At 34.3% G+C, this 119635-nt stretch overlaps 6 protein-coding genes and 1 long non-coding RNA gene across 11 annotated transcripts; 6 read left to right on the top strand and 1 right to left on the bottom strand.

The window, feature by feature from the left end:
• Positions 1-9835: 9835 nt before the first annotated feature.
• LOC117338220 (vacuolar protein sorting-associated protein 4B-like) lies at positions 9836-25045 on the bottom strand. 5 transcript variants are annotated; one of them, XM_033899478.1, is made up of 12 exons: positions 24879-25045; positions 22629-22740; positions 21100-21241; positions 20768-20856; positions 20300-20419; positions 19952-19989; positions 19360-19478; positions 18638-18868; positions 16184-16315; positions 15801-15888; positions 13881-14021; positions 9836-13302 (listed from the first exon to the last, which is right to left on the bottom strand). In XM_033899478.1, exons 1-12 carry the CDS (start codon positions 24891-24893, stop codon positions 13201-13203), a joined length of 1329 nt encoding a protein of 442 aa, XP_033755369.1. In that variant the 5' UTR covers positions 24894-25045; the 3' UTR covers positions 9836-13200. The 5 variants fall into 5 exon arrangements, with proteins under 5 accessions (XP_033755369.1, XP_033755371.1, XP_033755370.1 ...); XM_033899480.1 differs by lacking the exon at positions 24879-25045 and adding an exon at positions 24462-24566; XM_033899479.1 differs by lacking the exon at positions 24879-25045 and adding an exon at positions 23096-23470.
• A 32577-nt stretch (positions 25046-57622) lies between these two features.
• LOC117338530 (beta-hexosaminidase subunit alpha-like) lies at positions 57623-61482 on the top strand. The gene is made up of 7 exons (XM_033899887.1): positions 57623-57770; positions 58359-58835; positions 59115-59224; positions 59738-59790; positions 60241-60388; positions 61024-61129; positions 61271-61482. Exons 1-7 carry the CDS (start codon positions 57623-57625, stop codon positions 61480-61482), a joined length of 1254 nt encoding a protein of 417 aa, XP_033755778.1.
• Positions 61483-63101: 1619 nt separating this feature from the next.
• On the top strand, positions 63102-66792 carry LOC117338531 (beta-hexosaminidase subunit alpha-like). Its single transcript, XM_033899888.1, has 6 exons — positions 63102-63134; positions 64029-64188; positions 64520-64613; positions 65045-65149; positions 65446-65641; positions 66600-66792. The coding sequence occupies exons 1-6, from the start codon at positions 63102-63104 to the stop codon at positions 66684-66686; spliced, it is 675 nt and encodes a 224-aa protein (XP_033755779.1). The 3' UTR covers positions 66687-66792.
• Positions 66793-84130: 17338 nt separating this feature from the next.
• On the top strand, positions 84131-85968 carry LOC117337195 (beta-hexosaminidase subunit alpha-like). The gene is made up of 4 exons (XM_033898045.1): positions 84131-84306; positions 84811-84918; positions 85191-85368; positions 85802-85968. The coding sequence occupies exons 1-4, from the start codon at positions 84185-84187 to the stop codon at positions 85895-85897; spliced, it is 504 nt and encodes a 167-aa protein (XP_033753936.1). The 5' UTR covers positions 84131-84184; the 3' UTR covers positions 85898-85968.
• Positions 85969-90797: 4829 nt separating this feature from the next.
• LOC117338532 (pathogenesis-related protein 1C-like) lies at positions 90798-92566 on the top strand. Its single transcript, XM_033899890.1, has 3 exons — positions 90798-91205; positions 92009-92141; positions 92436-92566. The coding sequence occupies exons 1-3, from the start codon at positions 91086-91088 to the stop codon at positions 92564-92566; spliced, it is 384 nt and encodes a 127-aa protein (XP_033755781.1). The 5' UTR covers positions 90798-91085.
• A 377-nt stretch (positions 92567-92943) lies between these two features.
• On the top strand, positions 92944-94412 carry LOC117337689. Its single transcript, XR_004534899.1, has 3 exons — positions 92944-93065; positions 93306-93546; positions 94283-94412. It is a non-coding gene; the product is annotated as an uncharacterized LOC117337689 (long non-coding RNA).
• Positions 94413-105077: 10665 nt separating this feature from the next.
• Positions 105078-119376, top strand: LOC117338367 (kynurenine formamidase-like). Its single transcript, XM_033899696.1, has 12 exons — positions 105078-105185; positions 106373-106419; positions 108755-108848; positions 109068-109172; positions 109493-109541; positions 110370-110455; positions 111081-111159; positions 111848-111951; positions 112687-112765; positions 113095-113230; positions 116136-116228; positions 119034-119376. Exons 2-12 carry the CDS (start codon positions 106375-106377, stop codon positions 119058-119060), a joined length of 897 nt encoding a protein of 298 aa, XP_033755587.1. The 5' UTR covers positions 105078-105185; positions 106373-106374; the 3' UTR covers positions 119061-119376.
• The last annotated feature ends 259 nt before the right edge of the window (positions 119377-119635 follow it).

Consider the following 119635-nt stretch of genomic DNA (forward strand, 5'->3'; position numbering starts at 1 on the left):
TCATAACTGTCTAATACTTACAGCCTACTTCATAACTGTCTAATGCTTGCAGCCTACTTCATAACTGTCTAATGCTTACAGCCTACTTCATAACTGTCTAATGCTTACAGCATACTTCATAACTGTCTAATGCTTACAGCCTACTTCATAACTGTCTAATGCTTGCAGCCTACTTCATAACTGTCTAATACTTACAGCCTACTTCATAACTGTCTAATACTTACAGCCTACTTCATAACTGTCTAATACTTACAGCCTACTTCATAACTGTCTAATGCTTACAGCCTACTTCATAACTGTCTAATACTTACAGCCTACTTCATAACTGTCTAATACTTACAGCCTACTTCATAACTGTCTAATGCTTACTGTGTATTGTGTACTGTCTATATACTTACTACTGCATATATACTGCCTCGAACCACACACCTCGAATCTTCACCTGAGTTACGTGGTCAGCGCTCTAACCGACTGAGCTATTGCGGCCCCTTACATGGAAGTCATAGGGCCCACGATATTGGTGTGAAAAGTATATGTCCAGTTTTCAGGGAAACGACCAGCAAGTTGATTAAATGAATTAAGAATTACCTTACATTGGGTTTTTTTCAGTCATAATCGTAATAAAGTGAAATTGAGGATACATGTACATGTATTGTCTCATTCATTTTACATATAATGACATATTTTCAACACAAAAAAGTAAAAGGTTGGTGTATTTTGTCATTATACATTATATAGTTATATGAATTCAAAAGGACAATGTTTCTGTGAGGAAATATCATAGATCCTGTTCTTTTTGATAAAGCGGCATTCATTTTCACAACGAAAAAAAAAAGGTTTTCGCCTTTTCGACCCGACCAAGTTTTTAACAACGCCGTTTCGATTCCAATTTTTTTTTAAAAGCTAAAAAGAAAATAGAAAATGTCTGTACCAGACATAAATGCCCCTGCTGTCCTTTTGAAATTAATTTCAGTGTTTAATTTAAACTATAGACCGAGTCAGCACTACCTTAAAATACCTAGCTACGCGTGCACTGACATATTTTAAACTGTATGTAGTTTACAAAGAAAATAACAAAAAAGACATCCTGGAATCACCTTCTTTTTTTCTTTTATTTTTCGGCGAAACTAAGAATATTGATGTTTGGCAAAGATGCGTTCGAAATATTTCATCACAGATTAGAGCGATTAATAAATAATGAAAGTTTAAAAGAGATGTATGACATGTGATGTATGACAACGTGATATATGTTTAGAGGGGTTTGCGTTGGTTTAAACTATTGCAGAACCTACGGGAAGCATTCAACCACCAGAAAATAGGTGATACTAAGTTTGGCTCAAAATAGCCCTGGTTATCGATGGACTGGTAGGCCATAACCAAATCTGATACCAGGCACATGTATAAGTTGTAGTGTTGTTAGTCGTGTCCGATGTCCGATGCTGTTTTTGGTGTGCTCTTTATTCGTTGTACATAAAGTTCCATTTTGCAGTGACGTACTCTACATGAGGTGTTATCAGTGTTTTGTCATTGATGCACTCAAAGGTTCGGTTTTTACCACACAATTTGCAATTTTATTATTGATTTCTGATTGTTTCATCAAAGACTGTTTGCTCTGTATCTTTTTCGAATTCGAATATGCTTCGCGACCGGTCCAATGCGTTCAGGCATATTTCAAGCCAGGTTTCATTCAATGCCACCAAAAAGTAATAAGGCTAATCGCAGGTTAACAACAATCTTAAAGCCACATACTTCCGAACAACCTTAAATTCTAGTTGCACACATGTATTAATGGCAATCTAAGATACTCATTCACACTCTCCTAACATTAAAATGACCACTGACCAGGACGATTGACCGGGGGAGTCATCGACGGTACGACGAATCACCGAAATAGAAACGGACCGAAACGGATCGATTAAAAACAAAGAAACGTAATATATATGTTTATTATGAATAGTAAGTGACGAGACGTGTATAACGTTATATCAGAGATTATATACTAACTAGTATATAGACCTCTGGTTACATATACGCACGGTATGTTCAACCGAATCGGACCGAAATAGAATCAATAATAATTTCACGTGTATAGAGTATTCTTTTATTACAAATGAAAAGAAAAACCAAAGGTCTATTTAAACAACACCAAAAATGCATATGTAGTTGTCATGTCAACAACAAAGATACATGTAATTCCAATACAGTATTCGCCTATAAATTATGTCTGCAAATATATGACTACTGTGAAATTAACTTTCAAATGTATATTCCATATGAAAAAATAGAAATAAAAAAAAATTACGAATGTGTTATAATTACATATCGATTATTCAAAGGAACAAGGACATATCTCCAAGTAAAGGGTCGTATCTCAATTTTATCTAACGGTTTTTAGATTTTAATAAATTACAATTACGAGTGAGCTTTTCTTTATATTTTGTACATTATATCAATTGAAATGGTCTAATTCTGTTAAAATACTATGCGATTTAAAAGAATTATACCATTTCCATTGATTTGAAGTACGAATTATATAAGAAAACCGACATGACAAATTCGTCTACAAACACGCCCTACAAATACAAAGAAGTGGTAAAAAAAGTATTGAGACCCACAATCTACCAACTTTATAATTAATACATGTTGGCTAATTTGCATTGATTTTTTTTATGATTTTTACGGCGGTATTGAAAAGCTCCAGTAGATAATTTCAGCTCTTTCATATGATATTTAGATACCTTCCCATGCTTAATTTTCCTGAAGAAGATGAAATGTTTGCACTGAAAAAATGTACTGTTTTCTTTTATTTCTTTATTCTTACTTGATAATGCCGCCCCGTTGTTCTTGTTTAGGGAGGAGGGGGGGGGGGGGGGGGGGGGGGGGGGGGGGCGTTTGCTACGTCAATTGGAAAACAACAATGGATCATTTAAAAAATTACGATATAGTTTGTGTTTGAAAAAAAAATAGTAATCATGTCATCTTATTTTCTAATGTAATATTGTTTGCGTGTTTCGAGCGTCAGGGGTCTTTTTTTTTGAGAAGTGGTTGGCCCTAAAAAGGGCCGTTTTGTACAATCTGTATTCAGCGGCTGCTGAGACATCGGCGGGTCCTGAAGGCATACTTCTTCATCCCTGTATTCCTGGATGTAGTTACTGTAGTTTCCAGGTGTACCAGATCTAGATGGAAGTCGACTGGATACTTAATATCCGGGAACCGCACGAAGTCTCTACCATATTTCTTCGACAGGAGAGCGTTGATTTTTCGTCTCTGCTTGTCGAAAGTTGTGACGGACGCTGACGACTCGATCACGTTTGACGAAAGGAGTGACGAACTCCAGACTATGTGCCAGTCGGTCTCTCCTGATTTCGGTAATCACTTTGAAAATAGACTGAAACCTCTATTAAAAGAAAAAGTCAATGAGCCACAATGATTAGGCAACATATCAAAGCAATGGACAAACAATAATTGTGAATAAATTATATAATCATATTTTGAAACATTTAGTAGATTGGAAGTCAAAGCCCTTAGTTGATTTTGTAGAATCCGTACATTCTCTTATACAGGTACAATACAAAGATCTCAGAGGAGCCATCATGTGTACGGGACAATATAGACTGACTGAACAGTTAGGACGATACAGGACAGACAAAATTAGATGGGCATCACTGACCACTGACCAGAAAGACAGACTGGTAAACAAAGTCAAGCTCGGTATGATGAGGGAGGGGGTAGCAACAGACGGACAATTGAAGTGTAGACTACCTAAAACATTGGGGGGGGGGGGGGGGGGGGGGGGGGGGGGGGGGGGGGGGGGGTTTACACCACATTTCTATTTCCACGCTAGAAAAAAAAATATGAAAAGAAAGTTGCACTATTGTCGCCAACATTGAATGCTATTGAAAAATATTGAGATATTAATACTGGAAATTAATATTACAAATAAAAAAATTCTTCTCTGCTGTCTCTACAGACCACCTAACTCATCTGTAGAATATTGGACAAAACTTGATAATGTTATTGATAATCTTATTGATACTAATCTTAACGTTAGCATTACTGGTGACATTAATATTGACTTATTAACACTTAGACCTAACTCTCATCTATCAATGATTATGACTAAATGTCAACTACATAATCTTGTTGAAGAACCAACTCGTATTACTCATACATCATCTACACTAATTGATATATTTTTTACTAACAATATCAATATATTTAGTAACACACAAGTTTTGTCTCCTCTTTGTAGTGATCATTGTCCAATATTAGCGCATGTCTCCTTTAAAACATTAAAAATCAAATCTTACAAGAAGTGTATAAATGATTTCAATACTGCTGATTGGAATGCTATCAACAATGACTTACTTAATATTAACTGGGATATATTATTTCATGAGAACACCAACATAAATGAACTTTATTCAATTTTAATAGATAAAATTAATGAATCTACTAACAAACATATTCCTCACAAAACAGTAACAATTCACCCTGATGACAAACCTTGGATGACAGCAGAAATAAGATGTAAACTTAGGCAAAAAAATAGGATACACAAAAGAGCAAAAAATCATAATCGAAACCAGGACTGGGCTAATTTCAGAACTATTCGTAATGAAGTTGTTGAACTTATTCGGAATGCTAAAGACAATTACTTGGAAAAATTACAAAATGAACTTACCAATAAATCTGTTCATCCAAAGAAATGGTGGAGTATTGCTAAGTCATTAACTAAAATGAATAATACTAATGCTAATTCAAGTCCACTGAATATTAATGGTAAAATACTTGTTCATCCCCTTGATAAAGCCACAGCTTTTAATGATTTCTTCACTTCGATTGCATCTGACATTACAGACACAAATCTTCCCGACTTACCACCACTTTGTCCTTTTGAATTTTCCGAAATTATCATTACTGATCAGGATATTAAAGATCAATTTCATATTCTTAATTCTAATAAACCTGCTGGTCCTGATGGAATTTTACCTCGGATCATAAAAAACTTACCAACCTCACTAATTTATCCTCTCAAGTTATTATTCAATCTAACTCTACCTCAAAGCGAAATTCCAGACATTCTTAAAACAGCTGATGTAAATGCTCTTTATAAAGGTAAGGGTGATATTAATGATTTAAACAATTATAGACCCTATAGCCATTACTTCTACTTTTATCAAAATGTTGGAAAAAATTATCTTCAAGTATACCTATAATTACATAATGAAATATAATCTACTAAGTGAAAATCAATCTGGATTTCAACCCAGAGATTCAACTGTTAATCAACTCGTTGACATTTTTAACACAATTAGTTCCAATTTAGATAAAGGTAATGATTTGCGTTTTGTTTTCTGTGATATAAGTAAGGCATTTGATCGAGTATGGCATTTAGGTCTTTTATATAAATTGAAAAAATACGGTATCAAAGGAAAAGTATTTGAGTGGTTCAAAGCTTACTTATCTGATAGAAAACAAAGAGTAATTATTGATAATTATCAGTCAAACATCAAGTCAATACATGCAGGTGTTCCTCAATGATCTGTTCTTGGACCATTTCTATTTTTATTGTTTATTAATGATATTACAGATAATGTAACTTCTAATATTAAATTGTTTGCTGATGATACATCCTTATATGTAATTGTAGGTACTAATGATGATCCTGATGCTCTAGCTGATATTCTCAATGATGATCTTTCTGCTATTACTGCATGGGCTAACCAATGGCAAGTCCTTTTTAATCCAAATAAAACAGTTGCAATAACATTCACCCGCAAACATACTAATCCTCATCCAACTATCTTCTTTAATAATCATCCAATAACTCAATCTGACTATCATAAACATTTAGGGTTAACATTTAACAAAAAAGGTACTTGGTCTGACCATATTAATAATATTTATGAAAAAGCTTCAACTAGACTAAATATCCTTAGAATTTTAAAATATAAAGTTGATAGAAATACTCTCAAAACAATATATATAGCATACATTAGACCAGTACTAGAATATGCAGATATAGTTTGGGATAACTGTACAAAACATGAATCTGATTTACTTGAATCTGTTCAATTAGAAGCCCTAAGGATCATAACCGGTTTAAGAAAAGGCACATCCCACCACATACTTTACTCAGAAGTACAATTAGATACATTACAAACCAGAAGACATAATCATAAACTTACACTCATGTATAAAATCATTAATAAGTATACACCGGCATATCTCTATAACATCATCCAACCATTCATGAATACTAATAATACTTATAATTTCAGAAATGAAAGATACTTCAATGTACCTAATACTAGAACTAACAATTATAACAACAGTTTTTCCCCTCTACTATGAATTACTGGAACTCTCTCGAGGACCCTTTAAGAAATTCTGTTTCTATTTCTAGCTTCAAATCCAAACTAAAAACTGTACTTCCAACTATGATTTCTGATGTTTTTATCAATTGCAGCCCTCGTAGTCTTAATATAGTTTTATGTCAATTACGAAACAAAGCTAGTGATTTAAATTATGATAAATGTATGGATCACTTGGTTGATGATGGTTCTTGTACATGTGGTGCTAATATTGAAAATGCAATTCACTTCTTTTTTCAATGTCCACTTTACTTGAATATTCGACATCACATTATAACAGTTTATAACCTTCTAGGATATATTAATCTTCAAGTTCATTTATATGGTATCAGTGACTTGTCAACTGATTTAAACAGAACCATACTTTCCAACACTAGTTCTTACCTGAAAAAAAATAAACGCTTTAAAATTAGTGTTAAAACAATTTTTTGTCGACTTGCTAAACTACGATTTTGATTTTTGTTTTCTTGGTCCGTATTTCAAGACACAAAACTAGCCAAATACACACAACTACCCAAAAACACCATAAACCTATCCAAAAACAGCCTTAAATGTCGAGATAAACGCATTATCACGTTAAAAATGGCTTTGAAAAAGTTCTTGGTCGACTTGATAAACGACGATTTTGGTTTTGTTGTCTTTTGTTGGCTCGTACTATTTCTTAATACAATTTCGAAGCGCCATAATCGAAGGGGCATAACTCTAGCTGTACTCTTACAACACAGCCACGTGGTTAGTTCTTGTGTCATAAGCCGACCTTTATTTTTTTTAAACAAGTTCTTGTTCTTGATTCCGATATTGCTTTAATATTTGAAGCAAATCTGGTTTTTTTTGTTTTTTTTTACTACTTACTTGTTTTTCATATTTCCATAGTATTTTAATTTAATTTTTTATTAACGCTTGGCATTTATATCAAAACTCTGTATATGGTTCGCTACGTATTTCTAATACAAATTAGAACACATTATGTTTGCTAGATATATTTCTACGGATAGCAGATCGAGTTATAATCTTTAATATATAGATCAATCTGAACGAAGCATCTCATTGTTCATCAATCAAAAAGAAACTCAATTTCGTTTTACCTTAACCTGTACATGTTTATTAAAATTACATCTTTTTAAATATCACACAATTTAAGACCATACAGTAAATAATAATGAGATCAACCTGAAAATAATTACGAAGAATATATATACATATTTGTAGACCGCCCATTAATTGTTACAACACATAATTACACGATGAAAATTAAATATTATGAACATTACAATTGTACAAATTCAACCGATCTGAAAATAATTATAAACTTCACACACATGCAAATCTTACATATTCATGTACTCATTACCTATATTCAACATTTCCATTTACATAAATAGCAAGCTAAGTAAACGTGAACATATATACATGTATATACACGTACACACAAAAGTGAGTATAGCTAGCACCGTAAAAACACTCTCCTAACCATAAAAAAATACTTCCTAATCTCATAGTCTGAAAAATGTACAAGTTTGTTATCGTAATCGGCAGGATACTGCAGAGGGATCTTCACAATACACTTCCCGTATCTCCCTATCAACAGCCTGTTGATGGCATTCCTGTGTCTATTGAATGATGCTTCCGTGAGCCCTGGTGCCTTGGAAAAATCTCCTCTTCTGCAAATCTCGGCGATGTGAACCTTGGCGCCGCTCTTCCCCAATGTCTCCACGATCGCTATCTTTTCAAAATTTCCTCGTGCAGAACGTATATATTTAAGTAATACAGTCGAAAGCATTAGGGTTTTAATTAATTTAGTGTTCATGAAGTACGGTATTAAGAACGTATATATCTAAGTAATGTTTCTGTAAGTATTAGGGAATTAATTAATTTAGTGTTGATGACATAGTATTAAGAACGTATATATTTAGATAATTGAATCGTAAGTATTAGAGATTTAATTGATTTAGTTTCATGAAGTACGGTATTAAGAACGCATATACAGTTTCGATCAATATCGTATAAATTGTACATGTATATCATATTGCAGTTTGAAGATATACCAAAGGTCATTATATGGGTCACCAAAGCTCACAGGTCAAATTAACAACCAATGTCGATCAATATCGTGTACATGTCATATGCATATCTGATAACAATGATGAGTTATACCAAAGGTCATTATATGGGTCACCAAAGGTCACAGGTCAAACTGTTAATCAGTGTCGATAATATCGTGTACGTGTCATATCAATATCTTATCATATATAGTGATAAGTTGTACCAAAGGTCATAACATTGGTCACCAAAGGTCACACGTCAAATTCTTAATTAATTTGGACCAATGTCATATACATTTCATATGCATATCTTATAATTGTGATAAGTTATACCAAAGGTCATTATCTGGGTCACCAAAGGTCAAAGGTTAAATTTTTTATCAATGTTGACCAATATCGTGTACATGTCATATGAATATCCTATAAAAGTGATGAGTTATAGCAAAGGTCATTATATGGGTCACCAAGGGTCAAAGGTCAAATTGTTAATCAATGTCAATCAATATCGTGTACTAGCTTGTATAGGGACATCTTATTTAAAGTGATGCTAATGGTCATTATCTTGGTCACCAATTGTCACGAGTTAAAGTGTTAATCAATGTACATAGGTATTATATACATTTCATATACACTTCTCATAACAGCCTAATGTGATATCAAAGGTCACCTGAGGTCACAGGCCATTTTATTTTACCAATGTCTTTCAATATCGTTTATACATTGTATCATGTAAGCATATCTTATCGCAACGTCTATGACAATATAAACTGGTACCGAGATCCAATACTTTTATGTGGTTCACTATTCAACGGGGTCCATTTTCCACGGGTATGAAAAGAAAATTTGATATTTGGTTCCATTTTCCACGGCATCCGGGTTCCATTTTCAACGTTGAAAAGGTTCCGTTTTCCACAGGGGTCCATTTTCAACGTTACACCGGCAGCCAGTTATCATTTTTGGGAATTCCCCGTATACTTTCATTAACACACATTTTCTTTCAGTTTCTGATTCACGATAGTCTGTTAGGTATGCATCAAGTCCGAAAACTGTGAAAACCTCAAAATGTAAACATTGATATACATTATGCTTCTTCTGATCAAATCATTTCTGATGAAACTTATATGACCAAATTTTACGAGACTATAGCTGTACCATTCTACGGTTTCTTACTACTTGTACGAGTACCTGCTTATTATAAGGAATACGCTTAAGTAAAGGAGAAGCGAGAGTTTCTCTAACCAAGTGATTAAGTGATTTCGAGAATCTCGGGTAATTTTGTTATTTACTTTCCTCACTTTGCTATTAATCAGTCTCCAGGGGCATATTGATGAGACAATAAAAGGTTTGGAGCCTCATCAATCCCAGTCCTTTCCATAAGCTCATAATAGAATCTTCACACACATTAACATCAATTAATTTCCAACTGTTATATTGATTTTAATATCTACAAGTCTTCTTCAAAAACAGGCATGTACATTTCTTAAATACACTATTTTACAATACAAGTTAATAAACTCACATTGACTCATTCTCAATGTATGTAGGCTAGTATACAATTTGCCTAGCTAGGTTATACTTTCCAAACCATTTAAATTTGTTACAATTCAGTCATAAGTCGTACAATCATGCAATTTGGCATGCATATCTTCTGACCTTCTATATTGGACAAACAGATATTTTAACCAATAGTTATTTGAAAGTAAAAAAAACATGCAAGGCTCAGAGAACTCCAATGTTTCAATGTCATTTTACAAGTACAAACAGTGTAAATGGAAAACAAATCACAAACTTTAAACCAATAACACGAAAACTCGTCATATTTATAGCCTACTAATCACAAGATTTTTAATAACAATTCCCCATACATTCCTTAAAAATTAAAAGATAAATAGTAATATGCATACATGGAAAAAGAATTTTTTCGATGTCCAAATATTTTGATAGAAAGTGGTTTTAAATAGAATTGCCTCATATTAAATACAAGTGTATGTCAGATTAAAAATACGAGAATTGTTCTGATGCTGCCAGTCCTCTACCAGACTAGGCCTACCCACGGGGTATCCGCCCATACCAATGTTGGATTTATAGTACTATTAACCCCCGGTATAATGTGTACAGTTGTGTGGGTTATGGCAGCGTTTCGACTGAAAGTTTCAATAAAGAAGAGGTTAGGCTATTGTGTAAGGTGAAATAACTTTGAAAAAATGAAACAATGGTACACCATGTATTATAAATTTGAATTAAGATTTTATTTACAGTTCTACAACATAATAGTCAATTCAGTGAAACTTTCATAAAACGTTCTCTGTATATTAATCGTTTGATAATAATGCAGAAAGCATATGGTAGATTTTTTCTCCCAAATCGGCTATACACAGGGACTTAGTATTATAGTATCTATAAAACATACATATGGACCGATTGCTCGGGGATTTGTGCCAAGTCCATGTGAAAGCTACAAGTCTTAGAACTTTCAGCTCATGATACACAATTTGGTGATTTATAAAATTACGTGGGATGTTGTCACATTGTTTTTATTTATTTTTGTGCGAGTTGAGAAGTAAAATATGCAACCCATAAATATCTCACTCAAATGATTTGCACTCGATCCTTGCTCACAAGATAACTTCTCTGTTCAAGTGCATTATAACTGGTAATATGTGCACTTGGGCCTCTTTGACAGATATAAAAAGACAAGAAAACAATTTGTAAATCAGTGTCTTCAGTAAAGAAAAATTGAAAGAAGTTATAGATTTTACATATCCATCAAATCTAGCATCATAAAACTGTTCGAAGTAAGACTGGTTGAGGAGCTAGATCACACCAAATGGTTTTTATTATTTGCATAAAATCCTTAAGAAGTTGATATCATACACATGGCTCGGTTTCTAGGAAATATTTCAAAGTTGAAAAACATTTAAAGCGCTGAGCAATTGTAAGTTCCACAGTTGAGGAAAACTCTTTAACATGAAATGTTCCAAAAATGGGGCCATGTGGATAGTCGTTTTTAACTGGTTTTGTATATATATACTGCCTCCTCACAAAACATTCAGACAGGTAATTATAACTAGGAAGATAATGTCCAAAAAGAATAAGAGAGAGAGAGAGAGGAAAGGAAAGATTGCTCTTTTACATGAAATTGAAAACTGGTGTAGCATCATGATCAAGGCTCAGTAAAACTAAGTGTGGAAAATTAAGTATCAGCTTAACTCTTCTAAGGCAGGTCCATTTATAGCTCTGTATAGATGCCTATATTTCTAGTTTATAATTACCAGGTAGATACAGTAAATATTTATCATCACATTACATAATAGGTAAACTATAGGATGTGTTTGAAACATACATACAAAACCAGTAAAATTTGCAAAAAGGAGATTATTGCATGTTGGTGAACAAGATACAAGTTTAATAGTCTATTATGAAAAGTTGGGGGCTTTCTGTTGTTGGCATACTTCCTGTAAAACAGTGCTATTCATATCAGAAACCCAGTATTAATATTTTCTACTCAAACTTTTTCTCTGTGTGGAATAAATATAAAATATAGAATTTTGAAGAACATGTTCACTTCCAGTGTACCAAGCTATATATATCTAGTACACTAAACCCAGGAAGAATTGTCTCCCCTTTTTTAGACGGTGTACATCTTTGTAGGATGGGAAATCTTTCAAAAAAAAGGACTACCATATCACCTTAAGAAAGGATAACATGTAATCATACTCTGGCCATTGTATGTTTTATTTCTACAACAATCATAAAACAAGTGTTTAATTATAACTTACAGCAACTCTTCCAGCTGGCCTGGATGTAAACAGGTATTCTCTGACAGTCAACATTAATTTTCTGGAGAAATGAAATAAAGGATTTACCATACTCTGTTCAAAAGGAAAAGATGGACAGATTGTTGAGAAATTAAGATTTCTTTACCATTATTTACTCACAACACACCTTAGTCTCGTGCATATTTCTTAGTAACATCTTTTTCCTGAATTTAAACCATGCTCTCCCTATTGAGAAATTTCATACCAGGTAAATAGTTCTCGTTATGATGCATCCTAAAACCCAAACCAGTGATTACCGGTATTTACTAGGTTCCACTCAATATCAGTCAATTGTCAGGTGGGTGCCACAAATATTTTGAACAAGGATACATATTTCTATTTCATCAAAAATCCAAATCAATTTCCGATTTTTTTTTTGAAAATACAGGGACTGCAACTAGAGAGAAAATGTAATAACTATGTGTTTGTTTGTAGCCTATGTGATATTGATGGCCTTGATGATGTTTGTTAAATTATTATTAATATTTGGATCGAATAAAGGTAAGAAATTCTTCAGATAATAAGTATACATACAGTTATACTCTTGAAACCATTCTATCTCCTCAAAGTCACATATAAAGCTGATTCATCTAGTCTATCACATCATCAGCAAAGAAAGTTCTATTGTCACAGCTTTTTTGTGCACAAGAAATAAAGATCGTTTCGTAAATACATATTACATAATGATATGGTTATGATTGTAACTTATGAACCACGGCCAACTTCATTAGTATCAAGCATGACCTAATATATTCTAGTGACAAGTTTCTTCTGAAATGATGAAAGATCTTCCTAAAAATTCTTATTCCATTCAGCATCATTTCACAGACGCAGGACGTGCATGTGTGCACTATTTTGTGCAAATCATCATTTTCTGCACAATTGTATAAATCCATGCCTGACAATATTAGTCATAACACAGTTGTAACAGCACTGTTCACAACAGAAACGAGCAACAAAGAATCATCCTTCTTGGCCAAAGTCCTCCGTAAATGTTTGTAGACGCTTCAAATCCTCTTCATTTACAGTTGGTTTTGAGGTGCTCAAAGACATAAGCATGTCACTCTGGAAAAAAGGAATACAGAAATAACATATAAATCATAAAGAATGATTTAGTATCCCTACTATTGACGGAGAGAGGCAGATAGATAAATAAAGAAATCAATTAACAATAATGATATTATTTGTAAATATTATAAATTTGTATTACATCTGTTAAATTACAGAAAATCATGACCAACTACTTTACAAACAACAATTGATTTTGACAAAAGTAGTTAATAAAATTTCATTATCAACTTATCTATAAATATTTGCAATATTTACACGAAATGTCTTTTTATTCAGATCAGTATATATATATAATTAGCAATCCATTTAATGAAGCTTGTTTAGACTTTAAACATTCATATAACCATCAATTAAATCAATATACAAATGTTTTCGTGTACTGAAAATATATCCAACTATTCAATTGAATCAAATTTGTCACATTTACAAAAGAAAAAAATATTGGCAAAACACGCCACTCCTGACATTTATACTATGAACACACAACATCAATTTGGTCGATTATGAAGTGAGCATAAATACAAAAGCAGAAGCTGTTAAAAATTGTTCTGAACCGTGTTCATCATACTTACCAAACTAACAATAGGTTCAAGTAGTTTTTCTCCGGGTACATCCATCCAGCTCATTTCCACGGCACCAGGAGCACCCGGAGAGCAAGGTGTCAGCAAATCATTGACTATCACATCAGAGTCATTTCTGGAGGGACCTCGTACCTAAGAAACACAATGAACAGAGAATAACATTAGGGACACTTCTGGAGGGACCTCGTACCTACGGAACACAATGAACAGAGAATAACATAAGGGTCACTTCTGGAGGGACCTCGTACCTAGGGAACACAATGAACAGAGAATAACATAGGGTCACTTCTGGAGGGACCTCGTACCTACGGAACACAATGAACAGAGAATAACATTAGGGTCACTTCTGGAGGGACCTCGTACCTAGGGAACATAATGAACAAAGAATAACATTAGGGTCACTTCTGGAGGGACCTCGTACCTAGGGAACACAATGAACAGAGAATAACATTAGGGTCACTTCTGGAGGGACCTCGTACCTAGGGAACACAATGAACAAAGAATAACATTAGGGTCATTTCTGGAGGGACCTCGTACCTAGGGAACACAATGAACAGAGAATAACATTAGGGTCACTTCTGGAGGGACCTCGTACCTAGGGAACTCAATGAATGGAGAATAACATAAGGGACACTTCTGGAGGGACCTCGTACCTACGGAACACAATGAACAAAGAATAACATTAGGGTCACTTCTGGAGGGACCTCGTACCTAGGGAACATAATGAACAGAGAATAACATAAGGGTCACTTCTGGAGGGACCTCGTACCTAGGGAACACAATGAACAGAGAATAACATAAGGGTCACTTCTGGAGGGACCTCGTACCTAGGGAACACAATGAACAGAGAATAACATTAGGGTCACTTCTGGAGGGACCTCGTACCTAGGGAACATAATGAACAAAGAATAACATAAGGGACACTTCTGGAGGGACCTCGTACCTAGGGAACACAATGAACAGAGAATAACATTAGGGTCACTTCTGGAGGGACCTCGTACCTAGGGAACACAATGAACAAAGAATAACATTAGGGTCATTTCTGGAGGGACCTCGTACCTAGGGAACACAATGAACAGAGAATAACATTAGGGTCACTTCTGGAGGGACCTCGTACCTAGGGAACTCAATGAATGGAGAATAACATAAGGGACACTTCTGGAGGGACCTCGTACCTAGGGAACACAATGAACAGAGAATAACATTAGGGTCACTTCTGGAGGGACCTCGTACCTAGGGAACTCAATGAATGGAGAATAACATAAGGGACACTTCTGGAGGGACCTCGTACCTAGGGAACACAATGAACAGAGAATAACATTAGGGACACTTCTGGAGGGACCTCGTACCTAGGGAACACAATGAACAGAGAATAACATTAGGGTCACTTCTGGAGGGACCTCGTACCTAGGGAACACAATAAACAGAGAATAACATAAGGGTCACTTCTGGAGGGACCTCGTACCTAGGGAACACAATGAACAGAGAATAACATAGGGTCACTTCTGGAGGGACCTTGTACCTAGGGAACACAATGAACAGAGAATAACATAAGGGTCACTTCTGGAGGGACCTCGTACCTAGGGAACACAATGAATAGAGAATAATATTAGGGTCACTTCTGGAGGGACCTCGTACCTAGGGAACACAATGAATAGAGAATAACCTTAGGGACACTTCTGGAGGGACCTCGTACCTAGGGAACACAATGAACAGAGAATAACATTAGGGTCACTTCTGGAGGGACCATGTATCTACATTTACTTATGTACAAGATGGATTGAGAAGAAACCTATAGTCCCCCACGTTTCACTGGTAGTGGACTAATAATGTTAGCAGGAGGCTTGGGATCACAATTCCCTAGACATGTTAACACCAACCCCCTTCCTTTAACTTATGATATATACTTACTTTCTTGAAGTGTGTGGCTGTCTGTACTTTTCTTACAGGCTGCATCAGAGCATCTCGTACAACAATACTTATATCTGCTCCCGAATACCTATACAGAAAACGTCATACTGAGTCATAAAATCAACTGGTATTAATATAATTCATATTGGTAATACCGGTACACTTACAATGTATAACTGCTATATATATATGTATAACTTTGTATCAACTGTATGACCTTGAATTATCCTATGTATGACCTTGAAATATAACCTGTATTACCATGAATTATCATCTATATGACTATGAAAATCATCTGTATGAAAACTGAATATTATCTGTATTATGTTGAAATATTGCATGTGTGACCTTGAAATATCACCTATATGACCTTTACGACCTACCCATCTGAACCTTCGCCGAGTTGCTTAAACTCGTGCTCTTGTATGCTGTGAGGTGTTGAACCTAAGTGAAGTTTAAACATTGCCATTCTTGCTGGAGCTTCCGGCAAGGGGATGTAAATTCTCTTCTCAAATCTGTGGGAAATAAATATTTAATGCTTATCAGAATTGCCATTCAATTTATTCATCATTTTCTGAAAAGTATACAAAGTTTTAAACAACAAATAAATAGCATGGAATTGTTGAATCGAAAATAATAATTCAGACAAATTCTACGATTTTCAAAAGTAAAATACCTGTATACAGTGGATTCGAACTTCGTTAACTCGAAGTCGACGGGACCTTGAAAAAACTTCGAGTTATCCGAGTGTTCGAATTAAGCGAGTTGTCATTTTCGGTGTAAAGTTTTGTCAATATTTGTCAACATTATATAATCATTATAACTCCGCTCTGTCGCTCATCAGATGATTGTTAAGACTTGTCAGTACATGGAAATGTTTATGTAATATTTCGTTCTGTCACTTGTAGTTTGGTGAAGTTTTGCCGATATACAGTCTCGATGAAGTTGAGTCACTTCAATAACGATCTGATGTACATGTCATGTTTGCAAAAGGAATAACGATAAAATGGAATTCGACCGAATAACAATTTATTAATATTACTTTTCATTAATCCTCAATATTTTTGGAAAATAAATATGTTTGAAATATCTTTTCTATTACAACATTAACTCTTTATAAATGAAAGTGCATTTTCCTCTGATAATTATAATCCCTAAGCATTTATTTTGAGACATATTTTCTGAAATCCATGTAGGGATTTAATTTAATAAATACCGTTTTCTGGTTCAGTAAATTAGTATAGTGTATACAAAGACACTCGGAACTCTTCGGCTGTTCTTAATAGGTTACGTAGTCATATTCCAAGGAGTTCCGAGTGTGAGAAAATGGCGGCTGACAACCATGTGCCTGCCCTGTCAGATTTGCATACGGTGGATTTTGTAAGTAAAACAATTATGACAGACATAACTATTGCTTTGTCCCTCTTTTGTTGGTCTTGATAATGATTTAATTACCCCCTGACCATTCTTGTTGTCTAGGCTATGGTTGAATGGCTAAGCTTAGCTGTCACCGGTTGAGTAAACAAACACCTCTGCCGATGGCGATCGGTCACTCTCTTGTAATTACTGCCCATTGTTACAGCAACTTACAGGTAACAGGACAATTAGTGACTGATGAAGTGGCTTCCTAAGTTAGCATTGCTGCCAGGGGAGTTGAGTAATTAAGGCTTTGCTTGTTATTTAGAAACGTTTTACACACAAATATCAACACGGCTATGGTTTCACGTGTCTGTTATACAGAATTTTTAACAACTTTACGGACAAAAATAAGTGTCCGCTGTCCGCATTAGGAAGGTGTCCGCTATATACATGATATTTATATAGTGATTTTCATTGGGGATTCCTGGAAGTGTCCGTTATGGACAGGTGTCCGCTATATAAGGGTGTCCGCTATTACAAGTTTGACTGTATATCAAATAACCGTTTAAATTTATCACAGATTATATGTAAAACGTAACAGAACCATTACCTTGTATTGGACATATAAAATACTGTTTGGTAGTCCTACTTACGTTTTACCGACTACCACGCCATTTCCATGTGTATTTGCACAGGAAGTTGGGCTGTGCAGGTGCGTATAAAATGTTACTGTTACTAAGTTGGCGTGTTAACCGATTTAATAGACGTGCTGACCGTTACAGTCGTACTCTGAACACCTCAGCAGTACTTACGCTATTGTTTCAGCTGTTTAAAGATTTAATAGGCACCGGTGACCGTTTCATTTCTATAACTGTAAAAACATCAGCCGAGTAGATCTACCGGTGTGTCAGAGATTAGTTCCACTTGAGCAAGCGGGTAGATGAGTTGTTGACTATCGTGTGTACTATTATCAGCGACGGCCTTAGGAAATTACCTCATGTCACCGACAGTTATTGTTATAAGATTCCATCGACAATTTCTTTAATGAATTTATGAAACACTTATAATAGCATATACAAATGGAATTTTGACGTTGAAAAAATGCCGGCGTTTACCACCGATCGTTTGGACACAAAAATGATACTTCGAGTTATTCAATCATTTCAAGTAGGAATTTTATTGTTTGGACCAAATTTTCACTTCGTATTATCCAAGTTTTTCGAGTTTTCCGAATTCGAATTTTCCGAATTTTTTTTACTAGGATAAAGAGATAATTCGGCCAGGACTGACGAAGTACTTCGAGTTAAGCAGGGTATTCGAGTTTTACGAGTTCGAGTTAACGAAGTTCGACTGTATATGCATTTCATTTAAATCCATTTAATTGGCTGTGCTATTTAATTTCACTATACCTCATTAGTGTACATCTTTTAACATTTCAGAAGAATCACACAAAATATATCTTTCTGAAATTTAATTACCTTCTCCTGATGGCCGAGTCAAGTACCCAAGGTATATTTGTGGCGCCAAGCACTAAGATTCCGTCATTATCATTACCAACTCCCTGCATCTGAACCAAGAACTCTGTCTTGATTCGACGACTGGACTCCGACTCACCCTCCCCACGGGACGAGCAGAGGGCATCTACTTCATCAATAAATATGATGCTGGGTTTGTGTTCCCTTGCCTGTTGAAACAGGGTTTTCACCAATCTGTAAAATAGTAAAACCTAATTATACCAGCTTCCTATTTAAACCACAGAAATGCTTCATTTATTATTTCAATCATGATAATTACATATTCAGTATGAACTTCATCAAATGTTCAAAATTATTACACTATAGAGGTTCATGGTCAGGATAAAATTTAAGACACTTTATAGTTTCAACATTATTGCCATTGGACATCTTATCGCTAAAACAAAGCTGTTAATTTTTATTTTTAAAGAGATAATTTAATATATGTATGTGTTGTTTTTCTAGTTGGTTTAGTGAGAAGACAATTGGTGAAACAGAACAGTACTGATATTGTAACTGGATTATTTTGTTCTTTCATTTCACAACAATAAGATCTATGTAAATTAAATATAAAACAAGCTTCCAGTGAATAAATCTGAGCTTTGATAATCAAGACTGACTCAATTTTAATAAGTCAAATAGATAACTTGAAGAATTATAAAACTGTAATATAATCAAATGCATACTTCTCACTTTCTCCGAGCCATTTGGACACCAAATCTGCAGATGATACTGAGAAAAATGTTGAATTGTCAGCCTCAGTAGCCACAGCCTTTGCCAAGTAGGACTTTCCTGTACCAGGGGGCTAAACAGAAAGCACATACAATGATAAGATTACAATCAATATCAGCGACAGATAAAAATTTAAATGCCTTTTTCTCAAACCAAGACTACATGTACAGATGTTAATTTGAGTTGGACAGCATTTGTCAAATTTCCTGATCCACTCTGAATAACAAACAGTCCTCCTTCATCACTTCTTCTGTTCCAAAGGTTGAATTTTAGTATTATATGGAATTATTTGTCAAAGTGTCTCATTGCTAAATATGGAAGATATTGCAAACTTTTCTATACAGTGAAGTTCCCAAAACACTTATAAGGTTAAATATCATAAACTACTCTTCAGTAGATTTGATTTTTTACCTGAAATTTATTGATTAAATATATTTGATTGAAGAATTTACATTATTCAAACATATTCCTTCTTTTAAAGTTGTTCTATAAAACATTTCAACTTTTTAAACTTCAAGTCTCAAAGCACAAAGAAGAAAAACTTACCCCAAATAACAAAATTCCTCTCCATGGTTTGCGTTTCCCTGTATTGACAAATATATGTTTTTATACAATCAAACATCAACTTAGATATTGTAGTTATAGTCAACTATCCTACCAATTATCCTACTCCAGAGATATTTTTCTGACTGGCATTGGAAATAGAATCATTATCCAGGTCAAATCATCACTTGTCTAAAATAATTCATTCTTAAAATAATAATTCACAATTTCATGACAAAATGTCATGTTAGAAATGGCATATTGTACATCATGTAACGTACACTGTATCATAAATAAATGTTCATGTATTTTTTTTACACCAACACACAAAATAATTTTCAAGAATTTCACCTGTAAAGAGATGAGGAAATTTGACAGGTAAAATGACTGCCTCCTTTAATGATTCCTTAGCCTGATGAAGCCCAGCCACATCATCCCATTTCACATTGGGTTTCTCCATTACTATTGCTCCTGAAAATAATTCAACCAAGAGGAATTTAAAAAAAAAATTAGACATATGAATATCAAATAGCTTTTCAAACATGTAGATAAATAATCTTTTAATACATTTTTCAAACAGGTAAATAAAAAATATCTTAATACATTTTATAACACATACTACCCAAAATTTGCTGACACAATCCATAAACTGTTTGAGGAAAATATTTTCTGCTGAAAATAAATCACTAAGTGCTTTGATGTGTCACAATTGATATTTTGTATTTCTAAATTAACACCTGCTCAAAACAATTATGAAACCAGTCATCAAAACTTGTTTTGTCACTTTTTTTTTTTGCACAATTAAAGTTCTATTATTACCTGAAATTTGGTCATTGAACTTTTTGCTCTCTGGATCACCTTTATCATCATCAGAGTCGCTATCACTGACTTTTCCTTTCTTGTTATTCCTGACAAACACAGATGTTGTATCTTTATAAATGAACAGATAAGTTTAATTCCACATTTATCAATTATTTCAACAAGTTCATTGTTTTCCATATAGTATACATATTTTTTGCATTTACTGAACATATTTTTTACATTTACTGAATAAGTATAACAAAAAGTCAAAAAGGAAAATCTTCAATGAAATCACATATGAAATTAATGTAAGGACACCACATGATATAACATCAATTATTAATACTTACCTCCCCCCTGTAGAGCCCCCTCCATCAGCAACTGGGTTTTTCTTTTTACCATAAACATATTTCTTCAACTTCTCTGCACGGTCAAGATATTGCATACATTTTGCTCTAATACTCTCTTTAGCCTTGTCACTTTGAGCTTCATCTAAAAAAGATTCACAATACAAATGAGAAATGTACCATTAACAAGAGGCCCAAGGGCCTTAACGGTCATCTGACTCTAAATTAAAGACCCTTATACTATTGTAGTAAGCATAATCTGTAGCGAGTATAGTGGCACTGTTGGCCATGGTGGCCATCTTAGAATTTGGATCAACCCGAAAAATAACAACACTTGATCAACACTATCTCAGGATCATTTCTGGTAAGTTAGAGCTGAATCCCACTGTTGGAATTTGAGAAGAAGTTTGAAATAGGTGTTGTTCTGGAAAACTATGATTGGGCAATAATGTTACAAAATGGCCACCGTGCCTGCCATGTCAAAGATTTTACAAAGCCTAAAAATAACAACACTTTGTTGACTCGCCTTCATTAACATCCTCACCAACTTCCAGCTCAATGGCACCAGTGGAACTGGAGAAGAAGTTTAAAATGTGTTTTTCAAGATGGCTGCCATGGTGGCCATCTTTGATTTCTGACAGACTCAATAAAAAACAACACTTGGTCAGGATCATCTCTGGTAAGTTAGAGCTGAATCCCAGTGGTGGAATTTGAGAAGAAGTTTGAAATAGGTGTTTTTCAGGAAAACCATGATTGCGCAATAATGTTACAAAATGGTCACCGTGCCTGCCATGTCAAAGTTTCTATGAGGCCGAAAAATAACAACACTTTGTTGACTCTCTTTCCTTAACATCCTCACCAATTTCCAGCTCAATGGTACCAGTGAACTGGAGAAGAAGTTTAAAATGTGTTTTTCAAGATGGCTGTCATCTTGAATTTCAGATTGGTCCGAAAAATAACAACACTTGGTCGGAATCACCTCAGGATTATTTCAGGCAAGTTTCAGCTCAATAGCACTGGTGGAACTTGAGAAGAAGTCTAAAATGTGTTTTCAAGATGGCGGCTATGGCAGCCATCTTGGATTTCGGATCGGCCCGATAAATAACAACACTTGGTCAGGATCATCTCAGGATCATTTCTGGCAAGTTTCAGCTCAATCCCACTTGTGGAACTTGAGAAGAAGTTTGAAATGTGAAAAGTTTACGCACGACGGCGGATGAAACATGATGACTATAGGTTATCTTAAACAAGAAGTAATAATTACCTCACATATCAATAGATTTGCTTGGTCAAAAAACTCAATCCATTAACATAGGCATTTATTCAGCAATATTCTTGCATAAAATGAAATAAGAGCGCCAATCAAAATTTTTGTTCATTACAACATATTCAATGTTTTAAGAGCATAAAATTCAAAATGTTGCACATCCTTATGAATTCGGCCCATTCAAAATCTGATCCACAATTATTCTTCACCTGCCAAAATTTTGTGATTAGAATATGCGAGTATTACAAACTCTCAATCTACTTACATTTCATGGCATGCAGGAAATACTCCACACCATGTTCATATAACTTTAAGGCTTCTTCATAATTCTTATTTTTGTCTTCTTCCGTTGCTTTGGTAACAATGTCAATAGCTTTCTGTAATAAAAAACAATCATTAAACCTGAAAATATTATAAACTAACATAATCATCACTACTGTGTTTTCTCAAGAAATATGAATACTGGTACATATACACTGATTGCTTCCTAAATCTAGAAATTCTACATCTTTTCAAACCAGGAGAAATCAATAATAATCATTTATGAAATATCTATCTAGTATTACATTTATACAATACACTGAGATTTAAGATGATTCTATCTATATACTTATTTCAGATTGATAACTCAAACAGATTAATCTCTTCCTCAAATGTGTAGGACCATTATTCTTCATGATCAGATCAGCTGAAAGTCCGGATATTGAAATAACATGTTGTTGAAATATATACCTCAAACACCATTCCGTCCTACGTATATATACAGGAATGACGACCCTAACCACAGACTAGTGGAACTAGTGTTCGGTACTAGCTTGCATCGAAAACCTGGGAATATGCCAGTGCCATTTTTAGATATGACCACTAATAACATGTGCAGAACCTCACGTGAGACTTGTCTCATGACTTTTACGTCATTAATTTAATCATCCCTGACCGATTTTGGAATCATCTACCTGTAAAGCTGCCGTGAAGTTTGGTTTGGTTTGGTTTATTTTGTTTAACGTCCTATTAACAGCTAATTAAGGTCATGTTGTGCCCAGTATTGGTTTTAAAGAAGTCAACTTAAGGAGGATATATTTGTTTAATAGCATAAACAGTTACATTACTCTGTAAGTGCAAATGCATGTCAGACCATATCAAGTAAGTAGTAAACAAAGGAAACTGAAAATAATGACCATATACATGTACACCTAATATTATCATTATTTTTTTAATAAAATCAAGAATTGCAATTTTTGGATATAATCACCAGTACGTATATACTGTGTCAAACATTATAACTTTGAAATGCTTTCAACAGTTTATTTTAACCTTTGAAATTTGAAGAATGTTTGAAGGAAAAGGATATGAACTATTGGTGAATACAACCAGGAGATTGTGATGAGACAAAACCATAACTAATGACCCTTTATAGAATTAGTACTTTTTACAATTAACTTGTTATTTATGATCAGTTGCATGACTGATGATTCAAATTAAATTTCATTGGAAATGAACACCCTTATATAATCAGTCACATCTACTTTGCTTTGAAATTAGCATATGAATGAAATTTATATATATATTGCCAGCTTCCTTTTTTACTATATATGCACACTATATTAATATATACATATTTTCCGAAAAAAAATAAAGATAATCTTAATTGCTGTATTGATACTGTATAACAACCCGTTACAAAATATATTAATGGTCATTTTTTTCAAAACTTTCTATAAAAAATGGATTCAGAATGAAATTTAAAATGACAATGAACATCACTGATGACAAAATAGTGGCATCATATTATAATTATCATAGCATTAGCCTAAATGGAAATCAAGATTATAGGAACTCATTTTGGTTTCCACCTTCAGTGGAAGTGCATAACAAATTTCTTAGATCCAAATCAAAATATTAATTGAGTTCTGGCTACTGGGCAATACAGGTTGAATTATCACACTGAATTTGTGAAATGAAGAACTTTATATTACAATATTTCATTTAGCTGTCAGCACTCATAGTAATAATCATCAGTCTAGCTACAATAACTGTACATGTTATACAATGAATACATGTACTATATAGTTATTTGCAAAACACAATTATTAAATACCTCCATCACCGTTCTGACTGTCCCAACTGGTGACCATACACAGACTGTCAAACCAGTATGTACTTATTGCTAATATCAATACCAATGCCTATTCTGGATATGACCATGAATCACCAGTGCATATATATATATTCACGTGAGAGCGTGTCGACATATATATAAATAAAGTGGATTTGTTTACATTGGTATCGAAGCCAATGAACATTGGAAATTCACAAATGAATAATTGGTAATCGAATATGATAATTCAGAACGATAATGTGACAATCGGAGTTCTGCGAAAAAATGCCAAAATTTCATTCCAATCTATCGCCGAACTTCCGTATTTTTGGCATGTAAACAGTCAAAATATGAACATGTCCCATGACTTTTGTGTCATCGACTTGACAAATTGTGAATAATTATGGCGTAATTTACCTGTAAGGTTGCCATGAAGGAATTATTGATACGTTGTGCCAAATATTGTGTTATAATGGACAGAACTTAATTAATATCAAGGGTAGAACCCGGTTTTTAGACGCCTATCTTCGGTTGATTCATTGCTGTCTGAAATGGAGGATAGCCACTTCCGGGTAAATTTGATCACATGACACGGAAGGGGAATAACTCTAATAAATAAGATATTCTACTCCCTACTATCATTAAAGATGTTCTGTAATATAAAAAATTATGTTCGTGAGTATGGAAATCGAGTCAAATTGTATAATGGATGTCGACTACTCATTAATATATTTAACAGGAAAGGCAAAATGGTATGTCAACACCAGCTCGCCTCGATGACTTGTAAGTAGACCTAGACAAACTTTAATGTTATATGGCATGGAACTGCAAGTGTGATTGGGAAAGTTTATAAAATTTAGTAAGAGTTGTCTCCCCTCAATCAGTGCTTTAACATCAATACTGCTACAGAACACAAAAGGATATTCATCAGCGAATGAGGTTGCTACAGATACCGAATTTCAAGAACTGCAGCTTATATAGTCTACTGATGGCACACTTCTCTGTATAGTCACCTGTTTGCTAAAGTGTGCATTTGACGGAAGAGAAAAACAAAACTAAATCGAACAAATTATTCGTGATTGTAAAGAGCTTCCCAAACATACATGTATATATATTGGGCAACTTTTAACGTCACAGAAATTAACCGTAGGTGGCAAGACAAAGAACGGCCATGTAAAAACGATATGAATTTAATACTGCATACATGCTGTCCTTGCTGTAGTAAAAACAGCAGATGTTAAGTTAAATAGAATCGCCTTAATTGAAAATGTCGCAGTCAGCTCTGAGTTGATAAAATTGGACAGTCTAGGTGGACTGTATCAGGTGCCAACATTTATGGATTTTGATTTTGGAAGAAACAGTCACCTGTCAAGATTAATTTATGAGTTTGAAATGGATTCGGTAATCTGCAAGGATAGGAATCTTTCAGTGGGTGATATGTGTGTTCCTGCATCTGGAATGACCTTACAGCGAAACACACTCCATTCAACGATGGCTAGAGCGTACCAGATCAGACTCTTTACTTGGAACTGTTTCTTCCAAAACCATGGTTTAATTAATTGTGGGTTCCTGATAAGGCCACCTAGAGCGTAAAAAGAAGAAGAAGAGACAAGGACATGCATACAGTATATTAAAGCATAATTGGGTTATTAAATCTTATTCAAATTATTCAAGATGCCACTAGAGTGACCAGCTATCCAGTATATCCAATAAAACATATAAGCATTGGCAGCAGGCTTCCTAAACCAAGGATTAACCAACGCAACAAGAAAACGTAAGAATCAAGAGCAAAACGAGAAAGAGGACATGGATCACCAAAGCTCCTGAAAACGAACTATTGGGTAAAGTTAGGCATAACCCAAAGGCCATGTTCCATTAGGTTAGGAAATTAAACTGTAACACAAACGTGTTTAAACTAGGTGTGTCAGAGCGACACAAGTGCGCCCCCGCCGGTAACTAAAGAGAAGTATGGAACTTTTAAGTTTTATCTGTATTGGTTGACCACCGATGATTGCCGATGTAAAATTACATATGTGCCAGATGGCACGATTAAAAATTATCATTTTAGGTGGAATCACAACACATATATATTGTCATTTACAGTGCTCCATTGATCAGGAGATTCCATAATTTTGGTGTACTTTTTTCTGTGATTTTCATATTCCCGCTGAAGTTAGTCAAAGCTGCCATTTCGGTCCTACTGTGTTTGCAAATAAATAGATTAATTAATCAATAAACACACCAATCAGAACTTGACCTTATCATTATACAACTACATACCAAACGTAGAGTTTCAAAATGGCATATGCTATTGGTAGCCTCTGCAGTACTTCGTTTAAAAATAAGCATTTGAGTCAAAACATGTACATACGTAAGAATATAGCGCCATTTTTGTTCGAAAAATGAAAAAGAAAACGAATGTATGTTTTTTTGGGAAAATGCTACAATATCATTCAGGTGATTTTTTTTAGAAAACTAAGCATGAACATGCTGATAATAACATGTTAGATATCATATATGCAAAGTAAGAAGTTACAATTTTGAATACATTGGGGACAGGAGATAAAATATGAGGGGTTTTGAGTAAGTATACGCTCTTTTTCATCAAGTGAAATTTTGTGATGGTCAAAATACAGCATTTGTAGTTATGTGCTAAAACATATCCTATACTTATAACCAACTAAAGTGGAATTTTCACTTTTTAAAATGTCCGCCCATGTTCCCTGATAAACACAAATATTAAATGTTTTTACAACTGAATCAATTATCTGACAAGAATGCTGCATGGTAGATTTATGTTGGTTTACACTTTAAACCATCTAATCTGGAATCAAATATGGCTTCCTCTTCCTAGAATCTGATTGGCCAAATCAGTGTAGGTTTACATCGTTGTTCCAATTGTCCAAGCTGACGGTATCTAATACCTGGAAGGTGACGATTGAAGCGAAACCTACATTACTTGAGGTTTGTCTTAAACCTTTTGACTTTTGGATGCAAAGGCTTACTGATTTTCAAATGATACTGGCTACGTGGGCACATACGCCATGGTTCTCAGTCCAGTTGGACACTGGCAATAATAATCCTTTATAGGACTAATGGTGTCGAAGCGCTCATGTTGGATCCAAACACTGTACTTTACACTGGTCATATGCCTATCCAGATCTCGTATAGTCACCACCATAACTGAGGTGCTCACTGATGTAGCCAGCTGCCACTGATACTTGGTATGTGCTACAGGAGATTGTCCGAATTTATTCCATTTCTGACTTTGGAAAGTCGCAATTAACCGCAGTCGCATCTCTTTTGACAAATATAGTATTGGGGACAATAAGGCGCTTACATATTGTCAGCCAGCACTTTTTCCTTTGCGTCTCGCTCTGGTGTTCTAACACACATAGGTCCTCGTTTCCCTTCAGTCAGACTATTACTATTCTAAAGAGTGCCTCGATGGCATTAATGAAATAGTTGGATGCAAGTTGTTTTTTGAAGCAACAATTGCTTGAATCGTGTTTGGTATGACTCCACTACCCATCTGGATCTAGTTTAGGATCTTTCAAGGTTAGCATGTCGAGTCTGCCATAGTTTTAGATAAGATGGCATCTTTGTTGTCAAACCACGTAATTTTAAATCTGGCAAAACGTCCCTAAATCCGAGATCGACAACGAAATTGTCATCTTACTATAGCCAGGAGAGACTATCCATGATGGCTTTTGTAATATTCGCATCATTATCGCTTCCAGGAAAAGGTCATACTGTATGCAGAATGTAACCATTAGGCAGGGCTGTGGTTATGACCTTCAAATAGTTCCGCTTTTTCTGGCCACAGAAGGAGATTCTCTGGAGCTTGTGATCATAACTCAGGAGTGAAGATACAAATGTATATGTGCCGTCAAGTACATGTATGACAGTCGCCCGTTACCAAAAAATGTTTCGGAGAACAATGTGCTGTGCTCCAAATGTTTTCTCTTGTGGTTCACGTCAAAGGAACGATGGAACAATACTTATGTCTAATGCTTTTATATGTTTTCAATATACCGGAAACTGACCTGTTAAAAAAGTTGAACACTGATGTGAAACAAAACGTGGTGTTTTGTGCGCTTGGGCAAAATGGTAGAGTTTTGATTGAAACTATTCATACATAGTATGCATTTGGTGTGGGAAGATTGGTCATAACATATATATTCTATGCATGATAATGGTGTTCCGATACGTATCATCATCGACACCAACGTTTTGATCTTCATGTTACGGCTTTTGTTTTTGATAATTCTTTAAACACTTCGCACACATATCAACATCTATTGATAACCAGTAAAGTTATTGCCTTCCGCTTTTAAAATAGCAAGCAACCAATTGTGCTGGAGAAGTCTTATGTTTCTAGCAGATTTCTTGGTTTTCACGTCTCTCCTAAAGACAACTTCACAACCCGCACCTACACACCTATCTCTCATGGTTAGAATGGTACTGTGTAAGGTGTTTAAAGTATCAGTTATATGCGATTTTGTAAACATGATAAAGGCGTTTTAATATACAATATTACTTGTATGTGTGCTGCGCATTGTTACATATTAGAAAGGCGCATGTGTGTATCAAGGTTTGGAGTGTTACAGGGTGGTCTGTTATGTCCACTATCGTTTGGAGTGTTACAGGGTGGCCTGTTATGTCCACTATCGTTTGGAGTGTTACAGGGTGGTCTGTTATGTCCACTATCGTTTGGAGTGTTACAGGGCGGTCTGTTATGTCCACTATCGTTTGGAGTGTTACAGGGTGGCCTGTTATGTCCACTATCGTTTGGAGTGTTACAGGGTGGTCTGTTATGTCCACTATCGTTTGGAGTGTTACAGGGCGGTCTGTTATGTCCACTATCGTTTGGAGTGTTACAGGGCGGTCTGTTATGTCCACTATCGTTTGGAGTGTTACAGGGCGGCCTGTTATGTCCACTATCGTTTGGAGTGTTACAGGGTGGTCTGTTATGTCCACTATCGTTTGGAGTGTTACAGGGCGGTCTGTTATGTCCACTATCGTTCATCAAGTCATTGGTGTGACACACATCATAGCCAAAAAAAACAACACTTTGCAAAAATGGTAAAGTTTTGATCTTCTGGCGAGGTTAGGGTTAGTGATAAAGTTCTCTAAACACTAAATAATTTTAAATGGACTGAATACAGAAGATATTCAAAATGTCATTTGTTCCCTAAAAATTGACTCTTTTCACTAATTGCTTAAACAGTTAATATTATCGGCGGTATATTAACTGTTTTAGTATTTTGGTATTTAGTTTTTGGTTCAAACTTTACTATTTCGTTGAAATAATTAATTATTTTGTGTCTGGTTTGTGACAGTCTGCGTTCTTAGTTTAGCAGTTTACTTGAGGAATCGATTGATTTGAGTTAAATGTATAGCCGAGGACACCAACTTTGATGGCGCAAAGTAATATATCGGTGAGTGGGTCCTAATGTAAAAATTATTTAGGTCGACCCCCTATGGGAAATTAACATTGCTGGAAACCCCACTTTACAGTTCTATATCTACACGTATATCTGTTACAGAGTAAATGAGTGGAAACGTAATAATGACGGCCAAGGATAGAAAGATATGCTCCAGAAATCAACTTGGACTTGTATGACACGAATTCTCCACGAGCTGTCCATATATATTATACAATATACACACATGGGCTAATGTATGGGAATTTGTGCCATGTCCCTATACCGACAATACCACGGAGAACAATCTCTCAGGGGATAAAGTATGGCTCCCGTCATCAGTTGCGTAATAAACTCTTGTGGTTATTTAGTGGAGATTTAAGACGAAATTCATGTAATATTCTTCAGAGTGGATAAAACTCAAATTAAGAGAACGTACAACAAGCCTTATATCTGAGTGGACAAACTATATCTCTCCCTAGTTGTTTTCGAGATTGATTTTATTAAAGGAAAGACACGTCCCTATCCACAAGTAAATGTTAGCAGTGCTGGTTATCATCAATAAATAATAACAATGACCAGTATCTCGATGGACATGGTATACAGTATACACAAACAAGCCAATAAACTTTTGTTGACAGAGTTAAAATGTTAAGAAAAATAACAGGAACGGGAACTTTAATCTACCATAGGGAAATCAAAATATTACAGTCACATATTAAGGACGTACACAAATCTAAATATTACCGTCACTGGTTAAGGATATACACATATCTAAATATTACAGTCCCTGATTAAGGACGTACATATCTAAAAATTACAGTTGCTGGTTAAGGACGTATACAAATCTAAATATTACTGTCCCTGATTAAGGACGTACACACATCTAAATATTACAGCCGCTAATTAAGGACGTACACAAATCTAAATATTTCAGTCGTTAATTAAGGACGTATACAAATCTAAATATTACTGTCCCTGATTAAGGACGCACACACATCTAAATATTACAGTCAGTGATTAAGGACGTACACACATCTAAATATTACAGTCCCTGATTAAGGACGTACACACATCTAAGTATTACAGTCGTTGATTAAGGACGTACACAAATCTAACTATTACAGTCCCTTATTAAGGACGTACACACATCTAAATATTACAGTCGCTAATTAAGGACGTACACAAATCTAAATATTACAGTCCCTGATTAAGGACGTACACAAATCTAAATATTACAGTCCCTGATTAAGGACGTACACACATCTAAGTATTACAGTCGTTGATTAAGGACGTACACAAATCTAAATATTACAGTCCCTGATTAAGGACGTACACAAATCTAATTATTACAGTCCCTGATTAAGGACGTACACACATCTAAGTATTACAGTCGTTGATTAAGGACGTACACAAATCTAAATATTACAGTCCCTGATTAAGGACGTACACAAATCTAAATATTACAGTCCCTGATTAAGGACGTACACAAATCTAAATATTACAGTCCCTGATTAAGGACATAGAAAAAAACCTAAATATTACAGTCCCTGATTAAGGACGTACACAAATCTAAATATTACAGTCCCTGATTAAGGACGTACACACATCTAAATATTACAGTCGCTAATTAAGGACGTACACACATCTAAATATTACAGTCCCTGATTAAGGACGTACACAAATCTAAATATTACAGTCCCTGATTAAGGAGATACACAAATCTAAATATTACAGTCCCTGATAAAGGAGATACACAAATCTAAATATTACTGTCCCTGATAAAGGAGATACACAAATCTAAATATTACAGTCCCTGATTAAGGAGATACACAAATCTAAATATTACAGTCCCTGATTAAGGACGTACACAAATCTAAATATTACAGTCCCTGATTAAGGACGTACACACATCTAAATATTACAGTCGCTAATTAAGGACGTACACACATCTAAATATTACAGTCGCTAATTAAGGACGTACACAAATCTAAATATTACAGTCGCTAATTAAGGACGCACACAAATCTAAATATTACAGTCCCTGATTAAGGACGCACACAAATCTAAATATTACAGTCAGTGATTAAGGACGTACACAAATCTGAATATTACAGTCCCTGATTAAGGACGTACACAAATCTGAATATTACAGTCCCTGATTAAGGACGTACACAAATCTAAATACAAAATAATGTATTACAGTCGCTAATTAGGGACGTAAACAAATCTAAATATTTTTTTATTACAATCGGTGATTAAGGACATACACAAATCTAAATATTATAGTCAGTGATAAAGGAGATACACAAATCTAAATATTACAGTCACCGATTAAGGACGTATACAAATCTAAAAATTACAGTTGCTGGTTAAGGACGATACACAAATCTAAATATTACAGTCGTTGATTAAGGACGTACACAAATCTAACTATTAGAGTCGCTGATTAAGGACGTACATATCTAAAAATTACAGTTGCTGGTTAAGGATGTACACAAATCTAAAGACGTATTAGAATCTCTGATTAAGGAAGAGATACAGAAATAAATAGTAGTAGCTGATTAAGGACATACAGATTTTTTCTGTTCGTACCCTAGCCCTCTTACTGAGCTATCCCAAGGTAACTGTATGATTAGATAGCACAGGTACTAAATTTAAAGTACTACTGAAGTATGATAAACTGGTGTAATGGGATAATAATATACACCTGTATACCGGTATTACAAAAGTATTGATATGAAAGTAGGATTGAACATTTTAAATAAATATAGTAATAAGTGTAAATCATAATAAGATAAGGTAAAGTAATTAAAAATATAGAAGTGCCATGCGAGTCAGGAGTTCAGCTAAATAGAAAGATAAACCAGTAAATAAATAAAACAGGTAACAATTAAAGGCTAAAACACTGAAAGAAAATAAACTCTAAACACAGGTACAGATAAGAAATTAACGAATAGGACCAGTCCAGGAGTAAGCAGTCTGGCAAACTAGATACCCACCCATCTTCCTCAAATGGTTTGGCAGACCGTTCTACACCCGGGCGGCCTCCTAAACGTAGCGAGAAGACTTCAGTCCACACATGGTTGTCTTTACTCTTGGTAGCTCCAGCTACCTGTCACTGCTGATGTTATGAAAGTCATTTTCAAAGTTAACAGATTACATAGATTATCCGGAGCTAAATTGGTAATGATTTTTAAAAAAAACCTTCACAAGCCATGATTTTCGTTCTGTGTATGTGAAGAAAAGACAAGCAAGCTTTCTCCAAAAGCTGTGAAAGTGATTTTTAGTAAAACCATTATAACCTTTATGTGTCCACTCCTAAATATCGTGCTATGAGAAAATTGTATATTGTCCAAGAGGAGGTGATAACTCCCTAGATAACTTTGTGTCATCTGATGACATCAACGTATTGAGCCCATAGATAATAGGATCTTTATTTACTCTTCTATCTAGCTATATAATTATTTGTTTACATCCACACAATACGTCGCGTTTGGTATTTTGTATTGAACGTCCTGTCAAGCCAAGAGGGTTTGGGTATTGTCTCTGGAGACAAATTAAAACTATTAAAGCCATGAATATTTCACGTGTGCTATAGTACGAGATGACTGCCAAATGCACAACTAAGAGATCGTCTATTGACCTTTTTGATTCAAGCCAGAACAGTTTCGCTTCGGTATGTTCAAATGGTTTTCTTCATCTCCCGTTTGGTTTCAAAATGTTGCTTCCTATGTTCACCGGGGAATTACCACAGTCAATTATGATGTCACTGTTTGGCTAAATCTATGTTTAAGTTTAATTGATTCCTACTGCTTCCTTTTATATCTTGTAATTTTGACCCTTCAGATAGTTTGTATTTTTTCGTATTCAAATGAAGAACCGAGGACCTATATAGCTTAAGTAATGTCATTTCCCCGTTGTTCTTGCGGACAAGATGTAAGGGTTGTAGGCTAGTTGTTTCCAACGTATGAGTGTCGAGTCAACTTAAGTTTGGAGGTTGATCTGTTTTCCTAAATATTTCTTGATAATGCTGAATTTGGCATTGCCTTGTTTTTGACCTATTTTCTGTTGAACATTCGCCCTTGTACATATTACTCATATTTTGAACATGTACATACAATTTACTTTTTTTCTTTAGGTCTTATACAAAGTGCACCATATTGGCTATCATTGCTGTTACCTAGCCACAGCCACGATATATTCATCGGATGCGATTGCTTCTAATCCGTTGGTAACAGGTATGATAACATGCAATTTTATTCAATATTCTACCTTGAGAGACATGTTTTTATTCTTTGCTTTGCTTTCATGTATATTTTCTTTCACCCTGTTGTTGTTTTTTGTGACGTCATATCCGCAGAGAAACGTACAATGTCTAACTAATGGTGTAAAACAAATATCAAAGCTAAAGCAGAAGCTCAGTAGAACAATACACTTGTCACCAAAAAGGCATAGTCTTTACCAGAAAGCAGACAAAATGGAGTAAGAATCGGTATTAGAATCAGGGCCTTTAACAAGTGGTTGATTGTTCATGTGTACGGGTCTTTACCAGGTTGTAGATACTAGATTTGTAAGCAGGGAATTACGTACATTGCTGCTCTGAATGAAAAAATGAGTCAAACCCAGTTCAAATTATTTTTCAGTAACCAGTTGACATATTAATTAATCAACTTTATGCTAATCATTATTTCATAGTTCTAACCACGATGAAAATCCAAAGTTGTGTTATTGATGTCTAGTGATTACACACTAATTCAATATTGCATGTAATTACCAAGTTTGTTATATCAATAGCAATGCACTCTTTGACACGCAAACAACTCATGGACGATGTGAACTAAATGTATGAACGGCTAACTCATTATTTTACCCATTGATACTAAATGAGATATATTCATGATGATGATAACTATTTCTACTTTTTCCCATTTCATTTAAAAGAATTCATTCAAGGATAGCGATTCTACGTATTTAAATGGTACACGCGTACGTATATTACTGTTTTACACGTTCGCTGCTCTGTATTCAACAATAGTTATGTTAATTCATACAGAACATATTAGTTTTACATTGTGTGCTTTTATCACCCCAATCACTGAGGTGACATGTGTACGGTGTATCTGAGAGCTGTTTGCTTCTGTTACCACACAGCACATTAATCAATTTAATACACTCACTTATCAGTCATATTTCGAAGTCAAATAACAGAAATAAACAAATAAATGAATTAATAGATAAATAATTGCATAAGAATAGAAATTAAAAAAAATCTTAACATGGGGTCCTTATTCTCTTTTTAATTTTTTCAATTGGCTCCGAATAAATCTTGCGTCTGATGAGTTGCGATACCTTGTGCATAACCTTTGTATTTAGCGTGTGTTATGGTATCAACTTGTCCTTTTATATGGGCACAGTGTCTATGTAATCGTAAGAGGATTGTAACAAAGATACAGAAATAACTAGTACTTTTAAGTAGGAATTCACAAATAGAAACAATATACATTGTTTACTGAATACTTAAATTAGAACAGCAATAAAAAGTTGTGTCGTCTTTGTAGGAGTTTGCATTAACACTATACTTTAATAATTTCCGTAATACCCGGATATAAGATCGTTTAGAGAAGATGGAAACTACGTAGAAATATCGACCTAATGTTTACTCAGATTTAATAACGTTATTTTGCAATGATAAATTCAACTGTATAGAAGAGAAAGGAAGGAAGAAAGAATACTTCGAAGATACGGTTTATATACATTGTTAAAGTGCAACGTATAACACCATGTCAACACAAACGCATGAACTGTTTATTGTCTCCCCCATTGTTTGGATCACCTATGATATTTCGTTTAAGCACATTATTTTCGCACACCCAAAGACATCAATTGTTGATTGAGGTATATTTCACCTCCTGACTGTATATCCATTTGTAGAGCGAAACATATATGACTAATTAGAAGGGAAATCGAAAGACAATTAATCATACGTCACAGGCCAACGCAGTCACTAAAACACTTCTCCCTAGCCCCAATCTTATGTACAAAGATACCTAGTGCTAATTAACGTTTAAATGAGTTTCATGTCTAGCGTTGCCTAGTCAGCCCTTATAGAAATATTACACTGTTGAAAAATTCTCTTCTAAAATTATAAAAATTCCGGGAGATGAATTCATATGAATACACCATATACCGGTGTTGATGTTACATGGCTTGAGATGCTATATATATATATATATATATATGTATGTTTATGTCGTTAGTTAGGTATTCTTTCTCAGATATACACCGTTCCGCAATTTCAATTATTAACACCCAATTCCTTTGTTTATGAAAATCGATAGAATCTACAATGATATAAAGCGACGGTTTTCACATAGAGTGAATTGCTTTCTGCTTCAGAAGGCGGAATTTTAAGCTTACTTTCCTCATAGAATATTAATTTATTATCTTATATAGATATAAACTTTATGTTGTCTATTTCAAATCATACCCTGAGAAGATCGTTTCGAAACAATTTGTTCATATATTAACCACTGATCACTGACAGTACGCCACTCAATACGATTTTACGGGTGTTCTCTCAGGACTGGGACATTTGGACAAAATTCTACATACAAAAATATTTTGGAGTGACAGCTTTAATATTCTGATCTGACCTGCTCAGTAAGGAGACAAATACATCATGTATAAATCCTGGTTTGATTGGTATTTGTCGGCAGCACTGATCACCCATGTCACAGGTAAGACACCTATAATATCTATACTCAGTTATGTTCACCTGTCACAGGTAAGACCACTATAATATATATACTCTGTGATGTTCCCATGTCACAGGTAAGACAACTATAATATCTATACTCTGTGATGTTCCCATGTCACAGGTAAGACACCTATAATATCTATACTCAGTTATGTTCACCTGTCACAGGTAAGACCACTATAATATATATACTCTGTGATGTTCCCATGTCACAGGTAAGACAACTATAATATATATACTCTGTGATGTTTCCATGTCACAGGTAAGACAACTATAATATATATACTCTGTGATGTTTCCATGTCACAGGTAAGACAACTATAATATCTATACTCTGTGATGTTCCCATGTCACAGGTAAGACAACTATAATATATATACTCAGTGATGTTCCCATGTCACAGGTAAGACAACTATAATATATATACTCTGTTATGTTCCCATGTCACAGGTAAGACAACTATAATATCTATACTCTGTGATGTTCCCATATCTTCCCATTTACATAGCAGATATATAAATGAACTAAAGGAAATATGACTTTTACAATCCTAATAATTAACATATTTGATATAATAATCCTAAATCACCTCAATTCCCGAGTATAGAACTCGTCATGGATGTCAGGAAAAAGCAAATATGGACGAAATAGATTGTAAAATACAGAGGTGAAGATGCGTTTACAATGGTGTGATAAATTTTGAAATCTTTGGATACTGGATAATTTATTTTTTTATTAATATTTTCCTTCATTTTATCGATTTTGAAGTAGAATTATGATTACGTTATTATGTTGGTATACTTTTTTGAGTTTTTAAAGATCATGAAATGCATGCGTTATAATCATCATACCACTTTAAAACGACATTCTGGGTTGGGGCAAATTTCAGTGATTGATGCCTTGGAAACACAGTAACGTGGTTTAACATACTCGGATATAATCACAGTAGTTACACGTAAAGCTACATTAAGTTAGCTAAATAAGGTTAAGCTAGGGTCATAAATGGAAGTATTCATGTATACTTTCAAGTCGTTGAAATACGTTAAAGTAAAGTAATGATCAATAAACTATGTTGAAGTACGGCAGATTGAGGGGTTAATTGAGCCTAACTTGGTTAAACTACGTTAAGCTTTACTCGGTTAAACTACGCTAAAGTAAAAAAGGAAGAACGTTGACCTAAGATAAAGTAAGGGCACCTAAAGAATGTTATACCGGGAGAAACAATGTTACAGTACATTACTGAAATAAGTTCAAATAGGTTCAAACAATTTGTTCAAGCCGTATAGCTATGTCTTGAACATGTTCAAAATACAAATCACCGCTCACGGCTTTCCCAAGGTTTTATACATTTTTTGGAAGATAAACTACGGCAAGCTACAACAGTAAGTACGTTAAGGTAGGTTAAGGTAGGTTAAGGTTTATCAAATCACGTTATCTGTTACTAAGCTACGTTGTTTAATTTTGTATTTTGACCAGGGTTTTGTTTGGTTCGGTTTATTTTGTTTAACGTCCTATAAACAGCTAATGTCATTTAAGGACGGCCTCCCGTGCGTGCGACATGCATGCGCGTGGTGAGTGGGTATGTGTGTTTTGGGAGGCTACAGTATGTTCGTGTTAAGTCTCCTTTTGTTAGGCCGGAACTTTTGCTTTAAGTGATTGAATTAATGACATATAAGTACACCTATCAGTATGAATCTAGTAACCGATAAAATTATATTAAACAGTTGTTTTGTCCTACTAGGACTTTTCATTGAAGCCAACTAACAGATGGAATCGCTGTTTTGTCCTACTAGGACTTGTCAATGAAGCCAACTTATCAATAAAGCCAACTTATTAATAAAGCCAACTAACAGATCTTACCGCTGTTTCGTCCAACTAGAACTCGTCAATAAAGCCAACTAACAAATCTTACCGCTGTTTCGTCCAACTAGAACTCGTCAATAAAGCCCACTTACAGATCTTACCGCTGTTTCGTCCAACTAGAACTCGTCAATAAAGCCCACTAACAAATCATACCGCTGTTTCGTCCAACTAGAACTCGTCAATAAAGCCAACTAACAGATCTTACCGCTGTTTCGTCTAACTAGAACTCGTCAATAAAGCCCACTAACAAATCTTACCGCTGTTTCGTCCAACTAGAACTCGTCAATAAAGCCAACTAACAGATCTTACCGCTGTTTCGTCCAACTAGAACTCGTCAATAAAGCCAACTAACAGATCATACCGCTGTTTCGTCCAATTAGAACTCATCAATAAAGCCCACTAACAGATCTTACCGCTGTTTCGTCCAGCTAGAACTCGTCAATAAAGCCAACTAACAGATCTTACCGCTGTTTCGTCCAACTAGAACTCGTCAATAAAGCCAACTAACAGATCATACCGCTGTTTCGTCCAATTAGAACTCGTCAATAAAGCCAACTAACAGATCTTACCGCTGTTTCGTCCAACTAGAACTCGTCAATAAAGCCAACTAACAGATCTTACCGCTGTTTCGTCCAATTAGAACTCGTCAATAAAGCCAACTAACAGATCTTACCGCTGTTTCGTCCAACTAGAACTAGTCAATAAAGCCCACAGATCTTACCAACTAGATCTCGTCAATAAAGCCCACAGATCTTACAAACTAGAACTCGTCAATAAAGCCCACTAACAAATCTTACCGTCCAGCAATCTCACAGGATTATACAAAAGATACCTGTGAAGACATTGCACACCCTTTAATAGCTTAATAAAATATCCACTATTATAAGTTGACGAAATAAGTCGCCTTACATTCATTCGAATCTATATGTAAGTTAGAAATGTATTACATCAAAATCAATTGTATATCAAGGTGAAACATACTTTTTTAATGAAACAAAATAAACAAGCAAAACACAATAAAGAAAACCTTTAAGATTGACGTTCTTTTAAAGTCCAATATAGGAAAATAAGAAATCCTTCATTTAATTATGGGACAATTGCACCTCTCATCCAGATTTTGACTTTTCTTTCGACCTATTTTGAATTTCCTCAGTTGCCTCCTAGATGCAGCTTTAAGCTCTTGGCATCATTGACGAGTCATAGAAGGATCTAACAGTTGTTTGATGCAATTAAATTAATGTTTGGCTCTACTGTATTTAACTTCTGTTGAAAGTAATATCATTTGTATAGTCATTGACAACGACAGTTACAGCCAGTCCAGTATCTAGGGCAATCATATCATAGTCAAAGGTCTGGTAATGCGTCGCATTAAATTGATATCAAATTGTCAAGGATATTCAATGAACTCGTCTGGTAACGATAGATATCAAATGGTCTCGTCTGGTAACGATTGCTATCAAAGGGTCTCGTCTGGTAACGATAGATATATCAAATGAACTCCTCTGGTAACGATATATATCAAAGGGTCTCGTCTGGTAACGATAGATATATCAAATGGTCTTGTCTGGTAACGATAGATATCAAAGGGTCTCGTCTGGTAACGATTGATATCAAAGGGTCTCGTCTGGTAACGATATATATCAAATGGTCTCGTCTGGTAACGATTGATATCAAAGGGTCTCGTCTGGTAACGATAGATATATCAAATGAACTCGTCTGGTAACGATAGATATCAAAGGGTCCCGTCTGGTAACGATTGATATCAAAGGGTCTCGTCTGGTAACGATATATATATCAAATGAACTCGTCTGGTAACGATTGATATCAAAGGGTCTCGTCTGGTAACGATAGATATATCAAATGAACTCGTCTGGTAACGATAGATATATCAAAGGGTCTCGTCTGGTAACGATTGATATCAATGGGTCTCGTCTGGTAACGATATATATCAAATGGTCTTGTCTGGTAACGATTGATATCAAAGGGTCTCGTCTGGTAACGATAGATATATCAAATGAACTCGTCTGGTAACGATAGATATCAAAGGGTCTCGTCTGGTAACGATTGATATCAAAGGGTCTCGTCTGGTAACGATAGATATATCAAATGAACTCGTCTGGTAACGATTGATATCAAAGGGTCTCGTCTGGTAACGATAGATATATCAAATGAACTCGTCTGGTAACGATAGATATATCAAAGGGTCTCGTCTGGTAACGATTGATATCAAAGGGTCTCGTCTGGTAAAGATAGATATATCAAATGAACTCGTCTGGTAACGATAGATATCAAAGGGTCTTGTCTGGTAACGATATATATCAAGGGTCTCGTCTGGTAACGATAGATATCAAATGGTCTCGTCTGGTAACGATATATATCAAAGGGTCTCGTCTGGTAACGATTGATATCAAAAGGTCTCGTCTGGTAACGATAGATATCAAATGGTCTCGTCTGGTAACGATAGATATATCAAAGGGTCTCGTCTGGTAACGATTGATATCAAAGGGTCTCGTCTGGTAACGATTGATATCAAAAGGTCTCGTCTGGTAACGATAGATATCAAATGGTCTCGTCTGGTAACGATAGATATATCAAAGGGTCTCGTCTGGTAACGATTGATATCAAAGGGTCTCGTCTGGTAAAGATAGATATATCAAATGGTCTCGTATGGTAACGGCAAATATCATACGACAAATGGTCTCTGTGGGTAAGCGGTGGCAGAGGGAGGGGGACGGGGTTGTGGATGGAGGGTAAGTGAAAAATCTTTTCCACAAGTTCGTCCGTTCTGTTGAAAAGCAAATGGTAACTGTAATGCATTCTCTTCTCAAAACTCACCCCTCTGTAATAAAAAAAAAACCATGACAAATGTTTTAGTGACGATTGATAAGTTCCCAAGTGGTAGTCTTCTATAGAGTTGGAAATGGAAATACATTATTGTAGTTTATATGCAAAATTTATAATGCAATTGCGGCAATGGTTTGCTAAACAGAAGGTCGTGAATAAAGCACATGACTCCATTGCAGGTAAAATAATGAAACGGCATGGTTCAACAATTAAGTGCATCTCTACTATTGATTCTTGCTGATACCATCTTGTAAAAGTATATCAAATTTTACATGTTTTAGAGTACTTGTATTCCCTAGCTTCTATGGCGCTAAGTGAATAATTCACAGTTGCGGCGTGAGAGATTGGTGGATACATTTCAGGGTGTCAAAAATCAACGATACACTAGTATTAAAACTCATACACCTAAAAGAAAAAGTATCTTTTGAATGCTTTAATACATATAATCTAGGTGTTCCAGAAGAAGACGTTTTCTGGTCCACAAGTGACATACATCTTCACAATCTGGTGAGGAGACGAGGGGGGAAAAGTAATCAATAAAATGGACACTGGTCATCGGGTTAGATAGTGTTCTCATGTCGTCGTTATAGCAAATAGAATTAGGATATAATTATGTCTGTTTATTTTTCATTTATTTTTTTTAGTGTGTTTCGTCATGTATATGCTAGCTGTAATGACTGGATCAGATCATTGATAAAAACTGTTAAGAACCTTTATATAGAAATGTAAAATGTCCGGGACAAAATATAAGATGAAAAATGCAGAAAGGAATCTAGAATTTAATAATTCAATATTTGTAGAACAATGGACAATACAATGGTGTATTATTATATGTCATCACAATCATGGCCCATAACTAAATATTGACGGTAAATCGATATGAATCATATTTGATAGTAATTATATGTACACATTAAACTATCTATGAGTCGCCTTTGGGACATTGTGACCCATTCGATTAACTTAGTAACAGCCTCACATTACTGACTACTGCCATTTTCGCAGAGGTCAAAACAAGATCACGCGTTTACAAATATAATGAGCAACGTCCCCGCTCTAATGACTACATATTTAATCTTACTTCCATTCTCGCAGAGGCTAAAAACGAGTTCATTATTCTATAAATATGAATTCCATTTCTAGATTGTAACATCTCTGCTTCTCCAGCTTGCGGTGTATATAAAGCAAACTTGATTCAAAATTGAAGGACCGTTCTAAATATAATACTGTCATGAAACAAAACTTACAGCATAGGGACTCCAAAGATGGGTATACAATTAGCTTGTATGTATTTTATCAACATTTGTTGACGAGGCAGGGATACTACTGTCTAGAAATAGGAAATTACTAATGGGGAATTGAAATAACGTTAGGTGATATGGACGAGGCTGCAGTACCATTGATTTCAAAATCCTCAGTGTATATCCGATGGTCTGTAATTGAATTTGCTATTTAGATACAATATATTCACCAGCATATTTAAAAGATGAAATTGTAGGAATTAGAAAGGTTGTTGTTAAAGACCTTTGACCTCTGATCTGATGGTATGCTAATAGTCTGTTTGGAGATATTGCCACCAGCTTTTCATATGCATGTAGTTCGGTGACATTTCAAACCAGCACTGGTAATTCTTCACTCTGCTTTATTCCTACCAGGTTTATGTGCTGCTGAACAGTCTGTTAAAAGCAAGGAGGTGAGTTTTGCAAAGCTAGTTTTTTCCAGAGTTTTACAGCATTACAAACTTATTGCAATTGACACAACATAAGCTATGTTATAAATATCATATCCAATAGCAGGAATAGTATATCTATTATACATTTATCAGTTTGCAGTGGTCAACAATCGTGAATAGTACAAGTAATAGTATAAGTAATAACCCTTTGAATGGAACACGTAATAGGAACAAATTAGCATGTATGACAATAGTAATGATACCATCAGCGATGCTGTGTTTTCTGGTTGTTAAGATGTCCCGTTTATGTATATATCACAAAATACGTCATAACTAAATAAATTCTGAAGTCATAATGAAATCTTTTCAAGAGAGATAGAAACACTTTTTGATTTCAATAAAAAATAGTTATTTTTATAGAATTACACAATCAAATTTTCAAATGTTGTTAAATGTTAGATCTTAACACATTATACAATATCATTATTCAAAATGATGCAAGATGAGAAAGAAGCCTCCTGCGAGAGGCGACAATAAAGAAGAGTAGTGAATCAAGGACTCCCAACCCTGGCATCTCTGAAATACTGTTGGGGAATAAAGTTATTTTGTTTGAAATAATTATAATTTACAGTTCTATTTTTCTCTCATCGTTATTGACTAATCACAGTGCCGAGACTATTATACAACTGAGTTATTGAGAAATTTAATCACGGTCTGTTTCTCCGAATTACTGGTTGGATAGAAGAAAAACAAATATGTAGACTAATGAGACAAGGCATGTTTAGATACAACAGTGATTTGTAGTCAAGGTTTTGCGTTATTTTTTCATATTTTCAATAATGAAAATTTCAAATACATTTTGAAAACTATTCTAACAATCTAAGGAACAAGTTTTCCTTTTTTAATTTCTTATGTATCAAAGAAGATGCACTATTTCGAACATTTTTAGTGAAATCAAAAACATAATTTGCTGAGGCAGCTAAATTGTTTTATTGAATAGTTAAAGGCTATTATTTATAGTTCCATGTTTCTTTTTCAGGACATGAAGATAGGTCTGATAGTTGGCTTTGTGAGTATCACAATCCTACTGATCGCCATGTGTGCATTGTTCAAGATTTGTTGTACTGTAAAAAATGTACCCGTGAAGAAGCTGAACAAGGTATTTGACTCCAACGGAAATGATCAAGTGCAGTCAGTACATATGTGAGGCAGTCGGAAGTTGAGTAATACTAGTGGAACATGGACCTACTATAGGAGGATACATACAATACGTAATACAACATTCTTAGTTCATTAAATGTGGTGGTCGCGATAGCTCAGTCGCTTAGAACGCCGACCACCTAGCCTAAGGTGAAGATCCGAGGTGTGTTGTTCGACGCTCCCTGCCCGTGTCGGTTTGCTTTTCTCGGGAAGCTGAGAAACGGGCCGGTCTTTGCTGTCGTGGTGGTGTCCATGGGCAAGGCACTTCACCCGTATTGCTCCGGATGGCGTGCGACGGGCCTCCCCTATGTTGCCCAGTGAGGTAGTTACCAACTACTACAAGGAGACCCCGCCTCAAAATGACCCGGGCTGTTCATAGGGCGATAAACCCAGCAAATACATAATCATTTATAGTTATTATTTCTATTCTTCCCTATAACAGTAGTAAAATTGCTATACATATATGATGAGGGAATCTATATTCAATGCAAAGTTTACAATATGCTTATATGGAAGCTTTAATTATGTAAATAGGTTCTGTTAATCAGTGTTAATCAAAAAGTTTAAGCATTTTATCACCTTTGATAACAAAAAAACCGTGATAATATATATAAATAAAGTGTTTTAAATAGTCATAAAGTATTCAACGGCAGGTACTCCAAGCCTCATGTTAGGTAAAGTATATATTTCGACAAATTTGGATTTCACGAACTCGAATCACACATATTTGTATATCACGGGAAGAAATGGTTTATATAATTTCTTTGGTCTAGCAGTCAATAATATATTTCAAATTGTGTTGAAACATGGGCAGTTGAGAAGACAAATAAGATTGAGTGGAAAATATCATTACAGTACTGTAGCTGTGTGACTTTGTTAGAGGAAATCAGTAAAATAAAAACACTAACAAATATATCTGTATAGTAACTTTTCAACCCTTTATTATGCAAAGGAAAGGCATTTTGTAATGCAAATTCGTTATTTGTAACATTTTCTTCACAATGGAGCTGATGAATATATTGTTTACGTCTGTGTATGTGTATCCGTAATTGTACAAACACTAATTTAACCTAATTATGACATTGTTATTATTTTCCTTGTTCCACTCAATAACGAATAACTGGATGTACATATATATTATTTTGCAATTTACCGCAATAATTCTTAACCAAGTAGTATTGTTTTGTCTGTATATGTTATACATTAAATCTCTGTGCCTGGAGATTAAGTTTGTTTTCCGTATACATTTGATGGAATTAGATTAATGAGAGTAGGGGTTTACTTCTTTAAAACCCCTTAATGCTTTAGATAGTTTCAGGTTTACGTAATCAATAACTCATTAGTGTTTTCTATATCGTATTAATTTTCTCCTGTAATATTTGGCCGATAAACTATGATAAAACCTGTGATTGCGTCATCAAAAAATAAAAAATGCACCACAAATTGCAATATATATATATATAGATCAAAGATATATAAGCATTTAAGACTTTAAAACAAAACAGAAGAGACTATAGACTGTATCGTTTTCAAAATATTGTCGTGAAATTCGTTGTCAACCCGCTTCCGATTCATATGTGGATTTATGAAACTTGTCAATTGTTTTTTATATTAGCTAATTTTTCTTCTAACAGATTTGTCTTTTAAGATCCTAATACTGTATATTTGGTAATATTGGCGAAGCATTTTATTTCGCCGTATTCGCGGGCTATAATTATAGCGCAAAAATAAATACCCTGCCAATATTTCTATATAAACACTGATGTTTACAAGTCGGTTTTGCGAGAAATTTGATACCCGCGAACTAGTTCGGCTTGGACACACCGCGAAATATTAGCCCTTTATGCAATACGTCGTTCATTTGAATGTAATCTTGCATATTTTTCGTTACAGTTAATTTCTTTATATAGTAAACGTACATATTTTTGGCAGACTAAAAATTTAGCGCTTAGCTGAATTGAGATAGTTTTGAATAACGATGAATTGGCGCGCCCAAAATACTTATAATATAAAACAATATACAGAAACGTCAATTAGTGAAATCATGATTTAACTGAAGCTTTCATCACAGCCATATAACATGAACAATTTCCATAGCAACCACGAAAACAAGGAAAGTTTATATACAACAAAAGTTTTATGTTAGACAGAATTAGTTTCTATTGTACTACCCTGGAGACAGTGTTTAGAAGTGAACGATATGCTTCAATGATTTTGATGATTCTCAGATATTTAAAAAGCATTCTGATAGGCACGCTGGAGACCATTTTCTGTGAACCTGATATTATAAATTCAGATAGGTATCGTTAACCATAAATAATGAACGAAAAATGCTAAACTATCACATAACTATTACACATACACTATCTCAGATGGTTATCGTGAATTGAACTGTTTCATTTCCATTTGTGTTGCTATATATGGGTCGCCGGTGCTAATTCCCAAATGAGTACAGTTTTATTTGCACTCTGTCACACAAAATCAAGTAGCTTGCCATATTTAATAAAATATATATACATATCCACCTAGGATGCAGTAGTCCCCTTATAACATCACCATTTGTTGTTGCCGGGGGTAAATTAATGGGTCACTGAATAGCCAACAACAAAACCTCAATGGTTGAAATGTCTGTCGCTGACAACAACCAATGGCGATGGTATAAAGAAAGGGATTTGCAACAATGACCCAAGAATAGCAAATGCATTACTTTGACTTTGTGGTATTTTTTAAACTCAGGCTTTATATATGTTATGTTTGTTATCACAATCACAATCTGGCATAAGTTGAGATCAGAATCGATCTCCAGAAAATTTGTTTTCAATTTTGAAAGACGATGTCCTGCTTTTGTCAGTAATAAGTATAAGTACTAGGTATCGGACCCATGGGTTATTTTTCATTGTGGGTCATTGGACGTGTCAATTCCCTGTGTCTTGTGACTTGTTGACATTCAATTATATGAAGATTAAGAATTTGTTTAATCGTTATGATGCAGCGTTGCTTGATCAATTTATTCATTTTGTTGAATGTGTCCAATATATGTTTGTTGTATGCTTACTAATGTTGTTGTTTGTCATTTTATTTTATATTTCACGAAATATGTATGATCTTTGTCATGTAAACTGATCAGATCGATTATTCCATTGTCTCATACATTTTGCCTTATCAATTATGAGAATATGAAAGAAATTATTAACTGATTCTCAGCGTTTCTAATTGTCATTTCTATTTTTGCTAATACAATTTGACATATTCTACGTTGATCTCTGTTTCAGTACAACAAATCCGTTAGGACGTATGACATATTTCCTCCACACACTCAGTTATCTTAAAATACCTGGTGACATAGCTGATAGGATCGGGTCGATCATATAAAATGCTGTGATGCAAGAAGGGTTGTGTATCCGGCTGGGTGTCGAGCGTTCATATTCTAAACAGTATGCAGATGAATAATGGATATTCTTTCTGAATGTAAGAGGCAAATAAAAGGTGGTCACGGTTGAAGCAAATGACAATTTTCTGATAAGATTACACATTCCTGGGAATATTTCTCCGATCGATCTGGTCATGCTGACAGATTAATATGCAAATACGACTCCCATATTTAGTTCCCGAATCCCATCCGAAGACCTGGTGTAAACAACATGACAGAACGAAAACGTATTCAAAAGAAACGTACATCAGAACCAAAATAACATAATTAGGAAGATATCTTTGGGAAAAAATTCAATAGTTAGTATTTACCGAAGATGCATTCGAGGGAGAACATGCTCGCTCTTTACGCTTCGTTGGTTTTGTCTAGCTGGATACTGGAATGTCCAATAAAGAAGGAATGGATGCAAAATCAATGGAGGCCTAAATTAGATATTTTTTCCAGTATTTTATAAAAACAAAACTTCTTTTTTTCAGTGAATCTAATTTTCGACCTTCTTGCCGTGCTGTTTCCAGTCAAATTAAATAAAACTTTAGTCATGTGGGCACTGAAAGCATCACAGACCAGATCTGGCCCATCCTCAGTAACGGTACCAGTTGGATACTTAACTACCTTAGTTTAAGGCAACACAAAAATGGTGAATGCAACGCGACTCAGTAGTGGACCAAATCTGTGGATAACCCATCCTGGTAGTATATTGGTCAGGCGAAAACACGTGACTGAAAATCTATTGTTTCAATAGTAGAAAGCCATTGCTGCATAATTTATCTGCCAAACGCTAGGCAAAGGCTTAATAAGTAATTGGTCAACATATAGAACGTAAACCCTGATCTAATCGTTTATTTACATAAAAAGGGTACATTTCAGTCAATTGAAAACATACTTGTTTTTGTTTAAAATAACCCATTAGTTGTAACCTTTAATACGTTATCACTCTGCTTTATGCTTTGTATCTTATTTGGGTTTAACAATTCTTATCAGATCCTATGAACTAAACAATTATACTCTCGCCCTGATTAAAAGACTGTTCAAAGGTTATTGAACCAACAATTCATTCTTGTCCAAATTTTGATTTCCGAGAGTGATATTTTTGCTGCCGAAAAGAGGTAAATTTGTAGCAAATAAGCAAAAATGAATAAAACACAATATACTGCCAATATCAAAAGGAATGTGTTATCAGAAAAACATCACATTGCTGAATATTTTGGTGTATTTTGGTGAATGAAAGTCCATTTGCCCATCATTTGCATGTCACGTCTGGATTCATTTGGAAGTGGCAGGATTACGAATATATACATGTGCTTGGCGTTGGTTCGAAATCAAGCATTGGGAAGTATAAAATCTATTGAATTATAGGACTATTATATTTCCCCATCAAGATTATGCCATTTCTTTCGACTTATCAATTTCCCTCCGTCGTCTCCTAGGTGTCTTTTGCACACATGGTCAATCCTCGTGGAAAGTGATTCCGAAAAACGATTCACTCTAGTAAACAGCTCTTTGGAGAACTGTTGCCAAGGGTCCTAGATATATCAAATTTGATTAGATATGGTCCTTTTGCTTTGGCAATCGTTCACTTTATAATTTGAAGTTTGGTAAAATATTTTATATATTAAAGATAATATTTCACCTCTATCCGAAAAAAATCAAAAGAATAATCAGGATTTAATATCTTAATTATTTAGCAATTCGAAGAGACCGGGATCAGAACGAGTTATACTGTCCTAATTGTAACGCTTCTGTGGGTATTCTGGGGGTATTCTGGGTTTTACTTATTTTATTCGTGTTCCTCTAGATATCGCGGCCCGCAATAGCTTAGTCGGCTAGAGAGCTGGCTACTACATCTTCCTCCGAAGATCCGAGATGATAGGTTCGATGCTCCCAACCTGTGTTGGTTGGTGATTTTTGGCTGGTCTGTGCTGTCGTGGTTGTGCCCTTAGGCAAGACACTTGACCATGAATGATCTGGGTGGTATGCGACGGACCTCCCGTGTATTAGTCATTGAGGTAGTCACGATCTACTATCATCATACCTCTACTTTATTTACTCTGTATAAAAGTTAACTGGTTAAATAGACTACTTCCCTCCTTTTTATTTAACCTCCATTTGCTGTGCGCTAGTCCTGTGCGTTAGTCTTGAGAACTAGCTCACCCCTAAGCTAACACACACCTGTATCTTCGGGTATTTCCGCCGAGCCAATCAGACGCAATGTCGGCGGAGCTAGTTTCCGAAGATGACATTAGTAGCTAGCGTAGCCAAGTGGGCGGAGCTTGCTACTGAACGCGCCGCCTACTTGCAGACGACCGGTCACCTGAAATGGCGCTGTCAAGATTTTCGGAGCTAGATGAAAGTGATTTGAAATCCCTACTTGATGAAAAATATTCTAAAAGCACTATGAAAACAGTGAAGGCTTCTGTGGCAGTGTTGGTGCATTATTTGGAGGCAAGGGACAAAACAATTGAGGAGATTAGCAGTTGTCAGTCTGCCGAATGCGATTAGTTGTAAAGAAAATTTTACGCTGAATTTCAGGTGGTATATCCCATGTAGGAGCTGATGGCTACCTCAATGAAAATTTAGTTTTGTTAAGAGAAATATTTGAAATCATGTTCCCTGCTTTGAATGCAAAAATGCATATTATCACTTGGCCCCTTTGCTACAGTGTATCAAAATGGTGGCTGGGACAATCACATGGCAGCTTTTTTCACAGGTTTGGTTTAAAAACAAAAATCTGCTAAATAATTTCTCCAGTTTATATAGGTGTAATAAAACGCCTCGGGGAAATAGGCAGGGTCTCGGGACACCAGAAACTTGCTATATCCCTCAACCACATGCTTTAACTATATACAAAGAGACCCCGACTCAAAGTGACCCTTCTGTTCACGGGGCGATAAATCAAGCATCAACAAACTTCTAGTTTTGTCAGCTTGTTTTAAAATCTAGTATATTTCTGAGCACTGACCGACACGATCGATCGGCAGCAAAGTTTGTGGCCACCGAGGTGAGACGAAGGCCAGAAATACAGCTACTTAAAGCAATCGATATATACTAAAGTGATGTATATTATGCATGCATATCTACAAGTAGTTTTACATTCCTCCTGTGAATTGGTTTAAACAAAATGTCACGTTCGTTTTCGCACCTTTTAACCTTGTGCAAGGACCATAAATAGAGGTTAAAGGGTAACACCTGACAGCGTTTTTCTGCCTTTATATTTGGAGTCGATAGATATCGACCACACCCCCCAAGTACGAATTGCCTTATATTTCCCAGTTTCAACACACACAAAAAACCCAATTGATAGCCAACATTTATCCGGCTTTTTTACCCGGTCAATGATTTAATGTTTAAGCTACACTGTTGCATTTATGTCCCTATTTTCAAACGTTTCGCTGACTTGATTACAAACCAACATGGCGGCAAATTCAAGCATGACGAAAGTATAACTGTACATCAAGATTACTGGTAAGTAGACTTTACAGGACCTAATCGAATAACCCGACCTATTTTTAGACATAACGGAAGCAAATATATCGGAAATAAAATAATATCCGAAATAGCATTGACACAAAAGGAAATCCGAACACTTAGTTAGCCAGCCGGGATTGAGGAGGGATCTATTTTGGTTTGATTTATATTGTGTAATGTCCTTTTAACAGCCTGGGTCATTTAAGGATGTGACAGGTTTTGGAGGTGGAGGAAAGTCGGAGAGCCTGGAGAAAAACCTCCGGCCTAAATGTAAATGTATGAATGATGTGTGAATGTTTATGTTTGAGTTATCTCCCTTAAATGTTAGTTATACATGTAATTTTTTCATTTCATAGTAAATTTATATATTAATTTTATATTTATACATTCCAATTGCCACCATAGGAGAAAATTTATATAGGCTTGGCCTGTTATTTTATCCTTTTGACAAATAACATCAAATGTCAATAAAATTTGTTGAAATGCAATGAAAAACCTCCGGCCTACGCTCAGTACCAGGCAACTGCCCAACGTGGGTTTCGAACCCGCGACCTAGAGGTGGAGGGCTAGTGATTACAATTGAAGTTATCAAATAGACAAGCATTCTTTTACATTATGTTAGATGTCAATACATAAAATTTGAATTGCCTATATGCATATATTTTTCGTAATCAAATCTAGTTAAATTGAAAATAACATGTTATCAATATAATATGAAGAATTTTATAACGTCTTTACTTACTGTATGTGTCTTATTATTTATTTTAAGCGATAAAACGAAAAAAGATATAACCAAATAGCCATTTATCGCTCAGTCTTCAAATGGTAGTAATGCAAATTAATATTGAAAGGTCTTCTCCTGTTAATTTTGTCCCAATTTCATTAAATTTAGAACTTCCCCAAAAAACATCCCCAACCAGCCCCCCACTCCCCCCCCCCCCCCCCCCCCCCCCCCCCCCCCCCCCCCCCCCCTAAAAAACTGCACCACATCGGACATACTTTCAAGTGATGATATTAATGCTTTAACTTTTGCCCTTTTTGCACTTCGTGTGGACTTATCAAACCTTGTAGTATTATCTTGATAAAACTCAAGAGAAGCACCAAGATCGATATGATAATGCAGTCGGGATTCATTACAATTTCATGTCAGGAAATGTTGCTTGTCTAAAAATGAACAGATAAAAAAATTGCCTTTTGTCACAAGGCTATGTATTTATTATTCATGGATATTAATAGTCATAGTCTATATATGTAATAAACTAACCTTATTTACATACATTTTTGTACTTTAATTTCATGAAACGGTTGAATTATATTTCTAAACTGCTTTGCATACCAGTTATTTATTCATGAAAGCTGAATCCATGAATAAACATTGATGTTTTTTAAGCCTTAATACAAAACGTCTGTCCTTGAAACGAAGTCACTTCAGTTGGATGGTTACTATCTATGGTCACTATGGAAACGTAAACATGGCGTAATAGTTCAGGTGACTGATGTTAAAGTGTCGGGAGACCTTAACCACTCGGCCACCGCGGCCCCTGTGTTAAAGGAGACCATTTTCACTAGTATATAACGTTATTGAAAATCGATGTGAAGTGAATTATTTAACAGAATTGGGTAACCAAAAGACTGTAAAAAAACACCTGTGAATAGCAACACTAAATATTCAGTCATAATTAAAACTTACGGTATATCACGCGGGTGCCCATAGATGTATGTTTCATCAAATTTATTATTTCTGTGTAATTCTTTAATCATTTACACATCTTGGTTTATCGGGAAAACAATACAATTATGAACTAATATGATGAGGAAGTAGCTAACGTATAATTTGTCTGTTGAAGTTTCATCAGCCCATACTATAGAATGAGCATCCCATTTAGGTACAGAGGTGTTCCAACCATTATCATTTCATGTTGTAAATGAGATATTCCTTTGATGTACTTTCCCTGCCAATCCCAAGAGCGTTGGACCAAACAGTCAAAGACTGATACTAGGTCCTCAGTTTGTACAGCAAGCATAGGGAATGTGTATTTCTATTATAGAATTTCAAAAGGAACAGATATATATATAATATATATTCGTCGCTGCTGCTTTGAAAAGTATTCAGATATGAATATTCAAAATAGTTCTCTCAAATATTATTTTATATTTTACATATCCCCATCATTTCAAAATAATACATGTGTGTCTTATTGATACAGTAAAAAAGAAACACGTAAGAAATGGCATTTGGTAAGCATACGTTGGCCAGGATATTAAATACTCCCAAAAACAACAAGGCACACCAACATATTAACAAAACCATCATTCAAACTCAAATCGAGAAAACAAGTGAAAATACAATGAAAGATATAGATTTGTATAGAACCTCCTGAATAGGTACAAGGAGAATAAGACCAGGTGTTTCGGAGAGAGTAAGCGTCGTCTGCTTCTTAGACAACACCCGCCGAAAAAATGGGTTCAAATCCGGGTCAACACCAAACATTCTAAACGGTGTCACTGATCAGTACCTATCGTGTCAGGAATTCAAGATATGTATTAGGTAAAACTGTAATTACGGATAAATAAAACAGTGCTAAACAGCACTGGGCCACACGTGGATTGGCTTTTATGATACAGTTTATAAAGACTTCGTTGTATCATTTTACACTTTAACAAATAGATCAATAAGATAATGATTGATTCAATGGTTGGCTTTGTTATACGTCTGTACTACTAATACTCCAGGTAGCTTGATATCTGTTTATTATCATTACACCTGATCACAGGTGTGTAGAGTGCCTACCGTATATCAAATTCTCTAATATAAGTTTGATTTATTTTTGGTATTTGGTCATTCATGTAATAGCTGTTTTGAATCACAAAAAAACTGACAGAAAAAGTATTTTTGAATTGTAATTAGATTATTGATCATAAAATGTACTTGGCACTCAGCACAGCGAAATCAAAACTGAAAGAGACAGATTTGTATATTTTTAAAATGATCCTAAACATATTCATTTGGTATGTACATGCCACTCTCATTATTTAGGTAATAAATTTAAATATATTTTTAAATTATTTTATATGAATTAAGTCTCAAATTATGCAACTAAATTCTGCGATATTTACGCTAGATTACAATATTAACACTGTGCCCTTCTTTTAACATACCGGAACTACTTAAAACAATTGTTATGTGTCGGACAAAAAATCCCACCAGACCTGATCAACTGACACTATCTCGGTTTGGTTGTACAGGTGTATCAAACATTTAAAGTGACAGACGCTATTGTAAACATACGGTAAATTAATGATCTTAAAGCTATTTACTCCACTGTTGGCTGTATTGAACTTACGTAGAGACTGTTTAGTATGAATTGAATAAACATGGATGACATTTGATAAGGTCCGCAAGACAAATAGTTAAAGTTTGGATATATAACATATATATGAGTTATCTTATTAACAAATAATTAAAAAAAAACCAGATATCCGAGGATATATATTGTGTTCGGGTGGCATGTTGGAAACTTTGGATTTGGTGTATCACTATGGAAATTTATGAACCCTAGATTGTCTAGAGGGGAACACTCGAGTTGCACCTTATAGAGACTGAGATATCTGGAGTTTCCACAAACACTTTCCTGTGGACATTTCCACGGTTTTCCAATGTATATGCTGCAACCAAAGAAATAGATATATTTTGTGTTTTCACACACTGCTGATGACACAAATCATATGTTTAAATGTTGTAACAACATAGACTACCAAGGAAATACGCCGTCGTCGGCAGGATACCTCTGAAGTGACACAAGTTCTAACAACATACACGTAAGTATAATGATCAGGTGTTTTTTTATTCGATGATAAGGACATGACATTTCAAATAGTCACTATTGTATTGATCCTCACACCTAGAATGGACAAAATCAATCTTAACAATTATCATCTTGTTATCATAGTCCACTGCGTACATTATCCCTTGAATGGATGTTCATGATCACGTGATCATTATATAGGTATGTGTACAGTGTAATATCGTAACAAAAGAGTAAGTAATGGAAAGAGGAGGTAGTTATTGACTATAAAGGATACATTTTATAATATGTTGATAGCAATACTATTATCTAGATAATATGATAATGAATAAAATAATAACTATATTTATCTTTTTTCCCCAATAACCGTTGAACTGTCGATATCATTATGAGGTTATGCCTCATTATGTTCTAGAAAAAACGCTAATCTTCCTGATTTGCATTAGTTTTCGCGGCTAAAAACCCACCATATTCGAATATGTACTTATCTTATTTCTTCAAACACTAAGGAATCGCGTGGAGGGAGTAAGTTGCTTAAGTAAGACAATGGCTTGATATCCTCCATCTTTCCTCACCCGGGTAGTTGACACATGTAATTTGTTATTAGCTTCCTGACATTGGAGCAGCAGAAAGCTCGTTAACAAAAGTATTGTGTAAAGCTCTCCAACATCCTCGCTCATTTGTTTACATTAAGACTAGATTGATATTCTGTAAAAATCGCTAACACCCTCTCTCATTATTTGTTTTGAAACATTCATATTCTGTAAATCTTTCTTACATCCTCTCTCATTATTTGTTTTAATACATTAAGACTAGTTTGTTATTGTGTAAATCTTTCTTACATCCTCTCTCATTATTTGTTTTAATACATTAAGACAAGTTTTATATTGTGTAAATCTTTCTAACATCCTCTCTCATTATTTGTTTTAATACATTCAGACTAGTTTGATATTGTGTAAATCTTTCTAACATCCTCTCTCATTATTTGTTTTAATACATTAAGACTAGTTTGTTATTGTGTAAATCTTTCTAACATCCTCTCTCATTATTTGTTATTACATTAAGACTAGTTTGATATTGTGTAAATCTTTCTAACACCCTCTCTCATTATTTGTTTTAATACATTAAGACTAGTTTGTTATTGTGTAAATCTTTCTTGCATCCTCTCTCATTAGTTGTTTTAATACATTAAGACCAGTTTGATATTGTGTAAATCTTTCTAACATCCTCTCTCATTATTTGTTTTAATACATTAAGACTAGTTTTATATTGTGTAAATCTTTCTTGCATCCTCTCTCATTATTTGTTTTAATACATTAAGACTAGTTTGATATTGTGTAAATCTTTCTAACATCCTCTCTCATTATTGGTTTTAATACATTCAGACTAGTTTGTTATTGTGTAAATCTTTCTTACATCCTCTCTCATTATTTGTTGTTATTACATTCAGACTAGTTTTATATTGTGTAAATCTTTCGACATCCTCTCTCATTATTTGTTTTAATACATTAAGACTAGTTTTATATTGTGTAAATCTTTCTTGCATCCTCTCTCATTGTTTGTTGTTATTACATTAAGACTAGTTTGATATTGTGTAAATCTTTCTTGCATCCTCTCTCATTATTTGTTTTAATACATTAAGACTAGTTTTATATTGTGTAAATCTTTCTTGCATCCTCTCTCATTAGTTGTTTTAATACATTAAGACTAGTTTGATATTGTGTAAATCTTTCTTGTATCCTCTCTCATTATTTGTTGTTATTACATTAAGATTAGTTTGTTACAAAAATCCCATTTAATAGGACAGCATCAGATATGAGAATGTGTTTTGCAAAATAAATGTGACTTGTACCGATAAGAGATAACAAAAAATTAATTGCACAGAAAGAGATGAAAAGAACAAAGGATGGTTTATGGAGAAGAGTTCCATGCCCTCGCACTATGTTGTATTTAGTAAGTGTAGTTGATTTCTTGGCACTGACGATATCTTACTTTTAAAGTACAAATACAGATCATCATAATACACGCTCCGACAGTTGTAGTTGATCTGACAGTTGTAGGTAATGTGTCATGTTCTATTGTTTGGGTACGGAGGGAAACAATTTTTGACAAATTTTGCATGTTGCGTTTTGATTTGTTAATTGAACGGCATCTGAACATGACCCCTTACCGGCCACAGCTAGCTCTTCTTAACGTGGTATATAGTGATGATCTGTATCTTTAATTAGCATCATTTGTTACTTACAAACAAGACAGTGCCACATAAAGGTGCACGCCATTAGATAATAGTAATATCTTGTTCTTAGAAATCCTTGTTCAATACCCACTATCTAGTAGACATTTAAAACAGGAGAGGGCTGGCTTTATATCACTCCTTATAGTGTTAACTTGATATTAACTTACATATGACCACCTACAAGCTGGCCTCGGTTTCAGCTACAGTCATTAACTTTGGAAAATCCCTGAACTTATATATGAGAACGATGCGTCTCATTTTTTATAAATTCGTCGAATCGGTATGTATCCATTTTATTTGGGGAACTGAGTTAAGAAGAAGTGTCATACAAGATCAATCTCCTGTAACCTGTAGCCTGTAGCCTGTAACCTGTAGCCTGTAGCCTGTAACCCATACCTCTATGTAAAACGTTTATAAATTGTGTTTTGTTTGATAATTACAGGGTATATACATGAGACGATGACGACAGTTATTTTACACGTGTCTATAGTCATGTGCCTAATGGATATTGGTCAAACCGGTCCTATCCACAAACCAATACCCGACCAGAGCTTCATACTCAAAGGACTTGCAGAAGATCAGCAGAGACGGGCGGCTCTGATAAGCGGTCAGTTGTTATAATATTATGAAAATGTATTCCTCCGAGTTCCAAGAATGGTCTTGACATATGTTTATTTTTTATAAAAGTCTCGTTTTAGAAGAATGAAGAATGTAAAACTTTATTTATTTTACAGTAATTGCAAAACAGGTTTATATCAACTTATAATAATCACGTTTTTGGTCCTGATGAATGCGCGCTTTGGGTCTAACTGTGGGAGGAAACTGGAGTACCCGGGGAAAAACCCCGTGGTCGACCAGGTGACTCCAGACCTTTTCTCGTCCGATCGGGGAATCGAACCCCAGACGAAGGAATGCATTGTATAACTTAAGTATATAATCCTTAGCATTTAATCATATATTTTATAATACTCTATAGTTATTCAGATGCTAAATACTACACTATTTGGAAACAATTTTATTTCTGTAAGAATCCTCTTCATAAGTATACACGCTTACACTTCAAATCCAAATAATCAGACCCGGAAACTTACATGTTCACAAACATAATTCTAAGTGCATTTTAACTATTAACAAATTCGTGATGTTATGGAAAGTCTATTATAATGTTTTATCAGGATATATCCTCATATTTCAGATGATGGTAATGGAGAATACATCAAATGGAAAAAGCTTGAAGGTAGTTTTGGTGTGGAGTTTGCATGGGGCAGTGCCAGGCCACACATCAAACGTGCCCTACGTGCAACTCAGGGGGAACCATGGCCCCTACCCCAAGTCTATAAAACACGGGAAACTTTGTTCATTCTAAACCCTGCTCACTTTAAAATTAATATCGATAAAACTATTACGAATGACGTCATAACCGATGCTATAAATAGATACAACGAGACGGTGTTTGAAAAGTCGATAGAAATTACAGAGGAGAATTTTAGAAACGCTCCAAAATCAGAAGTGAATAAAGAAATGCAGTATGATCGAGACGAACTTGGGTATATCAATGCTGACTATCTCCGGAATCTCACGATTCAAGTTAACAGTACCTGTGACGTCACTTCATCAGATCGATCTGAGTCCACGTGTGATCCATATCCATCCCTGAATTCAACCGAGTCATGTAAGTAAAGTAATGTTGTCATTAATGTCATGATATGATTTTTTCTTGTTTAATTTATCAAATCTTTTAAAACAAGGGATTCCTCTTATTTCTCGGACAATTGAAGTTTTAGCTTCCCTTCTAAATTATTCTGAATTATAATATATACATAATCAGAATCTTTTTTAAATTGTATATGAAAAAGCGTCAACCTCTAGAATTGTTATGGGGGGATTTATGTAATTGTGCTTTTACGATGCTCATTTTTATTTTGAAAACACATCGTTACTGGTGTTACAGACACACTGACAGTAAATTCTACAGGAATTGTGTTGCGAGCGGAGGAGGAGTGGGGTGTGGTTCGTGGCTTAGAGACACTCAGTCAACTTGTGACGCATTACCGTGGAAAGGTAAATCATGTCACTACCTGCTATGATAACTACGATATTAGCTGAGCTTTTAACGAAATGAAAAACTGCTGTAAAAGATATCTCATGAATCCCTGGCCTGATTTGTTTTCTTGATGATGGGTGAGAGTTTATCTTTGTGACTCTCTCTCTCTCTCTCTCTCTCTCTCTCTCTCTCTCTCTGCCTCTCTCTCTCTCTCTCGCTCTCTCTCTCTCTCTTTCTCTCTCTCTCATTTTATTTATGGTATTTAGCTACTAGTCGCAGAAAATTTTGAAGTAGTTTGGTGATATGCTGTATAGGCACGCTTTTTAAGCCTCACTTCTCTCCTTTTGAATATCTACACTCTGATCCCTGGTATTGCTGTGGAGTCCTAGAGGAACCAAACAGCTGTATGCAGTTATATATTCATTATTTGCCACGAAAAACTCAAATTTGTGTATGATTTTCGTGATGTAGTGTATGTCTTGATTATGATTTAGCATCACCATACCTGAATTTGATTTTGATTGTTCCAGTTCTATATAAAAGAAACAACAGTAGAAGACTTCCCACGGTTTCCCACACAGAGGTATTCTGATTGACTCCTCTCGTCATTACATAGAGAAGGATGTTCTCTATGACGTACTGGTAGGTCCCTATGTATATCTGTCATTTCATATTTAGGATACAATTATCTATAACCTTTTCAGCATTTGTTTTTAAATTCCTGAACACCTAAAACGATTAAATTGCTACCAAGTTGCTAATAAAGTACGTTATTAGAAAAATAAAATTTTAAACAAATGTTACGGTGATTCGTCATTAACGACGGTTTTTAAATTCACATAAGATAAATCATATTTCTGCTTATTTTCACTGTATTTTTGAGCTGGAAAAAAATCTTCGCTGGTGAATATTAACACGTCGTGGATTCTGTTTTAAAGTGATATTGTAAACGAAACATAATTTAACGAGACGTATCTCTCTCGACACGCGCATGTTATTCGATTATTACAAATATAGTTATATCGTGTTTCAGTGAGGTCATCTTGTCTCATCAGTTAGAAATGTGTTTGTATTGTCAGGAAAGCATGGCGATGAACAAGATGAATGTTTTACATTGGCATATCACAGATGACCAGTCATTCCCTTACAAAAGTGAAGAGTTTCCGGACTTCAGTAAAAAGGTAAGTATAAGCTGTACATTAATATTCATTACCAAACACAAAAACAATAGTAGCACTGGAAGACAAAAGTAAACATTCTTCATTAACACCGATAAAAAAGTAAGCATCTGTTCTATTTCCGAAATTAGTTTTTTTGTTTCTTAGAAATCTAATCGGTAAATGGTCCGACTGGAATATAATATAACGACGTTAGGATTGGGGTGTGAAGTTTTATGGTCAAGGTGCCCAATAATCTACTAATTTCATATTCATATTAATTACAGCCAATCATTTTGGGAACTATCTACAATTACTTACCAAGGTGCAGAGATTTGATTTCCCTTTTATATACTTTCTTTTCATCTATTAGTTGAACATGACATAGGATAAAAAATACCGGTGTATGTTTGACGTAACTTCCTAATTTTGAAGTATAAGTAATACAAGTGTTGTCTTGTGAGATGAACCTGTGCTAAAATTAATTTTCAACATTTTACAATTTAATCAGGTCATATATAAGAGAGTACCATTTCATATCACTTGACGATAAATTATGTGTTGATTAAATATTTCAAGAAGGTGAGTGTGATGATGAAACATATTGTCTCGAAGAGGTATTTCAGTTAAAAACAACCCTAAATTTCGTCTTTTTCTAGGGGGCATATAATACAAATATGGTCTACACTCGTGATGACATCAATGACGTCATTGAGTATGCTCGTCTACGGGGCATCCGCGTCATACCAGAGTTTGATGTCCCGGGTAAGTTAATGCAAGCATGTTGCTCTCATGTAACATACATGTATTTTCCTACCTGAAACATGATTCGTTCGATATCACCAACTGACCGTAATAACACCACACCTGATACATTTCTCATTAACTTTTACCTGTGTTTGGTAGGTCACACTTACTCCTGGGGTCTGTCCTATCCACAACTGTTGACTCAGTGTTATTATAATAACAAACCAGTGCCTGCTTTCCTTGGCCCGCTCGATCCAACCAACGAAAATGTGTTCAAAGTCCTGAGCAAACTGTTCAATGAAGTGACAAATGTGTTCAAGGATCGATCTGTTCACTTAGGTGGGGACGAAGTTAATACGGACTGTTGGTAAGTGATATGTGTACCTGTAAATAAAAGTTGTTTTTTTACTTTGTTCGCTTATAGAAATGTCATATGTTTAATAACATGTCTATATTAATAATTTGAATTTAGACAGCATTGAATCATTTCTGTGTCCTAGAGCTTATAAATATCATACTATACTGTGGATAAATCAAACGCAGTCCGGATTCTGGTAGAAATATTACGTTAAGTTGATCCAATAGTTGAGAATCTATCATAGAAATGAATTTCTTTTTAAGATGATGTTCTTTCATATGAACATAAGGTGTAGTGGCTGAAAATCGACATCTTATATAAAATGTAAAATTTTATATGTCACTGAGATTGCATTGATATCGACTATAAATACAATTTAATAAATGTTTATTTAATTGTTTAACAATTACATGTCGTTCAGCATCAAATATAATTGCTTCCTAATGGCGATTCCATTAATAGCGAAACGATGACTGGGGAACTACAGCTCGAAATACACTCATTGATTAAATCTACTTTAGGGCATCAAATCCAGAAGTTGTGGAACTTTTTCGGACGCTTTTCATCCAAGATAACCTTAGAACCAAGTTGGGGCAATCCAGATCGACGCAGTTCTCGAACATTACAAGACAGAACCTCACTAAATATTCTATCGAAAACGAAGAATCAACAGTTTTAAAGGAAACAATAAGGTAAACACGTTTCACAGGACGCTGTCATCATATTTTATTACAAATTGCTTATCTCATAATTCAAGGTAAAGTGACGTAGCTCGATAATTTTACATTAAACGATAACTTGATTGCTTCTTAGACAATAGCAAATGCAGTTATTCTATTTATTTGTAGATATGAAATAACAATGTCCTTATCCTATTTATAAAGATTCATTAAGCTTTCCCAAATTTTGATAAATTGTTTTCCTCTATTTTTATCTTCTGTTAATTTGCTAATGGGGATTTGAATTAGCTGTATTCCCGGGCATTGAATAAAGCGCGAAAATACCCTCGTAAGGTTCAACTATACAGTATTATAACTCATTGAACCTTACTAGAATATTTGTTGAGGAGTCAACAACGACTAACGAAATATAGGTAGTTCGATGGAACATTATAAAACCATCAATATATGTCTTCGACTTGACAAAAGAGTTTCGACCACGTGACCTGTAGACTTACTTTGCCAAAATTGAACACTGAAGTCCATTTATTCAAACAGGAAAATAAAATTTGTTTTGTTTCACACCAGTTAATAGGACATAGTCGTATTTCCATTATTTTTTTATGTTATACACCATTCTCCTTTCAGAGCAATGAGAAAGAGTATAAATACAATAAAAGTGGAAGAACTTCTCCCGTCTTACATCTGGGAGCATTTCAACAACAGGTAGTATTAACCACAGTTCAAGTTGTTGTCACGAAAATATACTTTGATATGATACCCTGACTATTTTTACGTTAAATTAAGTCATTACAATATATAACGCTTTCTTTAAACCTGTTGATGAACTATTGATACCAGCTTAAAAAAACAAACGTGTGATGATGATGATGATGATGATGATGATGTCTTCAGATTAAAGGAAAAACTAGATGTGATAGCACGTGACCGCAATGTCGGCTTGGATGTCATAATGTGGCAGGATGGTTTCCAAAAAGGTGTCAATGTAAGTATCATACTCTGGCATACATTGGGCATGCTCTTTGGTGTCTGTTATATTTTCATTTCCATGTATTTCTTTTTTCAAAGACGAGTAAACCAAGCCATGGGGCAGAATGGATAAATCTAAGAAAAAATTTAGAACAAGGTCTAGAGTACCTGGGGATCATTGACAAAATGTAGGGAGAGTTATCATAAATCTTAATCAATAATCATCTCTAAAACAGCTAAACTTCAGAAAGATTGGTTGATTCCAAACAAATATTTGTCATGATACGGAAATCTCTGGTTCGGTTATTGCATATTACCATTTATAGCACTTGAATTACATTATATCTTTAATGAATAATATTTATGACATTACAGCCACTACTGCTACGTCATTCATTTCTGGAAAGGTAATACTATGGTGAAAACAAAGTACAATAATCAGTCATCAACGCCAGCGTAATAAAAGCCGAATATCATGCAAGCAGAGTAGAAATTTAAGCCTTTTTTATTTTTTTATTTTTCAATTATCGGTCGAGGGACTTATTTCAAATCTTTGCACACCTTGGCTTGGTTAATGTCTGATATTTAAAGCGAAGCTGTGAGAAATAAGGCATGTGGAACGCAACATAATCTTGTAGGTTGATTGAAAAAAGAATTTCCTGATATTGCAACAGGTTACAGCAGATTTATACTTGATCACTTTTGTATTCTTAAGCAAAGCACGAGTTCATATTAATTTAGATCTTTACACACAAGACATATACAAAATATCATTATTGTCTTACTCCCTGGCATTCAGTGGATTTTTTTCTCCGAGGTAAAAGAACTGTACACCATTTATATACCTGTTGATTTGTAAAAAGAACGATGTGTGAGTGACAGTTAATTGTAATATTTTACCTTGTTCTAGATACCAAAAGATACCATCATACAAGTATGGAAGTCCAAGATCCATGAAATCGGAACCATAATCCGAAAAGGGTACCGTGTAATTTTCTCCACGTGCTGGTATTTGGATCATGTCCGGGGATACGTACATTGGCAAGACTTCTACAACTGTGAACCAAACGGTACCCGTATTGTTTCTCTAAAAGGTCCATTGACACGTGTTAGAGTATTAGACCCTGATATCAACGTGTTCAATGGACTGTGGATTATACAGCTGTTCCCAACAAACGAATATTTTGTTCTCATCGATATAGAGTTAGAACCCAAAACGACATTAATAAATATCAGCAGACGTTAAATTTCAGCAGTGATATATATTTTCACTATTGGCAAGATACAATTTACAATAAAAACTTACAGCTGAAGTCTGAAAAGTATTATATAGCCAGATATAACCACCTCTGCATACCTGAAGAATCTAACTGTATTCTTATGATTTGTTTACTGTTATAGAAATTGAGGCGCAAGAAGGGATCGAGATCCTGGGCGGCGAGGCTTGTCTTTGGGGCGAATACATTAGTAGCGAGATGGTGATGAGTATGCTATGGTACGTATCATTAGTGATAATAGACGAGTCAGGTTCAATGTGAAGTTGCAAATAGGAAAGGTATGCAGAAATGGTGTTTTTCTGTTCAGGATTTTGATTTTAAATGAGAACCGATTAGAACATGTTTGACTATCAACCATGAAAAAAGGTTCAGAGTATAATAAATCTTTTGAAAATTTGTGGAATAAACTGGACTGAGAAGTACGGATATTGCACCTATTGATGAGTTCGTATTTAAAGGTGTTTTGCTGTTCCTAATATCAAGTAACAGATGAAGTCAATATATATTTCTTCGATTATTTGTTGACTTTGAAATTATTTTGCTTACACATGACGCCACATCACTTGCTAATTATCACAGAATATGATATTGCGTTTACTATTTAATTGAATTCATTTTATTTTTCAAAAGAAGTCTTTATTTTTTCTAGGCCCCGAGGCTGTGCTGTGGCAGAGAAACTGTGGAGTAGCAGGAAACCAAGGGTTCTTGTTGATGTATCTCGGAGGCTATCAGAGCAACGTTGTCGTATGCTGAGGTAATTTATAGCCTGATCATATAATAAATCAAGTGGAAACATTAATTGTATATACTGTTTAACTTACATATACACATACTGTAAATGGTCTTATATTGAGGTTCTTAACTCAAGGTGGGTGTGGTCCTTTTTCTATTTTTCAGAATTAAATATCAATCACGAAAAATATTTATGCAAAGCAAAAATTAAAATGAAACTGATTGTACTTCAACAATTTGGCTGAAAATGACAACTTTTCTAATTCAAACTATTGGCAAAACCACAAAAAACTTTGCTTTATGTTTTATCTGTTTCAGACGTGGTCTTGACGTAGGGTTTGCTAATGGTCCCGAGTATTGTGTCAGAAGACAAGCGGCTAGATCTGGCCAGTTGTCATTACAAAAGGTTCAGCAGACATTCGGTCAAAACGAAATCGAAAGCTTCCTTGAGAAATTAAGAAAATCTACGAATGAACCGAATGTGATATACGTTTCTGCTATTAGAGATTATACAGTGAGTAAGACAGTAGCCACTCTGTCTATAATGATTCCACTATCAAAGACATTGTATGCAGGATCGTTAGAAAACACATCAATAATCATGTAGATGTGATAATGAGTTTTTTTTTTTTCCAATTTTAGAAATTCTACTAGGAGGGACCCGGTTTTATAGAGGAGAAACGCTTTGGTTATTTAAACATATACAACATATATACAAATCTTAAATGAAATATACTTTGGTTAGTTTTGACTATCAGCGTTAGAGATGATAGAACATGTAACGAAGTGAACGTTAATGATACTGTTAAAGAATTACACCTATATAAACTACGTTTCTACTGCTCCCAAATTTCTTCTGGTTAGTGTTTATGCTTCTATCTTGTGAATGGTACTTTTAAATTTGGATATCTAAGAAAAAGGACCTTACAGGTATTAGAGGTACATTATAAGATAATACTGGGAGCACGAATCCCAACCATCAGATATGCTAATGTAAGCGTTAAGTGAGTACTATATCCATTTGTTAGAGGTGATAAGATAATATTGAGTATATATCCTGTGATGTACTGTTCAGTCATGATTATATGAAATGAAAGAGTAGAATAACGACTACATCATTACGTTTTTTGTTTGTTTTTTTTCTTCTTTTTTTTCTTTCGGTTTTTATCTCTTTTTTTTTAAGATTCATTTGATAGATATTGTTTGAACAACGTCAAATCTTTAAACATATTTCTTTTTACTCATGAAAATCTCCAATGAGCGCGACCCATAGCTCTACGTTTGAGAAATGAAATCGTTTAGGACAGAAGTGGAAATTTCGTTCTATAACTATACTAATCAGCGTCTAGTACATTTGCCTTAATCATAGCAGCTACCTCACCGACGCGCATATAATATAAATACTTTTCTAAAAAAAATCTAACCTAACCTGTGTAATTGTGGCGATAAACAAAATTTCATTGATTTTTCAGCCAATTCATTTGACCAGTTTAGCCCTTTCTATGGTTGGAGTCCTTTCTATCACTTTCATGATGCTGTGCAGAAGAAAACGACGCTGACAGGCTAGACGGCCTCATATATACCTTCTATCGAAATGTGTTCCTGGATGTATGATGAGTAATTGTATACAAAGTATATTTGACAAAAATATATATGGTTTGCAAGCATTATCTTTGTTAAGCCTTTTCATTGGTTTCTTCTTACTCAGAAGATACGTACCTTTCCTACTGTTGTTTGAGCGTGTTAACAAAAACGTATCGTATTTCTAGCTCAAAGTATATCGAACCAAGGCAAAATCGGAACAGAAAATAGAATGCACAAAGAGATGAGGACAATAAAGGGCTTACTGTATGTTTCGGAACGACAAACCAAGAGGAGTTCTGATTAGCACCAAGATACACCATCTTGCATGTCATTTCCAATATGAGGTATAGAACAATTTCAGAAATCTCTCAATATTATTAGGTGTGATTATACACACAATTAATACACATTAACTTGTTTTTAAGACGAAAGTCTTTCTTCATTAGAAATGTCCATAGTATGACAATATAATTGTCTTCTATGCTTTAGAACTCATGTAGGGAACCAAGAAATTGCAACTTAACGACAATTGTGCATGCAATATAAATTATGTAGGAGTTGATTATCAATATGATTTATCAGTAAGATTATACTTAGAATTAATTCACGAGAAGTCATAAAAGTAATACATCACAGATTGTTCTGTCATTCGAAGAAAAAAAAAACAAATAAAAAAAAAAAAAAACATGGGTGGACGTTTGTCTCAGAATGTTGTTACACACTATTGGATCATCTAAAGTACAAGCAATCACTTGTCTGCAATACTTCTGCTATCTGACAGTTTTATGAGTAATGAAGACAAAAATCAATATGGATTATCATATTTAGGCCGACGATTATCAATGTTTAACTGTAACGAAATCAAAGACTACGTTTTCCAAAACAGTTTCAATATACTTTGTATATATAAAATCATAAACGTAGGATGTAGTGCAGCACAATGTCGGTATCAAAGGACAAAAAATAAGTACCCACTTAGATGGGAAAATTGCTCAATAGTTTTAATTGATTTGCTATATCATAGATAGTTAAATCTAGGTAGTTATGAAGGTAAATGTTAATGATAGACTCAGAGAACAAATTTTGGTAATAATAATTATCAAATTAGTAGGTAAAAGACATTTTTTGTCAGTTTTCTGACGCACTGTAGTAGTGTACCGTTCCGTAGATTATCAAGGATTAATTTGAATATTTTTAAGTCATGGATATATAGCACAAAAACGGAGTGTACTCTAAATTAACCGCGAAGTTGAGGAGAGTACACTTCGGTGTTTTGTGTTATAGCTCCATAACAAAAATACATTCAACGTAATTTTACTATATACATTTCCCAGTGGTAATCCCCTTTTATTGATGGACTCTCTTAGAAATTATTATGTCGCTTGAACAGCCAATCAAAAGAGACTGTATAAACGTCAACGCCATTCTTTATGTGTTTGGCTGATAACACAAACTTTTAAGCCAATAAAACGATTGTAACAAGCAATATTAAATTATTTAATTCTTAGAGCGTTAAGGATGAAGCAAACAGTTGCGAATGATTTACAACAAAGGAATAAAACTTCGACGTGTATCAACGTTAAGGACAGAATCAAAAGTGATCGTGTGTAACATACTATAATAACGCAACGTATCTACGATATTTCCACAAACCATTGTCTATTTTAATTGATACAACTGTATACTGTGTAAAGAAAAACACGTATGGAACTTCCCTTTACCTTGAAAATTACGCGAGAAACGATATTTTTGTATGTTGAAAATCATTAGATAATTATTATCGGTACGATAATAATGAGTTGGCGCAAAAAAATCGTCCAAAAACTCCATTCTTTGATTATAACAGTGGAAACAAAGCAAATGTAAGGTTTTTTCTATTCATGTATTCACTTTGACAGTCGTTTCCCTGAAAACTGGACAAATGTTTTTCAAACGAATATCGTAGATCCTATGACTTTAAGTTGCAAAGATGTACAGCTGAAGATATGAAGACATGTGATGAATAAGCTAAAATAATTGATTGAGGAAAGGAAATGTGAACTAGTTTCGGAAAATCTTAATGGAAACTGGAACGAGTGTTTAGTTCTGCATTACAATGTGAAATCTGTTAATATGTTTTCAATCCTAGACAGTACCACGGCACCATTCATCCACCATTCGTTAAACATGAATCAAATGTCCATTTGTCCATGTTTATGTCGCTCACATACATCTAGACATCTCTTTATATCATATGTTTCTATATATATGTCAAAAAGTAATAACGACAGTACAGACAAGTAAATTGTCGAATTTTCGAGGCAATCTGCCCCTTTATCAAGACACATGTAAATTACATACGATCACATATAGACATAGAACATGGAACAGTTACACAAATAAACAAGTGTAAACTGGACAAATTACGGTGATATTGGGACAATACGGGTACACAGACAGACAACAAAATATACTTAAACAAAAGTAACAGATTGGATACACCGGATCACAATATAGGTAGCCTGGATTATGATGCGTATTATAGGGTCTAGTACGTAATAACGACGGTATAAACCAATATAGGTACTGGATCCTAACAAACAAATGTTGGATGCGTATTACTAGAAATATATATATGTCAAGTAGTAATAACGACAGTACAGACAAGTAAATTGTCGAATTTTCGAGGCAATCTGCCCCTTTATCATGACACAGGTAAATTATATATATACGAGATTCGGAGAGTAAATACAATCATTAGATGCTTATACAAATGTTGACCAATTCTTGATTCAAACTCTTACTCGGGGGTGCAAGATAGTGCAGGTCGCCCGGCTATGACCATGTTGGAATTTAAGCAAATGCATTTCTTATCAATTCGCTTAGGATTTTCTTCCAATAAAACTTATTAAACAATAAAACAGTACCTAATTATTTGGGATACAAAGTTTGTTTGTTTGATTGTTTTTTACCTGAACACTAACTTGAAATTTTATGTATGTGAATAAATAATGGTAATGTATTACAGTTACTTACATTGAGGTTTTTAACAAGCCAAAACATATGTTTGATAATGTGTATAGATGTGACCAGACCTTATCCGTGAATAACCGTAAATGGTGTAGTATAATGCCTGTAAATAGTTAATAGGAAATCATCTGACTGGATAGACATTAACTCTTAACAACGGAGTATTGATTTTATCGTAACAGCATTGTGTACATGATAGTCACACGGCATATAATTAACCACCGATTGTCCGGCTTAATTTATTGTATCAGATACTTAATGAAAACCAGTTATGTATCCATTGCATATGTACATTTACACAAGTACTTCATGGTATCAACATTTTAAAGAAAGAAATAATATATTAGTATCAACAATTCCGAAAGAATTTCTTTTTCCTGAGAAACCTTAAATTGAATGTAAACTATATTTAATCTAACAAAGCTTTTTGAGATTTAGCCGGTTTTTTTTTTTTGATCAGTCAGGTTTAAAGTTTAGGCATACCTATACCTGCTCAGACCTAGATCCATTCATGTAAAACAATTATCTTTACATTTAAACAAACCTGTATTGCACCTTTGACAGTACTAGAATCATTGCATTGTAATGCCAAAGTAAAGAAACTACAACTAAAGGTACACAGGTAAGCGGAATTTTACATTAATTTCTTCTTTGAATAATTAATCAAATTGCAACAAATGATATAAGTTTCGAAGTTTGTTTGGCATGTATGTCATTAAATCTTGCATTGCATTAAAAACCTATCGTTCGAGTTATTCCACAAATAATCAGGATGTGATTTAAACAAAAATAAAATTCAACTTAAAATAATGTTGTTTAAGCATATTTGATAGTGTGCAAAGTACAATCGAATTTTTGCTCTTGGTCCGCACAACAGATAATATATTTAATAATAATGCAGTTTTGGGCTACAAAGCAAGTGGAGTGATTTCCCTTAGCCCTATCAAAGAGGACGTGCGACAATTTCTGACAGAGCATGATATACCTTTATATAACGGATACATTTTTTATCACATGAAGGCTTCTTACTTCAATGTAATTGCAAATGATATTGGATACATTGCATACTGGTACCTAATATTTCTATTAGCACATTTGGATAATCCTGTAAATAAAAATGAAAGATCAGGTGAAAAATTACTGCCGGATAGTATTTCTCTTTTGTTTTTAATACTGACCCTCAATTGGAAAATTTGCCAAAAAAATTAAGTTACTCTCCTAATCATTGCAAATGATAAACCAGATAAAATTAAACGAAGTGTAATGATAAATGAATATGAAGAAGGGGGGCTAAAAATAAGAGATATTGAAACACATGTAGAAATGCTAAGAGTCACATGGGTAAAGAGATTGTTTGATACAACACAAAAATATTCTAACTGGACCATAATACCTAAACTTTATTTTGATAAATTTGGTAAGGACCTGATGCTTTTTAGGATGAGAATACAATCATTAAGGAAAATAGATAATATAGAAAAAATCCCTTCCTTTTACAGAAATATCCTGGAGTCGTGGATAAAATTTAATGCCCGGGAGAGAAAAAATAAACCCAAACACATCCAAAATGAAATAATATGGGGAAATACTCACATTACCTGTGGTGGTAAATCAATCATATTAGAAAATTGGATAGAAAGTGGTATAATAAAAATGGAAGACTTATGTGATGAAACAGGAAAAATAAATGATGCCTATATTTATGCGAAACTAGTAATTAAAGGAAATTGGATTGCTGAAATAATGAAATTAAAAAAATCAATACCCAAAACATGGATTGAAGAAATGAATAAAACTGAAAGGAAAGAAACAAGTAAGGACGAAATTGAAAGATTAAGTGAGCATACAAATAAATTCATTTATAAAACCTTACTTAAAAGTAAAAAAGAAAATCCATATTTAGTAGAAAAGTGGAATAACAATATTCAATGCGAGAATAACAATATACAAGATTGTTTTGAATTTATATTCAAGAAATTGCCTGATAATGTCTTAAAAAATTTTAAATGGAAGCTGATACATAATATTATTCCAACTAGGAAAAATCTTAAAAGATGGCGGATTGAAAGTACAGATGTATGTCCATATTGTAATAAAGTTGATGACAACTTGCATTTTTTCATAGAATGCTCACATCTAGATGAGTTTTGGAATATTATAACAATGAATTTACATAAAATGGGAATATTTACAAAAATAAGAACACTAAAATGTATTGTCATTGGGTATCAACCAGGAAAAAAGAAGTTTCAACAGTTGAATTTTCTACTTGTACTAATAGGCTATAATATATATAAATCATTTTATGTCAGTGAAAAAAGAACAAAAACAGTAGATATTTACAATATGTTCATGGCAGACCTAAATTTCTACACGAAGTATTTTCATAAGGTCCTGGACCAATAGTTGTATGGTATGCCGACTTGGAACCTGGGCAGATCTTCGTCTTAATGCTCCAAATCCATTCTAAAAATAGATTAAATGAAAAAATTAACATGAACAAGATAAATTAGTTAAAATAATAACTAGACCTTCTTTTAATATAACGTTAAATCATTGTCATTTTTGCAGTTTGTTATAACTAATTAAAACACCTCATGGATGTTGTACGTTGTAATATTTGTTTCTCGATCTGGACCAACTGCGAGTCAGAATCACAGGTAGGACTAGTAAGAATCAGAAATAACTTAGTCTAAGTCTTTGGTAAAGCAGTATACGATAGAAATTATTCTCAATAATGTAAATTTAAATTCTGAACTGTTTACATAACTACGAATAAGACTTACCCGGTAATACTGTAAAGCGCAGTCTCCAAACAACCGCAGTCGATGACACGTGTTGTGGACAGACACACGTTATACACTCCTACACGTGGTAAACTCGGCAAGGAGCACTTGATTCGGAGTAAGCTCCCCTTACAAGGCTGCACAACACTATTTTAACATGTACGGAATAAACGGAATGAATGAATGAAGTATGGCGAATGCTAGCCCTCGTGTGTGAGGACATTTTTGTATTTTGTTGGTGTCTTTGAAAATAAAATTTTTGAACAAAAAAAAAAAAAAAAAAAAAAAAATGTTGTTATTTTGTGAGAACCTTTTTGCTTTTGCGAAAGGACTTATTTTAGAAGAAATTCTTTCCCACAAACAGATAATTAGCTGCAATATTTAAATGAATAAAAATACCAACATAAATGTAGATATCACGTGAACTACCACCATTTACAGGTGATGACCTCAGATGGATCCCTCCTATTTCTGACGGCCATTATATCCACCGTGAGATGTCTGCCGCTAGACGTCGCATCCTACACAGAAACTAACCAAAATGTCATAGAAAAACTGCGCAAGGAGATATTTGCCTCGTCAGAACAGTGGAATGTTAAAACAAACGGTTAGTATAACATACGGAAGCAATTTGATTTTATGGGAGTTTCAAAGAATCATCACTATTGTTTGTATATTCTGTCAGGAACATAGTCCCCATTCACCAAATGGACCTTTTCCTGGAGACACTAAATGTAACATTTTAAGTAACGTTATGCTTTTACAGCAAAATGCCCGTTCGTAGCAGTCGATATTTTTTCAACAAACCAACCATACGATAGGATAGATTCTTTGTGCATTTGAATACAGTTGAATTAGTGGAGTGTTCATATAAGCATTACGTATATTGTGAGACTGCATCTCTATATAAGGAAAAAAATATCAACATTGTTTTAACCAAAAACATGTATTACTTTTGAAGTTATATATAGAGGATATCTAACAGTGTCTTCAGTAATACCAAATATATTTAACGAGTGGGGCTAATATTTTGATATTTTTCACGAGTGCGCAGCACGAGTGAAAAATATCAAAATATTAGCCACACGAGTGAAATATATTTGGTATTACTGAAGACACTGTTAGATATTCTGTTTATTACATTTTTTATCAACGAAAAACCTACCCCGTATGCTAACTAGGCCTACAGCGATAATTTGTAAACAAAAAAAGTAGTTTCCCCTGTCCAGGTGCTGACATATATGTCGGGCTTTCTGATTGGTCAATTATTTTGGTATTTTCTAATCATTAATTTGATTGGTCAATCAGCAAAAGTGATATTTTTCACTAGTGAAAAATATCACTTTTATAGAATGAATAATTTTTGATATTTCACTGGTAAAAATGTAATAAAACATGTTTTTTTCCATTTGGAAAATGGTTTAAGGATTTCATTTTTATACACTATACTTTTGAGACTAAAATGAAAAAGAAAGCATCTTAGGAGGCATTTTACTGCACTTTCTCTTTGATGTGGCTATATTTTCATATTTATGTGATCTTCAGTAATATCTTATTTGAGATATGTAACTTCACAATCTTGAAGTTATCAGATCGTGTCTAGCTGGGTCCTAAGTAGTATTCCCATACAAACTTTATCTTCTCCTGTATGCTTCTGAGCAGATAATACGAAGGTGTCTGTCATTAAAAAGCATGCAGATCCTAAGTAGCCCAAATGTTTACATATTTTAGTCGAACTTCGCCATCTCGAAGTCACTGTGGTCACGAAAAATCTTCGAGATATCCCGAGTACATGAGTAGCTGAGTAAATTTTATATAGCTTTTTAACTATTGAAATGTTACATTCGAGTTAAGCAGGGACTGTGAGTTATCATAATTTGATTACACGAGTGTATATGTTAAGAGAGCCATTGAGCTTTGTTATGGTTTGTAAAACTTAGCACTAAAAATACTAGTCCAGATGATTCAAATCATACCAGGTCATTTGATTTATTTATATAGATTCCCCCAAGCTAATCAATATAGATGACATTATCAACTGGCAAAGAGGGCCTGACAGTTATGAAGTCGCGTTTGACGGTCTGCGAGATCCAGTCACCATTCGTCGATCTCTCCGATCCTCCATAGCCGAACCTTGGCCACTACCACGTGTGTTCCACCCCACCAAACACATGTACAGAATACATCCTCATAACTTCACTTTTGCTGTCAAGTCCCACTCATGTGACATCATAGATGATGCCATTCTGCGATATAACAGAACAATATTCGAAGACTCGATAGAAGTCTCGGAGGAAAATTTCTCAAATGCAGAGAAGTCGAAAATCAAAGAGGAAATGAGTCATGAAAAACTGCTGTACTTTTCTGACATACCTTCAGTATCAAACGTTTACATCACTATTAAAGCGGAATGTACCGACTACCCTAATGCTCTGTCGGATGAATCATGTAAGTGCTTGTAAGTGTAAACTGTCCAAGTAAACTCCATTTATAAACCAATTGTATCACTTATAACGCTCGTTCTAAATGATTTACTATTGTTGTTTCTAACATTTAGGATATAAGTGGTTGATTTCTGTCTTCTTCACATTCGAATGAAGAGACTACATAATCAAGGTCAAGCTCACCAGAGGTTTCTTAACTGACAAATATAGTGTCAATACAGTATCTAAAGAATCAGTTACGAAATTGTTTGACTTATAGTCAATGTCAAGAGGCAAAATCTAAAGCAATCAGTGGTAAAGTTCTGAAGTAAAATTGATCCGAATGAAACAAAGAAATACATGATTAAAGGTCAATGCCGTCTGATCAAAGGTCAGTGACAAAAGTGGTATTTATTTTGTTTTTATTAAAGGAATAAAACTAAAGGATCTACTGCTACAAATGCGTTTTAACAGTAATGGCATATGATGAAAGTCTCCTTTGCCCAACATAGGTAGAGGAAATATTTTTCTTGGTTGGAACGTTAGTAATATCGGGTTATGGCTGGTTCTCTTTAGGATACTCCCACAACTACTCAAATCATCACTGATCTATACAGTTATACTCTCACTGCTGTTAAGATGCATATACTCAACCCTTCCTTTGTTGTGTTGTAGACCGGCTGACGGTAGCCCCCACTGGTGTAACATTGGATGCAAATGAGATGTGGGGAGTGATTAGGGGTCTAGAGACCTTGAGTCAGCTAGTAGTCAACAATGCTGAACGGGTACTTATATAAAATTCCAACGAAACCTGTGATACATAATTATGATATGCATGGCTTTATTAGCCCCATAATTATATACAAGTACGTATAAAACAATACAAATACTATTTTCGTTTAATATTTACCCATCAATATATTTTCTGAATGATTCATTGGCCAATTTCTCACCCTAAACCCAATAACCATGACAATACTTGACAGCGTACAAATGGTGTTGATAGACTGGGTCAAACCCTGTTTTGTATTGGCTATTATACGATGTCAACCAGCAGACTAATTACTAATCATGGAAACTACCTACATAAATGATGTGTGTTCTTTTTCCAGTTTTACATTCATCAAGCTGTCATACGGGACTCGCCCCGGTTTAAATACAGAGGGTTTCTATTGGACACTGCCAGACACTACGTCACGAAACAGGTCATACTCGACGTTCTGGTGCGTAAATCCATAGAAAACAATCGTATTCGATCGGTAAATTCTGGAATAAATCATTAAAACTCATGACTACAGAGATCTAGCTTACCAACAAAACAGACAGGATTCAACCTTTATCTATATCCGAATGTTTACGATGAAGGAAGTAGAATACACTTTTCTTGAACACCTGGTTTTATTTTATACTTTTTCCATTGTAAATTATATATTTATTCACATTTTGCCTCCGTTTTACCGAACCTCTTTGTTTTCGATGAAGCAAGCCAGAAGATGCGATGACAACAACTTTCGTGCATATAAATGTATATTACAGTTATCTACACTTACGATATTGATTTATAAATAATGTTGAAAGTTAAATATCAATATTAAAGCATGCCTCCTACCTTTCAAGGTCTCTGAGTAGCCCCCAAACTACTACAAGTTATAATTTTGCTGTTGAAGCTCTGATTGTGATCTTCGGTTATGTTCAATCTTGAAATATTGGATATCAACGGTAACGAAATCCGGCTAATGTAGTAAAAATTCAAAATTCACTTCTATTGAGATTTCCTTGCTTTTCAGGAAGGCATGGCCCAAAACAAGATGAATGTATTACACTGGCACATAGTGGACGACCAGTCTTTTCCCTACAAAAGTGATGCATTTCCTGATCTCAGCAAAAAAGTAAACTGATTCGATTAATACTGTCACATTATGATATACGAATATCTTTGACATCATGAACTTGTAAATATTCTATTTTCTTGTGAGATATTAAGTAACCCTTACTTTAGGTATATATTTTTATTCATTTATTTACTCTTGACAGCATGGGATCCCTTAAGTTGCATTGTAACCAGTTCGCTTGATACTTACAAATGACGTAAGGATAAATTATTCTTTATTATTATTATCATTATTTTTTACAATGAGGATTTTCAGATGAACACAATAATGGTACATTTAATGTTTTAGTGGTGTCTTAATATAAACACAGCATTTTTTATTATTACATTTCTAGTTTACTTACAGGTAGCCAACATGCTTTTTATTTTCGAATCTCTTCCAAATTTTTCATCAGAAAAAAAATCCATTTAGAGTACAAATGGAAGATGCTGAATACCACAAAGTTTAGGTGATATTAATTTTCATTAAGATCGATGACTATCCTTTACTTTATACTAGGGAGCCTACCATTCGACAATGGTTTACACTCGCAATGACATCGCTTATATCATCGAATACGCAAGACGCCGAGGAATCAGAGTAATACCGGAATTTGATACACCTGGTAAATAAAAAAGATGTATTTTCAAAATGACATTTAATGCATAGAGAGTGTAGATTTGTTTTACAAGCTTTTAAACAATACCATGTATTAATTTAACTATAACATTAGTGAGATTGAAATAGAATCGAATCACAAAACTAAATTCTATTCCCGACATTTATACAGGATAAACCTCCGTATGTTTTATATGATGATAGGGTATATATAGATATAAGTATAACGTAGTAACGTCACAAATATAATATAGTAACGTCACAAATATGATGTAGTAACGTCACAAATATAATATAGTAACGTCACAAAATATGATGTAGAAATGTCACTAATATAATGTAGAAACGTCACAAATATAATATAGTAACGTCACAAATATAATATAGTAACGTCACAAATATAATATAGTAACGTCACAAAATATGATGTAGAAATGTCACTAATATAATGTAGTAACGTCACAAATATAATATAGTAACGTCACAAATATAAGATAGTAACGTCACAAATATAATATAGTAACGTCACAAATATGATGTAGTAACGTAACAAATATAATATAGTAACGTCACAAATATAATGTAGTAACGTCACAATATAATATAGTAACGTCACAAATATGATGTAGTAACGTCACAATATAATATAGTAACGTCACAAATATGATGTAGAAATGTCACTAATTTAATAGAGAAACGTCACAAATATAATGTAGTAACGTCACAAATATAAAGTTGTAACGTCGTAAATATTTAAGCATTGAACGGCTTTCAGTTGGCATTCATAGTCAATATGAATGCCAACTGGACAGAGGCAAATTCCATGAAGCGCGCTAGCGCTTCATGTTGAATTTGCCTCTGTCCAGTTGGAATTCATATTGACTATGAATGCCAACTGAAAGCCGTTCAATTCTTATATTTACCATCTGCGATTTTTTATTTGTCATGCGATTTTTGTTTTGAAATTTTCAAATTCAAATTTCCCGCGCTTACCAGTAGCAGAGATCACTTCCTGTTGGCAGCTCATAGGCTGGTGAACACGCAACTGAATTGGTAGGGTTATATAGTGGCAGTGCCATACAATGGTAAATATGATGTAGTAACGTAACAAATATAATATAGTAACGTCACAAATATGATGTAGAAATGTCACAAATATAATGTAGAAACGTCACAAATATAAAGTTGTAACGTCGTAAATATGATATAGTAACGTCACAAATATAATATAGTTACGTCACAAATATAATGTAGCAATGTCACAAAAATAAAGTTATAACCTCACAAATATAATATAGTAACGTCACAAATATAATATAGTAACGTCACAAATATAATATTGTAACGTCGCAAATGTAATGTTGTAACGTTACAAATATAATGTAGCAATGTCACAAGTATAATGTAGTAATATCATAAATATATTGTAATAACATCACAAATATAACGTCGTAAATTCACAAATATAATATAGTAACGTCACAAATATAATATAGTATCGTCACAAATATAAATTTGTAACGTCGCAAATGTAATGTTTTAATGTCACAAATACAATGTAGTTACGTCACAGATGTAACGAAGTAACGTCATAAATATACTTTAGTAATGTCACAAAAATGAGGTATTAACGTCACAAATATAATGTTGTATTGTCAAAAATATAATGTAGTAACGTAATAAAAACAATGTAGTAGAGTCACAAATATGATGTAGCTACATCACATTTATCAAGATGTGAAGAAGAGACCTTGCACATTTTTCAACTGCTTGATAATAGTCAATATAGTTTGCGAAGATACTAAATGTATCACAAAACGATGTTGATATGTTTCAATTATCAAATCAGAAGACTTCTTTGAATACATACATATTCGGTTATAATTAATCTTGATGCGTTTATTTGCTATCTAATTGCATGGATCATTACTTTCGGAATACTATACCAGAGTGTTACAGTGTATCTTAGGAATATATTTTTTGTTCTCATTCAAATTTTCTATTAAAATGTCGAAATAGATTTTTTCCAATATTTTGACCTTTCTATCACTTAGGACACACCTATTCCTGGGGGTTATCACGACCGGAACTTCTGACCCAGTGTTACCCTGGTAAAGCGGAGGCTGTGCCTGGTTACCTTGGTCCCATGGATCCCTCAAACGAACACTTGTTTAAGTTTCTGGCCCAGTTCTTCAAGGAGGTGCTTATATTGTTTAAAGATCCATACATCCACCTCGGGAATGATGAGGTATTTAAGGAATGTTGGTATGTCATCATTGTTATATCTACAGAGTAAATACGTGTAAACCTAATTTATTGTAGCTGTCGCTATATAAAAGAAAATACGATAAAATATTTCAAAGTAAAGGTACTAAACTAATTATACATATCCATCTTTTGACGTAATTGCGTAAAAATATTATGCACTTTTTGACCACGCATTTGCTTCTTCGAATAACTTTTTTTCTTACCTAATCTTTGTATATTTCAAATTAAGGGCATCTAATCCTAAAGTCATAGAGCTGTTCCGTAGACTTTATCTGGAAGAGGGGATAGAGGAGTTAAAGGCGGAACACACTACGGACAACTCAACATTAAACACCAATATAAGGTACAGTGTTACATTAAACATCAATATAAGGTACAGTGTTAATTATACATCAATATAAGGTACAGTGTTACATTAAACATCAATATAAGGTACAGTGTTACATTAAACATCAATATAAGGTACAGTGTTACATTAAACATCAATATAAGGTACAGTGTTACATTAAACATCAATATAAGGTACAGTGTTAATTATACGTCAATATAAGGTATAGTGTTACATTAAACATCAATATAAGGTACAGTGTTAATTATACATCAATATAAGGTACAGTGTTACATTAAACATCAATATAAGGTACAGTGTTACATTAAACATCAATATAAGGTAGTGTTAATTATACATCACTATAAGGTACAGTGTTACATTAAACATCAATATAAGGTACAGTGTTACATTAAACATCAATATAAGGTACAGTGTTACATTAAACATCAATATAAGGTACAGTGTTACATTAAACATCAATATAAGGTACAGTGTTACATAAGTCATCAATATAAGGTACAATGTTACATTAAACATCAATATAAGGTACAGTATTACATTAAACATCAATATAAGGTACAGTGTTACATTAAACATCAATATAAGGTACAGTGTTACATTATACACCAATATAAGGTACAGTGTTACATTAAACATCAATATAAGGTACAGTGTTACATTAAACATCAATATAAGGTACAGTGTTACATTAAACATCAATATAAGGTACAGTGTTACATTATACATCAATATAAGGTACAGTGTTACATTATACATCAATATAAGGTACAGTGTTATATTATACATCAATATAAGGTACAGTGTTACATTAAACATCAATATAAGGTACAGTGTTACATTATACACCAATATAAGGTACAGTGTTACATAAGTCGTCAATATAAGGTACAGTGTTACATAAGACATCAATATAAGGTACAGTGTTACATAAGTCATCAATATAAGGTACAGTATTACATTAAACATCAAAATAAGGTACAGTGTTCATTAAACATCAATATAAGGTACAGTGTTACATTAAACATCAATATATAAGGTACAGTGTTACATTAAACATCAATATAAGGTACAGTGTTACATTATACATCAATATAAGGTACAGTGTTACATAAGTCATCAATATAAGGTACAATGTTACATTAAACATCAATATAAGGTACAGTATTACATTAAACATCAATATAAGGTACAGTGTTACATTATACACCAATATAAGGTACAGTGTTACATAAGACATTAATATAAGGTACAGTGTTACAGTATACATCAATATAAGGTACAGTGTTACATAAGTCATCAATATAAGGTACAGTGTTACATTATACATCAATATAAGGTACAGTGTTACATTTTTATTGCAATGCGGTATTTTATATATCCATGTTTTTGTACTTCCGAACTTTGATATATTTTAAGGTCATTGGGCATTTGAATTTAAACTTAATACCATGTCGTTGTTTCTGTCAGTTAGTGATATCATTGAGCGTCACAAAACAATGTGTCGCACCGTTTAAATGCGACCACCTCAAAGAACGATATTAGCACACCAGAGCAAAATCAGAAAAAAATAAGGATTGATATGGATTACTGAAGAGAACAGTGAAATGAATATGTTGTGCGATATTTATAATGAAAACAACGTCCTACCGACATTTCTGTTTTTGTAGAATGTTTTTTCGACAAAATTGATTGGATCCTTAAGATATAATACTGCAATGCTGATCACTTAAAAATGAAAAGATAATCTGGTTGAATAAACATAAAGTACTTTCATTCATCATAAGATGACGTGTTTATAATTTTGATAATATGTCAGATTCTCTCACAAACTTCTTAACACAGCTCTGTTTCCTTACAGACTACTAAACAGAACTTTGCGCACGATGTCTGAAGAGGAACAAGACAGATTGTTACCAAAATATGTCTGGCAGTATTTCATGAACAGGTCAGTTTCCGTTTATTGACCATGTTACTGGTATAAATGATCTTATGTTATGCAGTTCCTACATTCTCAGACCCATTTTATTCTCACTTTCCTTCTGGACTTTCAAACTTTTGGCATCATGGACAAGTCCTATACGGACGAAACATTTATATGATTCAGTTTTTTATTCATTGCTTAAAATAAACTTTATTGATTGATAGATACATAACTAAATGTGTTATTCACTTGTGTGAGTTTTAAGCATCCTTCTTAACAACATTTGATATAGTTTTGGACTCATTATAACCAGATAACTGATGGTGTTCTCTTCACTAGGTCACAGACATAACAAGCGCCGTATATATGTTGACATTTGAATAACTAAGAATATGTTATATATTGTACGTTTGTGCGCTCTGATAATTTTCCATTTATTTAGCCCTAGATCAATACAGGTAGGTGTTTAACGATGTACAGAACAACAGAACATTTGGATTTTATTTATTAACACAATAAAAAGAATCTAGTGGACTTCTACTGACTTAATTTTAATTTAATTTAATTTATTCATTTTTTAAACACATCCTAATTAATACCTCTTGCGTTTTACAGTATAATTTTGGTGGCATCCAATATGATTGTATAAGCATACAATATGTGCGTACTGTTGTGGTAAATCCACATTTTATAGACGTATATCAACTAACCCATATCGTATATTTTAATACATATCTAACATACCTTAATCTTCTTTACCAATATTTGCAGAATGCATAAAGAATTCAAGAAGTTGCAAAGTGTTCGAGACGAAAAAATCGAGTTCATAATGTGGGAAGACGCGCTTCATGAAGACGTTGAGGTATATATTCTTAGTGAATCAATGATACAATTATGTACCATTGTAACATAATATCAATCACTGGGCATATAAACCGAAAGTCAACGCGTCTGATTGCTTTCAACATATTTAGTTGTCATCATGCAAACGGCAGTTTACTGAGTTTAACTTAACTAATATTGACCGTTTACAAAATATGTTATTAATATAGAGTTTTTACAGCAGCAATAATATAACTCTAAAAACAACAGAGAATGCCCACGTGATATAAAACGGTAGCTCACAATCAATAAAACAAGAGGAAATACTAACATAACATGGATTGACATGGAGAGACCATGATGTCGGCCATAACACGTCACCAACCTCACTTTAATGTTTCTACATTCTAGAGAATTGTCATTACAATTCATGGTAATGTTCTTTATTGATACTATACTAGGTCCGGAAAGACACCATTATCCAGGTATGGCGGACAGACAACTACCTGCGGCGCGTGTTGTTGGACGGGTACCGAGTTATTTACTCTTACTGCTGGTATCTAGACAGAATTGATCCTGGCGTCCACTGGCATAAGTTCTATCAATGTGACCCTTACGGTATGTACTTTTACCGGTCAGTATCACATTTATATATAATTCTCAAACATACATACATACCTGTCAACCCTTCATCTGAATTGTGACACTTACTTTCGATTGAGATAGTCTGGATACCCGATAGTTGACTCATCTTTTTACTATCAACTAATATGAGGTTAGATAGACCAAATTACTCGTTTCAGACGCTTGAAACACATAGAAATCCATTACGTAAAAAGGACTATGACACATTTTCATATAAATTGTCGGAGAATCCCCCTGTTGCCCGGGTTGTAACATCCTGCTCATATCCTCGAGGAATACAAATCCGGGTATTTTCGAAATGAAAAATAATAAATAAAACGTTTTTGCTATATTTATTTTTTTAAAGCAAACAAACGAAACAAGAAATATCTTTAAAAAAGATAAACGGCATAGTTTTAATGCTGGTGGTTATAATGTACAACTGCTGGCGAAATAAATCAACGAACTAATGCTTTTCAGCACGGATAACAAAATTAGATCAGTTTGAATCATTTTTGGTGATAATAAGACTGCATTTGAATCGGGAAATAATTTTATTAATGTGTCATTTGAAAAGATACATCCACTTATTCAGCCTGCATTCTTAACTTTGTTTCGTTTTTAACTACTTATCCTCACTTTGCATTAACCGCTACATTGACCAATCACATACTTGATCTTGATCAGTAACGCCACCTGTCGCGTCATATCCGGGGCCAAAAGAACAGTATACGGCTATGCCGAAAAACAAATACTAAACTTAAAATATTTGTGCCTACATGTGGGTTACTCTTTATCACACAGATAATGGTCGGTATGCGAATGACAAGGCCATACTCGGAGGAGAAGTATGTATGTGGGGAGAATACATGTCAAATGAAATGCTGATGAAGTGGCTTTGGTAGGTAAATCTGGTTATATTAAGTGTTATGTACCTCCTGTAATATCAAGGTATAGATAGGTTTAATTCCCGATCGGACATGAACATGTATGCCCCCTGGATCACATGCCTGATCACGTGAGTTTATCTCAGCTGCTCCGGTTTAAACCATAGTAAGTCCCCTTGTGGACTCCCATCCGGGCCAACAAGCGTGATTAATATAAGTTCATAGCATTTGTTTCGCAATTGTTGGAACATAAATAAAAATAGCATTTTATACACTCTAATATTTATGAACGTAATATCAAACCGCTATGTAAATAAAGAAACACACAATGAGGCAATGAGAAAAACTAATTGTTTAGGATCGCGTTTGAAAAAATAATTTGTAATCGCGAATTTTTTTCTAAACAAGATTTTAGATGGTATGTAGTTAAGAATTATTATCACTGTTTTGTAAATGAAATCAAGTTCATGTGTAATTGTCAGCTAAAAAATGCATATGGTCTCTTGTTTCTTGAACAGGCCCCGTGGGTCTGCCGCAGCAGAACGGCTCTGGAGTAGAAGGGAGGATACATTCGATTTGTTTAATGCCGCTAGAAGATTAGCGGAGCACAGATGTCGTATGCTCAGGTAACGTACTGTATGTGTTGAGTTCAGATCATCGTTCGTTTTGTTAAATTAGACGTGCCCAGTACTAGTCGTGCATTCAAGCAAAACGTGATTCAGGTAAAATTACACATGTCGCGTATTCAAGTAAAAAACGACAGACGCTTGAAATGATTGTTTCTTAAAATCTTATACAATAGGTTTAAAAATAGAAATCATTGCCCTTTTATTTTCTTTCTCATCTTTCATGTATATAATCGGTTATGGAAAAGTTTGTTTTCTTCTGTGAACTCTAGGAGAGGCCTGGACCCCGGGTTTGCCAACGGTCCGGAATTCTGTTTGAGGAAAAAGCACAACAGACGTAACACACAAAATAGAAACCTTACGACGCTTATGTCAGTCAATCAAAGCTCTTTACCCCGGCATCCAATCAACGGCCGGCTAATATCAGTACCTTGGAATTCAGACAGTGAGGTAAAGCAATAAAAGGACCTTTACATTACAATTCTGTATCTTGCAATTATATACTGTACTGTTAATTTATACTTTTTCATTCTGTTTCTTTTGTTGAAAATAAAACTGTGAATGGATGAAAATCATATAAATTGGGTGTCTGTAAGTTAAATTACAAAGCCAAGGGAAGAAATTCCTCAACATTAACACACCAGGAGAAAAAAGTACGAGAGCAAGAACAAATTACACAATAATAATGTAAACAATTTTAACCGACATATTCTCTCAAAGTGATTACGGCTTCTGTCGAATCCACAAAAAATATGTATATAATTTAACGAGAAAGAGAAACTGGGGAGATTTGATTAATTTGATTTGATTACTGTGATGTAGATTGCTGACTCTCTGTTAGAAATCTTGATTTGTTAATCAAACTTATATTATTGTATTCCAGGTTGTGTTCCTGTTCTACATGACTTCTGTATCTGTAATGTTTGTGATATTCCTGATATGCTCACAGAGAAAGAGGCGACTGTTCCAGTGCCGGTAGTGTTACTCCGTGTTTACACAGCTGTATATTGATACAAATCTATTGTAAAAAAATGTTACAGAAAACCATGTTTATTGTACCAAAATTGTTTTCTTACTTTCATCAAGATTGTAAGAAAAATAAAAAGTTTGAGCTACTCAAAATTTAAATATTATTTTACTGCTGTATAACATAACCTTGCTTGTAACAAGCATTTTCAATTGCTTAAAAAATAATGTTATTAGCCCACAACGTAAACATGAAGTTTGTAACACCGCTTTTGGTTGGTTAATATAGCGGAGTAATAATTTCTAAAAGAAAGAGTCCATCAATAAAAGTGGATTTTTTACATGGAATCCTTGAATAACTAACACTACATGTACGAATACGAAACTCAAGAGAGAGGATAGTTTGACTTCATAGCCAGGTTGACTTTTATAGAGGCCCATATGTAATAAAATGTGTTACATTAGTTACTAGAACATTTTTAAAACAAGTTTTATACAGGTGATAAAAGTAATCTTTAAAGGTTTATTCTACTGTAGAACAGTACAGATTTAATTCGTTTTAAGTTTAATTTTACATGATTAGATAATAAAATAAATATACAGATGGTGGATACAATTTTCATAACATATCAGTCGTGTGCACAGATAAGATTTGTTTAGATATTAACATTTTCAAATACAATTCAGATACAATTCAGATACAATTCCAGGTATATAATCCTTATAGGGAAAATTCATTGTTTAAAATTGTTTAATTTGAATGAAATGGCAGTTTATGTCTCGATGAAGTGATTGGATTGCTACCTCTGAATTCTAGAAAGCTGGTTTATACTAGTATTCAAAATACAGACGGATACAATGTTGTGAATTATTGCTATACGGGAAACGTTTTAAAATGATCTTAGGCATAAAATAGACTTGAACATAATATAATATCAAAGCCACATATCAGACCTTCCTATGTTTTGATAAGAGAGAACACGTGAGATCATGCTTCTAATTTCAAAATTAACGACATTTATTTCTGGTCATTATATTGCATATAAGAAAAAAGCCGCAATGAATGTAAAAACTAATGAAATGAACATGCGTTACTTACCGTAGATTGCATTGTTAACACAGACACAACATGTGTTTTCTAATATTGGTAGTACATGGTGATATACAAAATTGTACATATTGTCAATAGCTTAACCTATCTTAGATTATTTATTGTGTGTTGGTTTTGGTATTTGCAATAGTATGCTGGGATGTATTTCAATCTTAGCTGTGTCACAATATCATTTTCACACACAAATAAAAATGTAACTTATATCCTACGACATAAAGATATATTAAATACCTGAAGGTTTACCGGAAAACTGTGAAAGACAGAACGCGCATTAATTTACCTTAAGGAGGTATAGGACAGAATATACATGAATTTACCTGAATGAGGTGTAGGGCAAAACAGGCATTAATTCACCAAAATGAGGTTTAGGACAGAACAGACATGAATTTACCCGAAAGAGGTTTTTGGACAGAGCAGGCATGAATTTACCTGAAGGTGTAGGGCGGAAAAGGCATTAATTTACCTGAAGGAGGTTTAGGACAGAACATATTGTATTAATTTACCTGAAGGAGTAGGACAGAACAGACATTAATTTACCTTAAGGAGGTGTAGGACAGAACAGGCATAAAGTTAACTGAAGGAGGTGTAAGACAGAACAGGCATTAATTTACCTTAAGGAGATGTAAGACAGAACAGGCATTAATTTACCTGAAGGAGGTGTAGGACAGACCAGACATTAATTTACCTGAAGGAGGTTAAGGACAGAACAGACATCAATTTACCTTAAGGAGGTGTAGGACAGACCAGACATTAATTTACCTGAAGGAGGTTAAGGACAGAACAGACATTAATTTACCTGAAGGAGGTGTAAGACAGAACAGACATTAATTTACCTGAAGGAGGTGTAGGACAGAACAGGCATTAATTTACCTTAAGGAGGTGTAGGACAGATAAGACATTAATTTACCTTAAGGAGGTGTAAGACAGAACAGACATTAATTTACCTGAAGGAGGTTTAGGACAGAACATATTGTATTAATTTACCTTAAGGAGGTATAGGACAGAACAGGCATTAATTTACCTTAAGGAGGTGTAAGACAGAACAGACATTAATTTACCTGAAGGAGGTGTAAGACAGAACAGGCATTAATTTACCTTAAGGAGGTGTATGACAGAACAGGCATTAATTTACCTTAAGGATGTGTAAGACAGAACAGGCATTAATTTACCTGAAGGAGGTGTAAGACAGAACAGGCATTAATTTACCTGAAGGAGGTGTATGACAGAACAGGCATTAATTTACCTTAAGGAGGTGTAAGACAGAACAGGCATTAATTTACCTGAAGGATGTATAAGACAGAACAGGCATTAATTTACCTGAAGGAGGTGTAAGACAGAACAGGCATTAATTTACCTTAAGGATGTGTAAGACAGAACAGGCATTAATTTACCTTAAGGAGGTGTAAGACAGAACAGGCATTAATTTACCTGAAGGATGTATAAGACAGAACAGGCATTAATTTACCTGAAGGAGGTGTAGGACAGAACAGGCATTAATTTACCTTAAGGATGTGTAAGACAGAACAAGCATTAATTTACCTAAAGGAGGTGTAGGACAGATAAGACATTAATTTACCTGAAGAAGGTGTATGACAGAACAGGCATTAATTTACCTGAAGGATGCATAAGACAGAACAGGCATTAATTTACCTGAAGGAGGTGTATGACAGAACAGGCATTAATTTACCTTAAGGAGGTGTAAGACAGAACAGGCATTAATTTACCTGAAGGATGTATAAGACAGAACAGGCATTAATTTACCTGAAGGAGGTGTAAGACAGAACAGGCATTAATTTACCCGAAGGATGTGTAAGACAGAACAGGCATTAATTTACCTTAAGGAGGTGTAAGACAGAACAGGCATTAATTTACCTGAAGGATGTATAAGACAGAACAGGCATTAATTTACCTGAAGGAGGTGTAGGACAGAACAGGCATTAATTTACCTTAAGGATGTGTAAGACAGAACAGGCATTAATTTACCTGAAGGAGGTGTAGGACAGATAAGACATTAATTTACCTGAAGGAGGTGTATGACAGAACAGGCATTAATTTACCTAAAGGAGGTGTAGGACAGATAAGACATTAATTTACCTGAAGGAGGTTTAGGACAGAACAGACATTAATTTACCTTAAGGATGTGTATGACAGAACAGGCATTAATTTACCTGAAGGAGGTGTAAGACAGAACAGGCATTAATTTACCTTAAGGAGATGTAAGACAGAACAGGCATTAATTTACCTGAAGGAGGTGTAGGACAGAACAGGCATTAATTTACCTGAAGTAGGTGTAAAACAGAACAGGCATTAATTTACCTGAAGGTGTCAGACAGAACAGGCATTAATTTACCTGAAGGAGGTGTAGGACAGAACAGGTATTGTTCAATCTTGGCTGGTACATTCCGATGGATGTCGTCGTCATTTGGAACTTTTCTCTTCATCTTTTTTATTTCTAAATAAATATGGATAAATCAGGAGAAGGGGGTCAAGTTACTACTAAGCAGTTTTTGTATTTCCTGCCAAATATAAACGGGTGATAATTAGAATATTTTTAAACAGTTTAATTAAGATTATAGGAAATTTATGTTACGTAGCAAACGATGACAGACATTTAACTACATTGTTATCGTATATAAATAAAATATCACCAAAGGTTATTCTTAACTATGTGTATAATGCTTGTTTCATAATCGTTTTACTATGCTTTTCATACAACTTTACTTAAATACCATGTTCTGTATCAAGGAAAATAAATAAAGATTTAAATAAATATGCAGTAGTTTTCTTTTCAGCATATCCATATTGTATCCTCATTAGTATCCAGGATTTATTCTCTGTATGAATAAACATATTTAGTAGTTTTTATCTCAAGCCTTCACAGTAGTTATATTTATAATATTTTACAAAACTATAAGCGAATGCCCCAAGATCAGGGTTGCATTTAGAAGTACCAGTGACACATATAGATATGTAATATATGTTTTGATATGTATACAATGCATCTTAAGACTGTGTATACTACGCATTTATGAGCATCAAGAGAATTTATGCTATCTTAACTATAATCAAATCAGATTGATACAGAAGAAAATACAAATTTATTCGAAACAATGACTCGCCACTTCAAATGACATTTGCTTTGGAAAATAAAAACTTGAAGATACAGTGAAATCCTCCGGCAAATGAGACATTAAGAAATATGTTTAGTAAAGATCCTAATCAAAACATCATATATCAATGGAATATCTCAAAGTACTAAGAAAGGATGGTATTTTAATTTTCTCTGAGTACTCCGGTTTTATCCCACAGCATGTCCCCTTCACAAACGCCCATCCGAGCCAATGAGAGTTATAATGACTTGTTGCATTGTAATATAGTTTAAAGTTTATAGTAACAATATACGAATATGCACTCCTGATTATCCATATACGTTGCGAAATGTTCATTTCAACTACAAATCTTGCCACTAAGACCCTAAACGTGAAAAATTTATTTAATGATTGATTTATTTATTTTTTAGGTTTTGGAAATTTCATAACTACAAAGGAATCCCGAAGTTATTGCACTAGGCTTTAATTCCTACTTCATGCCTGGCACCCCACGAACCTCGCGAAGGTTACAAGGTTACAAAGATGGGTGTTTCCTCAACTCTTTAATCACTATGGAAATATTGGAAGGTGTGACCACACTACGTGATCACGTCACAACGGCATGGTCTGACGTAATTTACACCAATAACAAGAAAAAAATTAATCCGCGATGAATAAGAGATAACAAATCGTTCCATCAGATACAAAATGTTTAATATCTTAATCCCCACAGCTACATTAGTACCAGTTGAAATATCAAAAATGACTAAAATCTTGTGACATTTAGCAACATCATTTTTAATTGCATATTAATTCATGATTTAATTAGCACGTGCAGCTAAGATTGTTGGCATGCATAACAATTAACTGGCGGTACAGCTTGTATTTGACCTCCTATTCACATCAGTAACAAACATACCTATAAATAAGCTCTCGGGTGGTATCTTAAACGCACACTTCCAAAGATATCGACTGGAGTTTTGCACATCATAAGTGACAACATGATGAAGATTGTTACTGTGTGTGCACTATTGGCAGGGATTCTGTTCATCGGAGTTCAGAGTCTATCCTACTTAGAAGCTCACAACACATATCGGAATATAGAGGGGGTTCCACCAATGGTATGTAACAGGATTTTATTTAAGGATTGAATCTTGATTTGGTCGATTTCATGGGGTCATGAATTGAGTTGCTTTTGAGACAAATTTAATGAACTGCGAAGCAGTTCATGTTGAATTTGTCACAAGAGCAACTCAATTCATGACCCCATGAAATCGACCAAATCAAGATTCAATCCTTATATTTCAATTGTTTTTTTTTCGAATAAAAAAGTTGGTCTAGATATTAATGTATCGAAGCTTGTGAAAGTCCAAATGCGAAAAAAATCCCGAGGAGTTCCGGATTGTGCATGTCTAGTCATTCGAGTAAAATAGTCCGTCATTTTAGGATAAAAAACAGCATTATTTTGTCAAAATAGAAGTATTTAGCATATCTGGACTTCATAAAATACAAGAATACATTATAAATTTGATAATTTTGATAAGTATTCCATGTTTATAACAACATTGTAGAAAAAGTGAAATCGTTCCGCGGAAGGATTTTAACCATGTATTCATACGCACTGATCAGTGTTAATCCAGTCAAATTCATGAGCAAATGAAACAGATTAAGTTTGGTCCAAATTGAGTAGAAATTGAAATATTCAACCATGAATATGATTTTATCCTATAACTCGATTGTCATGTATGACCTCCTATTATAGTGATGGAACATGAAACTAGATCATTCACGACTTTTATCAATAATTTGATTGGTTCAATTTTAAAATCTTCCGAGGTTATTCAAAAACATGAGGTCATAGATATCGTGACTTCTTTATCAAACTTGATTATCTTTGGAATACCTATAGCGCTTTTTCTTGTAGACATATGACACCGCTATTGCAACGAAAGCGGCTGAACATGCCGAGAAATGTTTGTGGGAGCATAGCAGCTATACGTTCAGATCAAACACTGCGGGTTACAATTACCTCGGAGAAAATTTATACATTAAATGGGGTAAGAATTGTCTTTTTTTTTAAATTCAATTATGATATCGTTCATTTATTCATTCATTCATTCATTCATTCATTTAGTCATTCATTCATTCATTCATTCATTCATTATTCATTTATTTATTTATTTATTTATTTATCAACCGTTTATATTTTTCTTGGAGGACCCTCATAACAGTTCATATAATCATTAATTATTTCTTAATAGATATATTTCATCATCATCATCATCATCATCATCATCATCATCTGCAATTAGCATTAAAGAAAGTACAGTGTATTATCCTTTTACTTGTAGGTGTAGGGTCCTCAGTAACAGCAGATGATGTAGTGGCCAGCTGGTACAATGAAAAGGTTGATTATAACCCCGATGACCTTTCCTGCACGACCGGTAAAATGTGTGGTCATTACACCCAGGTACTTACGTAAACATATTATCTGTTGTAAGATGAAATCATATTCTATTTCATGTAATACATGTAGAATAATTACGAAAACAGACTATCCAGTGAATGATTTATTACTCTGGTGAAATATTGTATTTGAGGCAGTAACAACTTTTAGACAGAAAATAATGTTAAAATTAACAGAAACAATGCTGCTACGCACCATAAAGGGACTTGAACAAGGTTCTGAACAACCATGATTGTTGTTCAGTGGTTGGAACATGTCTAGTCTTCAGATCTATTCATTTAGCTTTTTAATTGAAATTGGTAGAAATGAGTTGGACAAATGTAGCATTAGATTAAGCACATAGATCATTGTAAGCCAGGGTAGCACTCAGACGCTGACTGTTATGTGCTAATTACCAGGTAGTGTGGTCTACGTCCACGGCAGTAGGATGTGCTACTCAAAACTGCGCCTCCATTAACGTGAACGGAAAAGTTGTCAATAACGCAACATTGGTTGTGTGTCAGTACGGGCCAGGGTAAGAAAAGCATTTCATATGAAATATAAAAAATGACATGTCTTTATCTATTTCGTTCAATATTGTATTCTTTCTATAGAATATGTTTTACATTTTATGAAGCGATTTACCTGTATATAATATATAACAACGTTTTGAGTAGAAGCTATTTTGGTATTCCGTGTTGTTTTTGTGTCTCTTCGTTGAGATAATATGTACAATTTGGTCTCGTTAACAATAATATTTCATCTAAATCTTCAGGGGTAATTATGTTGGCCAAAGTCCATTCCAACGCAGAAGTCTGAAGAGAGGACAAAGTTCCATGATGTCATTGATCCGAGAAATTGCTGAAAAGTTGCGAAGTGAAACAGAGGTCAGCCAAGACATCGTCGGCTCGGAGAAAAATCTAGGAATAGCACGTGAGAGTGAGGAAAGTACCATGGAGAGTGTTAGCGAACCTGCATCATCTCCTCAAGATTACCGTGGTCTTGAGTTCGCTATGGTATGTTATACTGACATGAGTGTTAATACTTTGATAATTGAAAATCATATTTGGATGGCATTTAATTTTTGTATGGAAATAATTTCTCTTAACTTTTTGTTTATTATTACATTTTACTGTCTATCTCTAGATTCATATTTCTATGTACCATTCGCGTGTCTTTTGTACCACCCTCTGCCTGAGTATTTCGCTATTGTTATTTCAGGGTGTCCCTAGGGTATATATTTAAGTAAATTAATAGCTTGTCGTATCGCTATTCTTTCTCCGTTAAATTGTTATCAATCTATAAAGGGAAAATCAGTTGCAAAAACCCATTATGTATCATAAAAAGTTTAAAATTTATGGCATCGATATCTCATATAGATATTCAAACATAACAGAATGAACAAAAATCCTTTTAGTTTTACAAGTATATAATTCCTTTATTCAGGTTTTGCCCCTATACGATCTATTTTGAGTGAAAATAACATTTTGTCTACAAATCATTTGTCGTGTATATATCATATATTTTATCAATACATTATAAAATCGAAAACAAATTATATTGTTCTGAGTTTCTTAAGATTGGTTTCAAATATCTTATTATTTTTTCTCATATCTACATATATTTCTCCAATTTCGGAATTTGAATATCAACGCAAAAATGTGCCAGAATGTTGTGAATATTTCAGTGAATGTTCTAAATATTTCACAGAATGTTGTAAATATTTTACTGATATTGTTCTCTTATTTACAGGTCCTGTGAAGACAGCCGAAATCAGACCCAAACCCGATTGTCCACCAACTCATAGATAGCTCATAACTATTCACCGCACTGCTTCGTCACTCTATTCAGACTTTTCTAACCAATAAATATAGCATTTTAACCTGCTGTTGTGTCTTTTTTCAATATATGTGGTGAAGTGCAAGAAGAAATATGCCATTATGAATTTACTCTACATTTCCCTATGTTGTCAATAATATTGCCTCCACATAATATCAGGCATCACTTAATGGAAACATGTTACAGGTATGACATAGACTTTACCCGCTATAAATACATCTTACATACAACACATGATGGATTTGAAACAGCAGGACAAAGATAGAAAACAAGTCAAAAATAGGCTGTGTGAAGTTAGCTCAACATACGACATACGACATACGACATTCAAAACTTCATATCTTGTGTTTTTACCAGCCAACGAGGTAACTTTTGAATGTTCAGCCGCTGAACATACGACATACGACATTCAGATTTTGAATGTTCACCGGCTCAACATACGACATACGACATTCAAAACTTCATATCTTGTGTTTTTACCAGCCAATGAGGTAACTTTTGAATGTTCAGCGGCTGAACATACGACATACGACATTCAGATTTTGAATGTTCAGCCGCTCAACATACGACATACGACATTCAAAACTTCATATCTTGTGTTTTTACCAGCCAACGAGGTAACTTTTGAATGTTCAGCCGCTGAACATACGACATACGACATTCAGATTTTGAATGTTCAGCCGCTCAACATACGACATACGACATTCAGATTTTGATTTTGAATATTCAGCGGCTCGACATACGACATACGACATTCAAATTTTGAATGTTCAGCCGCTGAACATACGACATACGACATTCAGATTTTAAATGTTCAGCCGCTCAACATACGACATACGACATTCAAAACTTCATATCTTGTGTTTTTACCAGCCAACGAGGTAACTTTTGAATGTTCAGCCGCTGAACATACGACCTACGACATTCAGATTTTGAATGTTCAGCCGCTCAACATACGATATACGACATTCAGATTTTGTTTTTGAATGTTCAGCGGCTCGACATACGACATAAGACATTCAAATTTTGAATGTTCAGCGGCTGAACATACGACATACGACATTCAGATTTTGAATGTTCAGTCGCTCAACATACTGTACGATATTCTGATTTCGATTTTAAAATTGTTTTGTTTTTCATTAAAAAGGTCGATTTAATGATCAATCAATTGATATTCGACATGTTATATCATTCTATAACATATATTACATAACTCAAGCATGATTTTATCTCAATTTTATCATAATTTTATATTTGATACATTGTTTATATCACTTTGAAAGATTTTGGTAAGATTTCTATGAAAAAAGTTCTCGAGAAGTTTCGTTTTACATAATTACAAGCATATATCATTTCAATATTGATTAAGGTACATAATATGTACATGTAGCACACTACAGTAGGACAGCCTGGCCATGGGCAATTTTTTTGTTAAGCAAATAACTCCTGTATTATGATATGCATAAAAAATGAAAAAATAAATGTACACTATAATTGGTATATTCAGTATGAAGTAGTACATACAGGCTTCGCATTTGTTAAAACAAAAATTAATAAACTGGTTCCGGATTTTAAATTTCCGGATTTTCCGAAAGTGTGTTTACACAGGAAATTTAGTTTTGCCTACAGCGAAAAATGGATTGGTTTGTTTTTGTTTTACGTCCTATTAACAGCGAAAAATGGAAGCCCACAGAAAAGGTGAGATAGCGGGAAAACTTAATTTACAATATATGTCAAAACAAGATTAATTCTGTCTATGGGATAGAGATATTTAATTTGAAATAGGTTTCAGAAAAAAATTGTGTAGAGAATTGTGTCATTTTGGGTCAAATATAATAATATTTTGCAATTTTTGAGCATTTCTTAAGCTGTTACCATGGTATTCACAGCTCTAAAAATCACAGAAAATATCAGTTTACTTACATGTATCCTTCAGAGATGTATCCAAATTGCAAATGGTGTACAGATTACAAATATCTATACTTTATTAGAGGTTATATGTAGGGTTAACTGGCAATGTTTACATATCTAAGACATGTGCCATATTTTTCAGAATTGGGCATTTTTACTGTACAGTGCTACCAAAATCATACGTATACTTTCGGTGTACATGATGTACATGATTGAGAGATTCTTACCGCAGTATTATCATCATGTATACTTTTGATCTTGGACTCTAGTAAGTAATTATGTTCATTTGTCAGGACTATATTGGTTTCATTCAAATTGTTAATATGTTTAAATTCCATGTGTTTGTTGTATAATGGTTTTATTATGATATTTTGGGCCGTGATTTTTTATAATGCTATGTAACTGAGACCTACCTGGTATAAATGATTATTTTATTTTAATGAAAACATTCAAAATGAATGTTATTGTTATAACCATTTAACAAAGTCTATCATTTTTATCTGTGTTTCGTATATTTATTGCTGATTTCTTAGGATTCATGGCGTTTTACAATTAAATATCATTATTCAAGTTCGCGATCGACAACAGGCTAACTGTATCGTTGGTGCCTTTGACGACGTTCTGGCAAATCGTAAAATTTGCTCTTTCAATGGATTTAAATAATTATTGTTCCAAAAATAAAAGTAATAAGCTGTCATAGTAAAATAATTGCCTTTTCATATCTGTATCTGTAACAATCTTTCCGAACATTGTACATGTACACTATAAAATAATCAATTCCTGAATCTACATTATATTGCACACATAACCTTTTCCAATTTCCCGGCGTGCGCACATCTGCCGTGACTATCCGAGTCGCACATTTCACGCATCGTGCAGACATCGTGCGCACATCGCACATCGAGTAATGTTATGCGATCACAACTTTACATTTTGCCCCTTTGCGACTACACATTATTTTTATTTTTTTTTAGATCAGCAGACAAGCCTCGGCAGTACGACGTCATTAATAAACGACGTTATTTATTTTAACGACACATAATTTTACACCGTCATAAAATACAATAACGACCGCCACACTCTCATACACGATGATAATTAGAGCAAGGGCTGATATCTGGGTATCGGGCTGATAAAGGGTGTGCTATCGAAATTGTCATATCATAACCTTTTTATTACACCTTTGGAAAACAAAACAGAAAAACAAAAAGAAATTAATCGAACAATTCAACAACTTTAGTAAAAGTAAAACAATAGTCATTGGCGCAAAAATAAATTAATATTTTAACAAAAGTGGTGCTAGGTGACGAGTCCTGTGTCAATATAAGAATAAGAATATAGTCTGTCTTAAGATACATAAGAATTAGTCACTCTCTGAATCGATGACTTGAACTCTCTCTCTTGAGTTTTGTTGAAAAAAAAGAAAGTTTTTTGCCATGAAATGCTGGTTCCTGCTAGAATCGAGACAGCTGTAGAACCGAAGCTGTAACCATTTTGTCCAGAAAGAGTTTGTTGCATAGAATTTTGGTTTACATTTGAAAAAGCTTCGGTAAAGGGAACCAAAACATTGTTAGTGTTTGCTGTCTCATGAGCTTTAATCATTTGCAAAGCATATTCAATGTCCTGTGAAGCCAGAATAAGATCTTGGTCTTCAGGGTCATAGTTTTCATCATGCTGTGAAGTAACTTGGTAACAGTCCGAAGTGAAGAACCCAGATGACGTGATATCAACCCGGGCTGATATCAAGTTATCAGCCCGGGTTAGTGTAAAAACGGGCAATGATATGACAACACGGGCAACACTAGTATCACATTGTCAAAATGTATCATATCAGAGGCAAAGGTGTGATAAAGACTGTTACATTGTCATATTCTATAATATACAGCTATTGTATGTGTGTAAGGGAAATAACACTTTTTCATTATTTTCATTTTCCGAAATGTTCCTGTATCATTTCCTTAAACGATTACTTTCTGCTTCGTCTTGGTGTCGAGAACGCGTATGCATTGTCCAATCAGAATGAACGAAGAAAAAAGAAAAAAAAAACGCGAAAATCTTAATGCGCTCATTCCGGGTAAATAGCACTTTTGACTATTAACCTGGTTAATAGCATTTTTGGAGGATATGGTTCAAATAGCATTTCTTATATAGTGTAAGATAAGGAAAGGTATAATAATAACGAATTTTACCCTCATACCCTGTTATTACGATTGCTGAACTGTCATGCATTATAAAAAAAAAAACGACTGTTACATTGTCATTTTCATACATTATATTAGTATTCAAACACTGCGATCAATTTTTAGCTCACCTGGACCAAAGGTCCAGTGAGCTTATGCCATGGCGCGGCGTCTGTCGTCCGTTTCTTTTCCCGTCCGTTTTCTTTGTTAAGAAAGTTGGCAGGAGCTTCCTCAAAAAAGTTCAAGATGCCACACTTCCAACAGAGTTTAATAAATTGTTATTATTTTGACAATAAATGACATTTAGTCCATATATGTATGCCTATTTTAGACCTATAAATAAGGTCAGCTATTGTCGTAATGAAGCCAAGAAGATTCGATTCTACTTTGCATACACTTGACCTTGATCGCAGTGCATTCTGGGAAGAGATTTACATACAGAAGACAACTATATATATTGCCTGTTGCCTAACTTAATTACAACTTTTAATTGCGCGGTTTTAATGCAAATAGCAAATAAAAACAAAATAAACATTTCAATATTATCCGTTGGGAAAAATCACGATCCTGTGCCTGTCGTCGCCCACGAACCGAAACGCCTTTTTAGCTTTACCCCCTCGGCCCAAATTCGCTGGGTTGATACAGGTGTGATTTATCAACAAGTTTTTAAAAGATGGCGAACTATAAGTAGTGATTCTGCAATCACTACATATCACAAAAGAAATCCTAGCCGTTGATTCAATCGCATCATATGCTTTAATACAGTTTTCACTAAAGATGACAACAGACCGAACATTACACTACGTATGAGTGTACGTTACACACTTGCCTCTTCAACAAAAACTCAACTGTGTCATTTCCGCATGAGTTCCAATTCCATTGTTTATAATTCCACAGGTCTGTGCAGTCTCCGATTGAAATCCTTCCCTTTCTTCGTTCTCTTTTCATAATCTAATTTATGCTTCCTTCTTTCTGGAGATGTTAGGCTAACATATGTTGCCTTCCTCGCTTCGCCATGTGGTTGCTCCTTTCTGTTTTCAGCGCATGCGCTATCAGTATTTCATTCAATATGGAGGCGGAGCGAAATGGAATTTCTTCGGGACGCAATTAATTATTTTATTTCTTTTTTTAATTTTAAAGATAAATAAGAAGATGAAACTTCCCGAGGGTGGTAATAATGTCAAGTGCGTAACTTTTATTCCTGAAGGAAAATACATACGAGTCTATTCGTGTTTTTAATTGATAAAAATACTATCTGTCGGAGGTGTAGCACCTTTAAAATTAGAACAAGATAATGTTCGCCTGGTGTGCTTCTGATCAACTGTCAAACGTCTTTATACCCATTCGGCCGAACACTTTCTCGTTGCAAGATCCACGGTCAGAATCGAATGTACCTTTTCACTGTAGGGGGCATCTTTCCCTAGTGTTGCTACCATATCATTATGGATATCCTTAGGTGTTACACTTTTTAGGTCATCTGACCCGAAGGCCAGGATGACCTTTACTCATCGTGCTTCGTCCGTCGTCGTCCGCTGTGCGCCGTTCGGTGTGCGTAAATTTTTCTCATTTCAAACTTCTTCTCAAATTCCAACATTTAGATTTAGCTGAAACTTGCCTGAAAAGATCTTGAGATAATCCTGAGCTAGTTTTGTTATTTTTGGGTCGATCAGAAATCGAAGATGGCCATCATGGCAGCCAACTTGAAAAACACATTTTAAACTTCTTCTCCAGTTCCATGGGTGCCATTGAGCTGGATATTGTCAACAGTGCCACTATACTTGCTATAGAGTATGTGTACTACAATTGTATAAGGGTCTTTAGAGTCAGATGACCGTTAAGGCCCATTGGCCTCTTGTTGATGCAAATAAAGGATCACTGCTTTTTCACTGGTGTTGTTCATTTTGCAAAAGCCGATTGTCTTGTTTACTTTAAAGTGCTACCTTGTCATTATAAACTTACCAAATGAAACCAGTCCTTTGGTACACGGCCCTATATAGCCAGAGAAGAGTAGGACTTAAAACGACCATCCTTGAGAACCTCCTTCAATACGAGGCTCACAACATATCAATCATCCCTCGTATGCACCAAATCTAACGATGTCGAGAAAAGTATTTCCGATATCGTGGAAAAAGGAGAAGCCTCATTCAAATATTCCGGTAGAGCTTCAGCTTGGATATTTATTGTATCTATTCCAACCGAATATGCATGATTTGCGAGATGGATTTCCATGCAATGAACGAACTCACAAATGAAACAGTGCATTCCTCTTTACTCTTTATATCATGTCGCATTTGTCAGACAGAAACATGATATTAACAGGTATGTGACATAAAGAGAAACATATTTTTTCCACTAAATCTAGTGCATTCCAATCTCCATAACCAAATGAAAGCTATTCAGTAGTAACAGTGACTTTGCGTTTGATTGGCCCAAGAGATCTCAAATTATCGCAAGCAAACATATTTTCTATTTATAGTAACAGTGACCTCGCACCTTTGAACCTGAAAAGCAAGCTAAGCAAGCACTTTTGGTAAGGAAGCACTGTATGAAGTTTGAGCCTAATTGGCTAAGGAAAACTCGGGTTATCTATTTATAGCATCAGTGACCTTGACCTTTGACCTTCAAATCTAAAAAGCAATCCCAAGGAACCAGTTTTAATGAAGAAGCACTATACAAAGTTTGAGTTTGATTGGCCCAAGGGAACTTGAGTTATTGCATAGAAACCAACATTCTATTAATAGTAACAGTGACCTTGACCTTTGACCTTTGAACATGAAAAGGAATCCCAAGCAAGCACTTTTGATAAGGAAGCACTGTATGAAGTTTTAGGTTGATTGGCCCAAGGGGAACTCAAGTTACTGCACGGAAACCATTGTACGGGCGACCCCGCCGACACCGCCGACGCCGAGAAAGTGATACCTATATATGCCAAAACACTCTCTGATGAAGATAACCTTTATGTTTATTTTGATGCCAAGGGGTCACTTAAACGTTGCAGGTAAAGTCTTAAAGCTGAAAAAAACTCCGTTTAGCCTTCATGTAAGCATGCCTCTACACTTTCAACAGTTTGAATATCAAAACCTATCTTCAAAAGTGCATGGAAATTCTAAAAAAACATGGATTGATTGAACAGCTTTAACCTCTTCCACGAGATGTGGACATTTGGTTTCCGCCGCATGTCTTCCTTGGGAAACAATATTAAGAACCACTCTTTTCATTTTCATGAATCGTGGGTGATGTTGCGGATGCATGTCATGAACTAAAGTGATTTGTTTATGTTACTCTCTATGCATGGATATCCATGTTTTTGCTCTTCTGAAATGACTTTGGATTTATTTCATACTTGTATTAATCGGCAAATACAAGAGCATGTTGTTTCCATTTGGTGAAGTTTACATAATTGCTGTTACCGTTAAACTGAGCATTTCAAACTATTAATGCCAAAAGTTTATTATTAGGACCATGTGTAAGATATTTTCATTTAAAAATAAACTGAGAGAGTCAAAATAGCTTCACATCTGACCGTACTGTCATTAGAATGTGGAAGTGGTCAATTTGTTTTAAGCAATGACAACAATAGTTAAAAAGTCATATGCTCACTGTTTGGGTTTATTTTGTGAATTCCTTTATTGATTTCCCATGGTATATATATATATTTGTTGACATGATTTAAACGTGTGTAAAATAGTCTGATCAATGCATATCTAAATCAAACATTTATCACATTTCCTAAATGCCCACGGAAATAATAATAAATATGTGTTCCAAAGTCACCAGTCTAAAATGATCAGGTTACCCTAAAGAAGTCGTCCTTCGTACGTTATAGTTGCACGGTTCGTAAACGTTAAATTTTAAAAACCTCTTTAATGCCTCATTTTTAACATTGGTATGAAACTTGGATAACACCTTCATAACATTCAAAATTTGAATATCGTATGTCGTATGTTCAGCCGCTGAACATTCAAAATCTGAATGTCGTATGTCGTATGTTCAGCGGCTGAACATTCAAAATTTGAATGTCGTATGTCGTATGTCGAGCCGCTGAACATTCAAAATCAAAATCTGAATGTCGTATGTCGTATGTTCAGCGGCTGAACATTCAAAAGTTCCCTCGTTGGCTGGTAAAAACACAAGATATGAAGTTTTGAATGTCGTATGTCGTATGTTGAGCGGCTGAACATTCAAAATCTGAATGTCGTATGTCGTATGTTCAGCCGCTGAACATTCAAAAGTTACCTCGTTGGCTGGTAAAAACACAAGATATGCAGTTTTGAATGTCGTATGTCGTATGTTGAGCGGCTGAACATTCAAAATCTGAATGTCGTATGTCGTATGTTCAGCGGCTGAACATTCAAAAGTTACCTCGTTGGCTGGTAAAAACACAAGATATGAAGTTTTGAATGTCGTATGTCGTATGTTGAGCGGCTGAACATTCAAAATCTGAATGTCGTATGTCGTATGTTCAGCCGCTGAACATTCAAAAGTTACCTCGTTGGCTGGTAAAAACACAAGATATGAAGTTTTGAATGTCGTATGTCGTATGTTGAGCGGCTGAACATTCAAAATCTGAATGTCATATGTCGTATGTTCAGCCGCTGAACATTCAAAAGTTACCTTGTTGGCTGGTAAAAACAAAAGATATGAAGTTTTGAATGTCGTATGTCGTATGTTGAGCGGCTGAACATTCAAAATCTGAATGTCGTATGTCGTATGTTCAGCGGCTGAACATTCAAAAGTTACCTCGTTGGCTGGTAAAAACACAAGATATGAAGTTTTGAATGTCGTATGTCGTATGTTGAGCGGCTGAACATTCAAAATCTGAATGTCGTATGTCGTATGTTCAGCCGCTGAACATTCAAAAGTTACCTCGTTGGCTGGTAAAAACACAAGATATGAAGTTTTGAATGTCGTATGTCGTATGTCGTATGTTGAGCTAACTTCACACAGCCTCAAAAATACAGCTTTTACTCGTTTCCTCATAGCTATATTTGCTAAGACGACTTAAGTTTATGTTTACTCACTGTATACAGTATTGTATGAGATGTTTCTGTGTATTTTCTTTTGTGGTTTGGAGCTTTTAAATTATTTCGTGGGTACAAGCATTCGTGGTAGGCCCATGCAACAATAATATACTACTTCAGTAACAATATTCGTTGTATTTATATTCGTTGTTCTAAAGCAACCACGACAACAGTGAAAGTATACAGTAAACATAATTGTTCACGGGTACTTTCGTGGTCTCTAGCTATTTTGATTATTTTTGGAAAAACATTAATGATTACGCATGTAAAAGAAATAGTACTAACATCATTATGTTAACAAAGGTCATTTAAAAAATATATATATAACCCGACCAAATATGTCAGTGTGTAAAAAAGGGAGGACCCCAATGTCCCCATATTGTATATATTTATAGTGATTTATCTAATTAAATTATATGTTAATAATAATTGAGTAGAATTCCAATGAGAGTGAGGGTGCTAGTTAGTCATGTTCAAATTGTAAAATTGTCGTAAAAAAAAAATGAAAAAAAGAAAGATAATAATAATGTTTACAAAAGTCCCAACCGGCTTTCGTAGTATCAAATATGTATAAAGTTATCAACGCTTAATGCGACTGTGAACTCTGATTTAACGAATACAGAGATCATTCAGAGATATATCTTATCGTAACAAGCTTAAGTTACCTCAAGGTTGATTTTTTACAACGATACACTTAATATTATCAGGATTAATGTCGTATATGGCGAGGGAGATAAAAACAATAATTCAAAAGAAAACAAATATCAAATATGAATATATACCACGATGTAAAACAAAATTTGAGACACAAATGATGTTTAAAAGAACTTATTGATTTATAACACTATAATAACGTCAAGCGATAATTGACACAGATTTATACCAATAATAGGATAATTACCTGAAATGATAATGGCGATTCCGAGGGATGACACATTGTTTCTCACAAAATAGGCGGCCGTGGTGTATCAGCTAGAAATCACGAGTTTGACGGTATTAAACTGACCCAGCATAGATTGAAGACTCACTGGTAGAAACCATGGCGAAGTAGTTTCTTAGTCAAGAGCATTGAGTTATACATAAAGTGATAATACTTAAAACAGGCATTGAAAATCTACCAATCAATTAAATCAAGCAGCAGAATGAAAACCTTTGTACCATTCAACTCATTATATTGAAGAATATAGAGGACAGAACATATCTTCGAATATACTGTACCGTTATCATACAGTTCTAGGTAGCTTGCAATACCATGGTGATACATGCTAATCTTAAATAAGAATTAATGGAATCATAAAAAAACAACAACAACAACAACAAAAATAAATAAATAAAGGCATCAAATTCAATCACAGTGCATAATTTACATTGATTGTACATCAAATAGGTCAACTGACAGACTAGTGTATTTCGAGAAATGAAAAATAAATACAACATCATCTGCGAATATATAAAGGGTCTACAGGTTAGTGAATAGTCTATGAATACCTGTATATCCAGTCTACGGTGGGATGGCCAAGTGGGTCATCTTTTTTTATACACACAAACACAATCAGCATTCAACTGGAAGCATATCTTATGTGGACTTGTGACTACGTCCTTTATAGCCAGTAGACATGAGATCTTGTATCGAGGCTCAAGACTGACACCACACAAGGTATCAGTCTGTTTCACGTCAGCAGTCCAAAGTAAACAGACAAAAAGGTAGGTTTTCGATCCAAAGAGAGAAGAAAAATTGGTTTTAGTAGGGTTTATTTTAATCTCGTTGTATGTTACTAAAAGGAACAGGGGTTTTTATTACTTGTAAATATACCAATTACCACACATTTTACTCCATCGTAAAAATCAGATAAATACTCAACATCTTGTCTTAGCTCTGTTAGCTACTTCCATGACATGTTCCTTTCCTTTTCCTTGCGTTGTGATTCAAATGCATGTAGAAGAGTACATACAATTAACGGCTAAAACTATTTTGTTTTACTTATTGGTGTTTTGGTTTTATAAAAGAGACTCGATTTATTAAAACAAAAAGTTCATTCATTTTCTATCAGTTTGCATGTAGGGGTTATTTTTAATACTGTGGATTCTACACAGGCAATATTTCTTCACGTGAATTTCACGTGAACTTTTTTCACGTGAAATTCACATGAATTTTTTCATGTGAAATTCACGTGAATATTTTTTTCACGTGAAATTCACGTGAAATTTTTCAAGTGAAATTCACGTGAAAAAAATTCACGTGAAATTCACATTAATTTCACGTGAATTTTTTCATGTGAATTTCACGTGAAAAATTTCATGTGAATTTCACTTTTTTGCCCTTTTCACGTGAAATTCACGTGAAAAATTTCACGTGAAGGAATATTGCCTGTGTACGGCAGCAAAGCCATTATATCCTTTATGATTATTGTTTGAAAATCATTAATAATAGCTGTCTGGATTGTTTAGGAATGTATCGCATACCTGGTATCTTTCTCACTAAATCTCGGTCTTGATTTACAGATAACTTATTAATTCATTGATTTATGAGATGGGTATATCATATTTGAGATCTTTGTGGTAAATATGATCATCCAGGGTAGTATTATACTGCTATTCTATAACATATTATATAATACCCTGGGTAGTATTATACTGCATTTCTATAATATATTTCATAATACCCTGGGTAGTAGTATACTGCATTTCTATAATATATTTTATAATACCCGGGGTAGTAGTATACTGCATTTCTATAATATATTTTATAATACCCGGGGTAGTAGTATACTGCATTTCTATAATATATTTATAATACCCGGGGTAGTAGTATACTGCATTTCTATATATGTTATTATACCCGGAGTAGTAGTATACTGAATTTCTATAATATTTATTATTATACTCTGCAGACATGGCATCCGAATGGGACGAATCTTTTTTGCAGCAGACAAGAAAGGTAATATTGAAGCATTCAACTGCTTGGTCGGAGGGCAAGATACTATGGAAAGGTATGGCAAGTCAACTTAACATTTATTCAAGGAGCAATGTCGATCTTGTATTTCAGAAAAAATATATCAGATATCTTATATAGCATATGATATATCTTATATACTATATAAGATATCGTATATATTATATAAGATATCTCATATACGATATGAGATATCTTATATAGAAATTAAATCAGATTCTATATAAGATAACTTAATTAATATATAAGATATCTCATATAGTATATGAGATATATCATTTAATTTTCTATAGAAGATATCTTATATAATCAAAGATCTCGTTCCTATATAAGATATCTTATATAACAAAACGACGAAATGAAGTCTCCCCGTCCGGATTTTGGTCGGACACGAGGCTGGACAAACCATGATGATCTTTTAATACATTTAGTGCTGCTTTAGAATCATCTATATAGCCTAGTATATGTTCTGATAAACCGTTGCCATGTAAAAGAAAATGTTCGGCCTTTTCAAATAATCGAATAATCTATCCTTCTCCGCCATAGTGCCATTGGACCACGTGTTCTGTTCAAGGGAGACATTAGTTTCTTGGTTTATTGCCTAGAAATCTCGTTCCTATATAAGATATCTTATATAGCAACGATATTTAAATTATATAAGATATCTTATATAACATATGAGATATCTTATATAATATATAAGATATCTTATATAGAAAATTAAATGAGATATCTTATATGCGATATAAGATATCTTATATATTATAAGATATCTTATATCGCATATTTATAAGATATCTTATATAATATATAAGATATCTCATATGCTATATGAGATATCTTATTTAATATATAAGATATCTCATATACTATATGAGATATCTTATATAATTATATAAGATATCTCATATAATTCGATAAAATACAGAATCGACATTGCTCCTTGAATAAATGTTAAGTTGGCTTTCCATAGAAAGGTGTTTTACAGTATTTTGTGGGGAGGGTGTGTTACAGTGTTCTGTGGAAGGGGCGTGTTACAGTATTCTGTGAAGAGGATATGTTACAGTGTTTTATGAAAAGGGTGTGTTACAGTATATTGTGGAGAGGGTGTGTAATAATGTTTTTTGGAGAGGGTGTGTTACAGTGGTTTACGGAGAGGGTGGGTAACAGCATTTTATGGAGAGGGTGTGTAACAGTATTTTGAGGAGAGGGTGTGTTACAGGGTGTGTGGATTATGCGTTACAGTATTTTCTAGTGATATATATTACAGTATTGTTTGTGGAGCGTGTGTTACATTATTCTATGGTGAAGGTGGGTTACAGTATTCTGAGGGTAGGGTATGTTACAGTATTCTGTGGAAATGGTGGGTTACAGTATTCTGGTGGAAGGGTGTGTTACAGTATTCTGTGGAGATGGTGGGTTACAGTATTCTGATGGTAGGGTGTGTTACAGTATTCTGTGGAGATGGTGGGTTACAGTATTCTGATGGTAGGGTGTGTTACAGTATTCTGTGGAGAGGGTGAGTTACAGTATTCTGAGGGTAGGGTGTGTTACAGTATTCTGTGGAGATGGTGGGTTACAGTATTCTGATGGTAGGGTGTGTTACAGTATTCTGTGGAGATGGTGGGTTACAGTATTCTGATGGTAGGGTGTGTTACAGTATTCTGTGGAGATGGTGGGTTACAGTATTCTGATGGTAGAATGTGTTACAGTATTCTGTGGAGATGGTGGGTTACAGTATTCTGATGGTAGGGTGTGTTACAGTATTCTGTGGAGATGGTGGGTTACAGTATTCTGAGGGTAGGGTGTGTTACAGTATTCTGTGGAGATGGTGGGTTACAGTATTCTGATGGTAGGGTGTGTTACAGTATTCTGATGGTATGGTGTGTTACAGTATTCTGATGGTAGAATGTGTTACAGTATTCTGTGGAGATGGTGGGTTACAGTATTCTGATGGTGGAATGTGTTACAGTATTATGTGGAGATGGTGGGTTACAGTATTCTGATGGTGGGGTGTGTTACAGTATTCTGTGGAGATGGCGGGTTACAGTATTCTGATGGTAGGGTGTGTTACAGTATTCTGTGGAGATGGTGGGTTATAGTACTATATGTGGGGAGGGTGCGCTACAGTATTCTATCGGGAGGGTGTGTTACTTCAGTGCGCAAGCAAATATTCAAAGGTATGACATACGTCACAGTGTCTGAATCTTTAATGTAACTCATGAGCGTGAGTTATAGCATCCATTAAGGTTCCTAACCACACTTCAATAAATGTATATGACATGCGTCATTGTGTCTGGATGTTTATTTTGTCATACAGGAGCGTGAGTTACAATATTCCCCGTCACAATGGTACACCAGAATCAGCCCACGAGCAGCGCTCATACAGAACCACATCGATATACTAACAAAAGGTGACGTCATTTTATTCTAAGGTTTATAATAAGGGGTGGGCCAGAATGACCATAATTTAATCTGCTTTATACATGAAAAGTTAACGTCATTCCATAAAATACTGTAGTCAAAACAAATTTTCCAGTTTAAATGTGCCTCTATGAAATACCATAAACAATTAGCACTACATGACATGATAAGAAACTTTACAAAATATCTCCTTTGCTTTGTCTAAACAGAAAGCGAAGAAGCCAAACAAACCTTGGAGTGTGTACTGGATATATCATATGGTGAAAAACCTCTTGAGAAAATAGACATTTTCGGTGGGCAAACCTTACCAAAAAGTATGTGAGTTTCAGTTCTATACTGAAAAAGACGCTTTTTTATTCTCCGCTTGCTTTTCATCTCTCGAAAAAAAAAATTAAGCCCCCTTTTGAAAATTCATCATTAAACAACGACATTTTCAAAGTATGAAAAAACTGAAAATTATATATATATATATATATATAAAAGTGTGAAACTACAGCAATGATTTAGTAATGGAGAGTCTTGAAAATATTATTGAGAGATCATGTTGTAAGAGTTTACTTGTAAAAATGACCAATTTATTAATTTGATAAGGAAGGCTTTTTCTGATATTTATCATATGTTGTTGACCAAACAGATGCTCCAGTCTTTTGTTACATACACGGAGGAGACTGGGCCATGCTCGGGTATGAACAGTCATTATGTAATAATTTCCTATTTTGTGGGAAATCAAAAATTGAAAATATAAAGGTTAAAGTCTGGATGAAACATCTGACTGTTAATTCATGAAATGGTATGTGAATGTACATAATTTACTTGTTATCATTCGCGTAAAAATTGCTTTTCCAATTATTAGATATTTAAAATATGTATGTGTAACTTTTTTGAAGTATTTTATCATGGGCCATTCGTTGGATATGTACCGTATGTTTTTGTTTTATTTCACTCTCGAACGATCATTTCTATTTTTCTTCAGCCAGATATGACCGACTGGTAACCCTGTATTTACCCTAGGAAATACGAGACATGGTCCCCAGTATCTCAAACGTCTGTTGACATTTTCTCAGTGTATCACATCCAAGTACATTGTAGGGAATCAGTCAACCACTCATTAGTCCATAGTCCACCATACTATATGACAAAATTATAGGCTGTCAGCTGATATCTAGAGGTTAACAAACAAATAGGCAGAATCGACAAAAAGAAAAATGTGGTAAAACAAAAACACATTTTTATATTGTATTTTTGCGAGTACGTAATAATATATGGTACTACATATTACCATAGAGTGTAATAAACTATGGTATCATTTAGTACATAGTACGGTATCATAGGAATATGGGCAGTACTTGTGTATAATCAAACATTTATTGAAACATTTGCTCATTTCGTTCATTATTGCAAATCACCTTTGTGGAATAAGCGCTTTAAAAAAAAAGTAGTGAGCGTCTATAATTCAATATCTAGCTTCACTAGCCGACAGCATTATTTTTCGTTGTGATTTTACTCTTCAGGAGGGAGATGTCAAGTTTTATGGCCCCTCCTCTGATGAACAGTGGAATCATTGTGATTCCAATTGGATATCATAGAGCACCAGAAGGTATGTGTAGCTACAGGTAACTTTCATTAGTGACGAATTTCACTAATAAACAACAAGACAATACCGATATACAAATAAAAGCGTAATAGTTATAACTTACAATCCACCAAACAATGGCGAAACATAAACAAAATATAGACTTATACTGCGACTTTTAATCTAAAAAGTTAATAAGACCATGAGTTCCGAGACGTTTAGCGTATTCTGTTTCATTGACAACTCCACATAAAGCTACTTGGATAGGTTTAGCAGTAAATCATTTGAAAACGTACCAAGCGAATAAGACTAGGGTCTGTATTCACGAAACCATACTCATGCTCAAATACACATTTTTTGGTCAGACTCTTATAGTTTTTATGATCAATCTGATATCTGAATTAATATCTTTTGATTACTTTCGATGCTCAAAGTTTTCATTTTAATTGCAAATCATTATTTAAATGAGTTTATAGGGAAGTTGGGCTAAGCACAGATTTCATGCATGAGCATGGGAATGTTTTCATAATAAATCTATTGGAATATGATTTATCAGTCAAAAGTATTGTAAATCCTTTCTTCATTTGTATCAATCTCTATTTAGTTTTGTAGTATCAAAAACAAAACAAAATCTTGAATTTCATTAAAGTGGACATGCCAGAGATTGTAACGGAGGTGAAGAACGCCATGTCATTCATTTTGAAGTGGGCCAGTAATCGTGGAACACGGTAGGTCATATCTGTAGTACCAATGGACAAAAGAGCTGGAAAATATTAGATTTTCTAAAAGATCACTGCGATCAATTTACTGTATATTTATTTCTGTTATATTTGATATAGTCAAGAAAATTTGTCCGTTGTCTGTTTGTTTTGAAGAAGGATGTTAACAAAAGTAATTTTGTTCTTTTTATCTCATATGAATTGTTTAGTTTTTCGTTACCAGAACAATGCAATGTGTATTATACAATATGTAAGTTATATGTACTTCACAGAAACTAATAGCTTAATGTAATATGTAATATATAAAACTCGTCAAATAACTCAATTGGTTAGGCCTAAAGGTTTGCGACACATCAAAATATCAAAGACGTTTTCAAAATTAACGCATTATCCCACATTTAAGTGTTCATGTTATTAATTTGTTCTAAATTTCTCATGTTAATGCGATTTTAAATCAAAAAATATTAAAATACTGTTAAAGATATGATAGTTGTTCTCCTCACACCGACCACTAGTTTCCAATAAGGTCGGTAACTTTTGAAGTTTGATTTGTTTTTGAGTCTTCTGATATGAAGGCTATAATTGAGGTCAATGTCACATCAGGATTTCCTAGATTTACAAGCCTATTAGTTGACATAAGTTTGTGACTGGCCAGGTGACCAAGGACAATACCTAACCTCTATCCTACCTTTGTCAGGTCTGTGTATGTGGGGGGTCACTGTGCCGGAGGACATCTTGCTGCTATGATGTTGGGTGTTGACTGGACAAAGGAATCTGGTGTATCCAATGACTTAATCAAAGGTATAATTGTTGAGTCTGTTTTGCTTCATTTTTCTAAATGTTAGAGTTGTTTTCATAAGTATTTATTATTGGTATGCATGTATGAATAAAAAAGCCAGTCACCTAACATTGAAACCCTCAAAGGCACACGTTATAGAGAATTTGCTTACCATTCCTTAATATAACCTTTCCGGAATATAACCATTCCTGAATATACTAGTAACCTTTCCGGAATATAGCCATTCCTGAATATAACCTTTCCGGAGTACCGAGTCTCCACTACTGCTCTGGAGTACTGAGCTTCTTCAAACTGTCCGCAGTGCCTCATTTAGTTTAAATGTATCCAATATCTAAAAAAAAATCAATAATAAATTCTGGAGGACTTCAATAGGCTCTGCCTGATGTCCAATCCTTTTTTCATGTTTATGCCAATAAAATGGGTCGTTTTTGTATCATTATGTTTGATGTCACTGGTATCACTGAAGAGACTTACAAAGATGAAACAACTGTGTGATATCCTTAGTATCACTTAAGTGTCCTAGATGGACGACACAACTTTATGATGTCCCTAGCACTACTGAGAAGTCGTAGAAGAACGAAACAATTGTTTGGTGTACCTTGTATCACTGAAGAGTCTTTAAAGGACTACACAGCTGTATGAGATGCAGTTTTTGCATAGATTATTCGAAAGATATTATTTATAACTTTATGCAAATCTAAGTGTGCTGATAACGTGTACTTTGTACAATCTAACAGGTGCAGTACTGGTAGCGGGTGTGTTCGACCTTCGCCCATTAGTAGATACTTACATTGGCGACCCGCTCAGTCTAACAAGGTAAAGACGCCCCTTCACAATCGTTTGGATATCGAATGCAGTGATTTTCTTTAGCGTGCTCGTCGTACTATGTATTAGATATGGGCCGATTTTCCTCAATTCTCATTGTCTAACACATGGCTATGTGAAAGTCAAGATTTTGATATATCGACCAGGGCCAAGTTACTCAAAAGGTGGCTAAAAACAGTTTCAAAATCTTGATAAAATTTGTGGTAAAACTAACTTAATTTTTTTTAATGAAACTATAACACTAATCAGTATCTTCCATACTGCCTATTTTAAGGAATACACACACAAAGGTTTTGAATTAAACGGTTCTTGTTTTGTAGTGAGGTGGCCTGGGAGTGTAGTCCCTGCAGAAACGTGGATACGATAGCCTCCCTGAGTAGACATAGGACCTTGATGGTGGTGATGGGTGGGAGGGACACGCCATCATTCAGACAACAAAGTTGTCAGTTCGCTGAGGTAACTAGATGAAGACATGACATAACGGTCTATAAAACATCAATGACGTCAGACGTACTATGCGCTTGTTGATATACCAGTGGTTCCGTGGTCACTACCCTAGTTCTTATTGTGAGAATGTAACAACCCTCGATTTGGCCTATATTTGTATGACGGATGTGGTCAGTGAAGCATGAGACACTTACCCTTCAGGAACACGTGGTCTTATTACCCTTGTAATTTTTCAAGTGTATCCATTCAAGTGTATCCATGCAACTCTACAGTTGTTTCATATTTTGCCCCTTTTCAATCGATTTTCAGTTAGAATTACGAGGGTTGATCGATATGTTGTGAGCCTCGTATTGAAGGAGGTATCCAATGATGTTCTTTTTAACTCCTACTATTCTCTGACTATATAGGGCCGTGTACTCAAGGACTGATCTCATTTGGTTAGGTTGATAAACAAGACAAGCGGCTTTTGCTAAATTGGCAAAATCGGTTAGGGTTAGGGTGAAAGAGTCTGTCATTGTCATGGCTGTAATTCACGATTGCGGCTTTGAATTGATTGAGCATCCGCCTTATTCACCTGATCTCGCTCCATCAGACTTTCATCTATTTCCAAAACTGAAAACAGCTATTCAAGGCACCCTAACCCTAACATGCAGTGGATGACTTTCTGAACAGCCAAGAAAAGGAGTTCTATAAAAGTGGCAATGAGGCCCTCAAACACCGCTGGCAAAAATGTATAGATACTGAAGGGGATTATGTTGAAAAATGATACAATATGTCCTTCAATATGAGGCTCACAACTTTATCAATCAACCCTTGTATGGTTTCGTTATTATGTCGGTATTCTCTATTGTTTTTAGTTAGAATTATATTTTCGTTATTATGTCGGTATTCTCTATTGTTTTAGTTAGAATTATGGTTTCGTTATTATGTCGGTATTCTCTATTGTTTTAGTTAGAATTATGGTTTTGTTATTATGTCGGTATTCTCTATTGTTTTTTATTTAGAATTTTGATTTCGTTGTTATGTCGGTATTCTCTATTGTTTTTTCAATACAAAGTCGTTAAAACGAGGGCGAAGTATTAACAAAGTATTGATTTACAAAAGTACTCCTAAAACCTTACGTGGATATAATAATATGTATTTCTTAAATGTAAACGTTTTCTACCTCACCGATGACAAAATCCCTGTAAAATATAGGTCAAACTCAAACAATAGGATGTTCTCAAACTGTGATCTGTGGTGATGACAATGAATGCAACCAAGCACAAACAATTGTAACTTCATACTTGTTCTCATAACAAAATAGCATACAATGTACCTCCCAATGAGATGATGAGGTATAAGAGTTCCCAATGTTCTTCACTAACCTTTATCTCTCGAACCCTTGTGTTTTAATTCTTCCTGGTATTACCATTACGGAAATTCGATTGTATACAATGTCGTCCATACATGGAACAACATAATTTGGTAACTATATTAATCCAAGAAACCTCAACACAAAAACTAATTGCTCAGATTTTCATAACTATTTCAACTAGCCATATACCAATTCAATCTAGTTGTAAGACAAGCGTGTATGTTAGCAAACAGTTTGATAGAACATGAAATGCCCTTTTTTGTAGGTCAGTCTTCATTTTGGAGGACTAGCATAAGTAGTGACAAACGCGTGTATACACTGCTTGTTGTGGGTGTGTATGTATACACTGCTGGTTGTGGGTGTGAATTTCTGTTTCCTCATTCATTTACACTGTTATATTGCTTGAATATTACTTCAAAGAATACATCATGTCCAACCCATAACACACTACATGTATACTGACTCTAGGAACATGCAACCTACTCAAGGATACAACGATATCATACTTCCTGTGGGGATCGAGTATTTTTCCTAACAAGAGTACCGCAGGGTGGACAATATACGGCCGTCCAATACCAAATTACAAAGTAACTTAAACCAATGTAGTCGACTTCCTGTCATTCATTATGAGTTGAATAATAAGTCATCATATATTTTGTTCATTTTTTTTTTTTTTTGAAATCTTTTTTATTCATCCTTTTACATATAGTATACATACAGGTACATTATATTACATGGTATAATAATACAGACATATCATTACAGCAGTAAGATGTACAATACGTATTAAGTGATGAATAGAAAAAAAGAAAAAAAGGATTGGTTGGTTTTTTTTTGGAATACAGAGACAAACAAACAAACAACCTTCCACTCACGCTTTCTCTCATTTTAATATATTGTGTTTAAAGGTATAAAAAAAGAAAAACTTTTGACTTACTTTTAAGTACATGTTATGATATGTGTGAAGAAGATCTGAAAAATTATTCACTTATATAGACCATTTTTTCACAAAACTATCATACTCCATGTTGTTTTTGTAAATTACCTCTTCTGTTTTTAGATACAAATCTAGTTCTTTTATGAATCCATTAATACAGGGGAGACAATTTTTAATTTTTTGTTTATAAATATGGAATTTTGCTATTAATACTAACGTATTGAGATATTTGACTTCTTGATCTTTATGTAACTTTCCCTAGATTACATCCGTAACATGTAATTGTAAATTAGTTAAAGTATCATCATATAGCCATACTTTGAAATCTTCCCAGAAGATTGCTACTAGTCTGCATTCCCAAAAAATGTGGACTATAGTTTCTGTATGACGGTTACAAAAAGTACATAATGGAGAGTCCTTTAGGTTTATCATATGTAGATATTTGTTTGTACTTATAATCCTGTGTATTATTCTATATTGAAACCATCTTAATTACTTACCTGTAGACAAAGGTTGCCGCTCAAATAAGATGATAATGTTATTTTTGCATACGAGATTTAACCAAACGAATTTCATTGATATTAACATACATGTACAAAACAATTCATACCTTTTGACAGGCACTGAAGAAAAGAGGTGTGACCGTACTAGTAAAGGACTTTGAGGAATACGACCATTTCCAAATCAATCAAAACTCCTGGTCAGAGTACAAGGTATGAATACATTGTGTATACAAGCGGGCTGAAGTTAGCAGCGGATTCGTTATTCGTTATTGGGGATTGGAATAACGAATCCGCTGCCAGCAGTGGATTGGGGATTCAGGTTTTTTTTTTATGTTTAAATGATATTTCTTTTTATTGACATTTTGACGATTGGATTCAAATAACAAATCCGCTGCAGCAGTGGATTGGGGATTTTGTTACATATTAGTAATTTTTCTTATAATGTATTATTGTGGATTCGATTGGGGATTTGAATAACGAATCCGCTGTCAATAACGAATCCACTGCCAGCAGCAGATTGGGGATTCAGTTCCTTATGTTTAATTGATATTTCCTTTAATTGATATTTTGATGTTGATATTGAAATAACGAATCCGCTGCAAATAACGAATCCGCTGCCAGCAGCAGATTGGGGATTCAATTACTTATGTTTAATTGGTATTTTTCTGGTAAACTATTATTGGAGATTCGATTTTACATTTTGATTTTGTGATTCGAATAACGAATTTGCTGCCAATAGCGTATTGTGGATTCAGTTCTTGATGTTTAATTGACGTATTTTATCACAAATTACGAAAATGGTAATTTGCGGGTATTTCAATGATATAATTACTTATCAACAATAATGGGATTCTAGTTCGAATCTGCTGCCAAGAGTTTCTTTCTTGTGGGAGGTTTATCGTCTCTTTACAAGTAGACGAAGTTCTATGTTTCTTCGCCAGCATTCTATGGTACAAATATATAAAGACCAGAGTATCATTTCGATATAGCTGAAGGTTTGATTGGAATGCAAACATGTATACGGAATTTAAAGTTCTATCAGTAAAATACTCCTGGTTATTATATTTATGCAACAAATAGGATAATATTGTTAAACTAATCTGCTGTAATTCGAATCTCCAATCATATATTAAAAGGAAAAATATCAATTGAACATGTATGGAACTCAATCCCAAATCACATATTATAAGAAAAATACTTAGATGTAACTGAATCCCCAATCCACTGCTGCAGCGGATTTGTTATTTGAATCCAAACGTCAAAATGTCAATAAAAAGAAATATCATTTAAACATAAAAAAAAAACTGAATCCCCAATCCGCTGCTGGCGGATTCGTTATTCGAATCTCCGCTGCTAACTTCAGCCCGCTGTGTATACATTGTATTGTGTGGTAATGACGTTAAAATGATTTAAAAATCTAAACATCACACTAAAAAAAACATTTATCATAATCGCTTTGATTTTTTTTGTTTTTGTTTGTTTGTTTGTTTTGTAGCCTAATCGTGTCTGTGTGTTGATAAGTCGAGATACTATTAAAGATGATATAGCGCCGATAGCGAATACACTGTTTGTCTAAAAAAAAAAAATAACAAAAATGCCCCCATGTAATGATAGGAAAGGAAATAATAATGACTGAGTGCTATTGACGATCGTTTTAAGGCAGAAAGTCACATATCAAATATGGCGTCGGATTACGATAGAATCTCGTCGTGATGTAAGTACTCTACCCAGGTATTCGCTTTAAATTAGAACAAAATAATTACCTACTCGAACTTTTGGAGGGTGATAAGTGTGTAAAGTATATAAATTTTGGTATTGTAAAACACATAACTACGACGGCCCATATACGCCTGGACAATATACACATAAGCAATTGATGTTTGTCCGAGGTTTCCAGAAAAATGTGGTCAAAAAACTGCATATGCAGTTGTTTTTTGCCAAGTGTCGGACACATTTCATCGTCAGATTTTGCTTTGCTTTTTGTTTATTTCGACAACGCAGTGTTGGCCCATAACCGCCTTGGCACATTTCGAGCTTTGCTCAGGTAATTAACATACCATTTGATAACTCCCGACTGCCTGATGAAGCACAGGTGGCCCATTGCGATCATGAATGCAATTTGTAATTGTTTCGCCCCTCCCACATATTAGATATATTACTTTTCTGCGCTTTGAGTCCGAACAAAAGACGCGCGTTTTTTTCTCGGTATTCTATTATTTTGTGAAAGGCCTTACTGGCGTGACAAACATTCAAAATGTATGTACATGTATAAGATCTTTTTGACCACATTTTGAATATATAGCTTATGCTAAAATGTTTGTTAAACTTGTTCTTACACACAAAACTATTTATGTATGTAGACTAAAATTCTGAAATAATATTTTAATTCAAACGTTAACTGTGTTAATGTTCTATATCATGTATATCAATTGCGATTTCAGAAGACAGGATTACATATACATTGTATGTGTAACAATCTTTTCAGGCCTATGTTCATATCATCCGGCTATATGCATGTCTCCTTCCCTTAACCTTTGTACCTTATGGTTTTACCCACACATTACACCTAAGCTTACAAGGTCAAGTGGGCTGTCTCAATGGGCCACCTGTGCCCCATCAGGTAGTTGGAAGTTATCAAATGGTATGTTAATTACCTGAGCAAAGCTCGAAATGTGCCAAGGCGGTTATGGGCCAACACTGCGTTGTCGAAATAAACAAAAAGCAAAGCAAAATCTGACGATGAAATGTGTCCGACACTTGGCAAAAAACAACTGCATATGCAGTTTTTTGACCACATTTTTCTGGAAACCTCGGACAAACATCAATTGCTTATGTGTATATTGCCCAGGCGTATATGGGCCGTCGTACATAACAGCCTATTGTTGTTTTCAGTCTATCAGAATCAGTCATTGTTATATATATAGTATCTAAATAGTTATAAAGTATAACAGTATTGTTCTACGTAAACGTGAATGATTAAGTTTATTTTATATCTTAGTTTTTCGTCTGTTTCAGGAAATTGCCAACATGATGCTGATTTAAAAGTGATACCAGAGGCTTATAATAGTTACATTGAGCGTTCAATATCATTGATAGGGACACAGAAAATTGACTTGCTATGTCATCTGTATTTCAAAAATGAAAAATACCCTACAGGAGAAGAATGTGTAAGACAAGTGCAGCAAATTGTGAATGCGAAAATAGCATGAATCCAGTAGATTTTAACATTTTTACACATCAAAATAAGGAGAGTATTATATACACGTAGACAAATGTTCTTCTCGTCTCATTGAATTTTGTTTTGACGAAGAATAGAATAATAATAAAATATCATTAAAACGAACATAAGATTAATCAACCATGTTTTCCCATTCATTTTGTTCTGTCGTCCAATGAAATGAAACTGGAGAAATGTTTTGAAATTTGTGGATTATTATGAAGGTTTCGTGTCGTCCAGGATAATTGTGATAATACCGATACATACATAAAGATCGTCAAGTCAGTTAACGACAGTAATGTTTTGACTTTTAAATGGGGGTAGTTTTATCGAACTATTTTGAATTACACTAAAATCATCTTTATCAATGTTAGAAATTTCCTTCGGGATTTAGCTCTGC

Source organism: Pecten maximus, chromosome 11 (genome assembly GCF_902652985.1).
Source record: "Pecten maximus chromosome 11, xPecMax1.1, whole genome shotgun sequence".
Classification (NCBI taxonomy): Eukaryota; Metazoa; Mollusca; class Bivalvia; order Pectinida; family Pectinidae; genus Pecten; species Pecten maximus.

What these genes read in the sequence shown, in the direction of transcription:
- LOC117338220 (XM_033899478.1), bottom strand. An exon ending in GACTCGGCCATCAGGAGAAG is followed by an intron (nt 16,316 to 18,637) that starts GTAATTAAATTT and finishes TATTTCCCACAG; the next exon opens with ATTTGAGAAGAGAATTTACA. An exon ending in TTGAACCTATTGTTAGTTTG is followed by an intron (nt 13,303 to 13,880) that starts GTAAGTATGATG and finishes CCTTTTTTCCAG; the next exon opens with AGTGACATGCTTATGTCTTT.
- LOC117338530 (XM_033899887.1), top strand. Translation starts at nt 57,623, where the DNA reads ATGACGACAGTTATTTTACACGTGTCTATAGTCATGTGCCTAATGGAT. An exon ending in CCACGGTTTCCCACACAGAG is followed by an intron (nt 59,791 to 60,240) that starts GTATTCTGATTG and finishes ATCGTGTTTCAG; the next exon opens with TGAGGTCATCTTGTCTCATC. An exon ending in ACCAGAGTTTGATGTCCCGG is followed by an intron (nt 61,130 to 61,270) that starts GTAAGTTAATGC and finishes TGTGTTTGGTAG; the next exon opens with GTCACACTTACTCCTGGGGT.
- LOC117338531 (XM_033899888.1), top strand. Translation starts at nt 63,102, where the DNA reads ATGTGGCAGGATGGTTTCCAAAAAGGTGTCAAT. An exon ending in CAACGTTGTCGTATGCTGAG is followed by an intron (nt 65,150 to 65,445) that starts GTAATTTATAGC and finishes TATCTGTTTCAG; the next exon opens with ACGTGGTCTTGACGTAGGGT. An exon ending in CTGCTATTAGAGATTATACA is followed by an intron (nt 65,642 to 66,599) that starts GTGAGTAAGACA and finishes TTGATTTTTCAG; the next exon opens with CCAATTCATTTGACCAGTTT.
- LOC117337195 (XM_033898045.1), top strand. Translation starts at nt 84,185, where the DNA reads ATGTGGGTTACTCTTTATCACACAGATAATGGTCGGTATGCGAATGAC. An exon ending in CACAGATGTCGTATGCTCAG is followed by an intron (nt 84,919 to 85,190) that starts GTAACGTACTGT and finishes TGTGAACTCTAG; the next exon opens with GAGAGGCCTGGACCCCGGGT. An exon ending in CTTGGAATTCAGACAGTGAG is followed by an intron (nt 85,369 to 85,801) that starts GTAAAGCAATAA and finishes ATTGTATTCCAG; the next exon opens with GTTGTGTTCCTGTTCTACAT.
- LOC117338532 (XM_033899890.1), top strand. Translation starts at nt 91,086, where the DNA reads ATGATGAAGATTGTTACTGTGTGTGCACTATTGGCAGGGATTCTGTTC. An exon ending in TAGAGGGGGTTCCACCAATG is followed by an intron (nt 91,206 to 92,008) that starts GTATGTAACAGG and finishes TTTTTCTTGTAG; the next exon opens with ACATATGACACCGCTATTGC. An exon ending in AAATTTATACATTAAATGGG is followed by an intron (nt 92,142 to 92,435) that starts GTAAGAATTGTC and finishes TTTTACTTGTAG; the next exon opens with GTGTAGGGTCCTCAGTAACA.
- LOC117338367 (XM_033899696.1), top strand. Translation starts at nt 106,375, where the DNA reads ATGGCATCCGAATGGGACGAATCTTTTTTGCAGCAGACAAGAAAG. An exon ending in TTTTGCAGCAGACAAGAAAG is followed by an intron (nt 106,420 to 108,754) that starts GTAATATTGAAG and finishes TTTGTCATACAG; the next exon opens with GAGCGTGAGTTACAATATTC. An exon ending in ACTCCTGGTCAGAGTACAAG is followed by an intron (nt 116,229 to 119,033) that starts GTATGAATACAT and finishes CGTCTGTTTCAG; the next exon opens with GAAATTGCCAACATGATGCT.